At 39.6% G+C, this 144179-nt stretch overlaps 1 protein-coding gene, 1 long non-coding RNA gene and 1 pseudogene across 5 annotated transcripts; 1 reads left to right on the forward strand and 2 right to left on the reverse strand.

The window, feature by feature from the left end:
• Positions 1-6429: 6429 nt before the first annotated feature.
• ARMC3 (armadillo repeat containing 3) lies at positions 6430-95578 on the reverse strand. Of its 2 annotated transcripts, XM_012767303.3 has the most exons (19): positions 95408-95578; positions 92774-92822; positions 79921-80038; positions 75305-75430; positions 74187-74255; positions 73738-73913; positions 71501-71695; positions 68377-68560; positions 56496-56648; positions 56290-56395; positions 41786-42035; positions 37423-37559; positions 36418-36586; positions 26867-26970; positions 26076-26177; positions 25128-25235; positions 11045-11245; positions 8991-9153; positions 6430-7676 (listed from the first exon to the last, which is right to left on the reverse strand). In XM_012767303.3, exons 2-19 carry the CDS (start codon positions 92819-92821, stop codon positions 7467-7469), a joined length of 2619 nt encoding a protein of 872 aa, XP_012622757.1. In that variant the 5' UTR covers position 92822; positions 95408-95578; the 3' UTR covers positions 6430-7466. The 2 variants fall into 2 exon arrangements, with proteins under 2 accessions (XP_012622757.1, XP_075853759.1); XM_075997644.1 differs by lacking the exon at positions 71501-71695 and having other exon boundaries at positions 95408-95496.
• On the reverse strand, positions 12529-13451 carry LOC109730036 (small ribosomal subunit protein uS10-like; annotated as a pseudogene).
• Positions 95579-104373: 8795 nt separating the features above from the next.
• Positions 104374-121136, forward strand: LOC105872907 (uncharacterized). 3 transcript variants are annotated; one of them, XR_012914911.1, is made up of 3 exons: positions 104374-104390; positions 107474-115905; positions 120223-121136. It is a non-coding gene; the product is annotated as an uncharacterized LOC105872907 (long non-coding RNA). The 3 variants fall into 3 exon arrangements; XR_012914910.1 differs by lacking the exon at positions 104374-104390 and having other exon boundaries at positions 106526-114512; positions 115763-115905; XR_012914912.1 differs by lacking the exon at positions 104374-104390 and having other exon boundaries at positions 106526-114097; positions 114432-115905.
• The last annotated feature ends 23043 nt before the right edge of the window (positions 121137-144179 follow it).

Below are 144179 nucleotides of genomic sequence, written 5' to 3' on the forward strand. Positions count from 1 at the left end.
TTAGTTCTGTAAATATCTTTTACTCACCAGTAATGTTTACAGAGCTCGTAGTCATGGCTCCTGGGCAGGGGAGGGTTTTACTGTGGCTAAGAGTGTCATGTTCCATCTTCCTGCTTCTGAGTGAGACTCTGATATTTCTGGCAATCTTTAGCTCCCTTTTTAGTCCTTATTTTATTATTGACTTATTTAGCTAAGGCAAATAATAATTGCACAAGGAAAATCTCCTCATCTCATTCAACAGTTAATTTTTTCCTCTCATCCTAATCCTCAGAGGAGTAAATAATTGCATACGGGGAATTCAAGCAAAGCCCTCTACTATGTGACATTCTAAGGAACCAGCATATTTATCTCTCTGTCTCTCCCTTATTTGTATAAATAAAACGAGACTTTTAAAAAAGCCACTTTCTGGAAAGCTAAATAAATAAAATCACAGAGCTAGAAAATTGTGTATGCAGATAATGACTACCAATGAGTTGGCAGATAAATGACTTGATAATACAGTTATAAATGGGTTCATCTGGGTTTTGCAAAGTTTTTTTTTTTTTTTTTTAAAGTAAAGACTGTGGAATCAAAAGGAAAGATAGACACTAATTCAGATTTTGCAAAGAAAGGAACCTATAAATAAACTAATTGGACTATCACTTGATTTGTGTGTCAGATATGTGAGTACTTACAGAGACCGCTGTTTGTTTCAGCTGTTCTCATCAGCATGATTAACGGCTGCTTAAAAGTGCCCGGCTCCATTTGTATGCCAGCTGTTCTCGTGCAAAACAAACTGGGACTTTCTCAAGATAATCAGAGCCTGACTGTCTGCAGGACTCGGGGCTGATACCTATGACCTGGGAAAGGAAATTAATGACTCTCAGCTCATCTTCTTTGAGGTCAGACCCAGACGTTCATGGCTGAAATATACCTAAAGCAGATTGCTACTTATTGGGGACATGTAAACACACAAGGGCCTGCTCCTTTCCACGTGCTGGTTGGTGGAAAGAACTTAGCCAACACGGAGTTTTATGCATCGTTAGCAGGTTAACAAGAATCAGAGTAGTCTTAACTGCACAAACAAATTGTACTTTAGAAGGTAAGTATGCAAGGGGAGTCGTTCAATATCACAGACTGTCTCTGGCCACCAAGCGGCAACACTACATCATAAAACCCTGGGAAGTAACGTTAGGTCCTTCCTAAGGAAGGAGTCACTCGCAGGTAGGCAAGGTGTTGGTGACCGGGAGAGAACACATGCATGATGGGGGGAGTGATTTCAGACATAGCTTCCAAAGAGCGAGGATTTCTGCATTGTCACATGCTGTTGTACAAGTGGCTTGTGTAATCATCGTATTTGCTACGCTGAAAGGCAGAAGGAAATCAGTACCCGAATCAGAGAGGGGAGTGATTTTTCTTGACCACCCAACTACTTTCAAAGGTATCTGTATGACAATGAAAACTAATTAAAATCCCATTTTAGTCTTTAAGATCTGCTAGTTTATGGCACGAAGACAGTCAACAAATATTATTTAAGTTATTCCTGTGCTAGTAACTCTGACAGTAAGTCATAAGCCTGACCTGAGACCGCTGTCCATGTCACAAGAGGAGATCACATAGCATAGCTAGTAGTTGTCAAACACTTACTATTGTTAAAGAAAAGTAAAAATAGATTCCCTGGTTTATATACACCCAAAGGCCAACTTCTCATAGCTATGTGACCGAAACTTAAGTCATCCTGATTTCCCCCAAACTCTCACCCTAAACATACACAAAGCACAAATGTAAGCTTTTCTTCTTTGTCAGCATGATTCAATGAAATTAAACCAATCAGCTATCAACGAATCAGCTCACCCAGCTTTGCCTTGTAAAAGAATACATATATGACAGCCAATCAGCAAGGAGATCAAAACACTTCCTCCTTTATGCTCTATAAACTGTGCTGTTACTGCTGTAAAACTGAAACATTGTTTGAGGTCTACCAGTTTTGTGAACTGTTCTTTTGTGTGCACCATAAATCTTAAATTCGACCTTGATCTGATTGTATTTTTGACACTATGCTCAGCACTGCACATGCGCGTCCTTATCTGTTCCTGAGAGCAGCCTTATGAAGTGGCTACTGTTGTTATGTCTCCCTTTCAGAGATGAGAAAACCAAGACATTTGTTAATGGTCTCACAGCTAAGGGTGGCAGAGGTAGGACTCAAACCCTAGTTTCTCTAACGCACAGGACCATGCAGCATACATGTGCTTTAAGAAAATAGCAGTGCCAGGCAGCGAGCATATGGGAAATGCCAAAATGAGTGCCAAAGACACGATTATGGAAGGCCATCAGTATAACAAATGACACCAGGGGAAGCTTAGGGAAGAAGGCGAGGCTGGATCTGAATTTGGACTTGAACTTGCAGACAAAAGGTTAGTAGGATATGGAGGATAACCATCACACTTTCTCACAAATACTGCTTTGGTGATGCCAGAGACAGAAAATTGGCCTCATGAGTCATTGAGCTGATCTATTGTGACTTTTAAAAATAATTATAAATATATGTACACATAAAATTTTCATTTTTGTTTATGTATATCATAGGGATACTGAGATACTGGGATATAGGGATACTGGCTAGGGTAAGTTCACATAACCATGTATGAATCATCTCTATTTTATAGATGAGAAATTCCAGAAAGCATTGCTCACTGTAAGAACTGAAGAAGCTGTTGGACACACAGGTTGGGAGCGTAGCCTCTGGAGCCAAACTAAGTTTGAATCGAAAGCTTTGCCACTTACTGGCTGAGTGATCTTGGATAAATTACTTAACCTCTCTGTGCCTCAGTTTTCTCACCTGTTAACTGTGGATGGTACTACCTACACATTATAGGGTTACTGAAAGAGTTAAAACTGCATAGAACAGACTCTGGCACATAGTAAACAATACGTAAATATTATTATTTTCTCCCACTTTCCAGAAGAGTAAACTAAGGGACAGAGAGGTTAAGTAATTTTCTCAAGGTCACACAGCTAGAAAAAGGGAAAAATAGGACTTAATCTCAGCTCTGATTCCAAAACCTGGGCCTTTTGCCCCCACTACCATAATATATTGCTTCTCCATTAAGAAAGGCTTATTGAATTTATAAGTAAAATCACCACAATGAAATTTCTTTCCCTTTTCTAGCAATGCTCTTTATTTTTTAAATTGTGATTTGTGGCTTACTTATTGGCAGGTCCTATGGGTCTCTTGTACTGTGTGAGTTCCATGAGAACTTTATTTGAATTCACTATATTAACATATTCACATCTGACACTTTGAGGATTGTCCTTTGAAGTCCACTTTTATTATTAAACTAATTATATTCATGGCTTTAAAATTATAAGCCTAAGCAAAACTTTTATTAGTGATCTATATAATATTGATAATGCTCGGGTCATTTTAAAGAATAGTACTTTTAAATACTAAATAAGTGGCTTGATACTATCGTACTACTCTATACCTAGAACAGGGATACTTTCTATATAGCCTTCAGTCAGTTTGTCCTACTTCCAGTATTCAGCTGAGTTTAAAAACAGACAGTGTGTGTAACACAGCCTTTCTTGGGATGGTTCCAAAGGAAAATGCCCCTTTTATCCCTAGATTCCTGTCTTTGGCAGAGGAATACTACAGTGTGGCATCTTGTTGAAAAACAAGTTATTATTTATAAGAATTCTGTCTCAATAAAAAGAAAAAATTAGTATCCATTTGGTTTTACATATCACCTTGAGCTTCTAGAAAAGTATTTTTGATGGATGACAATGCTATTTCTTTGGCAAGGAAATAATACATTTGAAGTCTGATGTGTACTTATTAGCAGCACAGTGGGAACATGAGTCTTCATTTATGACGCTTGCTCAAAGACTGAAAGCTTGGAAAGGATTCTATTTAACTGTCCATTCTTCATTTAATTAATAGTAATTTATTTTTGCGACAGAGTCTTGCTCTGTTGCCCAGGCTAGAGTGCTGTGGCATCAGCCTAGCTCACAGCAACCTCAAACTCCTGGGCTCAAGTGATCCTTCTGCCTCAGCCTCCTGAGTAGCTGGGACTACAGGCATGTGCCACCATGCCCGGTTAATTTTTTCTATATGCTTTTAGTTGACCAATTAATTTCTTTCTATTTTTAGTAGAGACGGGGCCTCGCTCTTGCTCAGGCTGGTTTTGAACTCCTGACCTTGAGTGATCCACCCACCTTGGCCTCCCAGAGTGCTAGGATTACAGGCGTGAGCCACCATGCCTGGCCAATTAATAGTTATTTTTAAAAATTAGTTATTAATTTTAATGAAATGTTTTGATCTCCAGGAGTGAAACTCTGGCTTTTGATTCTGACAGAATAACTGCAAGCTACTCTACGTAAATGGTTTTGAAACCTCATAACCACACAGTTGCCAGGATTTCCAGAGTTTTAAGAAATAGTCAAGAGTCTACCTCAAATCTCTGTGGTTCCAGAAATTACCCCCATATTGTCTGGGTCTAGTAATGACCAAGTTACATGTTATTCCCGGGCAAAGCATGTAATTCCTGAAGGAAGTCCTTAGCACTTCCCCTCCCACTGTAGCCTGAGGTCATGTATTCCAGAGAGAACAGCTACAAAATGGAGGGGCTCTGTCAGCCTGGGTTCCTGAATGACTGCGTGGAGCAGAGCCCCCTCTACTGACCTGTGTTTGACAGGTAGTATGGTAAAAGACTTTGAACTTGAACCACTGAGGTCTGGGGATTCTTTTTTTTTTTTTTTTTTTTTTAATTATTTTTTTTATTTTGGCATATTATGGGGGTACAGATTTTAAGGTTTCAATAAATGCCCATTTCCCCCCCTAGGTCTGGGGATTCTTTTTTTTTTTTTTTTAACCACTGTAGAAATGTATAGTTGTCTTTGTCTATTTTCCAAGTGGATTTTATCTTTTTCTTATTGATTTTTAGAAGATTTTTGCTTCTTCTTAAGGATATCAACATTTTTGTGACATATGCTGCAATTTTTTTCTGTCTATAATTTTGCTTACAGTATATTTTGCTGACAGGAATTTAAAAGTTTTATGTAGCCAAACTGGTCATACATGCTCTTTTATGGGTTTTAGTTTTCTGCCGTACATAGAAAGGATCTCTCCTTGCCCAGATTACTGTTTTCTCAATATTATTTACTGAATAGGCTATGCTTTTCTCAATGGGCAAAAAAGCTACTTTTATCGATACTACATTCTACTTTTATATATGGATCTGTGTCTGGAGTTTTAATTTGTTAAAATTTTTATGCCTGTACCATACTAATGTACTTTTCATTACTTTTAAATAATGTTCTGATATGTGATACAGCCAATTCCTCTATATTCTTCTATTTCAAAATATTCTTAGTATTCATACACATTCATTCTTCCAGATATATTTTGCTATTTATCAAGTTCAGAAAAGAAATGTGTTGGGATTCTAAGAGAAGCCATACTAATTGCATACATTAACATGGGGAGTGCAGAGATCTTCATACTGCTGAGTTTCCCATCAAAGATCATGTAATATATTTCCATTTATTCAGGTCTCACAAAACTTTGGTAGTTTTTCTTGCATATTTCTTATTAGATTTATTTCTAGGTATTTCATAACTTTTCCTGCTACTGCACAAATGTATTTTTTTATAATTGACTGACTATTAAATCTAATGGCTCTACACTTAAACAGTAAAACAGAATAGATGAACTTCAAAGACCTTTCTGAGAATAAAACTTAAAACTATTCTTGTTCGACAATTATTTAGAACCTAGTTGAGAGAGTCATAATACAGAATTGTCTCAAAGATGAAAACAAAAAAAACCCCAAACAACAAAACAACAAAAAAGTGTCCTTGTCATGTACCAGTTTAAAAAAAGTGGTGTCTACCTGGGTCCTATCCCAGTGGCTCTGCATAGAACTTTGCCAGCTCCACTTTGATATTGGGCCACTGGCCTGTGAACATTCTTTTGAGAACTTACTAGGAGGTTGCTTTTTGAAGATGCTATTTTCTACATTTCATTTTGCCTTCACTATGAAGTTCCCAAAGAGACATTCCCCTGGTCTTTGTTCCTCTTAGAAACTGCTCCGTGCTGGTAACTTGTGGACACTAGGATAAATCACTTAACAAAAAACCTTTCCCTCTGCTTTGGCAGCCAGAAGGTTTAGAGTCAAATTCTCTTTAATCTCTAACAAATGTGTAGCAATTTCATATTAATAAGTTTTGAATTCTAAGCTCATTCCTGGCCTTGTTGGACTTTTTTCTCCCTATACTTATGTCTGTTTTTAATTTTTTTTTTCTTGTTACCTCTTATAAATCTTTGTAATCCACTTTAAATGCTTTCTGGATCAAAACAGACTTGAAAATGCTGCAATGGGTTTGTATTCTATATTCCACGCTCTAATTTTATGAAATTACATGATAAATATAATTACCATACCATTTGAAACAAAGAACTTTATTCTGAAATAAAGAATTACAGTCTTTAAAATTACAGATTGACTCATACAAAATAATCTTAGCTTTAATTTCTAAAATCATATTCACTTCAAGACACCTAGGAAAATGATTATACAGGTCAGCTTCAGACTGGAAGGCTGATTAGGAAATAAACCCTTCATGAGATTCATCATAGAACTGGTTTTTATTTGTCTGACCATTTGAAATGTAAAACATCTTACCATGTTGCGCTCACGACTGAAAACACAGTTCCTCAGCAAAGATTTGCTCTATTTTAATATTCCAAAGTGTTCTAAAAAATAAGGCTTTTTAAGTTCTGTAAGTTTAAAATAACATTCTGGGGGCCCAGCATTACCATATATAACAGCAGATCAAAATTGTTTTTGACTGAAGGTATATTTCCAAGTTCACATAGACAAGACAAAGACACAGACATGGAAGTTTTATGGAACTATTTTCTAGAAATACTTTTAATTCAGTGAAGTATACTCAACAGTGCTCTTAATGGCATGTTTTTAAAAAACTATAAACAAAAAAAATTTTTTTAAAGGCATTTGTAAATACTAAAATAGATCTTTAAATATTCACACTGTCAAAATGTTACTTAATGAAAGTGAGACAAGGCGACTAAGTAAGGACGCTAAAGATCCACTGAGTCATTTAACCGAGTGTACCTAAGGGAAAGGACAGTCTCAAGAGAAAGGACAGTCACAAGGCCACCGTGTTGTCCTGAGTGATGCATATGGTCCTTAAAGGACCGAGTCCCTCAGCAAACAGTGGGCAATTCTGACAGAAACAAGCCTTACGTGAGGGCGGTGAGCACAGGATGACCCATGACCTTTGGCCGTGAACCCTGGCCAAAGCCTGAAAACTCCGAAGCTCAACAGAGTCCCCTCCGAGTTTCCTCGTTTCTACACAGAGAGAACATTTCTAATACTTTTATTAAAGTAATCAAATCAACTGGTGAACTTCTCTGAAAGTGTAGCCAGTTTCTTGTCCGAACCCCCTCACGGTGGCTGGGCAGTTTAAAGAAATCTGTAAATGTCGGCGTCCCGGCTTTTCAGCTTCATCAGCACCCCCGGGTGGAACATGAGGTCCACGATGTACACGTCGGGTGGGGACAGGGACCCCCTGAGTCCCTTCCCTTCGTGGTGCCCTACGGTGACTTCGTTCCACGCCCGGCCGTACTCGCCCCGGACCAGAGCGCAGCCCAGGCCGATTCTGTCGGCCAGAGCCTGCGGACAGAACCAGAGAGCAATCAGGGTGGCAGGAGACACGGGCACCGAAAGTCCCAGCTGGCAGCCCTCCTTGGCTGAGAGGGCAACACACAACTCTTGCAAAGAAATACTTAGCTGGGAGGCTGACAGTGTGGACAGGCTCCCTTGTTGCTCAGGATTCTGTGGACTCAGAATCTCTGTGGGGCCCTGGCGGGAAGTGACAGTGCATTGGCAGTCACACTGTGCTGTATCAGCTCAAGATGGGGAAGGCGGTTGGAGGAATGCCAATCCCCAGCCCCTCGGCACTAGTGCGTCCCCGATCTTTCTGATGACTCGGTTGAGGCCTGAGGGTGATGAATTCAGTGTGGCGTGATGAGCTTAAGGTGCCTGCTGTGGACTGAATGTTTGTGTCCCCTCAAACTCCACATGTTGAAGTCCTGATCCCCAGTGTGATGGTGTTTGGAGGTGGGGCTTTGGGAGGTGATTAGGTTTAGGAGACGGTGAGGATGGAACCAGGTGGTGGGATTGTGCCTTTGTAAGAAGAGGGAGAGACCAGAGCCCTCTGTCTGCTCGCCGTATGAGGACATGGCAAGAAGGCGGCCGTCTGCAGACCAAGAGGAGAGCCCTCGTCAGACTCTGAATCTGCTGACACCCTGATCCTGGACTTCTCAGCCTCCAGAACTGTGAGAAATAAATGTTTGCTGTTTAAGTCACCCCATCTGCGGTATTTTGTTATAGCAGCCCAAGTTCACTGCTACAGTGCCTGTGGGACACTCATATGGACCCAGCTGGAGCGTAATGAGAGCCATAGATAGGGAATCGGAAGGAGCTGGGAAGGATGGAGGAAAGGATCTGTAAACCTTAGGAATTTGGGGACTGTTTAAGGCCATGTGAAAGAAGATCTCACCCTGAAAAGTGGATAAAGGGGAACAGAAGAGTGCCTGGGTCAGAACCTTGGGGAACCCCAATATTTAAGAGAACTTGGAGGAATAGAGTGGGAGGAATCTCCTTTGGAGACTTCCAAAGAAGATTCAGGTTGAGATGAAGTGGCAAAAGAGGATAAAAGTAAGTAAAGAAAGAAGTATCCGAGAAAGAAAATGATCAAAGACAAATTCTTTGATATATTAAGCAAGACGACGAGGAGACCACTGTGGTCCTCATCGGGAGGCTGGGAGCATGTGTATGTCTATAGACACATGTATGTCCCACATAAGTAAATCTAAATGGTGGGATTAATATTACCCTGTTAAATGTTAGCAACTGGCTCACTCCAATATGATAAAGACAAAACATTTTTACCTAATGGCAAATGAGGCAAAATATCTTAAATACCTTGAAAAGCAAAGCTCGATGGCAGAAGCTTCCTTTTTTGATAAGTCCAATTGGTATAACATTGGATTTAAGTTGAAATTTTAGTTCACTTATGTGAAGTTCCCAGCAGAAATCAGGCAGTTTCTCTTTCGAAATCTTCCCACCCATTTTTTCTGCCACATACCTGTGTCAATTACATTGAGATCAAATCAAGTTTAATACCTCACTGTGCATGATTTGAGTATAATTATATGTACCTGTATATATGTAAAAACTACATTCCCTCTGATTTTTATTGTTTGCTTTACTTTAAAAACTATACTTACAATAACTATGTTAACATCACGCTTACTATATTCAAACCATCACATGTAAACTGAAATTCTCGCAATTTCATTCAACACAAAGAAAAAAATGAACGCTAATTTTCCCAATATCTACAACAAGATACAAATCAGTGTCACACTAGATATCAATGCAGTCTTAAAATTTTATCTTACTCTGGAAAAGTATTTTCAGATGTTTTAATCTGAAATCTAAGGCATGGCTCTGACATATGGTTATTCTTTCGAGGAATTTAAACTTAGAGACAAGGACAAACACACAGAACATTTTCCCATTAGCTTCCCAAACATGTTCAAGTTTTAGAATTTTATTATTTTTCTTTTAAAATGTATCTGTCCTTTTATAATTTAGAGAAAGACATGGCATTACATAATACTGAAGTTAGAGGAAAGGGGAAGAAAAGGCAAAAAGGAAAATAAAGTAATAGATGAGCGGGTAAGATGGGACGATTGTGGCGTTATTTGTTTGCGGGTTTCGCCTCTCACTGAAGAAGTCAGTAATTACACCTGTGAAATCCTCTGTCAATTATGACCACCATACCCTTGGAGTAAAGGCAGAACTGCAAATTTGAAAGAAAGAATTTCCTCTTGATGTATGTGAAACCCAGTGAAGGAGAACAATGGTTTTAAAAAACCCAAGAGAAAGCATTGGGAGGAAGCTGCTAAACTGAAGCGTCCACCCAGCCAGGGGACTCTGATGAATGCCAAGGACCCCTAGCCATGGGGACAAATCTCTGCCTCTCTCTCTAGCTTGGTGTGGGCTTGGGTTAAAAAAAAAAAAAAGACAATGATTTGGGAATGATGAGAAGGGTTTCTGATGGGAACAAAGCATGACGACACGGGCTGTAGCAGAGTTCTGCGTAAGCCGTCACTTCTCAAGGACACCAGGAAAACTTCAGGAGCCAAAAATGTTCTCTTCTAGCTCTGGCTGACGAGAAGTCAATGATCTGGCAGCTGTGTTACCGGCAGTTGTCACATCCAGGTTTGACGACTGCAACTCACTGCTATTTGGAGTGGATACAAGCTCCCAGGGCGACTGCAGCTGTCGCAGAAGCTGGTGGCTTACCAACGGGGTGGTGTCAGTCGTGAAGCCTAGCCTCCGCTTCTAGGGAGTCCTACTCCCTGGCAGCCACCAAGTTAAATTCCCAGCCTTCCCTTCGTGGCATTTAGATTAAACACTCTAATGAAGAGGACAAATTTTCTGGCTTATACAGAACCCTGAGCCTGCTCAAGCTCGGAATGCTCACACCCCACCTTAGAGCAACGGAGAACACCGAGTATGGGACATAGAGCCGGAACAGACAGATTGGATATTTGCATTAGAAAATAATTTGCAAGTTTATAAATGATTCACAGTAGGATTCATTCAAATTAAGAGTACCCCATATACCTAAGGAATGGTTTAATGTTCAAACTTTTGATTCATTCATAACTTCTTTGGGATCACCTTGAAAGAAACCTTCAATGATTTAGCAGAAGAAAATAGCAGGAATTTTTCTCTAAGCAATTTCCAGCTCCTAGCTCTGATTCTGGGTGAAAATATGACCTAAAACAGGAATCGAGAACTTTTTCAATTCACTGTGTTTCTGCTTCAGAGTCAGAGCTAGGGTGCTGTAAATTTCACTTTTATTATGGTAGATTTGTCTGAAAATTGGCTAAAATATGTATACCACTCAAAATGATTTTTTTTTTCAGAAATTAAAAATGTATAAGTAAACATAGACAACTTACTTTGCAAGAACCTCACTCTGTTCCTTAATATTGGTTATGGGCATTATTGACTTGGTCACCTCGTATATGTACAGAGAGAAATTAGGGTCACAGGGAGGGTACCATTCTTTATCAAGGGGTCCTTCGCCAACCAATTTTGGTGCTGTCATCAACTCTTCCTCCTCTTTCAATTTTTCCTCTTCTTTTTTTCCTTTGCCTTTCCTTTGAGAGTAAACAAAAACAATCAAAATCACATCTTCAGCTAAACGAATGGGCAAACGCTGACTACACTCTGAGTTAAAGAGCATCACCAAAATACTGTACAGTTGACCCTTGAGCAACATGGGTTTCAACTCTGTGGATTCACTTACACGCAGATTTTAAAAAGCAAATATAGATGGTCCTCCAAATCCACTGTCTGCACCTGCAACTAAATGTGGATGGAAAATACAATATTCCAGGGATGCAGAACCCAGGGATGTGGAACCTTGTGGGTACAGCAGGCCAGGTTTTCTATTCATGGGTTCTTCAGGGCTGACTGCAGGACCTGAGCATGTAGGATTTTGGTATCTGCAGGGCTTCCTGGAACCGATACCCCGAGGATATGAAGGGATAAGTGTATTTTATACATCAACAACCATACGTATATAGTTTTCAAATTTTCATTTTCAATGACAATGGTAGAGTTTTACAGAGTTTGTGTTATGCAAGAGAAACTAATTGTCAAGAGAATATTATGTAACTGATACATCTTATTAAAATAATATATTGCATTTCTGCACAGTTGCTTGGCAGGGTGTCTGGCACATAGTAGATATATAATAAATATTTATAGTATTTGAAAAAATGAGGTTGCCTCCTCAGAGAGTCTAAGCCAGTCTTATATCATCTTTTGCTTCAATTTAAGACCCTCTGCAAGAATAATCTGGATCACTATTTTTTGGAAAAATTATCCAAAATGTGAAAATAAAGCAAAAAACAAAATAAGAATGGCACATAATTTTCATCTCATAGAGGAGCAAAGAAAGACTCATCCAAAGTTTATCTAGGGAAACAAACTTAGTTCTGTACTTAGTAAAAATGGAATTTACTTAGGGTAAGGATACTGTTTACTATTAATTAAAAGTTCTGTACTTAGAGAATTACTAGTTAACATGTAGATTTTTGTCTAAAAGAAATGCAATGGAAAAGAAACTCTCAAAGGTTATAGTTTATTGTCCTGTATGATATTAAACAGTTTGGTATATAGCTCAGAACTCTTTTTCTAATACTCCTTAATTAAATTGGATATAAATATCTTGCACCTCAAATGTTCTTTGAATTCAGAAACTCTTTTTCTGAGTTCAGAACTCTTTTTCTAATATTAATTAAATTGGATATAAATATCTTGCACCTCAAATGTTCTTTGAACCAGTATTAACATCTTATTGGTTTGCTCATTGATTAATGAGTTGAACAAAAACAATGATACTCCAGATAATATGGAGTAAGCACACTTTGCCCTGTCTCTCTCACTGACTATGGTCACAAAAGCTGTACAGGATGCATTACAACAGCTATTTGAGGACCCTCAAAAGTAAATAGCAGCAGGAAGATCAGAGAAGAACAAAATGTGAATTACTACTGAACTGATGGTGAGTTTATCATTTTACTTTTTTGCACTATTCCTCCTCATTTGAAGTAAACCTAGCATGATGTTACTAAATTCACCTTTTAGTTCTAGGAGTTTCTCATTTTTTTTTTTTTTAATGTGGATTCCTTAATGATTTTCTATTTAGACAATTATGTTGTCTGAAAATAGGGATAGTTTTTCCCCCTACACTTTCCAATCTGTTTAACTTTTTAAAATTGCCTTATTGCAATGTCTAGCATGTTCAATACAATGTCGTCGAATAGGGGTGGTAAGAATTGATGATATGCTTACTTTTTCACCATTAAGTATGATATAATCTGTAATTTTTGTTTTTGTAGATGCCTTTTACCAGGTTGAGAAAGTTCCCTTCCATTTCTTTTTTTTCAACATTTTTTTTCCTTAACAACTGATAATCAATGTATTAAAATAGTTGACTTAAGCATCTGCAATAGTGACTTCAACCTCAACTCCGGGCTCAATACTGATGGAAGTAATCCTCTTACCAAGCGTAGAAGGACTGTGTAAGTCAATGAGTTGCTTGTGGATTCTCATCTGGACGCAATCTCATGTCTTAGAACCTTCACGACGAGGAGTTTTTTTTTGTAAGGGTTCTCAAAGTCTTGTTAGGCATCAGAACTGGCCCTTTCACTTATAGCTTCTTTTCCTTTGCACCTTTAATCAGGTCAACACACACCTTTCTCCAGGATTTTACATGGCGGCTGGCTAGGGCAATTGTGATTCAGTGAATCACCACCTCTGTCTCCATGGGTGTTTTCCAGTATCATTAAAAGCCATGGCTACAGCACAGCTTCCTGACTGGCTTATTCCTTGGCAAGAGCTGGACAGCACAGCGGTGAGGCAGGGGCAGGGGCAGGCATATCAGAGCCCCACTCCACCTGCGGCCGTGTCTTTCTCAAAAAGCAATAATTTTGTTTTTCATCATAAATAGTGGGTGAATTTTGTCAAATGTTTTCTCTGCATCGATGAATATGCCAATGTGGTTTTTCTTCTTTATATGGCTGATATGGTGAATTACACTGATTGATTCTCAAGTATGAACCAGCTTTGCATTCCTAGGATAAAGCCCTCTTCTTGCTCAGATGAATTATTCTTTTTCTATATTGCTGGATTTGATTTGCTAATATTTTATAAAGGATTTCTGCAACTATGTTTATGATGGAAATTGATCTGTAATTTCACTGTGATGTCCTCATCTGGTATTGGCATTAGGGTAATGCTGGTCTCATGATATGACTTGGGAAGCATCCACTCTTTTTCTATTTTCTGAAAAAGATGGTGTAGAATTGATGTTAATTTTTTAAATGTTTAGTAAAATTCACCAATGAAACTACCTGGGGTTCATGAAATTTCTTTTTTAGAAAGTTTTAAAAAAGTGAATTCAATATAGTTCATAGTTACAGGACTAATCAGGTTATCTGTTTCATCTTTGGTGAGTTTTGGTAGTTTGCAGTTTGTGATGAATTGGTCCATTGCATCTAAGTTGCTGAACTGAACTAAGGTGCATGTAGAATTTCCTTATGATCCTTTAATGCGTGGGGGTGTACCATGATAATTCCTTCTTTCACTCCTGATATTGGTAATTTATGTCTTCTCTCTTCTATTAATTGTCAGCCTTGCTAGAGGTTTATCAATGTAGTTAAGCTTTTTAAAGAACCAGATTTTTTTTTTTTTTTTTTTTTTGGTTTTTTTTTTTTTTTTTTTTTTTTTTTTTTGAGACAGAGTCTCGCTTTGTTGCCCAGGCTAGAGTGAGTGCCGTGGCGTCAGCCTAGCTCACAGCAACCTCAAACTCCTGGGCTTGAGTGATCCTTCTGCCTCAGCCTCCCGAGTAGCTGGGACTACAGGCATGCGCCACCATGCCCGGCTAATTTTTTATATACATATCAGTTGGCCAATTAATTTCTTTCTATTTTATAGTAGAGACGGGGTCTCGCTCTTGCTCAGGCTGGTTTTGAACTCCTGACCTTGAGCAATCCGCCCGCCTCGGCCTCCCAAGAGCTAGGATTACAGGCGTGAGCCACAGCGCCCGGCCAAGAACCAGATTTTTATTTCATTGATTTTCTCTATTGCTTTTGATTTCAAGTTCATTGATTTCTGACCTTGCTTGTATTGGCTTTATTTTGCTTTTTTTCTAGTTTCTTGGGGTAGGAGGTTAGATTATTGATTTGAGATCTCTTTTTGTTCCTAATGTAAGCATTTAGTATAAGAGATTTCTCTTTCAGCACTGTTTTCACTGTTCCTCACAAATTTTGATATGTTTAATTTTCATTTTCAGTTCATTCAGTTTCATTTTATTCAGTTCTAGGTATTAATAGCTTTTAATTTCCTTTGAGATGTCCTTTTGTCTCATGAATTATTTAGAAAGGTGTCATTCAATTTCCACATGTTTAGAGATTTTCTTGTTGTATTTGTTATTTATTTCTAGTTTGATTCTATTACAGTAGAAAATATATTCTGCATAATTTCAATTATTTTAAATTTGATGAGGGTTTGTTATATGATTCAAAATATTTGTGAATTTTCTATATTCTTCCTGATTTTCTGCTTAGAATTTCTACCACTTGCTGAGAGGAAAGTGCTAAAGTCCCCAAATATATTTGTGGATTTGCCAATTTCTTCTTTCAGCTCTAACATTTTTTTGCCTCATTTATTTTAAGGCTCTGTTATTTGGTGCATACACATTAGATCATTATGTCCTTCTCATGGGTTCATTCATTTAATCATTACTAAATGTCTTTCCTTATCTCTAGTAATTTTCTTTGCACTGTGGTCTAACTATATTTAAAAAGCCATTTATGCTTATTAAAAAATTAATGTTTACATGTTTATTTTTGCCCATTCTTTTACTTTCGACCTACCTATGTCAATGAATCTCTGTCTTTTGATTGGTTCTTATTCCTCTGCTCTTCTTTTCTTGCTTTCTCAAACTCTTGGCCTTAAGCCTTCTTCCTACCTCAGCCTCCCAAAGTACTAGGATTATAGGCATGAACCACTGCACCCAGCCCTTTTCTTGTTTTCTTGTGGGTTACATGAACATTTTTTAGGATTCCAGCTTGATTTACTTACAATGGTTTTCTTTTCTTTTTCTTTTTTTTTTTTTTTAAGACAAGGTCTTGCTCTGTCACCCAGGCTAGAGTGCAGTAGTGTCATCATAGCTCAATGTAACCTCAAATCCCTGGGCCCAAGTGATGCTCCTGACTTAGCCTCTCGAGTAGCTGGGACTACAGGCACATACCACTGTGCCTGGATAATTTTTCTATTTTTTGTAGAAACAGGGTCTTGCTCTTGCTCAGGCTGGTCTTGAATTCCTGGCCTCAAGCAATCCTCCTGCGTCAGCCTCCCAAAGTGCTAGGATTGCAGGCATGAGCCACCATGCGTGGCCTATTTATAGTGTTTTTGAATGTAGCTCTTTGCATAGGTTTTATAGCGCTTATGGTTGGTATTTCAATATGCAGATATAGCTACCCCAGTGTACTGGTGTCCACATTTTACCACTTCAAGTGAAGTGTGGAAATCTTATCTGCATTCAGATCCCTTTTTACCTTCTCTACTTTTAAATATCATTGTCTTCAGTGTCAGATGTTGCCATGATTTTTGTTTCAATCATCAAATCTGATTTATAAAATTCAGAAGGAAATGAATAGTCTCTTGTAGGTACCTACATTTTTGCTCTTTTTGTTATTCCTCCCTTATTCCTGATCCTTCCAGATTGTTCCTTATTTCCTTTCTGTTTGAAGAACATCCTTTAGCCAATCTGTAAGGGTTGGCTTGCTAAGCATGAATTCTTTTAGTTTTCCTTCCCTGAGAATGTTTTTATTTTCTTCTCTTCATTGCTGAAGTATAGTTTCACCAGGTATTTGTGGTTTACAGTTCTTATCTTTCAGCACTTAAAAAATGTGCCATTTCCATCTGGCTTCTAGGTTTCAGATGAGAAATCTATTGTCATTTGAATTGACGTTCCCCTATAGGAAATGGAGGTTTCCTGTTTGTTTCTTTGGTTTTTGGTTTTTAGATTTTGGAAGTTTAATTATGATGTGTTATCCTGTTTGGGATTTTCTCCTCTTCATGAATCAAAAGGTTTATATCTTTCACCAAATTTGGGAGTTTTCAGTCATTTATTTATTCAATTACTTTTTTAGTCCCACTCTCTTTCTCCTCTCCTTCTGGAACTGCAATGATATGAACATTGGATCTTCCGTTATTGTCCCATAGGTTCCCAAGGCTTTATTCATTGTTTCAGTTAATTTTCTCTCAGTTACACAGATTGGGTGAATCCTACTGCTCTTTCTCAAACTCATTGATTCTATCACTTATCATCTCCACTTGATTATTGAGTCCATCCAGTGAGTATTTTATTTTGATTATTATATATTTCAGTTGTATAATTTCCATTTGATTCTTTTTTATTACTTTTTTTTTGTTGAGATTTTCTACTTTTTCAGTTATTTCAAGAAAATTTGTAATTTATTGTTGAAGCACTCTTGTGATGACTGCCTTAAAATCCTTGTCAGATCATGTCAACATCTGAATTATCTTAACGTCGGCCCTGGGGATTGTCTTTTCTCATTCAGGTTGTGATTTTCTTGGTTCTTGGTATGATGGGTATTTTTTGATCATCTTCTGGACATGTTGTTTATTATGTTGGGAAACTTTGGGTCTGTTTATTTATTTTATCAGGCAGTCACCCTGTTTATGTTCAGCATGCATGTCCTGGCCCACCTTTGTGGTTTTGATTCCGATGACAGCTTAATTTTCATAGCCTTTCAGTGTGTATGTATATGTGTGTGTGTGTGTGTGTGTGTGTGTGTGTGTGTGTGTGTATAGTTTTTAGGGGAGGGAGGTATCTGCTTGGTTTAACTAGTTCTGCTGGGACTCCCACCCCTCCCTGCTGGTGCTGTCTGAAGGGACAGAAGGGGTTTCCCTGTTCGGGCCTCTCTCTGTGAGGGACGGGTGTCTCAGGCCTGCAGGGACAAAGAGGCTTCCCTAGACAGAGGCTTGTCCTGGCTGTGTCAGATGGATAGCACTTCATGGCAGGACACTTGTGGCAGGATCCTCCCTTCCATTCCCTACCCTGTGCCTCTCATTGGGGGAGGGTAGTCTCAGGTCCATGGGACAAGGAGCATTCTGTACCAGGCTACTTACTGTCCTCTTACCAGCTCCCCCCACCTGCCCAATGTCCCCCCCCCCCCCGCACCCCCCACCATGGCAGAGGGGACCTCAGGCCTATTGAGATAAGGCAGCTTCCTAGGCTGGCCCCTTCCTGTGCTAGGCAGGGTCCCTTTTTCTGGTGCCTCCTGCCACCCCAGTGTCTTGGTTGTGGGAGAGGGAGTGAATCTCAGGCCTGCTGGGACATGCTGTGGCTGGGTCCCTCTTGCTAGTGTTGCCACCTGCCTCAGTATCTCTTGGCAAGGGTGGGTGTTAGGGTGGGGACAGAGAAGGAGTCTCTGGCTGGAAGAAGAGGAGTTTGCTTATCCTGGCCACTTATGCATTAGTGGGGCTCCAATCAACACCCTTGTCGATGGCATTGGGCTTGCTGGCTATGGTCAGAGGGACTACTAGCTGCTTTCCCTTGCTAGGCTGGGGAACCTTCCATTAGGCTGGGGAACACATAAGATGCCTTGCTGCTGTCTTGCTCCCCCAGTCCTGGGGTCCCCAACCAGTTCATCTTCTTCTTGCCACCTCTGAAGTTCCCCTTTGGGTGCCTCTTGCATTATTTCCAGGGTTAACAATTTTATTTAGCAGGGAGGAACAGAGAAAAACTAGTCTATACCATCTTGACCTGTAGGAAGTAACCAAGTGATTTTTGACAAAGGTACAAGGACAATTCAAGGGAGAAAAGGTTGCTTTTCAGCAAGTGTTACTAGAACAATTGGACATTCATATGCAAATTGAACTTTAAGCTAAGCCTCACACCCTATTAGAAAAATGAACTCAAAATTCATGCTAGATCTAAAAATAAAACCTAAAGCATACAATTTTTAGAAAAGAACAAAGGTAGAAATCTTCTTGATCTGGGATTAGGCAAAGAGTTTTTAGATATGATAACAAAAAATAAAATCCATAAAAGAAAAATTTGATAAACTGGACTTTATCAAAATTAAAACTTTTGCTCTGAGAAAGATAACTGCTAAGAGAATGAAAAGCCAAAGAACAGACTGGGAGAAAATATTTGCAAGCCCCACAGCCCACAAAGGACTCATATCCAAGATATTACAAAGAACTCGCAGGACTGAACAGTTAAAAACCAACAGCCAAATTCAAAATTGGGCAAAAGATTTGAACAGACACTTCCCCAAAGAGGATATAAGGATGGCAAACAAGCATACAAAAAACGTTCAACACCATCAGCTGTTAGGGAAATGCAAATTAAAACCATGATGAGATGCCACTGTTTACATATTAGAATGACTAAAAAAAATACCAAAAATACCAAGTGCTGACAAGGATGTGGAACACTTGGAACTCTTGCATACTGCTGGTGAGAAGGCAAAATGCTATTGCTACTGTAGAAAAGTTTGGTAGTGTCTTACAGAGTTATTAAGTGACCCAAAAATCCTACTCCTAGCTGTGCACCCTAAAGAAATGCAAACTAACATCTACACAAAGACCTCTACGTGAATGTTTATAGCAGCTCTATTCATAATCACCAAAAACTGGAAACAACTCAAATGTCTTTCAACAGGTACATCCATATAACGAAACCCCTCTCAGGAATAAAAAGAAATAAAATGTTGACACAAAAAACAATTTGGAGAATCTCAAAGGCACTGTTGAGTGGAAAAGCCAGTGTCGAAGGTGACACACTATGTGATCCCAATTGTGTGGCATCCCCAAGAGGCTACACTCAGTGACAGAGAGCAGATCACAGAGTACAGGGGGTGAAGGTTTCTGGGGTGACAGAACTGTTTTGTATCCTGATCATGTTTAGTATCCAGGATGGTTACACAAATCTCTACTTCTGCTAAAATCCACAGAATTGTATATAAAAGTCCATTTTATGGCATGTTAATTTGAAAAAATAAGATAGACCTTGCCACATTTTCATTTTATATTCGTGTGAGGGTTACGATTTCACTTTCACTACAAGCTTTCTATTTTCTAATTAAATATTATATTTGTTGCAGCTAAGCAAAGGAGATACCAATCATGTATTAGCAAATATACCAATCATATATTATGATAAACTCTCTAAGCAAAACTTAAGATTTGCCAGATATATCATCTTAACCCCTTTCTTTTTTTAAAAGAATAAATTGGACACCTTCATATATATAGTTTTTAGTAAACTGGAAACTAACACTATGAATGTCAATTGGAACTGCAGAAAGTGTAGCCAGGTTTGCCTGTGTTCTAAAATTGCAAGGTAGCTTTAGGAGACTGGAGCCCTCAGCTTCTGTGACTACTGAGAGCCACCCACAAGACAGAAGCAGGGGTATCTCTCACTTAGTATGCCGCCTGATGTAAGCAGAAAGAGTCATTTGGCACGGAGGAGCTAATATCTGTCACACCTTTTGGGGGGGCAATCTTCCTGAGTGATTAAAAAGAGATAATTTACTGAACTCCTGAATTGTTTCCTGCTGCTATAAATAGAAGCATTTCTTTTGGACTTCTTGCCCACGCAGGCTGCCAGGTTGTATTAAGAAGGGCTTCAATACTTAAATGAATTTCATTTCTAAATGAAGATGGAAACAGACACTTGGAAATTACGAAATTAACTCTTGTAAAATTAATCTTCAGAAAGAGCAGCTGTTTATGATGAAAGACGGTAGATCGTTTGCCTTTCCTGCAGAGACTTTAGTAGAATGATCTCAGAGAACAGGAGTTTACTGTGGATCCCCAATCCTAAGGATATTTTTCTACATTCACAGGTGGATGAAGAGGAGAACAGGTAAATATATAGAATATTTGGCTGGATCTAAATTGTGTCTTGACACTTGCAAATCACTTTAATCACATGTTCCCTTTTTGATACCATCAGGTGTTTTTTGTTGTTGTTGTTAGTGTATTATGGGGGTACAAGTGTTAAGGTTATATATATTGCCCATGTCCCCCCTCCCCCCACCATCAGGTTTTTAAATATATAAATTATAGGACAAGGCTGGTGGGAGAGATACAAGTCATAAGCCCAGCCTCCTTGGAGTTTCAGTCTAAGCAGGAAGATTCTGGTAGGTGGGAAATAATCATAGTACTAGGGGGCATTCGATAAATTCCACGTGAATGATAAAGATAAGAAAGTCAAGGAGTTCAGCGCTAAAAGGAATCTATTCGATTGACGTCCATTTCCACCCGATCTATTCTAAAAGACTGGGAAGGAAGAGGGTGTTGTTTAAAGTGGAGATAGGATTTGTTCTCAGTAGTGTGTGAACGGGTAGTTTATTTTGTTTGTGGTCTGTCTCTCCACTAGGATGTGACTTTATGAGGGCAGAGGGTTTGTTCATTGCTATTTCTCCAACACTGGAACGATTCCAGGAACGTGCTTGTGCCCAATATGTATTTGTTGAATGAAAGAATAAATTCAAGAAAGGAAAGTAAGATGGTATTAAAATGTGACTAACAGACAATACTTGTTTCTGAAAGGCTTTTGTAGTTAGTCAAGACTTTGTGGAGGAAATGAAAACAGTTACAGTATGGGTAAAAAGAGGGTTTGTGGGAAATTGTTTTAAAAACAAAAATTTTGGGGAAGCCATTATCAAGGGGACCAAGATCGTCTGAGTAGCAGAAATGTTAAAGCATATGTTGTAAATATCTAAAAGAGGCCAGAGATGAGCAGCCTAGAAGGACGATATGAAATAGGAGACAGAAAAACAATACACTTTTAAGTGTGTGTAACAAACTCACATGCAATCAAGTGAATATTTATGCAAACTGGCCTGAATACAAAAGTATAGTATAGATAGAACATTTATTGCATTTCACAAATAGGTCCGGTCAATGTCGTTATTATTAAATGTTTACATTTAAATGTCTTTTATAAGAAAAAGCTTTAGAAGGAATATTAGACATATTTGTTGCAGTGAAGCCTAAGAAGGTGTGGAGAGAAGGTGAGTGTATAAAACAGAAATAAACGAATCTCTCTCCTAGGAGGGTTCTGCCATGAAGGGGAGTGAAACTCGAACCTTCGAAGATGCAAATAATATGCTGGCTGGTCACCCAGTGAGAGTCTCTTATCTAGGGAGACAGGGATTTTAGCTGGCATAGTATATGGTGATGATATTCATGAGGAAAAAAAAGAGAAATCCATACTTTCACTTCCTCCTGACTGTTAGACCATCTCACACCTAATTGATCTTGTTTCCTGTCGCTTCTCTCCTCTCCCTTTCAAAAATTTAGCTACTCTGTGACTCTGATGTCTCATTATTATTTTTTTGTCAGTGTCTCTCACTCTTTTTGTTAAAATAAAACATTCTTAATAGTATTATTAGATGCGTGGAGTTAAAATATTTCCCTCTATTCCCTGGAGTCCAAGGTTTTAACAGCCACAAGACAAGAAGGGTTGAACGAAAGACAGACAACAGGACAGCAGGTTTATGACCAATCTATCCCGCTTGGGCCAAGCCTAAGAAGGAGAAAGAACACACACTGAGCTCCTAAGTGCGCCAGACGATGGTTCAGGCACTTCCCAACCATCATCTCAGCACGTTCATTTCACAGTTGAGAAAACCAAGAACCAGTCTTCTCTTAATCTGGAGTCTGTGTGTTCCCCTTCATGCCAACAATCCTTTGGGATGTTGGGACCAAATCAGGTTTATCTTCAAGTGGGGAGAGAGCTTCGAGACCATGTAGAGATAAGAGGGAAAGTGGAGACAGTGTGAAGGAGAAATAATTATCCTCATTTGTCAATACTTTTCCTCCCTGGGCATACTGTCAGGGAGCCAAACATCTATTCCTCTCAACAAGCAGCATTCAATAATTAAAGTAACCTGTGAATATTTAATCAGTAAATGTTTTGGTACTGCCTCTGACGTACGTGATGTTGTTCTAGTCTCTATGGATACAAAGATGGAAAGGGCATGGCCCTGGACCGCCAGCGCTCCTTGCTTAGGAGGAAGGACAACTAAATAAACCAACACCAATTGGTGCAGGTCATATTTAAGAGATAGAATCAATTCGCAAAGGAGTTTCGGGTATGCAGAAGGGGCAAGTTCTGGGGATCTAATGGACAGCATGGTGACATTATATTATAATACTCTAATGCATACTTGAAATTTGCTAAGAGAGTAAACCTTAAATGTTCTCACCACAAAACAAAAAACAAAAGGCAACTCTGTGGGGTGATGGATTTGTCACTGAGCTTGACTGTGGCAAACATGTCACAGCATATACATCTTGTTGTCTACTGGAAATACATGTAACTTTTATTTGTCAATCATACAATAAAGCTAGAAAATATAATTCATTAATTAAGAACCCAATTCACAAGGAGTGGGCACTAAGTAAATGTTTGGCCTGGAGTGATCAGAGAAACCTTCACAGATACAAAAAAAGAAAGTAAAGAACAAAAGAGGAACTTGCTGCCCACAAGACAAGAAAGGCTATTCCAGGCTGGAGTCTGGGCTTCATCGGGAAGGTGACGGGGAATTGTTATTTTGGGCAAAGTAAGGTGATCAGACCGTCATTTCCCAAAGGGAGCTGGGGGAGGGCGGAGGGTGGGAGTCTGTCCAGCGCGACCAGGAGGCTACCGCGGCTGAGACACAAGGCGGAGGCCCGGACCCGGGACGGGAAGTGAAATGAAGGAAGGAATAGGCGTAAGAGAGCGGCGAAGGTGCGGCGTGGTGAGACTAGCCGCGTCTGGGACAGGGGACGCGGGAGGAGAGAGCCTGCAAGACGGGTCCCAGTTCGGGCAGCTGCGTGGGAACGCGGTCGACATGGGTGGGCACGGGGAACAGAAGAGGCGGAGGTTTGGAAATCGGGGGGAACAGTGATTTCAGGCTGGAACGTACTGAACTTGCGATGCCTGCAGGGTGGCAGAGCGGAGAACTACGACAGGCCACAGGACGCACGGGTGTGGAGCTAGGTCTGCGGAGGGTAGGGACAGGAGCAGAGGAGAAGCTGGAGAATTACTTAGTGGGACTTCAGGTGCTGCACGGGACGAGGGACAAGAGACGAGGCGGGGCCAAGAAAGAAGGGAGGTGTCCGCAGAGCAAACGGACGCGGATGCCATGCGACAAGGCTGTGAGTGCTTCTGGGTGTGACAGAAAAGTGTCAGACTCGAATATCACAGCAGAGCAGACCAAGGCTGTCTGAAGACCAGCCTTTGGATATTTACAAGTACACAAATGACTTGCAACCCAAACGCACTACCCAAAAGATTTAAGATTAAGAACCAGATGGGGCTGTAAGAAAAATAAGATAATGGGAAAAAAAAATGAGAAGCTGTGTGTGAGCTTCTACGCCGGGATGATCCGCAGCGGGGCACACTAAAGGGAGACCCCTGCCTCAAAGGGGCCCCCGTTGGGCAGCCCGTGGAGGGCGACACTGCCTCTCATCAAAATGCGCAAAGATTGGACTTGAATGTTCTTGGGCTTCTAAACTGAAAAGCTGTTTTGGAATTGGGGCCAGATTTGGTCCCCGGGCAAACCAAAGTCACATTCACGATGCTACCGTGATGGGTGAGGCAGTCGCAGAAAGAAAGCCAGGACGGAAACAGAGCGATTGTAAACAACACGCCGTTTAAAATATGCCAGGACGGGTTGGAGACTCGGGGCGCGAGGGCAGGGGCAGGGAAGCAAAGGCAGAGAAGGAGAGCGGGACAGTGTGCCACGTGGGGGTCACCCCTGCAAAAGGCAGCAGGCACAGGCAGGACAGCTGATTACTACTGGGCTGGGGCTTTCAAATGACTGACTAGAGACTGCTGTGCCTGTCATTGCTGGGCTTTTTGTTTTATTTTGTTTTGTCTTTTGTTTTGAGACAGGATCTTGCTCTGTCACCTAGGCTGGAGTACAGTGGTGTCATCACAGCTCACAGCAACCTCAAACTCCTGGGCTCAAGCGATCCTCCTGCCTCAGCCTCCCAGGTAGCTGGGATTACAGGCATGCACCACCGCACTAAGTTTTGTATTTTTTGTAGAGATGAGGTCTCGCTCCCGGCTCAGGTTGGTCTTAAATTCCTGGCCTCAAGTGATCCTCCTGCCTCAGCCTCCCAAAATGCTGGGATTAAAACATGAGCCACCTTGCTCAGCCTCCTGTTGTTGTTTATGAATTACAGTGACTGTAGGATTTTGTAGTTCCCCAAAGTGATCCAAGTGACCTGAGTTCTCATCCTGAGTCAGGAGAAGAACTTCTCTCTGGGTAAATTTGAAAGAGATGGTGAGAAACAAAAATAAAGCAATTTTAAAATTACATCTCATGAGTCTTGCCTAGTTCAACATAATGATTTCAGAAGAGAAACTTCCCACCTGAGAGCGGCCCCTCCCTCGCACCTGGGTAATTAGGAACTCAAGGACGCCTTTCCTACCTCGATCCTTTTTCTTTCGCGGCACTTTTGCCGACAGCAGTGTTTCGTCCAGAAGTAGGCTCTGATTTCTCTTCTGTGGGAGATCCAAATCCAGCGTTGGAACGAAAGCTGTTTTTTTTTTTTTTGGTTATTTGCAAAAAACCAAGTTCAATCAATCATATGGAAAATAACAACAAGTTACATTTATTTGCAAGGCATTTTATAAGTTGACAAGGCATTTTCACTTCATTCTATGATTTGATTCTTTCAGCATTATGAAGTGGGGGACCAGGCAGTGTTTCCTCTGCAGCTTAGGGGACCAAACCTGCTAACACTGCGGTCCCCAAGCCCCGGGGGCGGTGAACCAGTACTAGTCCATGGCTTGCTAGGAACCGGGCCACACAGCAGGAGGTGAGCGGCAGGTGAGGGAGGGAAGCTTCATCTGTATTTACAGCCACTCCCTGTCGCTCACATCACCGCCTGAGCTCCACCTCCTGTCGGATCAGAGGCAGCAGGAAAACAAGCTCAGGGCTCCCACTGATTCTGCATTATGGTGAGTTGCATAATTATTGCATTATATATTACAATGTAATAATAATAGAAATAAAGTGCACAATACATGGAATGTGCTTGAATCATCCTGAAACCATTCCCTACCCCAACCCTTGTCCGTGGAAGAATTGTCTTCCATGAAACTTGGTCCCTGGTGCCAAAAAGGTTGGGGAATGCTGTGCTCACAGACACTAAGTCATGTGGCTCAAATCACTGTAGGTCCACAGCAGACAGAATGCAAAACCAGATTTCCCATCTCCTTTTGCAGAGATCTTTTTCATAGCAACTTAGAAAGCAACGATGCAAGTGTATTACCATAAGAAAAACCAAGTTGCCCAAATCTACAATCTAAATAGTTTTTCACTCCAGAATTAAGGGGAGAGTTGTTAGAGTAGAGAGAAAACATCATTTTCTTACCTGGCCTTTTCTTTACTTGATCTTCTTAAGGAAGATGAAGAAGAAATACTTCGCCCATAAGTCATGTCTGATGATTTGTCTTCCATAGATAGAGGTGGAGAACTAAAATTTTACATATTTGAAATTGCATACAAATTAAAATAATTTATTCATCAATATTGGCTTTGTTCTTTGAAACAGATTTTTTTTCCCTGAAAGTCACATTTGGAGCTGACTTTTAACAGTGATACGCTATTTTAAAAGCATAAAGGGGAAGTTATGAGATAAAAAGAATATTATAAAGCTTTTCATAAGCTAGAAGAGAAAATATTTGCATAAAATGTATCACAAAAGAACAATACTATATAGATATATAGATGATCATTTTAAAGAAGAATGTGAAAGCTTTAAGTTTCATCTCTACCATTTACTTCTTATTTAAAGGAAAAATGTTGGGTGATAGTTAAGGTCCAGTACACCGTTCTGGAGACCTGTGAACACTATTCATCTTGGATCGCCTCTATTTAGACGTTCTTCAATTACCCCACGGGTAAGAGGCCCTGGCTGCAAAAATGCATTTGGAATTGCCTGGAAATACGGAGTCAAAGGGAAAGAGCAGAGAGCTCTTTTGGTGGTGGCTATTCCATGTCAGGCTATGATTTATGGACCAGTGTTTATTTTCACGGTGGTGCTAGATACAGGAGAAAAGAATCTGGAAATCTTTACATAGTCACATGTTTGTTGGACAAACAGAAAAGAAAAAACGAAAAACACGTGCTTCCCTGCATCCCACCTTTTCCCCAAAGACTCACGCATCAGAAGGTTTCGTGTTGATTAAGAGCACAGCCCGTAGTAGGTCACTTGGTTCTTGTAAGCAGAGCTCCTTCAAAAGCAAAAGTTTGGTGCCAGGATTGATCTGTAAGATAATTTAAGGACTGAAAAGTAGTATCTGCCTGGGTCGTATTTTTTAAAATGAATATTGACAGACTATGTCTTCAACTGTTTGATGTGTCTAAGTTCACACACACACACACACACACACACACGTAATATACATATATAAAATTAGAATTAGGAACCTGAAGCTTGTGGACAGTCTTGCCTTTGGGCAGGATACATACAATTTCCGAAAATCTTTATTGCTTTGCACTTTGCTGTTTCATTCTATAATTATCATCTTGTCCCTTGAAAGTATCTGAGTTTGCAAATCCATCTATCTACCTAAGGGAGAATTTACTGTCTGTAAAAGCAACTAAGCACTGAAACAGATTACGAAGAGTGTTGTGAGGATATCTAAAAATAGGCTAGAGAAAGCCCTGTGCAGGCAACTGTAGCAGCCTGCTAGAAGAGGGCTAGACTGGATCACCTTCCGAGATCTTTTCCCAATCAGTCAAGTCATGATTAGAGAGCCTTTTCTCAGCCAAGATGCTTTTCATGATCCTTTTAAAATAAGGCAAAAGTAATCCTTTAAAAATAAGACAGATCCTGTCATTCTTCTGCCCGGGGGGACCCAAACACAGTTTCTCATTGCACTCAGAGTGAAGTCCACGTCCTGACGGTGGTCTCCGAGACCCACCCGACCTGGCCTCTCGTTGCCTCTCTGATCTTGTCTTTACACCCTCCTCCCGCTTTGTTTGCTGCGCTCCAGCTGCGCTGGCTTCCTGCTGTTTCTTCCACACACTAAGCAACTCACACATTAGGGATTTTGCACTGGGGGTTTCCTCTGCCGAGAAAGCTCTTCCCCCAGCTGCTCATGGCTAAATCTCTGACCTCCGGCAAGATTTTGCTCTGATGTCACCCTCCATGAGGCCAAGCTGACCACAATTACCAAAACTGCAACCACCCACTCCAGCTTCCCCAGCTCTGTGGAGCCTGACCCGCCTCTGTTCTGCCTTCCTTCGCCTTTGGCGCTTCTTGTTTCCAACACTGGGCTCACATACATTCATCTGTCCTGTCTGCTGTTCACTCTCTGTCCCCTCCCTCCCACTCGTGCCATGGGGCAGAGACCTCTGTCTCTTTTGTTCACTGACATTCTCAGAGCCTCCAATATCAGAAGCTTAATATTTACTGAATGAATGAATCAGAGCATTCTCCTTAATGAAGGATATTATCTCATGGATATTTTTTAAAACCTCACGACCAAATATATTTTGTCACGACTTTATCGGATCTATGGCAACATTTTCCCAGTAAGTGTTCTGTGTTGGTTTCATTAGCTCTTTTCCTCGCATCTTTGTGCTGATGTTAGTGTTGGTTCCTTTTAAATTAATCAGTGTTGAAAGCGGTGGGCTTTCTAGGAGTGGTTTCTCCGTGGTCTGTGTGTGTTACAGGCTGCCGCTGTAGGGTTTGGAGGCAGCAGGGGTGCAGGTGGGGGAGGTGGAAGGAAGAGCCAGAGGAAAGTTCTAGGCCAGCTCTTTTTCATTATTCAAGATCGCTCTCATTCTCTGCTGCCCTGATTAGGTGCTTCCTGCAAGCGAGGCTCAGCTATGTGACTCTTAACGACGTTGTCTGTAGGGCAGAGAAATTTGTAGGACAGAGGAAGGGCAGAGGAATTTACTTGGGTGGGGCAAGTAACCCCACCTAAGTAAGGTTTGAGCTAACCACAAACCTTTGCTTCTGGTCATTGCTTGCTCGCTACACCGCTGTAACGGGAATTATGGGATGAGGTCATTGAAGCACGGGCGACTGGCCCATCAGGCAATAGAGGGCAACCAACCCGCCAATTATTTCAAAAGGCAATAGTGGGCAACCAATCATTTTAAAGGTCAATGATCCATGCGTAGTCGGCTTGTGCGCAGCTTGTGCACCATGGGGATAAAAGGCATGCCGTTGTTCCGGTCGGGGTCCTTGCCTGCGAGAGTGGCCACTGTGTTGGTGCTCTGGGGCTTGGACCCTGGCTAGCCAGAAAATAAACCTCCTCTTGTGTGATTGCATCCTCGATGTCTCTGCTTTTCTGTCCGGTGGGGCTGTGGAAGGTCGGTCCCTAACATTTGGGGGCTCGTCCGGGATTTGCCTTCCCCACAGACTACCGGATAGAACTCAGGGCTGAGGGAGGAGTGTGAAAATCCACCCCGGACTAGCCGGGTGTGGTGTTAGGCAAGGGACGCGGAATCCCCTTGCAGGACCCCGAATCAGGACGCCGGCACAGGACCTAGGCGGACGCGCTGGTGGGTCGCCGGTAGGAGCCAGGCGGAGACGTCCTCTGGCCCCGTTTGGACTCCGGAGCTGACCTTGTAGCCAAGGGCTCGGTCAGGAGGAGACCGGGGAGTAGGTCCGGACTAGGTTAGGTTGTCTGTTTACCTCACTGTCCACTTGTCTGTTGTCTGCTTTGTTTGTCGCCGGCTTTCTGTGTGTGTGTGTGTGTGTGAGTGAGTGTGACATCTCTCATTGGCTTGTTGGAGTCTCTGGGTTCTGTGGTTTCAGCCCGAGAACCCATCAGGGTTGCATGGGTTTTCGGGCTGGGGCCGTGGGATCAGGGGACCCGCGAAAAGATCCGCAGGGGCAACTAGAACCTCCAGGTAAGCATTCCCCTGCATGGGCTGGCAGCGCACAGTGTATCTCCTGCCGCCCGTGCCAGGAGTGGCTATGCGGGAGGGGCACAGCCGTTACCTCCGTAGGGAGTGAAAGGCTAGGGATTCAGATCCTTGTCCCCAGTGCCCCAACTGCGGAATATCGGTTTGCACATCTGCCTATTATTGACTAGCCATGGGACAGGCTCTAACAACGCCATTGTCCATCCTGGTGAGCCATTTTAAGGATGTCAGGGTAAGGGCACACAACCTGTCGCTGGAGGTCAAGAAGGGAAAGTTTGTTACCCTTTGTAAGGCCGAGTGGCCCACGTTTGGAGTGGGGTGGCCCAGGGAGGGCTCGTTTGATGCCTCCTTGATCGAAAAGGTAAAAGGGGTGGTATTTGGCCACCACGGCCACCCTAATCAGATCCCCTATATTGTGGTCTGGCAAGACTTGGTTCGAGACCCACCACCTTGGCTGAAGGCCCTCCTACCTGCCCCGAGGGGAAAGGCGGAAGTTCTGGCAGTTAAAAAAGTCAGAAAGGAGGGGGCGCGGAGTCCGAGGTCCGTTGGGACGCCAGTGTTGCCAGATTCCAATCTCTACCCAGACCTAACAGGTCCCGAATGGAACACGCCTCCGCCCTATAACCCTGGGGCAGCCTCTGCGGCTCTCCCGGCCCAGGCGGATGCGGGACCACCGGCAGCGGGGCCAGCCTATGGGACCAGACAGCGGGCTGGCCGAGCCACAGATCCGGAGCCCGTAAAGGCGCTCCCTCTAAGGGCAGTGGGACCCCTGGGGGAGGATAGAACACAGACATTCCAATATTGGCCCTTCTCTACCAGTGATCTTTATAATTGGAAATCTCAAAACTCGAACTTCTCCGAGAATCCGAGAGACCTAATTAATCTTTTAGACTCTGTTCTTTTCACTCATCAGCCCACCTGGGATGATTGCCAGCAGTTGCTTAAGGTGCTCTTCACAACGGAGGAAAGAGAAAGGATTCAGGGGGAGGCGCGGAAGCTGGTTCCGGGGGAGGACGGAAGACCTACTACAAACCCGCGAACCATTGACCGAACTTTTCCCCTTGAACGGCCGCTTTGGGACTACAATGAGGCTGAAGGTAGGGAGCGTCTCTGGGTCTACCGCCAGACTCTGATGGCCGGTCTCCGTATGGCGGCGCGAAAGCCGACCAATTTGGCTAAGGTAGGAGATGTTTGTCAGGGGCCGGAGGAGAGCCCGGCAGCATACTTAGAGAGGATCATGGAGGCCTTCCGGCAGTACACCCCCATAGATCCCACTATGGAAGAGAGCAAGGCAGCTGTTATGATGGCGTTTGTCAATCAGGCGGCCCCCGACATTAGGCACAAGGTGCAGAGAATAGATAGATTGGGCAAGAAGACTCTACAGGACCTGTTAGAAGTGGCAGAGAAGGTCTATAACAATAGAGAGATGCTAGAAGAGAGGTTAGAGAGGATCAGAAGAGAAGACAGGAAATTCGAAGCTGGGGAAGCACGGAAAGCAAACAGAGAGATGGCTAAAATCCTGCTAGCTGCCACAAGAGGGGGACAGATAGGGTCAGAGGACAGAGAAAGGCCCTGGCGGGAGAGGCTAGGCAAGGATCAATGTGCCAATTGCAAGGAGCATGGGCATTGGGCCCGAGAGTGCCCCAAAAGAAAGAGGGGCGAAGACTTGGAGGTCCTGAAAAAGTCATGGTTGCAGGACAGGTGACAGACAAATAGGGAAGATGGGGTTCGGTCCCCCTCCCCGAACTTAGGGTAACTTTGCAAGTGGAGGGGAACCCAGTCAGCTTCCTCATAGATACAGGAGCAGAACATTCGGTACTAACGGAAGACACAGGAAAATTGTCCAGTAAGACCAGTTGGGTGCAGGGGGCAACAGGAGCCAAACTATATCGGTGGACCACATGGCAGAGATTGGGTTTGGGTTCAGGAAAAAGTCGCCTACCCTGTTCAACAAGGCCCTCCATGATGACCTTGGGTTTGCGGAAAAGGCTCCACCTCTGTATGAAGGGTTTAGGGCAGGGCGAGCATGGGAGTGGACTGTGCAAATGGAAGACGCTTTTCAGGCCCTGAGGGCAGCCATGCTGGAAGCCCCGGCCCCAGTACTCCCTGATCCTACTTGTCAAAAAAAAAAAAAAAAAAAAATTAGATCCGGTGGCGGCGGGGTGGCCAGCGTGCTTGCGAATCATCGCAGCCACGGCCCTGTTGGTCAAAGACGCTGATAAGCTCACCCTAGGGCAGCGGCTGCAGATCACCACCCTGCACGCCATAGAGGGGGTTCTGAAGCAGCTACCGGGACGGTGGATCACAAATGCGAGGCTGACTCATTACCAAGGGCTTTTGCTGGATGCATCCCGCATCAAGTTCCAGACCCCTGCCGCCTCGAATCCAGCTACGCTTCTGCCAACCCCCGCTGCAGCCGCACCTGAACGTGATTGCCTTGAGATCCTAGCCGAGACCCAGACGACCCGTAGAGACTTGAAGGATCGCCCCCTTCCAGGTAGCGACCTGACCTGGTTCACGGACGGAAGCAGTTTCATCCGGGACGGACGCAGGTACGCATGGGCGGCCATAGTAGATGACCAAGGTAAACTTGTCTGGGCGACACGCCTTCCGCAAGGGACATCTGCTCAGAAGGCAGAACTAATAGCACTGACAGAGGCTCTTAGCCAGGCCCGAGGAAAAAGGCTGACGGTGTACACTGACAGCCGCTATGCCTTTGGGACTGTGCACATACATGGGGCCCTCTACAGGGAAAGGGGCTTCATCGCGGCAGAGGGAAAGGAAATTAAGCACATGCCTGAAATACTCCACCTACTAGAGGCTGTTTTGCTGCCAAAGGCAGTGGCGGTAGTCCATACTCCCAGACACCAGAGCGGGGATTCCATGGAAGCACGGGGCAATCGGACAGCAGACGCTGAAGCTAAGAAGGCTGCAGAAGACACTCCGCAGCCAGACATCCTGCACCTTAGCTTGCCACCCCCAGGCATGGGACGGTTGCCTCCTCTGCCGGACTGTAGATGAGGTCTGGGCCTCAGAGCAGCTACATGAAGATGGCTGGTTGCGGGACGAAGGGCATTGCCTAATAGTGCCAGAACTCTTAGGACGCCACCTGTTAGAACACCTGCATCAGACCACACATCTAGGGAAGAGAAAGATGCTGCAACTGCTGGACACTGCTCAACTAAGGTTCAAGTCACAAGGACGGGTTCCAGATGACATCGTCAAAAGTTGCCGAGCCTGTCAGGTCATGCAGCCGGGGAGGACCAGAGGGACCCATGCAGGTACGAGGGAAAGGGGGAGGCAGCCAGGACTATTTTGGGAAGTAGATTTCACAGAGGTCAAGCCTAGAAAATACGGGTACCAATATTTACTGGTCATAATAGATACGTTTTCCAGATGGGTAGAAGCCTTCCCTACGAAAGGAGAAACAGCTTTGACAGTAGCTAAGAAAATATTAGAAGAAATAGTCCCCAGGTATGGACTGCCGGAAGGGATAAGATCAAATAATATCTGTCAGGTTAGTCAAGGGCTGGCCCAGGCTATGGGGATAGATTGGAAATTACATTGTGCATATAATCCCCAGAGCTCTGGGCAGGTAGAGCGAATAAATAGAACAATAAAGGAGACCCTGACTAAATTGGCCCTGGAGACTGGCGGAGACTGGGTGACCCTCCTTCCCTTCGCCCTGTTCCGAGCTCGGAACACCCCTTATCACTTGGGTTTAACCCTTTTTGAAATCATGTATGGCACACCCCCTCCTGTAGTTCCTAGAATGAGCCCTGAGGCAGGCTCTGCAATGTGTCCACAGTCAAGTATGGCCGGGCCTCCATGCTATCTACCGGCCTGAGGAGGAGGGTGCCGGACACCGTTTCACCCACACCAGCAGGGGATTGGGTGTGGGTGAAACGGCATAACAACAGAACCCTCGAGCCGAGGTGGAAGGGCCCCTATCAAATTATTCTTGTTACCCCCACTGCTCTTAAGGTCAATAGAATAGTAGCGACCTGGATACACCACTCCCACGTGAGACCTGCTAATAAAAAGACCAGGAGCGGTGCCAGGACCAGTGGAAAGCAACTGCAGACCCGAGGAATCCTCTGAAGACCAGACCTGACCCGCATGGTGGCGACAGCCCAGGACTGCTGACCTAGACTTGGACTGGGGTTGTGGCATCTAAAGATTGAACTGGGTGACAACATGGATGGGTCGCGGTGGGGGTTGGTTGTTGTGTTTTGGGGATGTTGTGTTTTTGGTCTAATGTTTTTGGGGTAGAGATCTGCAGCTGTACTTACTGCCCCGAACCCCCACCAACCCTATAACCTTACATGGGTCTAAAGATTACTGTATAATGGTGTTAGTGTTCCCAAAAATAATATACCACACTGAGGAGACAACGTATGAGGGCACAGTAGGGCGAAGAGTCACCAACCTAATTTTTGAAAGAAAGAGAGCCCTTCACAGCCATAACCCTGGCTACTCTTTTTGGCTTAGGGGCAATAGGAGCAGGAACTAGTATCTCTTCTCTGGCAATGCGGCAAAGAGGGTTTAATACTCAAGTCACTAACCTCCCTATCCGAGGTAGTGCTCCAGAACCGGAGGGGGTTAGATCTAGTATTCCTCCAGCAAGGAGGACTGTGTGCTGCCCTCAAAGAAGAATGTCGTTTCTATGCAGACCATACGGGAGTTGTTAGAGAATCTATAGCTAAGGTCAGGGAAGGGCTTGCCCGGCGCAAACGAGAATATGAACAGCAAGCAGGTTGGTTTGAGTCTTTGGTTTAACAGTTCCCCCTGGTTAACAATGCTACTATCCACCCTACTAGGCCCACTCATTATGCTAATCTTAGTCCTTACTTTTGCGCCATGTGTAATTAATAGACTAGTAGCTTTTGTAAAAAAACGGATAAACACTGTCCAGCTACTAGTATGGCAACAACAATATCAGCAGCTATGGTCAAGTGCTATAGAACTAGAGCACCTAAGAGACCTTGAGGACGAGCAAGAGTGCTCATCTGCTACCTAGAGAAAGGGGGGAATGTAGGGCAGAGAAATTTGTAGGACAGAGGAAGGGCAGAGGAATTTACTTGGGTGGGGCAAGTAACCCCACCTAAGTAAGGTTTGAGCTAACCACAAACCTTTGCTTCTGGTCATTGCTTGCTCGCTACACCGCTGTAACGGGAATTATGGGATGAGGTCATTGAAGCACGGGCGACTGGCCCATCAGGCAATAGAGGGCAACCAACCCGCCAATTATTTCAAAAGGCAATAGTGGGCAACCAATCATTTTAAAGGTCAATGATCCATGCGTAGTCGGCTTGTGCGCAGCTTGTGCACCATGGGGATAAAAGGCATGCCGTTGTTCCGGTCGGGGTCCTTGCCTGCGAGAGTGGCCACTGTGTTGGTGCTCTGGGGCTTGGACCCTGGCTAGCCAGAAAATAAACCTCCTCTTGTGTGATTGCATCCTCGATGTCTCTGCTTTTCTGTCCGGTGGGGCTGTGGAAGGTCGGTCCCTAACAGTCCTCTCTGTTTCCTGGAAGCAAATTGGTCCAGAGGGCTTCTGCTGCCAGCCTTGCCCACCCCAGGCCTGAGTTCTCGCACCGGCCTGGCAAACAAAGCACATAGCTGCTTTTACACTTCTGAGCTCTCCCGTCACCTGAGGAAGCATGTATTTTTGATGATGCTCTCTGAGATCTGCCATCACAAGCTGTCTTGTTCTTCTGTGTGATTTTTTTTCTCTCTCTCTTCCTTTTTTCCTCCTGCACAGCTTCAACCTGATCTCAGGGGCTTTTGGTGACCTTGACATTTTTTTTTTTTTTAAACAGAGTCTTGCTCTGCTGCCCAGGCTGGAGTGCAGTGGCATGATCATAGCTCACAGCAGCCTCAAACTCCTGGACTCAAGTGATCCTCTTACCTCAGCCTCCTGAGTAGCTGGGACCACAGGCATGCCTAGCTCCTTAAAATTTTTTGAAGTCTGCAGACCAAATCTGCTTTCTAGTATTGCCTAAAATGAGATTTGTGGGTTTTTAAAATTTTCCCCATTCTTATTGCTTTTGGTTTCCAAAAGAAGTAGAAAATGCTGACTTAATCAGCCATGTCAAAAAGTCCCCAAGATTTTAATTTTTAGCTTCCTACTTTTCTGAATATTCTCACTGAATTACATTAAATATTGTTTTAAAATCATAATTATAAATGTAGTTATGTAAAATATTCTTCTTTGTTACATTTTTAAATCCAGTATTAAAAAAATTTAAATCCAGTATTAAAATTTGGTTAATTATGATTATATTATAATTAATAAATAAAAATACTTATACTTCTATACTTATCATGAACACTAAGCCCTAGAAGTAACAGAACCTGAAAATTAAAAATGATCCGTCTTTTATGTCTTCTTCTTTTTCTTTTTGGTTGAGATGGGGTCTCACTATGCTGCCCAGGCTGGAGGGCGGTGGCCTTCACAGGTGCCATCATAGCACACACTGTAGTTTAGAACTCTTGGGCTCAAGCAATCCTCCTGCCTCAGTCTCCCGCATAGCTGGGACTACAGGTGCCCGTCACTGCACCTAGCTTTTCTTTTCTATCTTACCTGAAACTTGAGACTGGCATTAGCAAGCGGATTCAGCTATCCGTAATCAGATTCTAATTAAAACTGTGCAAAAACACAGAAGTCTTACAACTAGACAAGGTTAAGGATGACTTGCTGATTTTCAAATTTCTGTCTGTTAAAATATAAATTATATTAGGCAGTGATAAAATGGCAATGTAATGGCATCGTGATTAAAGAAAATATAATTACCCTACATCCTAAAATACAAATATGTGCTGCCACTTACCCGGCCGTAATCATAGAATCCATCAGTGATTATGTTACCCGATGACAAATAGCCAGTCTGGCTATATTTCAGGGGAAGATTGTTGTTGAGCAATTTGTTATAAGCTGCCTCGCTGAATTTATTTTTTCGACTTACTGATAGGTTAACTTCGTCAAGGATATCTAAAGCCCTGTCAATAAAAGCAAAAGGCATTAATTGCTGTACACAGGCAATCCAACAGTGAGTCCCCATCTATATACCTGCCTTAGATCCTGAAGGGAGAATTGGGGTGTTTGAAAGCCCACAGCCTCCCCGACCCTTTTAGATAAAGTAACACCGACAGAGTTATGAAGACAAATCTGCCCTTGTTGAGGATAACATATGCCATGCAGTAACTCATGTAAACAGTTGAAAAGGACACGCTCAGGAAACAAACAAACAAAAAAGTTCTTTGTTCATTTAAAGCAAAGTTAGTATGGGACCCAACTTTTTCAGCTAACCAAGCAATACATGCAAAGAATAAAAATGTTTAGAAATGAGCAGAGGAGATGTGACTATGGAACTTTAAAACCCTATTTGCGGATACACTAAAGGCACTAACTCATCTGTTGTTGGTAAGGAGAGCTGATTCGGTGAGGGCGGTTAAATCTGGGATTTGGGTGGAAAGGTTTGGATGGGTGGGGCAGCAAAACAGAGAGGGCAGTCCTGGCTCACCCGTTTTATTTTAATCATGAAAGTTGAGAGACAATAGGATCTGTTTGGCAACAGCAGAGGAGAGTGAAAGAGAAGCATTTATCAAGATGGAGAGGCGGAGAAGCGAATGTTGAAGGTGACTTTGTAATGAGCAGAGAGCGAGCGCCCTGGTGGGCAGGAGTGGGGACAGTCCCTTCAGAGCTAAGCCTTTGCTGGGGACCGCAGAGCCCCTGAGCGCTCTGCCACCGGAGAGGGGGCAGTGTGGACTCTGCTGGACTGTCCTGTGCTTCTCTTGCCCTCCACCTGGGCCAGAAACCTGAGGCGGCCGCTCACCCAAGCTTGCACAACTCAATGGCGGTGAGCTCGTCGCCGGCGCACACCATCACGGCCCAGCTGGCGTGCTTCCGCACCTCGTCGTTCTTGGAGCGCAGGAGGTCCACGAGGGGCTCCAGCCCACCGGCATTTCTCAACTAAAAGCAGGAGCCAAAATGTTACGCACGAAGAGTATAAATAGTTATGCTTTTCAAAATCTCATTATTTGACTGTTAAAAGGCTTTAACTATGTAAATGCATTTTAGGATTTAGATTTATAAAATCCAGGGGGGAAAACAATCGAATGCAAACCTTTAGGTGCAGGACCCGGTATTCTGGCCCCAGTAAAGTAATAGAGGGAGGTCATCCCGCTTTTACGTGGGACGGGGACTGGGGCAGGGGCCTGTCTTCTCGCTGCCTGTGTTAACTGCCCTCTGCGTGTTTACTCTGCTCCTAAACACTGAATGCTCATTTGGCCCTGTGGTAAACACAATAAGTGTCCCCCAAAGATGTCCTCGCCCCTGGAAGGGACTTTGCAGAGGTGATTATGTTAAGCATCTTGAGATGGGGAGAGTATCCTGGATTGGCCAGGTGGGCCCAGTGTGATCAGAGGATCTTCACAAGAGGGAGATTTGCGTGCTGGGGAAAGGACATGTGATGGCAGCAGAGGCCGGAGTGACGTGCTTTGAAGCTTGAAGAAGGGTCGGAAGCCAAGCAATGCAGCAGCCTCCAGAAGCTGGAAGGGCAAGGAAATGGGTCCCCCTACAGCTTCCAGAAGGAACGCAGCCCTGTCAGCACCTTGATTTTAGCCCAGAGAGCCAGTTGTGGCCTCTGACCTCCCAAACTGCAAGATAATAGATTTGCATTGCTGCGAGCCCCTCCTGTGGTGGTGAAGTTGTTACAGCAGCAACAGGAAGCTAACACAGTCCCCAAGGCTGGGGCAGAGGAAACATCGAGGGCGAGCAGCACCGCCAAGTCAGGAGGGTGGCCAAAGCAACAGTGAAGCAATTCTCTAGAAAAAGACCCATCTTGGCTACCCTTACGCAGCATCTTCTATTCCTTTCTCCAAGGAGTGAAGAAGAGAAGAAAAAGAACAAGAAGAGGATTGGAGGGAATGACATTAATTACATTATTAAAAGCAATTACTCGTGTATAAAATTATTCCAATGGGGGGGGTAAGATCTGACACAGCTCTTGTATCTGAAATGCAATACTGAATTATCTGAGCCTGGGGGACAGAAAGAATATTCTACCAGTCTCTATGTGTAGTATCTGCAGGCAATAAGGTCTGCATTTAGTCATTCTCATCTCAAACACAGGGACCCTGGCAGGGCTTACGTATTAGCATGCGTAACTTGGGCAGCTTAGATAAGTTCCCGTGAAGCATGCTACGCTTAGCAACCCGGATTTCTGAACATCTTTATTTCTGGGTATAATACAAGATAGTAATCTAATTCCATGTGTTCTCTTGGCAAGGGTCTAATTATTTCATTCATCCCTCCATTCATTCCTTAATTCATTCCTTCATTCATTCACTTAACAACTGTTTATTCAGCATATATCATGTGCCAGGTATATGTTATTGACATGGATGCAGGAAAAAACATCTCCATTCCCTTCCCTATAAGGCTTGTAGTCTTTCATACAGGAACCATAAAAGGCAAAAAAGGAAGACACAGGAGTGACACACGGGTGCCATGGGCGCAGAGAGGAAGATGCACTCAATTTTGGGAATTGAAGAAAGGCCTCGTGGAGGACAGGATGGTTGAGGGGCTTTTGAAGGAGAAATGGGAATTGATCAGGTAGAAAAAAGAGAGGAAGCGGGGAGATCGAGGAGCAACTACGAGAACAGAGCATTCTGATAGCATCACAGGCCGCCTGGCATTTCTGGAGAGAAGAGTCCCGCCTGCGCAGGCGGGAGTGTGGGCTGGCAGGTAGGCAGGGGCGGGTCATCCGGGCCCTTGCATGTGGCGCAGAGCAGCGTAACTTTCACCGAGTGGTGATGGGAAGCCACTGGGGTGCGCAAGGATGCGGTGAGGGACTGGAGGCAGTAAGGGGAACGGAAGGGAACAGGAGGGAGCAGCGAAGCCCTGGGATTCCGGGAACTGGACGGGTTTCCCTGCAGGCTGCGTGACAGTGTGCCCAGGACACTGTTTGTTACCATGCTCTCGATGCCTCGCAGAGTGCCTGGCATGTAGTAGTTGGTTCCTACCTGAATGGACGCGTGCAAATGAACTGAGTCAGTGGGGCTAGAGAAGGGGGATGGGACAGAGATCTACCAGTCGGAAGACAAGATCTGTCACTGTCTGGGCAGGCAGACAGGCTGAGGCTTGGGCTCTGGACTAAGCAAGATGTTTTCTCATATTCCTGATCTGCCAGCTCTGCTTTGAGCAAATTCTATATGTTTCTTTCTTTGTTTTTATTTTTGAGATAGTGTCTTGCTCTGAGGCCCAGGCTGGAGTGCAGTGGCATTATCATAGCTCACAGCGGCCTCGAACTCCAGAGCTTGAGCAATCCTCCAGCCTCAGCCTCCTGAATAGCTAGGACTACAGATGTGGGCCACTATGACTGGCTAATTTTTTCTATTTTCAGTAGAGACGGGGTCTTGCTCTTGCTCAGGCTGGTCTCCTGACCGCAAATGATCCTTCTGCCTTGGCCTCCCAAAGTGCTAGGATTATAGGCATGAGCCGCCACTCCCAGCCAGCAAATTATTTCTTTAAGCTTCCTTTTCCTCATCTGTAAAATGAGGATTATAAACATATCTATTTCAATTGTGGCTTAAATGCACATAAAGTACTTAGTCTGGTGCCTGGCAAATAGTAAGTGCTCAATAAATGTTGGCTTTGGGTTTTTTTGGTCACCATGAGTGTCATGGTGACAAGTAACTATGAGAACATTGAGAGGGAAAAGAGACATTTGTTAGTTTAAATCAATTTTTTTTATGAAAATTTAATAAGATCGCTGTAAGCACCAAGAAAATATTTATATAATGGACTTTCAAAAAATATACAATAGTATTTTAAAATTATGAAATAGATGAGAACTACAGGAGTATATATAACTGATATGCATAATTTAAAGAATCCTAGTAAAAGACACTCCTGTTGTCTACCACCCCGCTTAAGAAATGGCATATTTTTCCACACCTAACAGGTGCGGTGCCACCGTCTGCGGACACGCTTGAAGCTCTGACTTGGGCGGGGCAAAGACAATATCTGTAACCTAAACATTTGTACCCCCGTGATATGCTGAAACAACAACAAAAGCACAGTTAGACCTCTGATTTGGCTAAATAAAATTAAAGTAATTCTAATAAAAACAAAAGAAATGGCACATTTCAATGACATTGAACCCCTCTGTGACTTCTCATTCACTTCCCCCCTTACTCCTCCCAGAGGCAACCACTTTCCTAAATTGGGGATTCATCGTTCCCTTGCTTTTCTTTATAGCTTTAACTTGTATGTGTGTATGCCTAAATAATATATTGCTTAGTCCTGCATATTTCTGAATGTTATAGAAATGGAGTTATAAGTATGTATTTTTCTCCAACTTGTTTTTTCTCAGCATAATGCTAGTGAAATCCATCCCGGTTGATGTATGTAGCTGTTGTTCATTCATTTTCACTGATGTAAGATTCCATTTCAGGAATACAGCACGATGGATGTATTCATTCTTCTCTTAATAGGTGGACAATTGGTTTTTTTCCACTTGTTTAGATACTAAAATAATGTTTCCTGGTACACAGAGGGAAGAGATCCCCCCTTAGGTATAGACCTAGAAACAGAATTGCTAGGTTATATTAATACATACAGTGTGCTCATCTTTTTGGCTAAAACAAATGGCAATTTGTTTTCCAAAGTGTACCAATTTTGAAGGACTTCAATGATCGATAGGTTCAAACACTTGAAAATGTTTCAAATTAATCCACCAGTAGGTACAGACGAGAAAAATGAGAGAATGAATGTCATTACCGAGTTTCCCCGAAAATAAGACCTACCCATAAAATAAGCCCTAGCAGGATGTGTAAGCATTTGCGCAATAGAAGCCCTACCCCAAAAATAAGACCTAGTGATGGCTGTGGCTACGCAGCTTCTGCACAACCCATGCATTTTGTCGCAGAGCCGTAAAGATGAGCAGCCCTTCTCTTCTGCCCCATCGTGACAGCTACTATCCCAGGGGTGACCGGAAAGGTGTGGGCAGCCCCACCAACAAGGTCGGCTCCCCCTGTCAGGTCCCGGCCATCCTGTGCGTGCTGCAAGCTGAGGCTTTGAGGGGAAGATAACACATCCCCTGAAAATAAGCCCTAGGGTGTCTTCTTCAGGAAAAATAAATATAAGACCCTGTCTTATTTTCAGGGAAACACGGTATTAAATAAAACTCTCACCTCTGCCCGGGCCTCCACGTCGCACGCAGTTGCGGCAACAGTGAGAGCAGCTTTGCTCTGCACGATGGTGTTTGCAGAATGCAGAGGGCCGATGATGGCGTGCATGATGTCGTGGCTCTGTATGTTCATGCGCAGGGGCTCCTGCATGGCCATGTTCGTTAGCACTGTGGCAGCGTTGGCAACGGCTCCATCTCGTTTGCTAGACAGGACGTTTATTAATGGATCAATACCATCGGCTTCAGCGGCAGCTCTGAAAAAATGAAGGAGAAATGAATGTGATTCATCTGAGCTCAAGAAATTATCTTTGGAGCATGCAACTAAGCTTATCAAACAAATGAGTACAGAAATACAACTCTAGAAATAAATTAATTTGCCATGCGACAAACCCAGGAGTGAGTGCTAGTGATTTAAGTGGAGTCTAGGAAAATTTCAGGTGTGAATGAATTTATTAATAAATTATCTTCTTCCCACTTCTACAGCTTTTGGTTATTAAAAAATATGACTACTATTTCTTAAAAATTCTACTACAGTACAACTGTTATTTTTTTTTTTTAACTCAGTGATACTTAGGAGACCTGGAAATTCTATTCAAAGACAGACTACTAAAATATTCCTAATCATTAGGAAAATAAGGCCTTAAACAGGAAGAATGAGGAAGCATGGAAACACTTGATTTAAGTTAAAATTCTTTAGCTCGTCTTCCCCTTCCTCAAATTAGGTTGTTAATTGTAGGCAGAGGTTAACACATATGAAACCAGAAAATCACTTTGCATGTGAATGCTGCTTTTTACAAATTAAACATCAAAGATGAAAATCATGATATTCATATAGATAATTTTAGTAATATAGGCATATTCAGTTACATTTCCTGTTTCTTGTACAAAAAGATTATAGTTATCATTAACATATTAACATTGTTTTCATAATAGAAAGCCTAAGTCTTCTTTTAAGAACATGCTACTTTCTATAGTCCTTGTTTTATAATCCCTTTAAAAATTCATAATAGTAAAAATAAAAACTAGAGCGTTTTAATGAATTGGAGATGATTTAATTATGTTTGTTGATGTTTGGAACTGCTTCATATAGGAGATATTCTAAGCAATAAGATATACAGAGCATCCTGATTTTAAAGGAAGATCCAAAATTATGTGTTAAAAATCCATTTAAATCATCATGTAATAGAGGTTGTCAAGACAATTAAAAAAATACTTGAGACTGCCTCCAATAATATGAAAATCTCTTTTAAGTTTATATTTGACACCTTTTTTTCACTTAGGAGCATATAATAACCAAAATTGAAAAAAAAAAAGTGAGGCTATATGATGTAGCCCATCACTCTGTATTCTAATGAATTAAATTTAATTTGGTTCTGTCACTTCAGTGTGAAGGAGGACTGGCAACTCAAGAGTAGCAGACAGGACAATTGTCCATCAAAGAGGAGATAACAAATAAAACCCCAATCAGGAGACTTATAGGCCCAGGGACAAGGAGGTTCTGTGATTGTGGCACAAACTGGCTCTGAAAGGAACTGAGCCACAGGGCTGGGACAGGGACGAGGGGAGCGGAGGTGGCAGCTCTGGAGAAGGGCCACCTCTCCCCGGGTTCATATGAACCAGTCCATCAAACAGACCACACTGAGGCCAAGGCGAAGGGAGTGAGTAGTCCCTTTCTACTCATTCTCCAGTCCTTGGTGTACATTTAACTCTTCTTGTGCTATCTCTCATTCTTTCTCTGGAAAGACGTCCCTTAAAATTAAAATTAAAACATAGTTGGATGACACACAACCAAAATTTACTTCTACAAAAAAGTTGGAAGGCCCCACCCCTCACTATGATAGCCCAAGGGCCAGCATTTAATTTTCTTTCCTAAGGGATAAAAGAAACACTCTTAAGATAATTTCACTTTCAATTCTCTTTCCTGTTACTAATTGACATGGTAGTCATTTGGTTTTATGAATAATGGAAATATCAGAAATGTCTCATATTTTTACTTACATATTTTTACAGTTGAAACATTGAATATTTTTTTAAAACTTCCAGCAAGAATTTTAAATTATGCACATTTTCTAATTAATTATATATACTTAACCTTTTCAAAAATCATTTTTTTCCTTTGACTCATTTTTCAGGTACTGAATACAATCAGTCTCTTAAACCAAATACTTTGTATTCTTTAATCATTGTAAACATGCCTTAGCCAAAAAGCATGATTCCTTTGTCACTTAGTGGCTTTTCCTTTGATGATGTTCACTTTTTAAAACATCTTGTTGAGTGAAGAAAGAGCATACAACAGAGATACTTCAATGTGCTAGAAGACAGAGCATTTTAAACAAATGCATACCAATCATCTCTCAAAGGTTTTGTCTTTCGTGTGTATCAGGGAGTTTTTGGAAAATTAAAGAATACATAGGATCACACATCATCGTTTTAGTTTCTCGTGAAAACTAAGAAGCTAAGAAAACAGGGTCATTGAGGTGCCAGCATCTACACCAGGCGTACCTGAGCACTCAGCCTTTCTGTTTGATTTTCTTTCTTTCTTTCTCCCGTACAAAGGCACATTTTGACTTGGTTCATTTATAACTCTACCTTCTGCTCTTTTCTCTGCTCTTCATGGAGACAGTAAAGGGAAACACATAAAAACCTAGCTGTTTAAAAATCCAAAGATCCTAGTACACAGTGGAATACAGCTTTTACCAAATTGAACATACACGCCAGGGCAGGAAGACAAATCACATATGCACAGGTGGGAGGAACAACTTGCATGATATGTACATATCTGCCTGGAATTTGCTATGTGCAGCTCTCTGTAAGTCTAGAAAGAATACCTGAGATGAACTTATTATGGTGGAAAAATCAAACTATAATTCTTACCTAAAAAAACTAATTTCATTTATAGAAACAGAGCACAGAATTTGTATTTTTTTAAAAAGAATTGCATTAATTCTGTTTCTTTCAAGCCCAAGACATTCTGTTTTATTTTTCCCCGTGTCTAATATGTACACAAGCTGAAGCCTGTCATATTTTAAAAACATATTTCAGTTTCCTAAATAGTATAGCATTATCCAAATGAAAGGGATGGAAGTCAAACTGCTTTGTTACAAAATCCAGAATTATAGGGCCATATGTCATCACAATAATTTGAAAATATTTTCTGATATTTACTATCATTAGTCTCCATCCAGTTGGAGTTCAATCAAGTAAGAGTTTAAAATGTAAATTGAAAAAAAAAAGCCAAACTAGAAAACAAATATTGGAATGTATAAAAACTTCAGTTTATGTGGTTTGATATATGTAAATGGAGGTGAAGTTTGACATGTTATGTGTATTCAGTCTGTTACCAAGTCCTGAATATTTTTCTCTTCCATATTTTCAAATCTCTCCCTTCTCTCCATCCTCCTCCTGAATCCAAACCAACATCCTCTCTTGTGGATTGACACAAATAATATATAAAGCATATATCACAGATCTCTCCTCTCGCCGTTCCTCCTTTCTCCATCTTACAGCTAAAGTGATCTTTTAAAATTGAAAATATAATCCTATTGCTCCCCTACTTAAAACTTTCATGGTTTCCCACTGCTCAGGATAAAGCCCCAAATTTCTGCCGTGGCCCCCAAGGCCCTGCATGAGTGACTCCATGTACCCCCATCTGCCTCTTCCTCTCTCTGTGTGTGCCCTGGGTCTCTCTGGCGACATTCAACATGCCAGGCTCCTTCCCACCTTAGGGTCCTCCCCTGTCCCACTTGCTGACATATTCTTCCCCAGCATAACTCCTAGTCATCTTTCATCTTTGGGCACAAATCTCTTTTCCTCACCAAAGCATTTCTTGATCCCAAAACTAGGTCTTTTTTATTTTTATTTTTTTACATGACCTCAGGGCATTCATGTGATAAATATATGCATTTCTTTTTGTTTTAAAAAAATGATGTTTGGGCACAAGTATTACCAATCAGAGAAAAGTAACGATTTTAAAATATTATTTTTGCAGCAGTTGTTATGGATCGAATCCAGCACAGTTTTTCATTTAGGTTCCCAAGACTGGCAATGAAAACTCACTTGCAGAAAGTGTACCAAGAATATCACTGAGGAAGAATTCAAATACACAAATAGCGTTTATTTATGGGTCACTGAAAATAGCGTGCTATTCCTGCCTGTGTTTTTGCACTGGTGTTCCTTTTGCCCCCGATACCCTTCCCTGTGGCCCCTGCCCTTCTGCCTAGAGATTTCTGTTCACTCTTCACTCCCTGCTCACCTGTCTCTTCCTCTGCAAAGGCATCGTGACCATCACTGTTCCTCTCTGTTAATCACTCCCTCCTCTGGGCTGTGTCTACACCTGGAGCACCCTTTGTAGAGGTGATATTTGAGTCTTACTTGTACCTCCAGGGCTGAGATGATCAATATATTTTAATTGACTTCAATCAACTCAAGATGAGTGATGGAGAACACCTCTGCAGGTGTTGAGAAGGAGGGAGGGAGGAAGTGCTTAGCGCTGCTTTAAGTTTGCAAGAAGAATTAGGCCCCAACAACATGAGATTTCCGATTTTATCACTTACAGCTGCTCTTGAAATCAGTTCATTTCCTTCCCTACCGCTGATGCTTCTCCAATTATATGGTGTGGTAATTTCTAGACAGAGTTCAATAAATACAATTTTGCACTTGAGACAATTTCTTAGGAACATATCCACTTCTTATATCAAGGGATGTGTGTATTTCTGTCGTTGCAGACATTGTTGACTGTGATTACTTGAGCATGCACCAGATGACACCATTTGGTACCTTTCAGAATTGGATCCTTGCGGCTGTTTGAGGTTCACGTTCAACCCATCTGCAGAGTCTGGTTACATGAATCAAGGGTGACCTTGGGCAGTGGAGAAATCTGTTTAACAGAGCCCACATACAGGGTAATATGTGGAACCCGATGGAACAGATGGTAATATTGGCAATAAGAACCTTGTTTGTTAACAGTGATTACAACCATTCCCACCAGCATGACTTTTCATATGTCTCTGTGAGTTTTGTCACACCAAGGAAGACATATTGGCGGCAGACACACTGCAAGTGGTCAGGGGAAGCGCACAGGCGGCGGCGACTCAGGTTGGCATTTTCAAGCCTTACCGGGACATCTGCACAGGTGGAGCGTGCCCGTTACGATACACACGTCTCCTGGTTATCACAGCCAGGTTTGGAATGCCGCAGACAGAATTCCTGACTCTCGTTCCAGCCAGTGTTTCAACAAAGGTAATGATCCAAGAAGCGGAGTGTGTTCGCTAAATTGGTCAATTTCTGAGTCCAGAACGACGAGATGGCCCCGCTGCAGCCCCACAGCTGCAGGACGCTGAGACACCCCCTCCCCCAAACTCTGGCTGAACTCCAGCAGTGACAAAACTAGCCAGGAGAATTTTCTCCTTTTAAAGAAATATGTTTAAAGAAGCTTTTCACTGTTAAGGAAGAGAATCACAATTAATTGCAGGCGAAATGCTTAGAATGAAGGGTTTTAAAGCAACATGCAATTATTAAAGTACAGCCCAGCCCATAGAAAAAATTGTATTTTGCATCCTATAGGAAAATAAGAAAAAATGCAAAAACATAAATAAATAATAAACTAAGAAATATGTGAAACCAAATTGTACCATCATATGGATGTGCTGTAGCAGGTATCATTTGGAGACTTTCAGAATGTATTTTGATGTTAGAACTACTGTAACATTATGGTTTCTCAAAAAGAACTGCATAACTGCAAAGAGGATAGTACAAGCAATCCAGCACACTCACAAACAGCACACATGTTTTCGTTACCGATTTTCAGACAGTCAATCAAAGTCTGGGGAAATCAAATGTAATTTTCTTACAAATGACAGAGTCTTTATTGACCTATCTGTTCAATCACAACACTCCACTTCCATACCTGCTACCTTGTGTTGCGAAAGCTAGGATGCCCTGCCAATAATTAACTACCTGCCACCGAAAAAGAACAATTCTCTTCATTTTGCATGGCTGACTTGTCTCCTAATAAAATAGGAATAATGGCCAAGGAGTTAGGATATTCATAATAAATGACTTTTGCAGTTACCAAATGTTTGTTTAGCCTGGAACTCGGTCTATTTATATATCTGTCGATGACAAGAGACACAATCCCAAAGTAATTAGAGATACCACGTTGTTGATTTTCTTAACTAAATAATAAGGATGCTGAATGTGCTTGGGCGACAGCAAATAAAAAATCCCTGCCACTTGCCAGGACTGGCTTATTCTCATCATCTCAGATGTCACTTCTTCAGAGAGGCCTTCCTTGACAAGCGCTATGTCATTCCCCAGGCCCCTTTCACGGCCCCAGAGTCATGCCCCTCTCTCTGACATTGTGCTGTCTTTTTAATTTATGCTTTATCACTTCTGCAATTGCAAAAATTTTCTAAAATTCCTCCTGTATTGCCTGTCTCCCTGATTGAAATGTCAGCTTGATGCAAACAGCTTCGTGGAACCTTTGTCTCCTCTACTCTGTCCCTGTAGCGTAGCACGGTGCCCAGCACACAAAGAACACCCCAATCAGGGTAGAATAATTGCAAAAGAAACTGAAGTTCAAGATGATAATGTCTTTAGCTTTGGGGATAAAGTGACAAAAGCTGTAAGGAAAGATCCCATCTGGACCCTGGCGGAAGTTGGGTTCCAGACTTCCTGTGGTCCTGGACACAGGGTGATCACTTTGGTGCACAAAGTATACTAGATCATCTAGCTTCGTTTTTGTTTGTTTTATAGTCAAAGAGGAGAGCATTCAGAGAGACTAAGACTTGCTCACAAAGCAAGTTAAATCAACAGATACAGGAGTAAAACCATGGTCTCCTGATTTTTAGTCCATTACTTTTTACATTTACCAATCTTTTAAGCTTAAAAAGTATCAAATTTTCAGAATCAAACAACAGAATCCACTTGCTTTGCAATATCATTCCCAGGGAATGAGACATGGGGCAGAGGAAGGAGAGAGGAGGAGAGGAGATGGGGGAGAGGCACGGGGAGAAAGGGGGAGGGAGGGATGAAAGACTCCACCAAGATGTCTAGGAGCGCTGGGCTGGCCGTAGTTGGGTCTGGAGAAATTCAGATTGTGAAGGCAAAGGGAACATTCTGGTGGGAAATATGGAGATGTTCAGGGCCCTGGAGGCATTGAGTGGGAGACAGAGTGAGAAAGAAGCTGCCAGGGCAGATAGAGAGAGAGCTTTAGCTCCGCCAGGCTCTGATCTGTAAGCAATAAAAGTGGCATGGATAATTTTCTAATTGTACCTTCTATGGGATTCACCTAGCCTCAAAAACTGGCAGCTAATCAAATTCAAACTGTTGTCAAGGTCGGGTAAGGATCAGCCAGCACAAAAATGGGGATGTGGAATCAACTTTTCTTATTGCAAAATTCAGCTTCTATATGTTTTTCAAATTAAGTATGATTTTTCCAGTTCACTATGACTGATGTTTGAATGAGATTCCATCAGGCAGAGAGGAATCTGGGCTCTCAGGGGTAGAAATGAAAAGCATCCATGCAGTAAACTTGGGTGCAAATAATGCAGGAATAATTATCAAGTTTACCACAAAGACTCTTCCCATCTATTTTATCTATTCATTTCAGAGGCCTTTTAAAGTATTAAGCAACACTTTAAATAAGTGCTTTGAGAGATCACCCTTAATATAAAACCGAACCTCCTAAAAAGTTATGAAACTAGTTCATCTTGCAAGATACTCATATTGTGAGTATTCTAATTTGAAGGATCTAGAATTATATAAAAAAGTGATATAAATAAGAATTTAAGACAAAATAATCTATTATACAAAGTCAAGAATAAAAATTAACTCTACAGGAACTATGATAGCAATGAGATTTATTACTTTATCTTGTTCAGGTGTTCTACATTTATCCTATATGGTTGTATAGCACAGCAGATTTCCAGCTACCAGTACACTGAATGTGTCAAAACATTTTTAATTGATCGCACCTTAAAAAGGGCCGAAGACAAATACAAGCATCTATTACACACACATTTAGCAGAATATTATCTCCTTAGAAAGCATCACAAAGAAATGCTTTCCAGAGCATAATATTTTCAGAATGTTTAAAAATATTATTTTAGGTACACTGGAGAATGTTTCAAATTAAATTACCATATGTTTCATTAAAATGCGGAGCAATCGTTCCATTACATTTTTGCCCCTCCCCCAATTTCCTCCCAGACTACCACTAGGGGTCAGTATGAAGACGCGGTTCCTCTCATTGTTAGGACAGAAAATGGAACTCGCTGAAAACATTTTCCTTATGAAAAACCCCACTCGACAAAGACAATAACTGTACAACTTCAGCATTATTAAGTGCAACTTAAACATCAAGTCTATAACGTGAGCTTGCGTTTTTCATGAGACTACATTATAATTTTGTAAATCACTCTGGATCATTTCAATGGCCAATGTTTCTTTAATAAAAATTATTCTAAGTGACAAGATTACATATTCTAAGTGAATCTGTGAGTACTGGCCAATGAATATGATCTGGGGGCAGGACATTAAAAATCTGTTTTTCAAAGGGTGGCCGTACACATGTCTGGTCATGTCTATTCTTCCTACAGAGGGATGGAGAGGGAGAAGTGAATCCTGTGATATTTGCCAACCGTAAGAGAGGGATTCCCCCCTTCAAAATGACTGTAGTCACTCACTACACTACAGCCTTCATTCCACAACAAAATATAGGCAATTCTAAGGAATAAGCATTCGCCTAAAATCTACACAATAAAAAAAAGTAATGGTAACAATAAGTATACAAATATTAATACATTACCTTCCACCAACTTTATTTAATGAGATGGGAATTAAAAATAAGTCTTGAAAAGTGCTTCCTATATATGCTAGTGAGATTTAACATTCCAAGAAATCACCATCGTGCCCCTACCTGGTCACGCTGAAGCGACTGATAAGGACTTTGGCCACTGACTAAATGTAGTACTGGTTTTTCTTAAAGCACTAGATGAAGTACTGATTTTTCATGAAATTCTGTATGTGGCATACTTTCTAGATTTTTCTCTGAAAATTGCATAGCTTTCTTAGGCGTGATGATCCATGAGTAATTTTAGCAGGTATTAAAATTAGTCAATGCTTTATTTCTGTTAGTAAAAGTAATTTTTAATACTGATCATACAAAATGACAGGTCATTCATATATAATGAGGATATTCAAAGATTCCCAAAGCACTCAAATGCACATTCATATAATTTGGGGGCATTCCATCTCTTTCTGGAGTCCCTTTGGAGTGTGCTCCCTACTCATTTCATTATTTCCCTTGTGTGGTCCTGACCATACGCCACACGACAGCAAGACAGTCCCTAAAGAAGAGCTCTCTGTGGCACTGTGGAGGCTGGCCCAGCCACCAGTCTTTTTTTCTTTTTAAATAACCACTGTATGTGTTACCACTTAGAACTTTTTGGGTCTCTGCTGTTGTGAGAAGTCAAGAAGGGGGCACAAGAAGTAAAAAAATAAGAAACAAAAAAATGGAGACAAGAGGGTCTCTAAGAGTTATGAAGTATTAAGTGTGAAGAATCAGGGTATGATCTACGTGTAAACATTGGAGACTTGATCATGTATTTATACTATAGCAAAACCACAGTTTTCACTTATCTATATGTATTAAAATGATCAGTTATTACTTTTTATATTTTTTTATTCATTGCATTTTATTTCCTAAAATAATTGCATCTTTTGAAGAACGTCTAGCCAATATATTTTTTTTTTTTGCAGTAACTTGGATGGAAGTCTAGCCAATATTTATACTAATTTTCTAATATGTTCATAGTTTACGAATGGCTAAATTCAGTTAGCATTGCCATCAGGAAATGAGAAACATTGAACCCTTTTTATTCTTGGGATAACTTATACTCTAATTCTGATCAGATCCAACAGATGGCAGTGATGTTATAAATTAATAGTTTAAAATATTATAATATGTAGGATCCACTCATCAGAATAATGTTAACCAAGAATAATTCTATCAGTACTTGCATAAATAATGTAGAATTTTGACATGATTAACTGGATAGAAGCATTCAGGGTAAATATAACATAAAATTTAGCTGAAAATAATATTTCCTATTTCAAAAATTAATAGCTTTCTCATTTCCAAAAAGTATTACAAATTGAGAATTGCTGAAGAGATTAGCAGTGTATCAAGAAAGGACACCTGTGTCCAAATTATCTAATGGATTACATTTTTATATAAAATTATTTATTGCTTCTTGATTTCCATTGTCATTTAATCCTTATATGGGAATTGTTTTAGCCTCTTCACTTTTTATTTATTCACTTAAAAATAATTTTACTTTTCTTTCTCCTTTCACTTCTAATAAGTGAATCTGGCTGTCCTCTTTTGCTAGGCCTTCAAATAGCTACTTTTATTCCTATTCATTGCCTTTTCATATTTTTACCCACATTAGCCTTTATTCTGCAGATACATACAGAATGCAAAGTATCAACAGAAGGCTTTTCTAGGTGAGCTTCCACTGTTGCTTCTGTGATCCAAATTATATAAAAACAAACAAAACAACACTGATGATTACTTCCTGTTTTATGTTATGGGCCTTGGTTGATGTCAAAGAGACTGTGCTTTCCTCACTGTCCTCTGCTTTCGGTTGTCTTTTTGATGCAAGCCTGTTTCCTCCCGAATGCCTACTGTTCTAGAAGTTTGGGATGCACCAGTGAATCAAATGACAAAGGTCGCTCCCTTCATGGTTGCTGGTGGCGATGATGGAACAGAAAATAAATAATAAATAATAAATATAATAGGTGAGTTATACAGCATGTTAGAAAATAACAAGTTGACATGAAAAGGGCAGCAGGGAAGGAGGGTTGAGAATGTGCATGTGTGGGGTGCGATATTAAACCGCGTAGTAATGGTCACTTTGCCGAGGTGACGTTGGAACAAGGACTTGAAGGGAGTGTGGAGTGAGCCACAGGCTGTCTAGGAAAAAGCTTTCCAGGCAAGAGGGGGGGCACCACAAAAGCCCTAAGGCAAAATACTCCTGGAAGTGGAACAACTTCTAGAATATATTTTTATGGTCCATTTTACTCCACAACATTAGCTTATTTGTAAGTAAAGGGATTCAGGTTTGTTAACAATTTTTAAACTGCAATCTCACTCGTCATAATTCAAATACTTGGAAATGTCACTTATCCAGAACATACATGAGAATTACCAGGTAGAAAAAAAGAAAGAATGGAAGAAATGGCCAAAATATATGCTTAGAGAAAAGGCCTCAGGCTCTCTTTTGTGGATTTTATAAAAAATTTGATAAAGCTGAGTTACTTGGTATCCAAGCTTTTAATGGGAAAGGAAGGGATTTGAAAAGAACTTTGGCAAGGAGGAAGTTAGAGGCTCTTTCAATCAGATGCACTGAGAGCAGCGGGAATTAATAACTGACAGTTATTGCAAGTCTAATAAAGAGTCAACAAAATGCATCAAAGCTCAAAGGAAGTGCCACCCAGAAGCTACACTTGGCTAGTGGGGCAAGTGGTCCCACCTCCCCTGAGGGGCCCTGAAAACACCACTGAGGAGCATGTGACAGCCAGTTACTCAAAATGACAACCACGACCCTCACCACCAGTGTAATAACAGTGTCATCAGTTCAGAAGGTCGAGAGGGAGGGAGTTTAGATTTTAATTCAAATGCATTACAAATTTTTTAAAGTTTCGTTAATTAAAGTAGTAAATTTTGAACTATCCAGAAAATCTGAATATCTAGGAAGCCTCATTGACAAAGAATACCAAATAGGCAAGTTCTCTTGACACCAATTAAGGTGATGTTCAAACTATCTTAAAGTTGAAAATCTTCCACAATGGGGTATGGATGGTCTGGTTATTTATTTATCATGGCTATTAAATCGCTCGTTGTTAAGCTATTTTATTACATTTGAATGTTTTCTTGTTGTGAGAAAGCAAGATGTGGGAAAATATGAAATCAGATTATAAATTAATTTACATGTAGATTGTAAAACTCTATTTTCAGATTATAAAAATATCTTAATACAAAAAGCATTTGTCAGTTTTACAAAAAGAGTCACCACAAAGTATGTTTCTCCTTTCCCTGGTGGATTATTTAATTGAGGAAATTTTGATTTACCCACAACTCTCCAGGCAAAAATCCCTTACATAAAGGAAACTGCATCAACATTATATGTAACCATAGCAACACCAGTGATTACTCAATGTCTGAAATGACCCTCCAACTCCAAAAGATGCCCTGTGTTGAAGAATTAGAAATTCATTTTCGGCATACAAAATATGAGTGTAGGAGAAGGGGTTATGTTTTAACACACACAAAAATAGTATAACAATGCTAAATGTATTTTTTTTAAAACTAAGCTAGCAATGATCAGATATCTAAACAGCTGCCAAAGGCACCTGGAGGATTCGGCTCGGTCTTTGCTTCCTCTCCTTACTACTTAGAGAGACTGAAAAGCAATGAGGAAGGCCCAACTCCAACCACCCCAGCGGTGAAGCCACGATTCTTGCTGGCAGAGACAACTGAATGGGCTGCTTCTCAAAGGGATGCTGGAGACACTCACCAGTGCTGAGTTTAAGCTAACAATTTTTTAAAGATGATCTAAGTAGAAAACACTTTTTATTGAAAATAGTCAGCCATCTTTGTTGTCACTTCTGTCGTGTTTGGCTGTAGTAATCAATACTCTAGGAGGCTTGCTAGAAGGATCGACAACATGACTTATTTGTGTTCATTTCTTCTGATTGACTGTAGAATCTGTTTCAACCCCAGTCTTTAGCATTTGGCACAGAGATGTCAAATCTAACTCCATATCCTCATCAGAAACATTTACTCTCAATATTCTTTAACTCAAAAAGTCCAAAGTAAAAATTATACAGACTTCAAAGAACATCCAGAAAACCACTTTCATGTATGTCTCATTTCCCTTATCAAATACAAATTTGAAAAATAACCAGAATGGACAGTATATAGTAGGTTAAAGAAATAATTACAATTAAAAATTTATAAGAATAAAATTAAATTACAAAAAATAAAGTTCATTGTAGTAGGGAAGAAGTCAGGTATTACTTAGGCCTAATTGATTGTTCTATATTGACAAAATGGAACTATAGAGTTAGATGACAAAAATCTGTAGAACAGATATTAAAAGAGGAAATCTGAAGGCAGCCTCTTTCAGAACTACTTACCATCCCAATTTTCTATGAGTTTATATAAAATTGTGAAACAATATAAGCCAGGCAAATTCATATCAAATTAAGACATCTGTATACTCTGGAGGCCTATTATAGTATTTTAGATAATGTATAAATCTAAATGAACTGGAGATAGAAGTAATTTTGTGTTGTGGGTATGATTTTTTTGTACTGTGTGACCATACTAGAAAAATCACTGAATATGCTATTTTCAAATTGCTACTTACTTACTATGACTCAATATTCCAGAATTTTGTGTGTTTCATAGAGATAATGATGATCCTTACTTTGGGAAATTACTATGTCAAAGATTGTGGCTATTAAAGGACCATAGTTTTGTTTTGATGTTTGTGTATTTCTGTTATGTTTTTATCAGGCATTGTCAGATTTTCGGTGCTTAATGTCTTATAAGATATTTGTGTGGGAGTAGAGAAGGGAAAAGAAAGACTAAGAAATACATTAAGTATGTGATGGGGCAAAGGGGGTTTATTTCAAGTTAGAAAAGGGTAATTTTAGCCACGATGTCAAAAAACCATAATGGACGAAAGTTGACTAACATACCAAATGAGATGCAAGGAGGGCAAATTGTTATTTTATTTGTGAACGTTGCCTTAAAGAAATTCTCACTGTTTTATAAGGCAATTTTATCTTCTGTAGAGGAAAGAACACAAACTTTGGAGTCCAACAGACATAAAATGAATTTCCAGCTCAGTTATTTTAATAAATATGTGTGCTTAGGAAAATTAGGTAAGCTTGCAGAGTCTCAGTTTCCTTAATTGCTGACAGATTATTTTGATAATTAATTTTTCAATGAATATAAAGCACATGCCAGAGTACTTGGGATACAGAGAGCAGTCCTATCCCTTAACTTTCTTTCACAGTATTTGCCCATAAGATGTTTCTTTTAATTGACTTTTTAAAATGTATCTGTATTTATCTAATGTTTACATCCCTTTAAAATGGATCTTTTAAAATTTTCTAGATTTGTCAAATGTTTGTTTAATGCTGTCTTTAATATTTCCAGCATTATCCAGTTTTATCTGTACTAGAAGCTTCTGTAAGAGTTAGCATGTTGCCTAAATCAAATCGCCCACACATTTTCCCAACAAACTCTTAGAAACAGTCAAGATTTTGTAATATCTTTGGAAAATAGGCTAACCTGATGACTCTATTTTTATAAACCAAGATAGACCATCTGAAGAAATATGTAAATGATCTTGAAAGCCAAAATATTAAAATTAGGACATTCTGGACTGTGGATTATCCCACAAGTCAGCATTGAGTAAGGGTTTTTGAACTTACTTTGCATTAGTGGAATTGCCTGTGGTCAGGTTTGCCAGGGCTAGAGCGGCAGCTTCACTTACTTCTTCATTGTCACTTTTTAGCAACTGAACCAACTGTGGAATCCCTACCAAAAAGAAAGGCAAAATGTGACTTTTACAATGCCCATGTACACTAAAATATGACAACCTAAAAAAGCTCAAGATATTTGTTTCCAGTTTGCTTACCCTGATTATTGAAAAAATCTTTGCTGCCTGAATTCTCACACATTGCTGAAATTGCTTGGGAAGCAGCAATTTTAGTTCCATCACTTTCAGAACCCAAAAGGCTTATAAGGCACTTTTCGACCTCTTGTTCGTGAAAAAGTTTTCTATTTTCAGCTTTCATAAACCAAAAGAAAGAAAAAAATCAGAATTTTGATGCAAAAACTGTGCAAGTATTATTACTTAATCCATCCAAAGTAGGACAGGAATTCAAACTATTTGCTGGCTTTGATACTAGAGTCTAAACTAAACAAAATCTATGCCTATTTAACCTTTAGAACACAGCCATTATGCATGATGAATCATAGGTGTTGCATTTTTTCCTATTCCCATATAGGATATCAATATTATGGCAAAGAACATTCTGTAATAAAGAAGATACCAGTTTTCAGATTCGGTAAGCACTGATTCACACCAGTCTTGTGCCTGGCCTGGTACAAAGTGTTCACACAGGCGATCTTCTCACTAAGGACAAAAATTGATTTCTTTGATGGTTGTTTTAAATACAAAACCCAATATTTGAAGAATGCCTACGATGTGCAAATTGCTGAGCTGAATGCTTAAGACTTCAGGAGAAGAACAGAGGAGAGGAGAAAGTAAAACTGAGTAGTGAGGTAAGATCTGGAGGCTTAAGGAACTTAGTAGTCTTAAATCAAAAAATGATAATCACCTTTCATCTCAAATTATAACACATGCTTAAGTAGAAAAAATCAAAATAATTTTTTAGTTGATAAAAAGCCATAAACATAATCTAAAAATACATTAGAACAGTTTCCTTTATTTGAAAACAAATATTATACATGCCATGATTCATGGGATCCAGGTAGTATTTGTCCTTCTGTGTCTGATTTCACTTAGCATAATGCTTTCCAGGTTAATCCATGTTGTCACAAATGGCAAGATTTCCTTTTTTATAAGGCTGAATAATATTGCATTGCATGTATATACCCCATGTATTTTATCCATTTACCCATTGATGGACACTGGTTGATTCCATATTTTGGCTATTGTGAATACTAACTACTACAATGAACACGGGAGTTCAGATATCATCTTCAACATATTGATTTCATATCCTTTGGATATATGCTCAGAAGCTGGATTGATTGATCATATGGTAGTTTTATTTTTAATTTTTTGAGGAACTCCTTACTGTTTTCTGTAGTGGCCGCACCAACTGTATACAAGGGTTCCCTTTTCTCGACATCCTCTCTAACACTTGTAATATTTTGGGTTTTTTTCAGGTAATAGCCATCTTAACATTCACTACTCAGTTTAACTTTCTCCTCTCCTCTGTTCTTCTCCTGAAGTCTTAAGCATTCAGCTCAGCAATTTGCACATCGTAGGCATTCTTCAAACATTGGGTTTTGTATTTAAAACAACCATCAAAGAAATCAATTTTTGCCCTTAGTGAGAAGATCGCCTGTGTGAACACTTTTTAAAACATTACATTTGAAACCAAAGTATTTTTAATGTTCTTTTGTTCCCTAAACATTTTTTCTCTTGATTTAGTTTGATTTTTTTATACATGACAAGCTTATTACTATGCAAAAGTAAATATTGCATTAAGCTAAATTAGAATATTAAAACCTATTATTTATTTTGTGTTCAATTAATTTGAAATAATTTTGTTTTTATTTTGTGGTCTAGTTAATTCTAAAGATGTTACTACTTATTAAAGTGTATACTAGAAAAAATATATTAAACAAAACTCAGTTATAATGCGAGGTACCGGAGACTAGTATGAAAAGAAATGACTTACAAATAATTCCTTGTTAAATTATTTTAGTTACTTCAAAAACTTTGCCATAGATTTGATTCTCCATTAATAACTTTTATAAAGTTTAGAAAATTAACCTCTATGGAGTCAATTTTCATGATTGCAATAGAAGAATGTGTGATATGTGCTCTTAGGATATTAATATTTAAGAGAAGATATTCTGTTAGAATAAGAATTTCTGCAAAAAAATGCTGATAATTTAGATTACAACATCTCATGTGGAACTAATTCATTACTTACATGTATTTTAATTAACTTTTTTCCCAAGAATATTTTTGTAAAGTAATAGCAATTAGCTTTCTACTTTAAAGTTAAGATATGATTCTTTCCTTCAACAATGATTCAAAAAAAACATATCCCTTTTTCACAGAAGCAGTATCACATGTGGATGGCACCATAGTTGCAAATACCTTTGGTCTTTGTTCATCTGATACACAGATGTACACCACGCAACCTGGCCATGACTGGCACAGGCTAAGTTACTAACACTTCTGCTTATTCGTCTTAAACCAATCACAAAGCCATGTACTGCAATCCTATCACTTTAATCCCTTGCTCTTTTCATTTAACATTAGAATTCAGGCATAACTATATTTCATAAAAAAGCTGTAGTTAATATTTTAAATCTCAAGTATGTGGCTCCTAAAATGTTTAAAAATATGTGTAATCTTTACTTTTCACTGAAGATATAATATCTGAAACTTTTCTAGAGTCTCTGACCTAAAATGCTTAGATTTATCATTAGGGCTTTCCTGACAGCTCTAAACCAGATTTTCTAAACAGCAATTTAGTGTGGATTCCATCAGGAAAATCGGCCAAAACAACTCATTTGCAAAGACTAACTTTGGAGTATATAATTGCTGTATTCAAAAAACAGTATATATGCAATTATTGGAAAGATTTTTTTTTTTTTAAATAATGTAAATAAATACTGTGGGCAATTAGTTTCTCAACCCTGCTGGGAATTTTCTCAAAATCCAGCTGGGATCACTAAACCTCAAACGTGCTGACTGCAGCGTGGCTATAATAGATTTAAGAGATGAATTAACATATTAACCAAGTACTTTCATTGAATTGCTACACTGAGAAGTAAAGTATTTGTGTTTTAATTACGCAGATCATAAAGATGGCAAGATAGTTATGGTACTAATAGAGTAACGTCCTTTGAAAATAACATTTGTTCAGTATCTCTACAATAAAAAGCATGAGATTTCGTTACTGAAAATAAATCTGTATGTAATGCTGCTTTTCTTCACCCACTCTCAGAAGCTGCTATTGTGCCACCTTTGCTCCTGCTGAGATGTTAATGCCAGTTCATAAACCTCTTGGCAACATAGTAATTAACACCTTCCGCCTACTGATACCAGGTCAAAAGCATATTGATTTGGGCTTTCCACAGCGGGGATGCATGTTAAAACTTTACTCAAGGAAGAAAACTTAAGAGAGTATGCGTTATGTGTTTCTATGTTTCAATTGTGTTTTTGACACACAATGACAATGCATGACCTCATCTAAAAGGAATTCTTATGATGATGGAGAGAAACAAAAAGTTATAAATCAATATTCCTGGTTACATTGTTCTTAACAGTGTGAGGAGCAATGTTTGTCAAAACCTACTTACGAATGGAATTTTCTAACTGTGGGAAATTTTTAAGACTTCTCCAAGATCATTTACTTTCAACAGAGAAATGTTAGGCGATAACTTTGTCAATCCTTGTTAAATTTTTAGAGGTCACCATTGTAACGAATATAAAATAAGACATGTATGGTTCAGCTGGCTGGGTCTGGCGGGGAGAGGTCATGGTAGACAAGAATTGATTAGACAAAGGACTAGACAAATTGATTATACAAAGAGATATATATAGGTAGGACCTGAAAAAAGGCAGGTCTGGAATCCAGGCAGGGAGGAAGAGGTGGCTATGGTGGATCTGGCCAGGTAAACAGAGTTAAGAGGTACATATACACAAATCAACAAGAAAAGAGAATTATCAGGCAAATGAGGGAGATGCCAACCCATCCTCTAGCACTGGCCCTAGGGATGTTGGTTCTGGCCTGGTATTGTGTTCTGATCAGAACCAGGGAGTTCCACCCACAATGCATAGCTAAGCCAGTTCAGAGTCCTTAGGGGAATCCTGCTTCTGGAGTGGAGAGATTTTTCTCAAAGCCCTAGAGAGAAAGCTTGACTCTTTAGGGAATCATATATCTTTCTAGAGGCTCCAAGAATCAAGAATCAAGCTTTTAGATCAGATAACACCCAGGATGTAAGAAAATTAAACCATCTCTGCACTCACTGGATTTGAAGATCCATTTAACAGACTTTTCCAGGGTTTGTACAGACACCAAAGGCGGAAACAATTTAGGAAGAAAGGAGACTATGCCAAAAAGGATGGAGGAAGGTCACCAGATGAGTAAGTCAAACTATAAAACAAAAGCTTTTACCGTGATGGAGGAGACCTATAGGACAGTGGTGAAGAAGCCGTAAGATAGATGGGCAACTGGTTCGAGTGATATTAGGGCAGAAGTGAATCTCTCTCCTCTGGAAAGTGGAAATTCTGCTAAGCAATGAAAGTTAACTTCTGTATTTGTGCGTGCTTAGTATTCCAAAATAGCAGGGTTGCCTTGCTCTAGTTCATGTGTTGGTTGTTGCTTTGATCTACCATAGCAGGGATAGATGAAGGTCTGGTGTGAGGAAACTAAGAATATTTAAAGCAGAATGGATTAGATTAGGTTAAAGCATAAAAAACTACATTTTTAAATTTCTTACTGGCAGAAAGAGAAGCCAGTTATTTTATTGACACCTTAAGAATCAGTGGAATTAGAAAATTTGATTTTCCTTCTAAATCTAGCCAGCTGAAGAGCATGGAGACCAATAGGTCAAAACAGGATTTCCAAAATCAGAATCCAGACTAAGGGCAAGTGAATACAGCACAGGTCATATGAGTCTAGCATAAGTTATATGCTCCAGAACACAATGGAGACTGAGCAAGAATGAACTGATAACCAATGGCCAAGGGACTGTATAAAATGGAAGAATCTCTGATGCCAAGTAAGGGTACCTGGACTTGATCCTGATTATTCTAGTCCAAGTGCTATTAACTTGGGGTCCATGGATCCAGAAGACACAGAGGGGATTTAAGCAGCCCACGAACTCCCTGAAGTTATATGCAGAGTGTTGTGTACATGTACACTCTGGCAAGGCGACTTTTTGTTCAGATTCTCAAAGAAATTCAAAATTCCTCAAAGAGGAGTCTGGGCAATGCAGTTGGATATGGGTGGAAGCTGTCACAAATACAGGCAGGAACTCCCAAGACAGAATTAGAGACAATTCAAAAGCAATTAAGGAGGCAGCTGAAACATCAGTCCTAAGTGAGATTGCTCAGGGGGATTTATAATAGAGCAAGGTGGAGAAGAGGAAGGCAAGTTTAACCCTTTGCACTTGGATGTCGAGTGTGAATAATGTCGAATGGATAATGATAAAAAAGCAAGCGAGGGCAAAGGGTTAACAGTGAGAGGATGAGCAGAGGAGAGGGAGCAGAGGAGAGGGAGCCCTGACGGTGACAGTGAAGGGATGGTCTGACAATGAGGAGGACAGTCAGCCATAGGGGTTTGGGAATCCCAGGATAAAGAGTTTTGAGTGGGAGGGGGCAATCGACCTGAGAAATGCCACACAGAGAGAGATCAAGGGAAAAAAGCACTGAAAATGTGTGTATAGGATTTAGGAGCTGGGAAGTCAACGTCCAGTTCTACAAGGACTGTCTGGGAGAATGTTGGAAACAGAAGTCACCTCGGCTAAGCCATGGAGACGAGAGGGAGAGGTCAGGTTGTTTAAAACCGACTAGTCTGTCAGAGAAGTTGACTGAGAAGAAAGAGAGACCCCTGGGTAAGAGAGGGAGAAACAAATTTCCCACATCACCCCTGGTCAGCAAACTATGATGGGCCTCTCAGAAACTTCTGTCAACTTCTCCCTACATAAGCAGTGGGATCAGAAGAGAGAACTTTGGTGCTGCAATAATACCACATCAAAGGGAAGTCACCGCCTCATCCAAAACTGGGCTCGAGGATTCCACTGCCGCCTCTGTTGACAGGGAAAACAGGCGGAGGGGACTTGGAAACCTGTCTAGTCCTTACAGCCAGGCCTGGACAGAGCATTCGTTCTCTATGCCACGGCAAGCACGAAAAGCTGAAATTGTGAGAGACTGCACAGTAGGCATGGAAGACAGAGAGCAGAGGTGGTCTAAAAACAACGAGTATTCCTGGGAGAAAAAAGATTGAATGAAACAAAAACAACAGTCAAGAGTATAATAGAAAAATAGAGTTTCCTGAGTTGGGGGGAAAAGGCTTTCCTGTGCTGTGCAGAGTGGAGAGGGAGCTCAGACACACTGGCAAAAGTTTTGAACCGATAGGATAAAACATTCTACCCAAATACAGGGGGAAAAATCATATATACAAAATAATGGAAACCGGGCCGGCCTCAGACTTGGAGTCTACGAAAGCAAGGTTCATAGAAATTTAAGGAAAAAGTATTATGATGCAAGAGTTTCAAACCCAGTTAAATTGTCATATATGTTTAAAGGCAACAAACATATTCACAGGTAAGGTAAGGTCCCCAAAACATGCCATTCTTGGATGTTCCTGAAAAAAGAATTTTTTTGCTGAAAAAATATAGTCCAGTTAATTTGCGAAATGAATCAAAAATAAAATCTTAAGAATGAGTAGCTTTATTATGAGACATTGACGATGTACACTGAAACAGATTCAATATGTATATAACTCTAAAGGGTAAACGTGGATAAAATTGAATGTAATGGCAAAGTGATTCTTAAAAAAGAGAGCTTTATAGATTTTAGAGAGGGGAATCTATTGAACTCCTCTTAAATTTACACACATCAGAAAGAGTTGTGGAAGCAAAATTACTGTCTTATGTAACTACAGTAACTTTCTCTTTAAAGTAACTATTTTAAAAAGTTTTAGGCGTCTATAAAAAGAAAACAGCATAGAAAAGTAAAAAGCAGAAAGCATAAAATGTGATGTCAGAAATAAGGCCCAAAACAGTAGTTATAAAAATAAATCTAACAATATTTCTTTGCTTTGCCCTTTGGACCTAGTGGTAGTGAAGGTTTCGTAATACCTAATCATGCCTGTGTGTTCCCTTGACCCTAACTGTACTTCTGAAAGTAGTTCCTTCTTTTGTCTCTATTTACACCATCTGGAGTTTACTCAACTTTTTTTTTTTTTTGCCAAGATCATGCTTGATAATACATGACAATCTTAATATCAAATTATTATAGAATTTAAAGCTAAAGAGCAGTGAGATTTTTTAAACAACATAATCCATAATGGATATAAAACAACATCACATAAAGCAAAGTTACTTAAAATAAAATTGCAAGAGAAAATCAACAAAAAAAATGTAGTGGGAGCTTCTAACATACCATTTTTCATCTGTTATAAATCAAGTAGATAAAAAAATAAAGATAAAAAGAACTGTACAATATAATTTATAAAGTTGGACTAAAGATAAATCTCAAACTCTACATCTTACAAGAAATACATATTTTTTGTCAATTCATCATAGACTTACTCATTTCCTTCATTGCTTATTCTTATCTTCCATAACAGTGCCTTGCATATAGCATGCACACAATAAATGTTTGTTAAATAGTAAGCAGAGTGCACCTCTCCAAGATTTAATAGAATACTTGTATTGATCCTATACTAAGCTTTAAAGAAAATGCAACACTAGTAGTCTCAAAGCTAAATTTGCATTTAAAAACTACAAATCGAAAACGTTAGAATTCAACATGACAGATTTGGAACTCCGGGTCCTAAGAGAAGGGCTCTGATGTTCACCGTAGGTCTTTCCCTCAAAGGGTTGGCCTGATATGCTGATGGGGCTAAGAGACTGACTATAATACTTGCTCCCAAAGACTGAAATTGAAAACAATTATTAAATGACCCATCTTTATACTATGTAAAATGATGATGCATATTTTTAAATAATTTTCATAATATTTATCAACTCATTTCAAGGAGGGCATCATAAACAAGAGAGAGTCCCAGAGAGGTAAGAGAATATCACGGCATGGCCTGAGGACACGGGTGTGTAGGAGAGGCTAAACCAGATGAGGGTTCTTCAGTCTGGAAGAGTGACGGTCGAAGGGAACATTATGCAGTCACAAATGGCTTAGATGAAGTACCGACAGATTTAGTCATTAGATTCTAAAATAAAGACTGAGGAGACATGACTTGAAAGTGAATTGTAGTTATTTTAGAACTAATGTTAAGGAAGTAGAATAAGAAAACATTAAGTGCCAGAAAGCACTTAAAGACTATCTGCTTGAATTCCTTTGTGTTACATATAAAGAATGAATTTCAACAAACTGATGCTAGGAAAATTGGTTGTCTATGTAAAAAAGAACGAAGTTGGACCATTATTTTACATAATATACAAAAAATAACTCAAAATGGATCGAGACCTAAATGTAAGAGCTAAAACTACAAAACTCTTAAAGAAGAAAAGCTTTATGACGTTGGATTTGTAATAAATTCTTAGATATGACACCAAAAGCATAGGCAATAAAGGAAAAAAAATAGATAACTTGGACTACACCAAAATTTAAAACTGTCAATGCAATCAATCAAACTGTCAATGACACAATCGCCAGAGTGAAAAGGCAATCCCATGGAATGGGAGAAAATATTTTCAGATCACATATATGATAAGAGCCTAATATCCAGAATATATAAAGAATGCTACAACTCAACATCAGAAAAACAAACAATCAAATTAAAAATGGGCAAAGAGGCCGGGCGCGGTGGCTCACGCCTGTAATCCTAGCACTTTGGGAGGCCGAGGCGGGCGGATTGCTCAGGGTCAAGAGTTTGAAACCAGCCTGAGCGAGACCTCGTCTCTACCAAAAATAGAAATAAATTAATTGACCAACTAAAAATATATATACAAAAAATTAGCCGGGCATGGTGGCGCATGCCTGTAGTCCCAGCTACTCGGGAGGCTGAGGCAGTAGGATCGCTGAGCCCCAGAGATTGAGGTTGCTGTGAGCCAGGCTGACGCCACGGCACTCACTCTAGCCTGGGCAACAAAGTGAGACTCTGTCTCAAAAAAAAAAAAAAAAAAAAAAAAAAAATGGGCAAAGAACTTGACATCTCCAAAGAAGATACACAAGTGGCCAATAAGCCCATGAAAAAGATGCTCAACATGATTAAGCATTAGGGAAATGCAAATCAAAACCACAATGAGATACCAATTCATACCCGCTAGGATGTTTACTACCAAAAAACCAGAAAATAACACATCTCATGATGTGGAGAAATTACAGCTCTTGTGCGTTGTTGGTAGGAATGTAAAATGGTATAACTACTATGGAAAACAATATGGCAGTTCCTCAAAAAATTAGGAATAGTATTACCATATGATTCAGCAATTCCACTTATAGGTATATACCCAAAAGAACTGAAAGTAGGGATTCAAAGAGATATTTGTACATCTGTGTTCATAGCAGCGTTATTCATAATAGTCAAAAGGCAGAAGCAACCCAACTGTCCATTGATGGTTGAATGGATAAACAAAATGTAGTATAGATATACAGTGGATTATTATTCATCCTAAAGAAGGAAGGAAATTCTGACACATGCTATAACATGGATGAACTTTGAGGACATCATGCTAACTGCTATACAGTCACAAAAGGACAAATACTGTATGATTCCATGTATATGAGGTGCCTAGAGCAATCAAATTCATAGAAACAGAAAGTAGAATGGTAGTTGCCAAGAGCTGGGGGTGGGGAGAAGTAGGAAGTTATTGTTTAATAAGTACAGAATTTTAGTTTTGTTCGATGAAAAGAGTCATGTGGAAGGATGGCAGCACCAAAATGTGAATGTATTTAATGCCACTGTGCACTTAAAAATGGTTAAGACAATAAATTTTATATTATGTGCACTTTACCACAATTGAAAAAAAAGGAACTCATTTCCTTTTCTTCAACCCAAACTTGCTCTTCTTCTCGTGTTTCCCATGTCTGTGGGTGGTACCATCGTACTCCCAGCTGTGCAAGCCAGAAACCTGGCCTCATCCTTGACGTCACCCTCTTCCTCCCTCAACCCAGGTAGTCATTCAACAAATACTTACAGATGCCTCACAACGTGCCTAGAATGGTGCTAATGGTTCTCCTTGCAAAACGCCTGGAGCCCATGAGGACCAGCACATCTCCGTCTCGGGGACCTTCGCATCTCACCCAGGTCACCACAGCAACCCCTTCCTGCTCTTCTGTGTCTGGTGCTACAAGCTTCCCATCTCTTCTCCGCTTGGCTGCAAAAATGCTCTTTCTTTAAATGTTCCTCCCTTCTCTCAGCCACTTCAATTGCTCTTCATTGTCATTAAAATAAAGTCCAAAGTCCTTAACATGGTTTATAATCTCCAGTGTCATTTGGCTTGTTACTACTTCTACAGTCTGAATTCTCAGCTTTCCGCACTGTGTTCCCCAGCCACTCCGAAAACTTTCAGTTCTGGAACTCACCAAGCTCCGTCCCTCCTCTGGCCTTCACACACCCTGATCCTCCTCCATCCTACCTGCACCTTCTTTGCCCAGCCGCTCTCTACCAATTACTCTAGGTCCTAGCTTGTGAGTCACCTATTCCAGGAAGACTTCTTTGATCCAGGTCTGTGCTGGTGGCCTTCCTGGGGGGGGGGGTCCTGTTTCCCTCATTCAGCACTTTGAACACTGTGTTGTGACTGCCTGTTTACCTGCCTGTTCTGGGGGGGCAATAAATCATTCATAAATGAATTAATAAATAGGTTCAACAGGCTATAGCTCACTCATAGTCATATAACTGGGTCACTGCGGTGCCAGCAATGGAACTAGTACTAGGACTGGAACACCAGGGGCTATGGCCAGTGCTCCTGCTATTACTATGGCAATGAGGGGCATCATGGAACTCAGCCCGGAGGGACTGGAACGGACTCAGAATGACCTGGCCACACGCACACACATACAGATTCTCCAAAGAGAAGCTGCAATGCACAAAAACTGTCGGTTTGACATTGTCATGTCTTCCTGTTACACCCCTCCTTGGGTCTCAATTAGCTAAGAAGGCCTGGAATAGAAGGAAAACAGAACTGACCAGCTACCGCAATGCCTAAATTCCATTTGACAGAATACTGAATAAAGCAGCTTTTGCCAATATTAAAAACCTTAATTTCACAACCTGTCTTTAGATTGGGCATTGCAAATGTGACTCGTGTGGCCCCTCTGTGCACGCTACATGCCGGATGGTGGAGTTCTGCTGACTGCACTAAAGCTTTGCCTTGCAGACATCCAGTAGGGGCTGAAAGGGAAGTGTTTCCCATGATATACTCACAGACATACATACAGATGCGAGTATACATTTGTGGAATATAAGTCACTTAAAATAGTCAACACTGTCATCATTTGTAAGAGTAGTGATGTGGAAGGGGAAAAATAAAATCACATCTTTTATTAAATAAAAGACTAAAAATACATAAATTAAAACTATAATTTCATCTTCAGTGCTGGTGATGTAATTAATCTCTCATATTTTACAGATTTATGTTAACATAGCTTGTCACAGAAATGAGACTTGTGCTGTGTGTATAGCATGAGCACATTACTTTTCCCAGCTGCGGAGCATGGCCCTCCTGGGCTCCAGCTGAAACTTGAAAATTACTTTGTAGATAACATTCTGAATGTGAATTTCTTCAAACAAGACTTACAGGTTCAGAAACAATGCATACATTCTGTATAACTCTAAATTCAAAAGAAATAAAGGCTTAAAACTTAATTGAAGAATGAATTTTTACAAATAGGATTATAATTAAATCATATTGAGTTAATTATATCCCTGACAAAGCAATCTCTTCTTTAACTCATTGGAAGTGAGGTGAGTTTGGCCTTAAGATGGAAGAACAGTGCTATTCTCAAATGGTTATTTAAAAGCAGACAAATACTCTAGTGTTTGTTAGTACCAATCAAAACTAAGAATACAAGAAGAAATACGTATGCTTAGTTTATATAAAGTGAGATGTACCATCATCAGCTGCTTTAGTAATTGCTTTAGCTGCGTTCTTCTGCACGTCAGGAATTGCAGAGTTTTCTGCAAATAAGAGGAGCTTTTTAAGATTCCCTGTCTGCTGAATAAACATCATCGTGTCCAAATCCTCCAGGCAATTGGCTATCACTGAAAGTGCTTCTACATGAAGGTCACTCAATTCCTAATAATAAAAGCAAATACAATTTTAGAAAGCTGTACTAAAAGAAATTTACACTTTCCAAACTTTCCTACGAGAGGGATATAATGCAATTAATTTTGCTGTGACAGAGGCCTCTGGAAACAGGAGCTTTGTTTATCAAAGTAGTATCACTCTTCCTAACCATTGGCACCATCTTTTCTCATTTCCCTTACTCCAAAATGTGTTATGGAAAAAAAAAAATAATGCTAGAGAGGAAACTTCCCGTGATGGCAGCCCATGACGTTGCTCCCACAATCTTCCACCAAAAACTATTTCAAAATTGGGAGATTTTTTTGAAAAAGCAGATAGAAGCTGATGAAAATCTATTCTTCAAAACTTGCAACTGGTAGAGGGGAGTGTTGTGAGTTTGTGGCTATCTTGCCTGAGGAATCTCCCAATGGCGGTGGAAAACCACAGCCTTACCTGTACAGATAGGAATTGAAGGGGGAAATCGTGGAGAAAAGTGTAGAAAGGGCGATCCACCATCATGGCATTCCACACGGCATTGCTTCTGACCAAGGAACTCACCTCGCAGCAAATAAACTGTGGCAACGGGCCCGTGTTCAAGGCATTCACTGGTTTTTACCATGCTCCCCACCTTCCCGAAGCAGCTTGGTTGATACAAGCCTAGAGGAGCCCCCAGGGACCCTGCTGAAAATAAACATGCAGGGACTAGAAAGTGATATATATCTTGTCCAGGAAAGAAGGAGCTGTGCTAGGTGAGATTTGTTAATTTACTGCTTTTTAAATAGGGAGCATTCCGCAAGCCATTTGCAGCTCAGCTGGCAGAAGCTGAAGCCTTACTGGCTGGGGGTGTCAGAGCTCAGAGCCCGAGGCTGGCAGAGGAGCCGTGCTGACCACCAGACTGCAGAGGCTCTGGGAGGCCTCCAGGGAGTCTGGCTAATATGGCAGCAACTAGAAACTGTAAGAACTGAGCTGTTGCACACCACAAGAGAGACAGAGCTTGCAGCCGGCTGCCTCCTGGAACAAAGTATCAGCAATCCTCAGAAGACAACAGAATATGGAATTGCTAGAATGTATTATCTGCCATGTTCATTTTTAACCAAAAATTACTAGACATGCAAAGAAACAGGGAAGTGTGACTCAAACTCAGGAAAAAAAAAAAGCGGTCAGTAGAAATCCACTCTGAATAGGGCCAGGTGTTGTTGAATCAAGTAGTTTAACGCAGCTATTATAAATATGTTCACAGAAGAAAGCTCCACAGAGAAACGAAATATAAAAAATGGAAATTTTAGACTTAAAAAGTACAAAAATTAAAAAGAAAACCCAATCTTAGGTGAGGATGGGAGAAGCACTTTTATTTTTCACCCTGTATGTTTTTGTATTCTTTGAATTTCTCCCACTAGAATATATGTATATTTGTTCTGAAAAAAAAAAATTCCTCTCAGATATTTCCTAACTCTGCTCATAAGTAAGTTTTTCAACCTCTCTGAGCCTCATTTTTTCAAATTTTTAAGATGGGATTAATGATACAATAATTATATTGTTATAGGTATAATGATATAATCATTATCCTTACTTTCATTTATAGATTAAAATACATTCTTCAAAGAATTATAAATTTAATAAAGTCACCCTACAGTCCCCAACCCCCAGGCCAGCAGGTGAGAAGAGAAGCTTCCTCTGTATTTACAGCCACACCCGGCGCTTGCATCACTGCCTGAGTTCCGCCTCCCCGATACCCCCTAATCCACGGAAAAATTGTCCTCCATGAAACTGGTCCCGGTGCAAAAAAGGTTGAGGACTGCATAATGCCTACCACATAGTAGATGTTTCCATCCCCTTTCCTGATAAAAAGAAGACAGGTGAAATATCAGACAGGTGAGAATTCTGTGACATATCAGACAACCCTAGGTTCATCCCTGTAGTTAATCACGTTATACCTATGTGACACAGGACAAATTAAGTAACCTCTCTGGTTTCAGTTTCCATTTTTAAAAACAGGATAAAATATTTGCTATATAGTTGTTATTAGAATAGTGTATCACTAATGTAATCACATGGGATCACGTATGGGATCAGCAAATCAAAGGCAGGTAGGTTTACATGGCAGGAAACACGCTTATGCCATTACTGTTCTTTTACTTGAACTTTGTTTTTTCCCACTTCTGTATTATTAAGCTCTGAGGTTTGGTTTTTTAGAAAAAAATATCAATACTGGATAGTTTGAAACTTACTACAAAGTTACTATATTTCTTCAATCTGTTCTCCTTCAATCTATTCTTGTCTCCTGAATTTCTAAGCAGTTGTAGGAAGAGATTTCTGCTATTAGAGTTAATTTAATTTACTAAATATTAAAGTAGACAATGGATCTGAAATCTGCTTATTACCATCTCACTGTGGAGTCAAGATGTTGGACACTTTAGAAGCTATCTGAATCACTTCAAATCAATTAAATGATATTCAACAAATTGTTAGGTTGGTTTTTGTAACTAAGAGATCTTAGAAGGCATACATATTCTTACAGTATGTAATTCATTCCTAAGGAACTTACTAGCAACTATGGAAATTTAGCTCCAATATTTATCGAGATGTGTCTAGAAGATAAATTACTCTTCTTGCTTTATTCAAGAGAAAACCATGATAGACAAAGATTGAAAGACTCACTCTAAGTGTTTCAGGAAATCAGCAGGAAGACCATAAACAAGAATTTTAAAATCTTAAATCTTCTAAACCAGAAGACTTTTTAAAATTAGTTTATAATGGCCTCTACAGTTTGTCTTATTTAATCAGGCAAATTAACTTTATGTGACAATAAGCAAACTAGTCCATTAGACTTAGTACACCATGCCTAAAGATAAAAACTTTCACTTTTTAAAAATACTCTACAATTCACATTTTATAACAACATTTATAAGAGATGTGTTTCCTTATAGAGAGTTGAATGAATGTTGAAAATACCTTAGCTTCTAGGATCTTAAGAAGCTGTTCCAATCCTTGATTGTCTCTTAGCATTACTTGGACCTCCTTATCACTTGTAATAACAACTAAGGTTTTTAGAGCCAACAACTGAATAATTGGATATTCCGACTTCAAGAGATCTAACAGAGGAATCATTGGATTTAGTTCTGGAAGTGTAATTCGACACTGAAAATCCTGCCATGAAATACAAATGATCAAATCAGTAATTTTTTTAAGCAAAATACAAACAGTCTCAAGAATGGAGAAATCCTGTTTTCTAACAAAAGACATAAGTTGTGGTTTTCCCATCTCTTATACCACAATCTCCTCCAAAATAACTACAATAACTCAAAAATAAGCAAACTCTCAATTGACAACATCAAACTATTCATGGTAACACTGCAGACATTGTGAACAACAGGAAACATACGTGATCTATGACTTTTGTATTATAGTATCCATTGTTTCTTTATTGTACAGCAAATTCCTATTACTATAAACAGCATTACAATAAAATCTCTGCATAATGAAAGGCTTTTCATACTCTGAAACACTGTTTCAAATAGTAACTGATAAAATAAAATGAGGGCACTGATTCCTTATTATCTCCATTCAAATGGATTGTGCATGAAGTACCTATTTGCATGCAGTACTGTTGACGGGCCCAGGACATGCAAATTTACAGCAGGTTTAGTTCAGATGCATGACCTTGATTTAAGACATTTACAATATCAAAGCATCATTATGGTTTAGACAAGTTGTTCTGCATGCGTGTCTGTGTGTGTGACAGTGAGGGAGCGGGTGGTTGGGATGAGCAGTGGGGAAAACTCCCAACTTTGACTATTAAGTCGTGGCAGCTTTAATCAAAACATGGTAAACACAAAATAGCACTGCAGGTGGAAAAGGCTACACTTACAGGTTAGCTTTACCCTGCCCATCCTTCAACTGATCTCTAATATTCAGCCTCCTTTAGATATAATAATTGTAGATTGCTTTTTGTTATGGGTAGAATTTTGTCCCCCCAAAATATATGTTGAAGTCCTAACCCCAGTATCTCCAAATGTGATCTTATTGGAAACAAGGTCTTTAGAGATGTAATTCGTTAAGAGGAGCTGATCCCAGAGTAGGGTGAGCTCCTAATAGTGTCCTTAGAAGATTGGTGTCCTCATAAGAAGAGAGATGACAGAGGGACAGATTGCCAGGATGCAGCCACAAGCCAAGGAAGGCCAAGGACTGACGGCCACCACCAGAATCCGGGAGGAGGTGAGGACGGAGTCTACTCCATCTCAGAGGGGGTATGGCCCTACTGACACCTTGATTTTGGACTTCTAGCCTCCGGAACTGTGACTGCCTGTAGTTTTAAGCCACCCAGTTTGTAGTACATTGTGACAGCAGCCCTAGGAAAACTAACACGCTGTAATTAGCTAGTACTTTTGTTATTAAGAATTGTGGAGGGGATTATTTTCATTTAAGGAAAATATAGGGCTATTTAAACTGGTGATTTTGTATTTTCAGCTGCTCTGAAGCTTATCAAATGCGTGTGGTCATTGTTAAGGAAGCTGAGCAGGAAAAGCAGCAGAGAGGGCTGCCCAGAGAGTGTGGGGAAGCCGCCCTGCTGTGGGTGGGAGGGGTGTGGGCTGGAGGGGCTGTGGGGCGAGGACAGGATGATGGGGGAGGGGAAGGTGGGCAGTTTCTGTCTGTTACAAAGGAAAACAGCACAGGGAGGTAGCCTCTTGCTATTGTGAACAATGAATTCTGTTCAGTATACCCAGATCACTAGGTTTTTACCAATAAATAAGTCTAATCCAAAATCCTGGAACACTGACTAGGGTATATGTTACATCCAATGTGCTCAGATCGCCAGGTAGATCAATAATGGGAACTGCCCAGGTTCAACAGGAATATTAGATTTCCTGTTTCAGAAGAAGTACATTTTGTCTAGTCTAATCCCACCTTAATTTGCTTGCCATTCTATTCTTTAAAAATAGAAATACATTTCTAAAACACTTTTTCATGGGAAACAATGACTTTATAAAACATGAAAATTGAAAGATATTTACACAAAACTTCCATTATTTTTTCTCTGAGTGATAAATACTACATATTAATAGTACTAAGAAGAACTGATGATGTAAAACAGGTGAGTTGTTAAAAGCTTTTATTTTTCCCTTTTTTTAATGGGAAAATAAATTCTGTAATCAGCTTTTGTCAAAACACTTTTTAGAAATTAACCTTACCTGCATCAAGTTGTAAATGCATTCAATAGAATTCTTCTTTACATCCGGGTCTGGGCTACTCAGAAGTCTGACAAGAGGTTCTAATCCACCGTGTTCAAATATTTGCGCTTTACCAGTGTACTCTACGGACATGTTTGCAAGACAAAGACTGGCAAACTCATGGATAACTACTTCTTCTGTACATCAAAAATAAACAGCACAAGAATGACAAATGCTTATTCAACCACTGCTTTAAAATATGCTTTGAAAACCAAGGCTCCATAAATCACACCTTGTTTACTTAGAGCCTACCGTTTTTATAAACTCAAAATGGAGCGTGGCTTGAGAGAGTTTAATGACAATTCACAATTGCTATTTCATGAACTATTTTTAATATGTAATTTAATCAAAAGTAAAAAATAAACCGGTTCTATTTTTTTTTTTTAAACAGATGTAGGATGCAAAGTTACCTTCAGGAGCAAGCTGGGCAATGAGAGAACTCATGACATCTAACTCCCTTAGCAATTTTCTAATATCACCTACAAAAGAAGAAACAGAACATTAATGTTTATTAATAATAACAATGGTAACGGCTATTGAACAGTCTCTTATGAGACAGGCAATATTATTATCTAATTTTACAGAAAAGGAAATTGAAGCTCAAAATCACACAGCAAGTGGAGGGGCAGGTTCCAAACCCAGGCCAACCCGACCCCACACAGACTCTAACAGATGTTCCTTGGCCGTGAGCCATACCACCTTCCAAACCATTGGGAACCGTAACTGTAAATGTGCAAAATGTGCCTAGAACGCATATTAGAAAAGTTGAGTTACTGTGCCCTACATTTGTTAATTATAACTTTTTTGTTTTGCTGGGAAGTTATTTTTAAATTTTGATTTTGATAAAACCTGTGCAGAATGCAGATGAGAATTATCCCAGCCTATTTCAATTAATACATCTTGATTGCTTACATTTGATTTGACTGTTAGAAATGCCAAAACTGCTTAAAAATGTAATAAAATGCACTGATTTTTTTAAAAGCACACTTTTGTACTCTTGGCATTAGCCTAATTGAGGCAGGACAGGTAGTCAGCTTAAATAAAATTAAAATAAATCTCTTAATGTTAAATTTAAAAGAAAGAACCTCATTCCTCGTTAGTATAGTGGTGGGTATCCCCACCTGTCATGTGGGAGACCAGGATTCAAGTCCCCAGTAGGGAGAAGCAGGCACTTGCCTTGCTAGGTGTGGTGGCTCATGCCTGTAATCCTAGCATTCTGGGAGGCAAAGGTAGGAGGATCACTTGAGTTCAGAAGTTCGAGACCAATCTGAGCAAGAGTGAGACTTCGTCTCTACTAAAAATAGAAAACATTAGCCAGGTGTGGTGGTGAGCACCTGTAGTCCCAGCTATTCGAGACGCTGAGGCAGGAGGATTGCTTGAGCCCAGGGTTTGAGGTTGCAGTGAGCTATGATGACACAGCTGCACTCTAGCCCAGGTGACACATGAGACTCTGTCTCAAAATAAATCGAAAATAAAAGAAAGATAATGCATTCCATGAAATTATTTATTTTAAAAAGTTGCTACTTACTATTAGAAGCCAGGATTCCAAATATCATAGTAGCATTTCTTCTTACAATTTTGTCTTCATGGGTGAGCAGTTTAGTTAAAGGTTCCACAGCTCCAAGTTCAAGGAGGGTTACTTTATTTTCCTCACCTGACATCACAGGTAAAATAAAATCACACATGGATATCATTCATCTCATCAGCACTCACCTTTGTGTCATTTTTGTGTCACTCCAATTGATTTGCCATTTGCCTTTCACATTCCTCTTGGCTTCCATTCATATTTCTCTCAGAATAAACTTAGAGCACAGGTAGCCAGGACGCGTTCTGCTCTCCCTTCTCCCTGACGTCTACAAAGCTGGTGTCATCTTGTCTTCAGTTCTGAGCTCATCATGCACCTCGTTGGAGGGTCCCTCCTGATCACCCCATTAGATGTTGTCACCACATCCCAGTCTTTCCTATCTCTCTCTTTATCCTCCTCAATGACCGCTGTGTTGTGTTTGTCTTTTCCACTCTAACTTACCTTCCCAGGAGGACAGATACTCTTTCTGCCCTATGCTCTCCCATCCTTGCTACCAGCACAGTGCCGGTAATGTAACAGGCACTCGATAAATACTCACTTGTGCAATTAATTAGTTCTAACAGACTTCTGTAGATTCAATAGGATTTTCTATATTGGTAATATGGTTAATTTTATGGTTAACTTGACTGAGCCAGGGAAGCCTAAGGGAGCTAAGGTTAAAACATTATTTCAGGGCGTGTCTATAAGGGTGTTTCTGGAAGAGATTAGCATTCAAATCAGTAGATTGAGTAAAGAAGATGTGCCCTCCCAATGTGGGCAGGTGACATCCAATTTGCTGAGAGCTCGAATAGAACAGAAGGGTGGAAGAAAGGAAAATTCTATCTTCTTGAGCTGGTACATCCATCTTCTCTTGCCTTCAGACATTGGCGCTCCTGTTCTGGGCCTTAGGAATCCAGGACCACACACCAGCAGCATTGATTCTCAGGCCTTTGGACTCAGACTGAATTACACCACTGGCTTTTCTGTTCTTCAGCTTGCAGACAGCCCATCATGGGACTTCTCAGCTCCCAAATCACATAAGCCAATCCCCATAACAAATCTCCTTGTATCATATGTACCTATATATGACCCATTGTTCTGTTTCTCTAGAAAACCCAGAGTGATACAATATAAAAGATTATAATAAGGGAAACTGGGATGAGGTATATGGAAACTCTACATCCTACTCATTTTTCTGTAAACCTAAAACTACTTGCAGAAAAAAAAAGTCTAGTAATTAAAAAAAAAAAGAAGATAGGCTATAAACTGTGAAAATGTTTGCAAATTATATATCTGATAAAAGAGTAAAGGATTTGTATCCAGAATATGTAGAGAACTCTCAAAACTCAATGAGAAAACAAACAACTAAATTAAAAAACATAATTGAGCAAATGATTTTAACAGATACTTCACCAAAAAGGATATATGGATAGCCACAAAGCACATTTTGCTTAACATCATTAATCACTGGGGAAATGAAATTAAAACCATGATAAGATTCCACTTCATATCCACTGTACTTACTTAATCAAAAACTGATGCTTACTATAATCAAAAAGATGAACAAGTGTCAGCTAGTGTGTGGGGAACCTGGAACCCTCACATAATGCTGGCAAGATTGTCAAATACTACAATCACTTTGGAGAATGGTTTGGAAGTTTCTTAAAAAGTTAATGCACACCTACCATATGATCCAGCCAAATTGTGGTCTATACATACAATGCAATAGTATTTGGCAAAACACCCTGAGGGCCAGATAAATGTGCTATCTGGCAGCCTGTATGTGGCCCGCGGACCATAGTTTGAGGATGCCTGTTTTAGATTGTACAATATATGATTATTATTTTAAAATAATAAATTTGCTTTTAAAGTGATTTAAGTCACAAAGAAATCTTATATGTTACCACATTTAGTGTTCTGTATTCTTTTGTGTAGATCTGTATTTCCATGTGGTGTTATTTTCCTTCTGCTCAAAGGGCCTCTTTTTACCATAATTAGTAGTGTGGGTCTCCTGGTAATAAAGTATTTTAGCTTTTGTATATCTAAAAAAAGACTTTATTTCAACTATATTTTTGAAAGATTTTTTTTCTGGGCATAGAATTCTGTGTTGAAAGTTTTTATTTTTCTTTCAGTACTTTAAAGATGTTGCTCTACTGACTTCTTATTTGTAGCACTCCTGATGATAAATCATCTTTACTTATCATTTGTTATTTATTATTTCTTGTCATTCTCATCTTTGTTCATCTAAGTGTAACATGTTTTCCGCCTCTGGCTATTTTTCAGATTTTCTCTTTATCACTGTTTTTAAGCAATTTGATTATGATGTATCTTGGTATAGTTTATCTCATATTATTTGTGCTTGGATTTTAACAAGCTTCTTGGATCTGTGGACTGAAGAGTTTTCATCAGGTTTGGGGAAACTGGCTATTATTTCTTCAAATACTTTTTCTGTTCCTGTCTCCCTTTTTCAGAGACTCCAATCACACATATATTGGGACCTTGAATTTTTCCCATAGCTCAATGAATCTGTCATCTTTTTAAAATATCTTTTCTCACTGTGCTTCATTTTGCATAGTTTCTGTTTCTTTGTCTTCAAGTTCATTAACCTTTTCTTCTATAATTTCTATTGCTATTAATCCAAGCCCATGTATTTTTCATCTCAGACCTTGATGTTTTCATCTCTAGAAATTTTAGAGTATTTTGGTCTGTTTTCTGTCTTCTTAATCTTAACTTGCTTTCTGAACATATAGAATATGACTATAATTAATATTTTAATGTCATTTTCTGCTAATTCTAACATCTGGGTCAGTTTTGATTTACCAGTTGATTTATATCTTATTATGAATTGTTTTTTCCTGCTTCTTTTCATGTCTGGTAATTTTTTATTGGATGCCAGGTTGTGAATTTTAACCTTGTTGGGAAATGGATATTCTATATTCTTGAATTTCTATATTCTTGAAATTTTTTCATGAACACAATTAAATTGCTTGGAAACAGTTTGATCCTTTCAGTTTTTGCTTTTAATGTTTGTTACGTGGTATGGGAATAGTGCTCAATATAGGACTAATCATTTTTCATACTGAGGCAAGACTTCTCTGTGTGTTCTACACAATGTTCCATGAATTTTGAGGTTTGTCAGTCTGGCTGATGGGAACAGGCACTACTTCTAGCCCCATGTGAGTACCAGGCACTGTTACCTCAACCATTTTGGGTGCCTCTTCGTCTGATTGACTAGTTCCCTCCCATCTACATGCTGCTCAGCTGAATACTTGAGCAGAACCATTTTCATATCTCCCAAATTTTCTCTCTGTGAAACTCATTCCTTTCCTTATTTTGTCCTGAAAACTCTAAATGCCTCTGTCTGTCTGGACTCTCAGGCCTGTCTTCTTAACCCAGAGGGCCCATGAGGTCACCCTTTCCTGTGCTATGGCCTTGAAACTCTCTATAGTCAACAAGCCAGGGTAATCATAGGGCCTATTTCCTTTGTTTCTCGTCTCTCAGTGATCACTGCCTTTTATTGTCTGATGTTCAGTATCTCACCAACTGTTATGTTATATATTGTGTCTGTTGTTGTTGTTGTTTCAGACAGTAGGGTAAATCCAGTCCCTTGCTCCATCTTGGCCAGAAGGCAAAGTCCCATCATTTATCTTTTCAAAAATTTTAGAAAATACTGCTATTCATGGTATAAAACGCCAGACTTACAATAATTTCCATATTGATTTCACATGAAATACAAGACTATTTCTTTACCTCATGTTATACAAAAAGAGATAATATATAACTAGATACACATGACAGCCAGATGACATATGATTCTACAAGGCTGAATGGGATTTATTCTGCCATAGATGCATAATCCAACATCTCCCTGAAATTTGACCAAGAAATCCACACAATCCACTCATGAAGGCGTGATACGTTCTAGAGCCACTCTGTTTTTCATCTGGATTCCCAATGATGACCAGAGTGACAAGGCAAGGTGAGCATTATACCATTTGCTAATTGAATGATTTGTTGTTCTCTTAACCAAGTTCTAAAACAATATTTAAAGTATCATTTCTTTAAAATAAAATTGTTCCTGTTTTTGTTTGAAATGTTTTATTAAAAATGCTAAACTCTCTTCAAATTTTCTCAATTATTAAAATGGCACATAATATAAAAGTCTAATTTTGTCACCATTTGATGAACTAAAACCTTATATGTTTGTAAATTCTCTTATGAACAAAACTTTCCATAGGATCTGACTGCTAATGTTTATAATTTTCAATAAACTTAATTGTTTTATAATTTTAGTTTTGACCACTAGGTGCTCTCTTAGCTCCTGTGACATTTACAATTTTTTAAACTACAATGAAACCTTCAAAATGACTATTCTATCCAGTGACTAAATTACTCTTAAAATGCAGTTAGGCACTTAGGGAGACACATTATTTTCAGGTGATGCCTTACATGAGCTTCTGGTTGTCTTAAAGTATTCATCTGACAGGAAGTAAGTTAAAGACTAGGGAGAAAAGTGCCCATTATGTAGTAAATATTTTAAGAAGCTAGTGAAATAGAAAAGTAAACTGAAAAACCCCAACCTTTTAATGCAAATTTATAAATGGCTTCACATGCTTTAGCCAAAATTTCTTCTTCTGTAGAATGAAGCATTAACACCACGGTTGCTGCTTTTTTGCTTTCAATTGTTACTGGATCAAACTGAAAGGCAAAAAGAAAAATACCAGGTTCACATATGTGCATTAAAAATCATGTAAAAATGAATGCTATCTTAAAACTTAAAGAGAACATAGTGTTTCAAAAAGTATGTGGCACTTCCCAATAAGTGCATTATAAAGTTTTTATTTTAAAAATCATTGCTGCTAGAGAAACAATTGTCAGTACTAGTGGCTTGGAACTCCTGGTGTATGGTGGGAAGAGCAAAATGTTTTGGAATCTAACAGATCTAGTTTCTAAATACAGCTATGTAGAATCAAACACATTTCTCAAGCTCCTAGAACGTCAATTTCTTTTTCTGTACACAGGGGTAATAGTATCTATCTCAAAGGATCAATGAGAAGATTAGATATCATGTATATAAAGCACTTAGGACATCATCTGGCACATAACAGATATGTGTTGAACATATATGAATAATATATGTTCATTAAATAACATGCATTATTCTAATTCTTAGTCAATACAGAAGAATTCCTTGAGTACCTGTATATATTTGATGCCCTATCTCGATAATCAATACTTGATTTTCAACTACTTGATCCTGGAAAAGCAGGAATTACATATGTGAAACGACTCTAGGAAGACCTGGGTCCTACCATGAGACCTGGGGAATTCACATGTAGCTGAAATGAACACTAACCAATTTCTACCCCCTAAAGGCTTTCTGTGGGCAAGTAGAAAATGCATTATTATACTGTTTTTCTTCCATTTCCAGAGACTGGTAAAAGAGGGAGTTCTGTTTATGATAAAAGAAAAAAAACCCTGTATTTCAAAGCTTTAGCTGGTTCTTTGAGTTGGCTCTTCCTATACGTACATCTTACTATGTTACGGGATATAACAAAATATGATGTTTACTTTTAGGTAGAGAATGGAGGGATAGATTACTCTGAATAAGGAGATGTTATTGTGTGATGTTGAAAGAGTGAAGAGGAAAGAGAAGATGGCAGTAAACAATGACCTGAAAGGACACGGCCAGGATAAAAAGTTCCCCTTGAAGGATAATGGCGGCTGGATTTTAGGACAGCATTGTCAAACATCCAAATTAAAGCTGCCTTTCGTCTATGTCTCACTCTATTCCAGAAGCTATCAGAGTTACAAGAGTCATGTTTGTTCCCAAGCCTCTTAGACTCTTCTTGGGGAGACAAAGCTTCTGCCTTATGCATCAGGCTGGTGGCACTTGTGAGTTTCCAGTGACATGACCCAGTGAGAAAAGGTAGCATCTGGCAGAGCTGAGAGCAATGGCTGGGATGCTGGCTGCAACACTGAGAGGAGAGCATGAGGCCCTGGACATCCACAGAAATTTTAAGGGATGACTTCTGAAAGTACTTGGGGACTGGGGCTTGAGAACTACCTTATTTAGGTAGTACAGGGTAGCCCCAGAATGCCCAAGGACCTCATATCATCCAGGGTACCCATGTGGCTCCCTGACCACACCTTTTTTAATCTGAAAAATTAGGGAATTGGATTATACAATCTCTTCCAGATACACAATTCTAGGATTCTATGGAGTGCAAAAACATATGGCAGAGACAATCAATACTGTAAACAAGGAGGGGGAAGTTAATTTGAACTAGGGTAAATGTAGAAAGGTCCATGGAGCTGGTAGCATTTCAGATACGGTTTGAAGAATAGGTAAGGCTAAGTCCTGTTTTTTATGTTCTATTGTACTCCACTGTATGAATATACCAGTTTTGGTTCTTTCCTTTTCAGTCTGGGGCAGTCACGAATAAAGCTGCGGTGAATATTCTTGTCCATGTCTTTTTATGGATACATGCATCGATTTCTCTTGGGTGTATGCCTAGTAATGGAATTGATGAGTCATAGGTAGACAGATATTTCCCTTTCATAGATAATTGTTGGACAGTTTTCCAAAGTGGTTTTATCAATTGACATTTCTACCAGCTGTGAATGAGAATTCCAGTCATTCTGCATCCTCACCAACAATTAATATTATCAGTTTTTTAAATTTGCCTTTCCATAGCTTTTCGATCATATTTTCTGCTTTTCATAGTTATTGTAATTGGAAAAATGCCAGCTGCCACCAACTCCTACTATATCCCAGAAGCAGAAGTGTTCTCATTGCTTTTGAAAGTTCTCACTGTCTGTTTTACTAATCCTGACTCAATAGCATCTATCTATCAATCAGCTTCATCTTCTGTTATTCTTGATATCCCATTAATTTTTCACTGCCTATTCACAGATGGGTTTCCTTTTGTCGCCACAGGGTACAGGTTCTGAGGGTTTCTTGAAAGGCATGGCTCTGTTTTTCAGCTACTCCCACTACAGCTATTCTTCAATTTCATTTAGTCTAGTTGCTCCCTTTACTTTCTCTCACTTTATCAGCTTTCTCATTTCTTCATCAGCTTTCTCATTTCTTCACTTTATTCATTAAACTGCTTAAATTTTATGATCTGTTATTTAATAACACTTCTGCTAAACTCTAGACCCCCTTGTCTGTCTTTTCATCAAACCAATCTTATGAAACCCAAACCATGAATGAACACTAGTATTTGCTTTCTTTACATTTGCACTCAAGTGTCCAACCATGCTCCGAGAATGTTAAACTACAGGAAAATTAGTATTACTAGAAATTCATGATCAACAATTTTAGAAGGGACTCACTACAAAACATATTCTATGCTTCTCTCTAGTAATCTTGATTTCTCCTTCTCCTCAAAAATTATTTCAAATCTTTCTACTATCCTTGAACATTTAACACTCCTACCTCTCCCCTTTTTTTCCTCCTCACTGAGCAAAACTTGCAGAGAAAATAAAGTTATCAGATGGAAACTTCATCAGTTTCCAACTTGCATATTCAAATCTACCTATATCTGCACATTTTCTTCTATTACATTAGAGAAAATGTTCCTCACACTATCTAAAGTCAATTCCTAATATGTGCTTCGGATTTTTAACCCATTCACCTTAATTCACTTGGTCATTCAATAAACATTTATTCAATCCCTAATAAAAGCCAGCCAACTTTAGAAAGAAGTAGTCTTCCTATCAACTGAATTCTTCCATTACTTCTTTTGAATCCACTATACAGAGGGCCAATTTAGATTTAATACAATGCACCTATTTTAAATGTAAGTTTGATGAGCTTTGAGAAATATATACATCTGTATAACCAACTATTGCTAACAGTCTGTGAAACTTCCCATGCCCCAGAACATTCTCTCCTGCCTCTTTACCGACTGATTCTCCTTCCCACGTCTGGTCCCAGGCAACCACTCACCTGCTTTCTTTTTACTCTAGATAGAGTTTTGCCTGTCCTAGAATCTAGCATTAATGAAATTATTACACAGGTACCCTTTGTGTATAGCTTCTTTCATTTGGCAGGATGTTTTGGAGATTCCTCCACATTGTTTCCTAATGAGTAGTTCATTCCTTTTTACTGCGGAGTAGGACTCCCTGGTATGAATAGAGATCACAATTTCTTTATCCATTCAACTGCTGATGGACCTTCAGCTTCTTTCAGTTTGGGACCATTATGTATAAAAGCTGCAAGGAGCATTATTATACAAGTTTTCTTATAGACAAATGTTTTCGTTAAGCTTGAGTAAACACCTAGGAGTAAAATTTCTGGCTTCTCTGGCAAATGCATGTTTAACTTTCCAAGAAAACATAATTTTTTTCCCAAATTAGTTTAGTCATATGCATTCCAACCAGCAACATATCTGTATCCGGCACAGTACTTTGTCTCTTCACTTATTTAGGTTTTCCTGAATTTATCTCAGCAATATTTTATAGTTTTCAGCATATGGTATGCTTTTACTTTGTCAAACTTATGTCTGAGTATTTCATTGTTTTTCATGCTATTATATAGCTTTTTTTCCTTCACGTATTTTAAATTGTTATTAGGTGAACAACATTTAGGATCATTAGAAATGAACATTTTTATCATTATACTATGTCCATTTTTTTCTCTGGTAATAGTTTTTGTTCTGTAATTATAATATATTTTGTCAGGTATTAACATGGGCCCCTCAGTTTGCATGGTATATATCTTTTACTTTTAGTCTATGCGTATTTTTATATTTAAGGGTGGTTTTTGTAGAAAGCTTAGAGTTGAATCTCACTTTTTTATTTGATTTGACAATCTCTTTTTAGTGGAATATTAGACAATTTATATCTAATGTAGTTATTGACATGGTTGAGTTTTAATTGACCATCTTGCTATTTGTTTTTACTTTGTCACATTTGTTCCCTGTTCATTTTCTCCTGTCTTCCTCTGGGTAACTGAATTGTTTTAATATCCCATTTTGTTTCCTCTGTTGGCTTGTCACTGATTTTTCTTCTGGTTATGGGTCATGTTTGCCTTCTTTGCATATCTAATAATTTTTTATTAGATACTGGACATTGTGAAAATTATGTAGTTGAGTATCTAGGATAGATTCTTTTCAGGGGCAGGGGAGGGAAGAGTCTTAAAGGGTATTGAATTTTGTTGTCTGGCAGTTATCTTTTTAACGGACCAGCTTGATCTATTTAAGGCCTGCTTTTAAGCTTTACTAGGGCAAGTCTAGGCAAGCCTTTACCGTAGGGCTAGTTCAGCTGTACTACTATCAAGGTATGATGCTTCTGGGGATTCTATTGTCTCAGATGTTCAATAAGGCTCTCCATGCTCCATGCTTCCTGATCAAATGACAAAGCCTTTCAGACCTGTGTGGGCTCTAAAAATGACTCAGCTTACAGTTCCTGAGAGCTGTTCATGCATGTTCTTTGCCATGTGGAGTTTCTCCCTGTACAGCGTAGGATTCAAAGAGTCAAGGGCACCATTAACCAGATTTCTGGAGCTATTTCTCCATGTTGTTCTCCTCTTTTCGGTACTCTGCCCTGCAAATTCCAGCTACCTTACCATCCCTGACACTCTGATTTGTCAAAACTCTCTTATTTTAAAACAATACTAAACTTTCCTTAGACATTAATCATCCTCCATATAGCATACTATCTTTCCCTTTCACAGTCAAAAATCTTATGAATATTTACTTTTCCCCATTTTCTCATTCTCACTCCCTGCTGCACATATGCAATCTGACTTTCACCCTCATTAACTCACCAAAATAGTTCTCGTTAAGGCCACCATCTGTGACCACCTTGTCACATGTCACCTACTACTTCTTGATAGTTTTATTTCATTTCTAAAGAATTAAAATAATAAAATACTTGGAACTATAGAGGGTTATGGCTTATTTAATTGTCAGGCCTCCATCTCTCTGGATAAATTTTTTATAGTTTTATTCATGATAGTGTGGGTGTTGAAAATCCTTGGGCAGGTTGGCTCCTTTTTCTTCTCTTTCTTTTCTCTCTTTCCTTCCTTCCTTCCTTTTTATTTTCCCTCCCTCCCTCTCTTCCTTCCTCTCTTTTCTTTTCTTTTTTCTTTCTTTCCTTCCTTCCTTCATTGTTTCCTTCTTTCTTTCCTTTCCCTCCCTTCCATTTTTCCCTCCTTCCTTTCTACCTTCCTTCCTCCTTCTTCTGAACTTCTCTGTCAGAGCACTGAACACACTGCATTGTTTCTTTGACTTACACATCCACTTCAGTATGTTGCACTATCATTTACTCAGCTGCTCAGGCCTAAAACTTTGAAACATCTCTCAACTCCTCTCTTTCTCACACTCCGCATACAATCCATCAGCAAACTCTGTCAGCTGTACCTCCAACATGTATCCTCACCCGGGCCACCTCTTGCCTTCCTCACAGTTATCTCCTGGACCCAGCTGCCACTACACTACTGTATCTTAACTGTAACAAGCTGCTCTTCTGGTTTTCACCTTTCTTCCACAGTAGAGCTGGAATGACCTTATTTTTCATTTTAAATATAAATCAGATGTTGCTACTCCTCTCTTCATAGCCTTCCAATGAATTCTTTTAGCATATTAGGAAAAAATCCAACTTCCATTCTTTTTTTTTTTTTTTTTTTTTTTGAGACGGAGCTCGCTTTGTTGCCCAGGCTAGAGTGAGTGCCGTGGCATCAGCCTAGCTCACAGCAACCTCAAACTCCTGGGCTCAAGCGATCCTTCTGCCTCAGCCTCCCGAGGAGCTGGGACTACAGGCATGTGCCACCATGCCCGGCTAATTTTTTCTCTATATATTATTTGGTCAATTAATTTCTTTCTATTTATAGTAGAGACGGGGTCTCACTCTTGCTCAGGCTGGTTTCGAACTCCTGACCTTGAGCGATCCACTTGCCTCGGCCTCCCGGAGTGCTAGGATTACAGCGTGAGCCACCGCACCTGGCCTAACTTCCTTAACATAGCCTAAAAGGCCCTATGTGACTGCCACCACCCACCACCTTCATGACTCCTCCTTTTCCTTGCTTAGGGTTTAGTCACTGTTCTCTGCTGGGCTGTTCTCCCAGACATTGGCACTAGACACTCCTCATTTCATTTCAGTGTTTTTCAAATGTGACCCCACCAGAAAGGCCTGCCCTGGCCTAGAGTCTACTTCAGTAGTTGAGTCACTCTCTACACCACAACCCACTTTAATTTTCTTCATAGCTTTTATCACTATCTGATTTATCATTATTTGTCAATTGATTGTTTTTCTCACTATCATATAAGCTGCCTTGGGGCCTGAACTTTGCTTTGCCCCCATCTTTATGCCCAGGATGTGGAAGAACACTTGCGTGTGGTATGCACTCAATATTTGTCCAGTAAATTAATGGATTTCTGTAGGCAAACGACCATGTTATTTCTCTGTCTCTATTTCCTAAGAACAAAACCTGGGATTTGGAAATACTCAATAAATGCCTGGAAAGGAATGAATTAAAGTGCCTCTGGAAACTTTTTTATGCTTACAGCCTCTCAGTGCCTTAAACTGTGTTAAGTGCTCATGTCCGGAAAGAAGGTTCTAAATCTGAGGTTGGTGATGGAGCCATCAACGGGCTTTGGGGGTACATTCTCCCCCTGAAACTTCATGCAAAAGATTTGTTTTTATTTTTATTTTTTATTTTAGCGTGTTATGGGGGTACAAGTGTTAAGGTTACATATATTGCCCATGCCCCCCTCCCCCCTCAAGTAAGAGCTTCAAGTGTGTCCATCCCCCAAACGTTGCACATCTCACTCGTTGTGGTTGTATATACCCATCCCCTCCTCCCACCCTCCCAACACCCGATAAATGTTATTCCTATATGTCCACTTAGGTGTTGATCTGTTAATACCAATTTGCTGGTGAGTACATGTGGTGCTGGTTTTTCCATTCTTGAGATACTTCACTTCGTAGAATGGGTTCCAGCTCTATCCAGGAATGTACAAGAGGTTCTATGTCACCATTGTTTCTTAAAGCTGAGTAGTAATCCATGGTATACATACACCACATTTTATTAATCCACTCATGAATTGATGGTCATGCAAAATATTTGGAATGCACCTTTGTGGGGAAAGGGTCCATGGTTCCTGTCCTGTCTGCATAAGGCTCCCAGCTGCCCACCAAACCCCTGAGAACCACAGCCTTAGATGGTCTTCATCACCTGTGGCAGCTTCCCTGACATTCCAGCTGGTTCCCTTCTCTACCAACCCACATTCAGAAGTGATTTCCTTTCCACTTTAGACCTTTCATCTGAGAGACCTCTAATGTTTCAATATTTTTTAAGCTGATGTTATAAGCATGTGAATAAATACACAATGGTTAAGCATAGGCATGTTGTAATCTCCAGAGAGTGACCACAAATCTCAAAGGAGTAGCGTACATGAAAATACATTTCAACAAAAGCTATAGTAAATATCATTTAAGCTCTCTTCAATGATTTCGAAAACACTTGAGTATTTTGCCATGTCTTCCGGTCATCACTAAGAAAAAGATGATATAAGGTTCAAGAAGCTTAAAGGGAAGCCTGAGACTGTGAGAGTCACTATCTAAAGAGCTGTGGAAGGAGGAGAAATACCAACGTTTGGCAGAGAGAGGAGAGACTTGGCATGACATGTGTTTCTCCCGCAGAGCCTACAGCATTACAGTAATATTTTATTAAAAAAGGCGCTGAGAATAAAATGATAGCTATAACAGAATGCCACATGACTAAATAAATAATACTGTGCTGTAATTACACATCCCATCTGCTTTCTCATGAGGAAGTCACAGTCACCAACAAGCTTGTTGAGAATTTACAATTTCACACTCTGTATAAAATAAATGATAAGACAAAATTTTTACAAAAAAATAAAAGGAAAAGCATCTTGGCTAAGCTTTGAATTTCAGGCCCAGTCAATTAACGAGGCCATAGATGTATAGAGATATTTTCATCTCTCTGTGAAGGAAACAGAACTATCTAGAATAGTGCTGTCCAATAGAATTCCATTGATGAAAATGTTGATTCTGTGCTGTCCAATATGGCAGTCACAGGCCACAGGTGGCTCTTGAGCACTGGACATGTAACCAACATGAATGGAAAATTAAGTCTTTTACCTTTTTAATTATTAATTTTAATTATTATAAATCTAAATTTCAATAACCACATGTAGGTAGTGGCTACTATATTAGACAGCACAGGTCTAAAAAATACAAAATGATAAAGTTGAACTCAGTGAAAACAGATCAGGGTAGTTGACGGATGCTTATGTGCCAATAAGTGCAAATAAAAGAGTTTTTAAAGTTTCTGTTTGAACATATTTACCCCAACAGTGGTCTCAGATCATGAGAAAAGGAGAGACAGATAAATAGGAGGAAGTAAACAGCGTTCGTCTGATAGAAACTTTTAGTAGACAATATCTAGACATTAGTAAAAAGTCTGATAAAAAGTCTAACGGTTAAAATGAAAATAGCTAAAATGGCCTTTAGTTTATTCATGTTATAACCTGAATCAAAGTAGCAAACTTTCAGAGTAAAGTAAGCAAGTTGATAATTATCTGTACAGTTTTACATAGGTATATCATTTATGAATTTATATTTTGATTAATTTCTGTGCTTTGTTTATCTGTGATGGGGGAGAAATGTGAGAAAATAAGTCCCTATGATTCTTCATTTATTTTTTTAAAAAAAATCCATGGCAGTGTTGTCAGTCCATGACAAAGAATTAAAGGTTGAGTTCTGAGACTGATGAAGAAGGTCTGGGAAAAACAAGCCCCACAACACACACCTCTCTTAAGGGAGTTGGATCTGGTCGCCCAGGTGAGGGGACATGTTCTACTATTTTCCCTTGCTCTGATTCAGTACTCATCATGCTTAGCTTCACATGTGCATGTAACTAGGGCTACAAAGTACTGGCTCATTAACATAAATGTTCAGTTAAGTTGATAAGTCATCACTGAGGTTCCGGGCTCAGGTCACAGTCTCTTGTGAGTTTAGATACTGCAGATTTATCCACTGAAACTCAATCACCTATGAAAATACTGAGAGAATATAATTTCCATGTTTGCAGGCTCAAAGACCTGACCTCGAATCCCGATGGCCACACACCTAGGCCTCTGGGAATGTTAGTGCCAGCTGGTCCTCCACAGCTGAAATCCCTGCCTCCCTTCCACAGTTCACATGAACTTGTGCCATTCTGTAGGATGAACAGCACCCTCAACCACATCAGTAATAACAACAACATTTACTAAGTTCTCACCTAGTGCCAGGCCCTATCCTAAGCATCTTCTATCCACATAACCTTACTTCGCTGCTGTGTGTGGGTATTCCTATGAATTAAGTCCCCATGTGGGACACAAAGGTTAGGACATTTGCCCAGGGTCATTGAGGGCATAATTGGATGAGGGAGGGAGGACTCAAACTCAGGCAGCACAGCTCCACAGTTGACACTCTTAGCCACTGAATGTCTCGTCTTATACTAAATATTGCCCAATAGGGTCATTTCTGTTAGGAATTCTTGTATGCAATCATTCCACAGTAAGGCTGCCTTTTATTAAAGCATAACAAACCACCTCTCAATCAGACCTGCAAATGATTTGGGAAAGCAGTTTACAGTTGCCCTGGTCATTCAAACCATATCTTTTCTGCATCTAGGCATCTTCTTAGCCAGTGTCTCTTTTATGAGAAGGAAATGTAGATCAATAAACCATATACATGCATATCATGCATATTATACATGCATGTTATGACAAATGAGAATATTAAGAAAAGCAGAGGGAGCTTTTTGTTTTAATCATATTACCAAACACTCTTCTTCCTGTCTCTATTACCCATCTTAACCAGTAGACAAAAGACTGATAAAAATTAAAATCTTTGGAAACAATGTTTCTAGGAAACACATAAGAAGAAAATTACCATTAGTGACAGAGAAAACTTAATTTTCTTCAGTAGTTATATATCCCTCTTTAAATCTGGTTTTCATTCATAATTTATAGAACAAACCCTTCATAGACTTTGAAGAAGTATACCCTGGAACAAGTACCAAGTTAAGATAATGCAAATTGTGGCATTCTGCTTTGAAATATTAGAATTTATAAGGTAGAAAAGGCTTTGATATTTTAACACCACTCTACCAGCTTTATTAACATAAAGTCAGAGTAGGGGATGGATGGAAGGGTCTTGGGAGGCAAAATGAATTTCTGGGACCATTGGCAAATGTTACACATGACTTTGGCTACTCCCGAGGCTGCTGTGAACTGATGAAGGAAGAGCTGTGTTTTGTTAATACAAGGACTGTGTGTCTCATGTCCTTGATTGTGTCCCCAAGAATTATAGAGGGCAATACCAACAAGACATTAGAAGTTATGGAGAGTAAATTAGACAAATATATCTAGTGTTTTTTAGCCCCTTAATTCTAATTTTAATCAGAATGTGTTTGCCAAGTACTGTGTTCATGAGTCCACTTCCTGCTAATAGGATGCCAATAATGCTATTTGGCAGCAAAAAGTAGGGTAATGCAAACCTGGGATGCGATAGAAAAATAAGAGAATCTGCAACACTCTAGGAATATGTCCAGAGGAAAGCAGCCAGAACAATGAAGCATCGTGAGACCACGATGGCAATCTCTGCAAAGCCTTCCTGGACCTGGGCTTGCAGGCACTTCTATAGCTTGTGTTCCCAACTGTATGGAAGGATCATACCTAGGTGGTGGCACACGTAGGGGTGTGTGGGTGTGAAACAGTCCAGAGGATTCCCATGGTAACAGATCATATTTACCAAGTGCTATGTGCCAGGCACTAAGAACTTTATGTAATTTATTTTGTTTTACTTCATACAACAACCAAAATGAGTTGGCTATTACAGTTCCCATTTAAGAGATAAAGAAAAACTAAAATGACTTGGCCAAATTTGGCAACTTGGCCACAATAACAGAGTTGGTGAGAAGCAGAGCTGGCTTAAAGCCCTGGGTCTTAACCACAATGCTCCTAGGCTGGAAGAGGAGATTTCAGCAGGAGGCTCAGTTTCCTCCAAACTTGAAAATCATATTTTATCTCAAGAAAATCACATCAAGTGTCTGTTTCAAAATAAGTTTCTAAACTGAAAATCATCAAAGGTCAGTTTTCATTTTTTAATATGAAAATTAAAAATAATTAATATGTATATTGCCCATGCTCTGCCCCCCCACCCTACCCCTAATAAATGTTATTCCTATATGTCCACTTAAGTGTTGATCTGTTAATACTAATTTGCTGGTGTGTACATGTGGTGCTTGTTTTTCCATTCTTGAGATACTTCGCCTAGTAGAATGGGTTCCGGCTCTATCCAGGAAAATACAAGAGGTGCCGGATCACCATTGTTTCTTATAGCTGAATAGTACTCCATGGTATACATATACCACGTTTTATTAGTCCACTCATGTGTTGATGGGCACCTGGGTTGTTTCCACACCTTTGTGATTGTGAACTGTGCTGCTATAAACATTCGAGTGCAGGTGTCCCATTTATAGAGTGTCATTTGATCTTTTGGGTAGATGCCCCGTAGTGGAATTGTTGGATCAAATGGTAGATCTACTTGTTTTGCTTTAAGGTATATTGTTTTCCACAAAGGCTGAACCAGTTTGCAGTCCCACCAGCAGAGTAGGAGTGTTCCTATTTCTACGCATCCACGCCAGCTTTTATTGTTTGGGGACTTTTTGATAAAGGCCATTCTTACTGGAGATAAGTGATATCTCATTGCAGTTTTGATTTACATTTCCCTGATGATTAGAGATGTTGAGCATTTTTTCACATGTGTAACCTTAACATTTGTACCCCCATAATATGCTGAAATAAAAAAATATATAAAAGGAATAAAAAAATAATAATTAATAATTGATAAACTTAGAGAAGATAAAACCACACTTTTAAAGAGAGAGAAGAGCTTTCTGTGATAGGGAATGCATTACTTAGCATTTGGAATAGAAAAATATGATCCCAGACTAGTCTGTCAATAGAACTGGAAAATACAGGACTTCTCATGTCTGAATGGTCATTACCAGAAAACCTCACATGTATCATCTAATAGCTACAGCATAACTTCTAGTTATTTTTGGAAATTCACTTGGGTAATTAACATTAATGAGAGACTGGCAAATGTAAATGTAAAGTATTTAAAAGAATAACTCAAACTATTTATTCATTAACTAGGCTATAAACATGCCATCCACACACTGGGAAAGCTAATAATTACTCTCTAATTGTGCTAATTATATAATGACAATGTTGTAAATGTTTGTTTATATAATGTTAGATTTCTCTGACTAATCTTATCATTAGTCAGATTTTGGATTTCTGCCACCATGTATTCATGTATATACTGGTACATGCCAAACTGTCTGAACAATTATTCGTAAAACTGGTTGTTAAAGTGCTACTAGTATTCAAATCAGAAACTTACCACATCCTTAGGAGGAGGTTCTACTTCCTTCTTTATCTTTTTACCCATCCTGGAAAAAGATGCAATAAATGGTTAAAGTGTCCTTTGTGCATTATATGTGTACAAATCTCTTGTTATCTATGTCCATAGAGGAGGTTTATTTCATCTTTTAAATTTTTGCCTCTTAAAAGACATGCAATACATGTGAAAATTATTGCACATGTACAAATATGTTACTTACATCCCATCCCCATTTCAAATGATACAATTTTAAAGGAATTTATTGATGAGATTGCTGAGCGTTAGTTCTGGCTTTCAATTTGGAAAGGAGGTGAATATATTAGTGATATAACTTTTACTTACATAACAGCTGTTATGTAACAATTGTTTACCATGCTTATAGCTCACTTATGTTGGGCTCCAGAGACTTAACCCAATTTACTTTAGGAATCTGCAAGAATATTTGTGCCACAAAGTCAGGGATTTTTGTGTATTTTCTTGCACTGATCTATCCTAAGCACCTACAGCAGTGTCTGGTACATAGCAGGCATTCAATATTTATAAAAATCATCAACTCAGTTTTTAATGGAAGTAATGATTTTATTAATGGTATACGAGATCTACCAAATCTGAATTAACATCTGTATCATTTTCCCAGATAACAAAAAGTTTTCTCTAATGTAATCCATAGCTAAATCAAAAAGCAATTGAGAATCTGTAAGATGTACTCTGGGGAGACCAAGGTTACTCCTTGCAAGGCCCTTTTCTTGCAAGACCCTTTGTCTATGCGGGAAAAAGTCAAGGGTCAAAAGTAACTCCTAGCATTAGGGACACTGACAGCAATTTGTCACATACATTAAAAAGCCACATGTTAATAGAAACTCACTGGGACTTTGGAAAGGTAGGTCCCTAACTTCAGACCACATTACTTTTAAGATCTTTGAGGGCCTGGGCAAGCTTACTCACACTATAGCCAATATATGAAAATGTTAAAATGTACCCATATCCCCCATTAAATGTAATTTTCAACATAAAAATTTTTTTGAAATCATTCAGCAATCAGTATGCACACCTGGAAATTCTTGCAAAATGAGAAAACTGTTTTCAAATTCAATAAAATTTTAACATTAATAAAAACATTTAATTAACATTAATTTTTCAATTTTCTTTTTATATTTTAGAGCCAATATTTCTTTTCTCAAATCTCAAACATCTTTCATAGATGCTTGAAAAATGCACAGGCCCTAGGACTTGTGCCTATAACATTTCAGGCAGACACACAGAAACTATTCTGAACAAATGAGAACCTATCCTATAATTAATTAATCTCTAGGAAAAAATTAGTTCATAGCGCTCTAAAACCAATTCCAAGATATAGCAGCCTTTGATTTATAAAATAATTCTTTATGAATAATATTCAAGAAGCAATTAAATTACACCTCCATAAAGTTGTTTTAAATCATCTGATTTTTCACCCATAAACTAATTTTTCCTGTTTCAGGAGAGAGTTTTTAAGCAATTGCATAATGAAGAGTGCAGCGGTGGGAATAGGCTAACACGCAGAGTTGCAATGATAGAGCCAGTCCTAGGCAATACAGTGAGCATAGAAACGTGTGTTTTATCACCATTTTGGGTGTAATTGTTTTTTTTTGTTTTTTTTTTAAGTTCTTAATGAAGTCTTCATTTTATTATTATTTTTTTTTTTAAGTTCTTATTGGGTGTAATTGTTAAAGGGGAAAGAGAGTAAACAGCTAACACAGGCCAGGGATAATGAGCCTCAGAGATGCTCCTGACTTTTTTTCCTTCTAAAGGTAATACATTTCGTTATAGAGAATTTGGAAAATAAGGTTACAATGAATAAAATAAAAATCATACAAAGATAAGCTCTCGATATAGTTTCTTTTTGTGTGTTTTCTAGAGTGATTTTACCATCCTGCCTGAATTTCTATCTTTTATTCTCACCTTCCCTTTCTGGGATCATTTTCCTACTAAATTCTTAAATGAATGGACAAATCCATGAAATCTCAATCTCCATTTCTCACTCCAATCACCTCCGTTAGAGCAGCATAACTTGCCCTTTAAAATAATATTTATAAATCCATGATTTATCTAGCCAGTCTCTGATTGTTGGACATTTGTTTTAAATGTTCTGGAATTATGGCCAGAGCTGCAAAGAACACCCTTGGACATAAAACTTTCATCCGCACCGCCAACTAACTCTCCAGCAGCAAATTAACCGGGTGAAAAGCTACGGAGGTCAGGGTGTTGGATATGCAAACAAGGCTGCTTCAAATTTGCATCTTCTTGATTATTAGAGCCACATTTTCCCCCCAGGAGCTTATTGAGCATTTGTATTTCTCCTTCGTGAACGTTCAGCCTATGATTTTAAATACTGTCTAGTGGGGAGATTGGCTTTGAGAAATTGGAGCCACCTGAGTTGCTCAAGGACCCCTCTTGGGGAGGCTCAGAAGCCCACCCCGACCCCGCCTAACCCTGCGGGTGCGGGACAGGGACCCACGCCCCTGACGAGGTGACCCCTCAGTGGCGCCAGCAGCCGCGGGCACCGTCTCCTTCCCCAGGTTTTGCTCGGGCCTCTGCCCCTGGCCGGTCCCCGCGGCGGGGCTGCGCGTGCTGCCGCAGACCTCCTGCCTTTACCTGCCCGGAGGTCCCGCGGAGCAGCGGCTCCTCAGACCAGGCCAACTACGCCGCCGCCGCCGCCGCCCGCCTCCGGGTCCTTGTTGTCCCGGGTTGCTAGGCGACGCCGCGCCGCGCCTGCGCAGCTCCGCCCTGGGAGCACGTGCCGGGCTGCTGGAGGCGCCTGGTAGCAGACCGCGGCGGCGCTGAGAGCGGGAGAGGCCCGGCGGGTCCTCGGTTCCCCGAGTCCGGTGCCCGGGAGCGGAATAGACGGCGAATCCTCCTCTTCCTAGTCCCGAGGGCCAACCAGGTGACAGGCGGAGGTCGGGGGGCAGTTCAGCCTCAGCTCGTGGCCCGCGGGCCGGCTGTGGGTTCCATGCTCTGAGACGCTGTGGCGTTCTCCCCGGGCCGCAGTCCCTGCAGAGCGCGCCCACGTCGCCGCCTCCTGCCGACTCCAGCCTTCCGAGCGCTGGGCTGTCCTGCCTGTCCCCACGGAACTTATCGGGGCCCTTTAAAGGCCCCTCCCCCTTCCTCCTTCCCCCCACCCGCTTTCTGCCATTCTTCCTAATCGCCTGGATGCAGAAGCCACCTGCGTCCTTTCTTCCTCCCCCTGCCTCCTCAGAAAAGCCATCGTTTAAGGCATCTCTTGGCCGCCTACAGTTTGTTCCCTGCCTGTTCTCTCTCCTGTATCCTTACTGTCACTTCAATCCCGCTCGTCAGTTTTTGTCCTTCAAGCAGATGACTTCAGTGTCTTGCTCCTTCCAGTCCTTTCTACATACTGCAGGCAAACCAACCTTCCAGAAGTCACTGCTCCAGTCTTGTCACTTCCCTGCTCAAATAAATGTCAGTGGCTTCCTAAGATTAACTTTAAACACATCAGGCTGTCCAGGCTGCCTGCCCCATCGCTATTCCACCTATGCGACCTTATTTCCAACTGCTCTCTCCCACCCGAACCCCAGCCAAACTCTCTGTTCCCCCCAAATTTTCCATACTTTTCTCCTGTAGATTTTTGCTGGTTCTGTTCCTTCGTCATTTCATTTTTTTAGCAAATATTTATTAAGCACCAACTAATGTCCAGGTCATGTGCAACACCCGGAATATTCTTTCATTTCTACTTATGAAGCCCAGCTCGAATGCTATCTTCATAAGAGACTCTTTGATTGCCCTCAGCAAAAATTCTCTCCCACTCCCCCTTACACTTTTTGCAAACTCCAGCTCCCACCTGTCCCTATTGGTCCTCCAGCCCTAAGAATGTTAGATACTTCTTACAATGGCTACTTTTATATATCTTCATGTTCTCTTCGTGCTTTTTAAATCACCTGATAAATAGCTTTCTACATATTTAACAATTCTTTATATTAAGTTTTCTATGGTCAACTATCTGGTGAGATTTCTGTCTCCTGATTGGACCTTGAATAATATACACCTGTGTCAGCTTCCAGATTTTTCCTGTCCATATATAAATATAGTGAAGACTCTCTCATGCTGCATATAAAACACAAAAAACCTCCTTTTGATCCTGTTTCTCCTTCTAGCTGTCATTCTATTGTCCTCTTTCTATTCTTGATCATGATTTTCCAAAAAAAGTAGCCTGCATTAGATACATCCACATTTTAAACTTCCCATTCACTCTTCTGACTGTAGTGATCTGTTTTTGTCCCAGCACTAAAACTATCCAAATCCACTGGATGTTTCTTAGTCCTCATAACTCTCTTGATGATACTTCATTCTTGAAACTCCTTCCTTGATTTTCTTAATCTTCCTCCTACTTTCATGACCATTATTTAAGGTATTTGCTATGCAGCCTTAAATGTCAGTATTTCCCAGGGATCTGTCACTGCCTCTCTTTTAATACTATATGCTTTTGTGGGGTGACCTTATATTTGTGACTTCAGCTATCTCATTTATATCCCCATAAGACTCCAGTACTGAACTCTAGGCTCATATATCCATCCACTGGCTGGACAGCTCCACCTGGATGTCCATGAGCAACTCAGACATCAATACTACCCACCTAAACTCATCATTTTCTCAGCATAGCTGTGTGTTTCTGTTTATTAAGGGGTACCAACACCTACCTAGATACCCAAACAGACCATCAAGTCTGAGAGTCATCTAGACTTCTTCTCCTTCACATACAGTCAATTATTGGGTTCCCCTACAAGTCTCTTGAATGTATTTGCACCTTTCTATTCCCATAACTCAAGTACAGAATGTCACCATCCTTTACCTGAATGCACCTAACAAGCTTTCTGACAGGTCTCCCGTCCTCAAGCCTCATCCTAGTTTCAATTCATCTTCTCCAAGATGATCAAAGTATCTTTGTAAGGTGCAAATCTAATTTGTCTTTTTCCTTGCTGGCTCCAGTAGCTCTGCCACATGCGTGATGAAATGCAGCAAGATTCTTAAATTGGCATTCAAGATCCTTCTTGTTCTGACTGTCTCCTTCCTACTGAAATAGCTTCTCTCATCGCTTAAAAAATAGCAAACTGCTCATCATTCTGCAAGTATCATGACATTTTGTGCCCTTCACTCCTGTAATCAGCCAGAAAACCACTTATACATTTTTCAAAATGTATCTCAGTCATGATTTTTCCAGAAAGTCTTTATTGGTTTCTCCAATCACAAAAATTTCTCATTTTGCGATATCGCTGTACCTTACACTTGCTCAATTTGTTATTTTCATGTGATATTGTAATTTATTCATTTATGTATGTGTCTCCCCACCTAGACTGTTTCTAATTGTTCTTCAAATAACTGTTTGTTGAATACTCACTATAAGCCAGGCAATTATGAAGTTGTTAAAGTGCATCGTTAAATCCCCGCCATAACCCTATGAGGTATACATAAAGTAATTAGCAAAAGGTCATTCCACTAATAAATGGTAGAGTCAGCACTTGAACCAAGGTTGGCTTGACTTCATAGCCATGTTCTGAACCAATACATCATACCACCCCCTCTTGAAATGCATGTTATGACAAGTTGTAATGCATTTTTATGAAATAATTAAAACTGCTATTTGGATTCTTTTTTTTTTTTTTTTTTAATAGATTTAGTCTTTACTGAGTATATGCATTTTTGGGGTCATGTTTCTTTCAACATATCCAGTTGGATGCATTTTTGACAATAGTTTACAATTGTGTAACCAGCCCCACAATGGATTTTCAGAACATTGCCATCATCCCAAATTTCTCTCATGCCCTTTTGAAGTCAAACCTCTGTCTCCACTTCACTTTCTTGGGAACAACTAATCTGTTCTCTTTTCCTATAATTTTGCCTTTTCTAGAATGTCTTATAAATGGAGCCACATAATATGCTGCCTTTTGCGTCCAGCTTCTTTAATTATACTTCTAAAAGTATAATGCTTTTGAGATTGGTCCGTGGTGTTGTGCGTATCAGTAGCTTGTCTCTGTTTATTGCTGGGTAGTATGCACGGCATGGATGCACAAACTCCACTTACTGGTCGATGGACATTTTAGTCCTTTCCAGTTTTGGATTGTTATAAATAAATCTGATTAAATATACAGGTTTTGTGTGAACATATGTTTCCCCTTCCTTGGGAAAATACCCAGGAGTGGAATTTCTGGGTCATATGCCATGTGTAAGTATAATGTTATGAGGACCTGCCAAACTGCTTTCCAAAGGAACTATACCATATTTGCGTCCCCATCAGCAATGAATGAGAGCTCCAATTGCTTCATATGCTCTACAGCACTTGATAATGCCAGTCCTTTTAATTTTAGCCCTTCTAGTGGGTGTATAGCCATTCTAGTGGGTGTATAGTGGTATCTCCTTCTGGTTTTAATTTGTATTTGCTTCATGACTGATGGTGATGAGCTCATGCTATGTGCTTGTTAGCCATTTTGGTACTTTTCTTTGGTGAAGAATCTGTTCAACTATTTTTCCTACTTTTAATTGGGTTGTTTGTATTATTATTGAGTTGTAAGATTTCCCTTTATATTCTAGATACAGGTCATTTATCAGATATATATTTTGGAAATTTCTTTTGCCAGTCTGTGGCTTATCATTTCATCCCTTAAAAATGTCTTTTGAACATCAAAAGCTTTGAATTTTGATAAAGTCCAATTCATTCATTTTTTAAAAAAGGTTAGTGATTTTGTTTTATTTTGCTTTTGTCCTACCTAAGAAATCTTTGCCTATCCCAAAGGGAAAAAAATAAAGTTTATCTTACGTTTTGTTTTAGAAGTCTTATAGGTTTGACTCTGACATTTCTATGTATGATCCATGTCAAGTTAATTTTTATATATGGTACGAGATGGTTTGAGGATCACAATTTTGCATATGGATGTCCAAATGTTCCAGTGCCACTTGAAAAAAAACACTACTCTTTACATATTGAATTACTTTGGCACCTTTGTCAAAAATAAATTTATCCTTTGCAAGTTATTCTATTTCTGGTCATTATTCTGTTCCCTTGATCAATACATCTATCCTTACCCTAATACCACAATCTCTTGATTATTGTGACTTTACAATAAGTCTTGAAATTAGGTAACAGGAGTCCTCCAAATGTGTCCTTTTTCAAATTGTTTTGACCACTCTAAGTTCTTTGCATTTTTCTACACATTTAAAAATTAGCTTGTCAGTTTCTACTAAAAACCTGCTGGGATTTTGATTAGAATTGCATTGAATCTATAAATTTAGGGAGAATTGGCAGCTTAATGATATCGAGATTTCCAGTTTATGAACACAGGATATCTCTTCATTTATTTGAGTATTTTAAAATCCCTCCTCTGTGTGCACTTATATTTTTAAAAACTTGTACCTGAGTATTTTGTGATTTTTTTGATACTATTGTAAAGAATTCTTGAAATCTGAATTTTGAAATTGTAAAGATTCTTGAAATTTGAATTTTGAAATGGTCATTTCTAATATAAGAAATACATTTGATTTTTGCATATTGGTCTTGTATAATGTGATATTTTTAAGCTCACTCATTCTAGTCAATTTTTTTGTGTGTGTGTGTTGTCTTGTTTTGTTTTGGTTTGGTTTTCTTGCCATGTTGCACTTAGTGTACCCTTATTATCCTTTTAATATCTGTAGTAATGTCCCCTCTTTCATTCCTGATATTGCTAATTTGAAAATTGATTCAAAATTATATATCCATACAAAAACCTACACATGAAAGTTTATAGCAGCCTTATTTATAATCACTCAAAACTAAAAGCAACCAAGATTTTCTTCAGTAGGGGATTGAAACAAGTACTTACTTGTTGAAACAAGTAAGATATACCAGAAACACTGCTTAGATGTGTGTGATAATGTTTTAGTTGTAGGATAAAGACTTCCCATCAAGAGGTTATTCCAAAAACGCTAGCAGTGAGAGAACTCATTGTTTTAATTACAGAGAAATGGTGGTGTAAAAATTTTCTGTGAATCTATAGTTGGCATTAAATGATATCCTCAAAATGATGAGTCTAAGCCACTGTTGTTGTATCTGTTTAATCTTTATGCAAAAGATTAAGATCAGAAAAAAACTCTCGGCTGGTTCAAATATAAGAGGATTACCAGTGAAAAATTGTGTTAAGAGTTTGAGTGAAAAGAGGAATTGAGATTTGTGTAGGTATAAACGATTCTTACTTTGCAGAGTTGAAGGTTAGTTGTCGGCTTAAAAAACGTGTTAACTAACATTTTGAGCATCTTCATAAACATAATCCAAGATTGGACAGACTGCCATGAAATACAATACCCAGCACTGTCAACAGTAATGGAGTAAAGAAAACTTGCTACTGATGTTTAGTAAGTGTTGTAATTTTTACACTAAAGAATTAGTAAGAACAGCGGAAGCAATATCCATTTATGCTGGGAGAAAAACATTATTAAAATTTTGAAGTGCTTAACATGAAAACATTCTAAAGGTTTCGAAACCCATTCATCATCACAAAATATTTCAATGTTGCATTTGTCAAAGAAAGAGCTGTTGTATTTTAAAATGATAATCCTATGAAACATGGTTTTAAAAGTTTAAAGATCAAATGATCTGATAAAGGGCAAGAAAGCAGCTTTAATTCATTAAAGAAAAAGTGATACTCTACTATTTGCTGCCTCTACTTGTGTAAAACATAGTGTCTGACCAAGGTGACAGTCAAGAAGGTGAAAGGTTTTGATCAGGAATTACATGTAGCAGTTTTGTGTTGCAAATCAGTGTGTGTGTGGGGGGGTATAAAATAGTTGCAGGGGCAAACTCTACTATCTCATTTAAAAATGTGAGGCGACTTTATTTGTCAGTGGTTTGCATATTAAGTGTTTGATATATCTTAGTTTTTTATTTCATTTTCCTTACCATAAACATGTAACATAAGGAATATTTAATAATTTATTTTTCTCCAAGCTGCCTACTAACTTTCCCCAAATTCCTCCAGTTCATCTCCATGTGACTTACAAATATTATCATTTTCTGTATGTGTCTCAGTGTGGAAAAATTGGAGAACCACTGATGTAAAGGCTTGCTCCCCACCACTAGAAGTTTCTGGGTGGATCTACTGAACTTTGTTCCCAACAGTCCTGCTCTAGTAACTTAACATTATGCATATATGTGGGAATTATTAAATGTGTCTTTTATACAATGTATAATGAGAGTTAGTCCCATCCTTTCTAAATCAGTCAGCCTTCTTTCCTGATACTGAGGTATTTGAGCAGCAAATCGACTATGGTAATTTATGTTAATTTACAATGTTATAGTTAAAATTGTAGATGAATGCAAACTAAGGCTAAGGCAGGTGAGAAATCTCGATGGATTTTCCTACCCTACAGCAGAAAACACTTGTTTTGCATCTGAATTATTACTGACCTTCAGACTCCGCTTCCTTCTTCCCTGGACTGCGTCCCAGTCAAGGCAGCTATTTCCATGGCCAGAAGACATTTTGTCTCCCCACCTTCTATGTTTTACAGTCGTGTTCCCGGGTACTGACACCCTCACGCACCACCCACAAGCACTTTGGTGCTGTTAGTGTTGGAAACTAATTAAACCACATCATAGTATCAACTCCCCCTAGTTAGCAACTTGAGAGTCTTAGCATAACAAACCTCATTTGATTCAGTAGATATGTTCCAGAAAATGTTTTTGGAAAGAATTTTTGAAATCTAATTATGCTTTGAGAACATTAAGAGCATTTACTATTTTGAGAAATCTGAGAATGAATCACTTTATAATGGACTGAATGTTTGTGTCCCTCCCCCCAAATTCATATGTAGAAACTCTAATCCCCCATGGGATGGTATTTGGAGATGGCGCCTTTGGAAGGTGATCAGGGTTATATTAGGTCATCGGGTAGGGCCTTCATGATGTGATTATTGCCCTTATGAAAAGAGGAGGAGACATGCGATCTCCCTCTCTCTCTGCCATGGGAGGGTACATTGAGAAGGCAACCATGTGCACATGAAGTGGGCCCTCACCAGACACCAAACCTGCCTGCACCTTGATCTTGGACTTCCCAGCCTCCAAACCCATGAGAAATAAATGTGTGTTGTTTAAGCCACTTGTGGTATTTTCTGTAACAACCTGAACTAAGATACCTCTTCAGTAAAGAAAGCAATTCTCTATTATTTATCTACTTTTCAAATCTAAATTTGCTTCAAGTGAGGGGATATAACCACAAGAATTAGGTAATTTATCCTAATATGTTCCTTTTAATGTATTCTTTTAATTCATTTCCATTCAAGTTGAATTAGTCATATGGTTGATGGTTGTAAATCAGTTGAAATTGGTCGAAGATAATAAAAACGTAAGACTTCTGTTTCATGTAACGTTTGTTTCAGTGTTAGCCTGTAAGGAAAACCATAAGCAGTATGGTAACCTTTCACCATTTCTAGAGCTTCAGCATACATAGTTTGACAACACGTACTGTAAATAGTTGCTGTTTCTCTCAACTACAGATGGCCGTGTTATTTAAAAGTTCAAGCGGATGTGATTATCCCCATTCTACAAATGCTGAAAAGAGGCTCCAAGAGGTAAAGGTCACTTGACCAGAGTAGCTCAGCTTGTAAATAGAGATGTCAGGATTGAAACCCACAACGCTCACATAAAACTACAGAGTTATATTAAGAGTGTGCTAGTAAATTTTTAACAATAGGATCTCCAGGGAGAAATGCCCTGATTTGTGGTATATGCTGATTCCTGTGGTGTAAAGACTCCTTTCCTGGCTAACTTCAAGCTACCAGCGTGACGTCACTGAGCGTGGAACTGGGAAATGATGTGCATCTTCAGCCTCCATGGGCCTGTATGAAGCAGCTCCCGCACTCCACTGGGTACGCCCTGCAGTCCTACAGTCCATGGCGCAAGAAGGGGAACAGCTAGAGTGTTCCTGGGGGACAGGTAAGATTGGACTAAGTGAGGACTGAAGAACCAAGGCTCTTCCATCTGAAACTAAGATGAATAACTGCTGCTTCTTTAAAACCATCAGCACTGTGGCTAAAAGGAACGCAGATGTGGTCAATAAATCCCCAAATACCACTTGGGCATGGAGCCAGAACAATAGGAGAAATGCCATCATACCAGATAATCAGCTGATGACATTTAAACTCCGATCCCAAAAACCTATAAATTCTTCAAAATATTGGGACCAACTGCTAAAAGAAGATGGAATCTCGCCAGCCTGTAAGATTCCCATTCAGCGCCCCCCCTCCCAACATGAGCTCTTTGGCTATAGGTAAAAGACTTCTGGGCCCTATGGCCTGTCCAAGCCCTGCTCATGTTCACCTACATGTAAAATTCTCCTTATTAAATTCTCACACAGTAGGAAAAAAACTTATCTGCTTCTTTGGCTGCTGTTCAAGGGATTTCTCTGCCTGTAAATCCTCCTCATCTTATGTTATGGTTGAAGTGAAATCTTGGCACCATTTCAGTGTGTTTGTTTTCTCGTACCAGGGGAGAAAAAAAATTAATGGCTGCAGAGACTGACAGTGTTCTGCAAATCGTCGTGGAACAGTGGGGAGCCCTGTTGGCTATGCAGGTGGGCAACGCGAGTGAGCACCACAGTGTAAGGTAAGGTCTCCACGCACAAGAGGCAGCCACACGACGGAAAAGATCACTTGAAAGCCTGAATGATAGTTTCAGAGTAAATAATGCTCATTGTGTACTTGACTCCAGGCCTTTAAAATCAGCTTAACTTAGTGCATTAGGTGCAGAAGCAGCAGTCGTTTAGTCCTTAGGCTAGTTTTTATGTTCTTTTGACTCTGAACTCAGTTTCCATAATTTGCATTATGGAAATATCAACCTGTATATGCTAGAGGATGTGAGGTTTAAGAGAAAATGGATGACATCCCAATTGAAGAAAAAGAGTGATAACAGATGAGACAACATATTACCTTGGGACAACATCCCATTCTGTGCAGGAAGCCTCAGGATGGCCTCCCCCCCCCACCCGCCCCGTCCTTGTGCATGGAAGGTGTCACCCATGCTGCTGCATAGGCAATGCAGACTGCTGTCCCTGCAATGCCTTAACATGACATGATTCCCCTACGTTGGCTCTTGACATTTAGTATGTCTTAAAAAAAAACCACAGCTGAGTAATTATGCCTGCTTAGAGAAGGATCCCGTGAACTGAGAGTAACTGGGCTGATCTAAATACAACCCAGTTCAAAATCACCGGAATAAACTATATCGAGTATAACGTGGTAGAGGGGCTCCCCAGAGAAAGCCAGAGAGTGGACAGCAGAGGAAATGGTTCTGCGAGCTCTTTCCTTCACCTGCTACGGTGGGTTGTAAGGTAATCCTATAGCACGTGGAACTGTCGAGGCCAGGTTCCTGGGTCTAATCTCTTTTGGGCTTTCTTAGCCAAATTGGGCTGGAGATTTTGGCTAGGTCATGACTGATACATGCTTACTGCTAGGAAAGGAAGTCTGGGCTCAAGCCTTTCCAATGACGTGGAGATTCCCATCCTGATCCATGGAGGGTCCCCAGGACCTGCATTTAGGAGACCCTCCTTGTTCGGAGGGCCAGGACACCCTGCATGGGTCTGGTTCCACAGCAGATTGTTTGGGGTATAGTTAAGTTTAGTTTCCACAAATTATTGGCGTGTGGGGTCTAACAAATCCCAATCACAATAAGAACAAAGAAAAATACACTAAGACACATCATAACCAAACTGCCAAAAATATATGATAGAAATTTTGAAAGCAGCCAGAGGAAACAAGGTACATTATATACAGAGGACCAAATATAAAATATATAGACATATATAATTTTTATACAGTCTCAAAAAAGGACATGATAGAATTTCTACTCATTTGGAAGGGAAAAGGGCAAATATTCTGCTTAATAGAAAATATCTTCCTTTTTGAGAAGAAACTGTCTGCTTGACCTTAATTTTTTTATGTCACACTGTTTGAGTTTAAAAAAAAAAAAAAACACTCAAAAACCTGTCTATCACATTTTAAATTTTCAAACTCATAAAATATGTTGAAATATATTAGCAAAGTATTGTTCCATAGCAGATTTTCTAGATAAATCTTAATTAGCATATCAATTGTTATGTAAATGAGGCCTCTGTTGTGCTAGAAAAATGAATGCTAGCACATTTAATTCTTAAATAAGTTGAATAATCTTTTTGTTCTGTTAATTGCCACTCAATTTTTGAATTATTTATTTATATTCTTTTCCTGCTATGACTTCAACACTCCTAGGGATAAGGCATATGAAGTACTTAGCAAACTATAAATCACTAGGAAAAGGTTAAGGAACCCTGAACCCCCAAATTTGTAGCCAGCTAGTCTGAAGTGAGGGTAGCACTGGAGACCCCTGAACTTGCAGCTAGTGTCAGAAATCTTGTGCAGATGTGGCGTTCCGGAGGACTGAGAGCCGGGATAAATAAAGAGACACCCAGTTTTTAAGTAGTCAGGGATTGCCTTCTTTCCCAGTCTGCCTGTCCAGGCATGACCCCATATATGTGAGGATCCAAAATGCAGGCTCATGACCAGGGATAAAATGGCCCTGAGCACCAAAGGATTGGCTTCCAATGGGTCTAAAGCATCCCCTTCCTGGTCATATAAGTGAATCTGCTTTGGAAAGTGGGAAGCAAGAAAAACAAGGTCCTGATATTTGTGATATTAAAAGAAAATCCAAGAGGACCAGAAGGGAGCTGGGGCTGGGGGGAGGGGGGGCTCTATTAATGATCCACCTTATGATCTGGGTTCAAGTTCAGCAGCTATGATCTTCCTGAAAACTTACCAAAATGCATGTATGACTTATGCACTTTTCTATATTTTTATGCATCACTAAAAGGTTTCCATTAAAAAAATCCAAAAACTTCATTTGTCTTCCAAAAGTCTAAGAAGCGGATGGCATCCAATCCACGGCAGGTCTACCTATAGGTGTGCTGTCCAAGATGGCATCTACCAGCCACATGTGCCTACAGAGCACCTGAAATGTGGCTGGTCCAAATTGAGCTGTGCTGTATGCATAATATACACACTGAGTTTTAAAGACATTGTGCAAAGAAAAAGAATGTAAAACATATTATTAATAATTTTCATATTGATTACGTGTTGAAATCATGTATTTTAGATATATTGGGTTAAAGCAAATATATTGTTAAAATTAATCTCAATTGTTTCTTTTTGCCTTTGTTAATGTAGCTACTAGGAAATTAGAAATTATATAGGTGTCTCTTGCTGTATTCTCTTGGACACCCTGGCCTTAGGGTCTCTAACTCTCCCAGTAAGCTGGGTGTGAGGTCAGTTGTAGATTCTGGCCTCATGCATTCACACCTACTGTGTATTTTAATTCCCATGGAAATGTCACAGAATATTCTATATTCTAGTGGAAACAAAGAACAAGTATTTACCTTGATTTGTAAATTGGCTTAAATATATACACATTATACTTGACCTTTTTTTTTTTCTGATTAACACTCAGCTAAATCGTGAGTTAATAATCATGCACAGCGTAAAATGTTTTCAAGTTAAAAACAGTAAAAGCAACATTTCTAAAATGGACAAGTCTGAAAAGTTTGGGTTCAGACAATCATGAGGGAAAAACCACTGCAGTTAAGGGAAATAATAATATCCTCGGATTTACAGTCTTCTCCTTTGTCTAATATTTCTGCTTTCTGTTGGATATTTTTCCAGAATTGATATTCAAGCTGTGAAAACAGCCCTCCACCAGCGGAATCTGGCACTAGAGCAGGCTCTTCCCATAGCAGGGGTGGCATTTTTAAAATTCACTCTGGATTTGTCAAGTGGTTTGCAGCTGAGAAACCAGATGAGCCGACTTTCCACTGTATAAATTTTCAAAACACTCAGAGGCAAGTGTCTCCTTAAGAATTACAGTATTCTGTGGGCCGTGTAATGCAGTACATTATCAAAATATGTGCTCTTTTGAATATTATAGTGACCTAAAAATTGCTAATTATATAGTGGCACACTAACACAACATAATCACAGATATACATTGTTTGACATATTAATATATTCCAGTTATTGGCAAACCTTGAAACTAGTTACATATTATTCCTAGAAAAATCAGAATTTCTCCCTGAAGTGTTAGTCAAGGCTAGAGGTGCTTAAGCAGGCTTAGGAAAATTACAGTTTTCTTCTGTGACAGTCACTGGAGTGACATCAATCAATGGAAGTTTGAGAAAATTGGGTACAGTAAGCAAGAGTGAAGGAAGAATTATGGCAACTGCATTCTTCTGTTTGCAGAGATTCTAATCCCCCCCCCCTCTTAAATGGATTATTCATTCCATTGTAAGGGGTTTGCAGTAAGAGTATTTGTTGTTTTTATATGTAACACTAACCATTTTTACATTTAATAGTCATTGGAAAAATAAAAAATTCAGCATCTGCAGGACAAACTTATTCTTTGAAAGTAGCAATGCTATGAAAGAAATTTCATTTGATATTGCACTTAACTCAAAGACTGCTCTATCTGTGTTATTGTAAACAAAGTATTCAGAACAAAAGGAATGGGGAAAATGAGAGAGGTGAGCAAGAAAGGAGACTGTCAAATCCAGGAGGGAGGAGGAAAGAAAATGGATGGTGCATCTTCCAGAAGACATGAAAGTCATCAACTTGAGTTTATCTAATATTTAATCTAAATGATGTGAGTATAAAGCCCATCTAAACTCCTTGGAAATTTCTCTGATTAGAGGAACTAGCAGGTAGACTGATGAAATAGCTATAGTTAAGCAATGCTAATTAATTTTTAGATCCTCTTAGGTCGAGAATTTAAAATTTATCATGTTTATATCAACCCCCAAACCATCTTTTCCAGCCATGTGTTAGCTGGCTCCCCAGCATACATGTGTGATGGTTAATACTATGTATCCACTTGACTGGGCTATATGGTGCCCAGACATTTGGTCAAACATTCTGGGTGTGTCTGGAGGGTGTTTCTGAATGCAACTAACAGATGGACTCCACCCAATCAATTGAAGACCTGAATGGAACAAAAAGGCTGAATGAGAGAGATTCCCCCTTTCTACTGCTTGAGTTGGCACCTGGGTCATTTCCTGCCTTCCAACTCAAGCTGAAACACTGGCTCTTCTTGAGTCTCAAGCCTGCGGACTTTCAGACCAGAACTTGCATGACCAGCTCTCTCGGTTCTCAGGGCTCAGGGCTTGGATGAGGACTCTGCCATTGTCTCTCCTGGGTCTCCAGCTTGCCACGTGCAGATCTTGGGACTTCTCAGCCTTCATAATCACGTGAGCCAATTCTTTGTAATAAATCTCTATTTACGTACACACTGTATTTTTACATGTGTGTAACACCTGTGATGGATGCCTTCCTTTGGTCTCATCGTGTGTAGCCCTTACTCTGCTCGGAGAAGAAGAAATTTGGGGAAAAGATCTTTTCATTTCTCTGGCTATATCGTTTCTCATAGGTAGACGTGCTTTGCTGCCTATAGGCAGGAAGTACTTGCTGCCTCTGCCCATCGTTGCCTGGGTGAGTGGGGCTGTACCACTCCTAGCTGTTCTACCACATGGCACCTGTCCTGCAGCACATACATACAGCAAGCCATGAACATGTAAGCGCTCCCCGAGTTAAGGGATCTGAATGCCTACAGAGCTGGGACATGCTGGGACAGGTGTAAAAATGTATGTGTTTTTTCACTAATATCATTTTGACTTTATTTCTTGCAAATGAATATCCTGATTTTATTGCCCACAGACTACATTCACATCCCCTCTGACCAGTTACACCACAGTGGAGAACCTCAAATCCAAATCACTTCTCTAATTCTGAGAGAAAGAAAGAAAGAGACAGAGAGAGATGGGATCTTATCAGAAGGGAAACACAGTTCATATACATTTCACAAAAACACATCAACAACTTAATCTAGAGGATGAGCTACCTTACGCATACTCAAGATTTTTCCAATATGTGAATCACAGGATTCCTCCTTTTTAAACTTGTTTTCTAATATAATTCTATAAAGTACCTTGTGTCAAGTGATAATCTGTGGCAGTAAATGATAGTATATTCCTGCCAATAGCAGACTGTAGTGTGGTTGTGTTATATGGAACCAGAGATGTGATTCTTAATTACTCCATTTTTCTTCTACTTTCTTTTATTTGGTGACATACTAATCTTTCCAGATCTAGTCTCTTCGTGGAAGAAACTGAGATTGTGCACTAGGGTGATTTTTTTTCTAGGTATCTTTCTACCTTTATCTTTGTAAGGAGCAATGGTTTGTCTAAAAAAAAAATTGTTGCACCAGTATTAAATTTTAGAAAACAAGACCTACTATCTAATATCCATCACTTGTTTTCAGGGCTGCTTTTTTCCAGAAGGAAAAAAAAAATCCTGCCTATGTAGCTTGTAAACCCTTACATGATTTGTCTTTTTGTAATTTAAAGGAAGTGAAAATGATTTTTCTTTTTTTAATTTAAAAGAAGATGATTTATCTTCGAAGAATTGTCGACAAATAAACAATCATAGGCCATGTACGATGAACTTGACAGAGGGTCAGAGCAACATACTGTTCAAATACACAGACCCTAAATGAGGGAACACTTAATATTGAATTCTGGCTCTTACACCGAATAAAGCTGTAACTTTGGACACAGCATTTCACATCTCTGATCCTGTTTCCTCATCTGTAAAAGAGAGTAACCATATCTGCTTTGCAGATTTGTAAGGATCAAGCAGTATAAATTTTGCATGTACCTGGCGCATGATAGTCACTCATTCAGTGTTACTTTTTATTATTTACCATGTCAAAAACATAAACTATTTTGAAGAGTAACCTTAGACTAATGCATTTGTTTTTATTCTTCTGAGAAATGATGACAAATTTGTAATAGAAATATTTGTTACAGAATTTTTAACTGATTTTATCATTTGAAATAAATACACATTATATGTTGACCAGAGAAATGCTTATAAAATATTCATAACCAGAAAAATAAACAAGTTTTAACAACTTATTATTTTAAATAAGTTATATAACAAATTTTTGCTGCTTATAACATGGGAAATCAACATGAAAAGCACAAGTCTTCTTATTTGTAAGATCACTTCTCATTCTTTCTTATTTATACTTTTCTAAATCATTTGAATACATATGTTTTAAAAAACAAGGCATTTAAAAATACTTACTTTAAAAGAATCAGAGGCAAAAAAGTTGAGGCAAAAAAAAAAAAAGAATAGGAGGAAGAAAAGAGAACAGTGGAGGAGATAAAAAAGAAAGTCGTGGCTATAAAAATACACCAAATATTCGATTCCTCAATTCCTTCAAATCTTTGCTCACATTTCACCTTCTCTGATCTTACCACTTTACCAGTGTGATTTGTACCTTTCCCCTAAAAGAGATCATGCCTAATCAGATTTTCTACTCTATTTTTCTATAACACTTATTATCTTTTTTTTTTCTTTTTTTTTTTTTAAAACAGAAAGTCTCCAAGTAACACTTATTATCTTTTAACACACAGTATGTTTAACCTATTTGTTTAAGTACATAGAAAAACCTAGCATTTAGTAAGTGCTCAGTAAATATTTGTTGAATGAATAAATGAACTAATTACTCTCTTTACAGAAAATTGGTGCTCCATGTAACTGGATGATAGAACTTATTTCTTTGAATGACATCCCTGTTATGGAAGACAGAATTGTTCCCATTCTGAGTTTGCAATTCTGTACACAAAAACATAATTAAGTCTTTTGGGAATGGCTCCAAAATAAGAAAGTTTACACATACATTCTCATATGTCACTAAGGAAATGATTGTTGAGTTTTCAATCAGGAAAATTGAATCACCTGTTTTCATTCTATTTTCCTTTGCCCTGTCATCTTTCCCTTATTTTCTCTTTTCTCTTGACATTTGTGTTTGTTGTAACTTAGATGACTTTATTCTTGGTGTAGCTGGGACCCAGGCAACATGGAGTCACAGGGGTGGTGAAAGATACAGGGTCTGGATGAGTTTGGAGCTGAGACTTGACCCTCTTAGAGAGAGCAGACCTTGTGTCCAAAGAGACGGAGCAACCTCCAGCTTGATTCAAGCAGTGTGATATCCAAAAAGATGCAAGAACAAGAACTGTTGGAATATAGCAGCAGCAGTCCAAAAACAAAAGCTCAGGAAATGCTCTAAGTCACCATGTTCCAAGATGTGTTCTGCAGAATAAAAATTTCACGGGTCATTAATATATTTTATGGAACAGAAAGGTTTCTGTATTCAAATCAGTGTGGGAAACACTGAGTTGGTGTTTCCTTAATGCAAGACTTCCCTGAACCTGTAAGATGCTGCTATATAATGTAAATCTCCAAGAGGAGAATTTTCATTGTAGCATCTCCCAAGTTTGCTCCCAGAACCCATTCCTCTGCAGATATCTTGCAGTATAATTCTCTCCCCCCCCCCCAACAAACACATTTCAGGAAAAGATAAAGGGGCTGGTAGAACTGAGCAGGATCTGAAATTTTCTGCCAAGCAGTTTGGGGTTGGAGTCAGGGATTTAATACAAAAGGACCACAGTGCAGGCCCTATCTTCTTTATGGGATACCCATGGGCCAGGCTTGGGAAGCAGGTAGATCTTGTTTACAATCCCAGAACCACCACTTTCTGGCTGGGCAGTCTTAAGTAAGTCATTTCATCCTCCTCAATTCCATGTTTCTTCATCTATAAAATGGGAATCATAATGCCCATTTTATTAATGGTGAAGACTTAAATGAGATATTATACATAAAGCATTTAGCATAATGCCTAACACAGAGTAAGATGTCAATACGTGATAGTAGTTATATTTAATATTGGGGAAAGGTTTATATTTTGTTTGATAGTGTTGATGTTCTTTAAGCTGGTCCAGCTCTTCATGGGATAGAGGTGTTTTGCAACTCAGTGGGCAATCTGTTTCCAAATTTCTTTCTAGACACGTCAGGTCTGTAACTGTAGAAATCACTGTGGACCCCACTAGGCAATGGGCTTGGACTATTACCTTCCTCCTGTGTTTGGCTGGAGACGCTCACGACTGTGTCCTGGTGAGCTCGTATGTAGAAGGAGGCAGGTGGGAGGTGCTGCAGAAGGTCATGGCTCACATTATCGCTATTTCTTCTTCTGCATTTATTTATCCTGCATTCCACATAACATGAAAGATATCAACATCGAGGCTGACCTTTAGGTAATATGGTAAACTGTATTAAAATAGGTAGCTGAGCGATTATTACCTTTTATTGTTGCCCTTTTTTTTGCATTAAAATGTCGCAGATTCATTTTGTATTAGCTAAGACATTTTATAAATTCTATAGAGAAAATGCTAAGCTGTCAACATGAATAGTCCTGTGATTCTATTACATCCTTTTGGACACAATGCATTAGACCATCTGATACATGAAGGGTTATTTATTAAGAGGAACTAGTAGTATCTGTTAATAATCATTATTGCAAACAACAGCTTTCTTAGCCTGGTCTAGATAATTCTGCATGTATCATGACAGTAGAAAAAAGTGTCATATTTACATGTTTAATTCAATCTAACTTTTCCCAAATTGTCTTGCTCATTTTTTTTTAACATTTTATTTTTGTGGAAGAGAGACAAGACAGTTCATTTTTTAAGATGTGCTTTATCCAGAAATACTTCCTTCTATATGATTTTTCTGCATAATCACATCATTTAAAATTGTGTAATAGGATCTAGAGATATTGTTCTCACCGATTTGGTATTATAGGGAATTTTTGGAGTTGGCCTATTGGACATTGACAAACATTTTGTCCAGAACTCAAAGAGGCAGGTAGATATGTAACTTTCTTTTACATCCACTTATGAAAATGGATTTGAGAGCCTTTCAAAGAAAATTGTTTTCTACCAAAACATCTTTATTTCTAGATTTCAAACTGATTATTTTCATTTTTTTATCATTTAAATCAATTAAAATTTCAAATCAGAAAAAAAGAAAGGGTTTGATTAAAAATCAAACGATTTTGCCAAAACAAAAATCCAAGTTAAGACTGAACTCTCCTAAGCTATATGTGCCCTTCCATTATTCATTCAGTCAACAAACATTTGTGGAGCACTGGCTGTTGTAAGAGACTATGTAACATACAGTATGAGTGAAAGAGAAATAAGTTAGTCACCATCCGGAACTTCTCTCAGTGGGCCTGCAGTTTCACAGGGGAAACAATTTTTAGATGCAAATTTATAACAACATTTACAGAGAAATCTTGAGGACTGAGCAAAGGAAGACAGATCAAGTATAAGGCTTTGGAACTTGGACAGAAGAAGATTAGTTCTGGCTTGAGGGAGGATTTATACCTGCTGAGGTGTATCCTTTCCAGAATCTTCTGACTCTACATTCACTCTTTCACTGTTTAATGATGCTCTTGTCCTCTTCAATGGTTGGGTTAAAAATTAGGACCAGACGTCTCCCAGGCTCACAGGCGCCTGGAGGGCAACTTAGATCCTGAGCTACACAATATATACAAGAACCTAAAAAAATAATAATAATGATCAAGGTGCTGATTTGGGATCTAAAAGATTAGGTCCTTGTTGTCTGCACATATTAATTGAGAAATAGCCGTCTTCAACATTAATGTCTATAAATGTTAGACTTAAGGTTTGAAACATTAGGGAGTTGATTTTCTTAACACTGATAAAAGCCACAGGCTCAAGGATGAAACCGAGCAAGGCCTGAGCTCCACAGCAGCATGCCCAGCACACAGAAGCCCCAGGAGTAGCAGGTAACGATCCAGGCGGAAATGTCTGCAAACAGCTGTCCCCAAACACAGCAGTGGCATGAAGGAAACCTAGACCACATTAGTCACTGCCTCTCTGGAGGAGGGGACTGCCAGCCTCAGCCTGCTGGTGGAGAGCAAACTTTAAAATAACCCTACTAAATTAGAAAAGCAGTTGGATGATGCTTTTTAAAGTTCCCTGAAGATAAATGCAGGGTAGTAGTACCTTCAGGAGAGGGAAGGACATGAATAGAAGATGAGATGGGACTGGCTGCAGGCAAGTATGTTTAAAAAGGAGCCAGCAGTGAAAATAGATAAGCTGGAGCCGGTCATAACATCGGCTTTTAAAAAGTTGCACAGTATGGCGATGCAAAAACAAGTGCCCAGACATGGTGGCGCGTGCCTGTAGTCCCAGCTACTCGGGAGGCTGAGGCAGGAGGATCGCTTGAGCCCAGGAGTTTGAGGTTGCTGTGAGCTAGGCTGACGCCAGGGCACTCTAGCCCAGGCAACAGTGAGACTCTGTCTGAAAAAAAAAAGTGCCCAGAGAAAAGTGAGATCACCTCTCTTTATACCCAGTATTAGTCAAACTTTTCCAGGGGCACGTGTCCATTCCTGAGTTCCAAAGTTAAGGGACATGGAGAACTTGGAGAGCATCCTATTCCTAAAGTCGACCAGGATTAGTAAATAAGACCTCTGCAAAAGAGGGAGGGATTAAGATTGTTCAGTTTGAAGAGGAGAAAGCCAAGTGGTGATTAAATTAGTATCTTTCATTGGCAAGCTCGTATATTTTTGTTCTCTTCTTTCACTAGGGTACAAACAAGCTTTTTAAGATGTGAAATAAATATTTGAAGTTAAATGTTCAGAGAATTGTTTAAAATGGACTTCAAACCCTAGTTTGAGCAAATTCTTTAAATTCTGAGTCCCTTTTGCTTGGAGGTCAGAGAACTACTTGGGGGTCCTGATCTTCTTGGTTTAATTTGGCTAAATATTGGTAGAGATGAGTGACTATTAGTTTCTTTTTCCTCATTCCATTTTGATTAAAAAAAGCATTTCCCCTCTTCCTGGTCTGCACTTTATAGTATAACAGTCCCCCCTAATCCTCGGTTTTGCTTTCTGTGTTGTCAGTTACCCGTGGTCAGCCACGGCCCAAAAATACTGAATGGAAAATTCCAGAAATAAACAATGGATACGTTTTCAACTGGGCACCATTCTGAGTGGCATGATGAAATCTCACCATGTCACTCTGTCCCACCCAGGGCGTGAACCCTCCCTTCGTCCAGCACCTCCACGCTGTGGACATCGCCACCCATCTGTCACTGGCAGGGTCTGCTCCTGACACCGTCTCTCAACGTCGTCATGGGTCCTGGATCCAGGATCACCTGCTTCCCATCATCAGAAGGTCAAGAGTAGCGAATGTACATCTCCCTGCCTACATCATTCACCTCATTGCATGTCATTGGTTGGCTTGTATCATCTTTCGTTGTCACAAGGAGAGGGGTGAGAACAGTACAATAGGATATTTTGAGAGACCACATGCACATAACTTTTATTACTGCATGTTTTTATAATTGTTCTGTTTTATTATTATTGTTGTTCATCTCTTACGGTGCTTAATTTATAGATTAAACGTCATCACAGCTAAGTATGCACAGGAACAAATACATGTAGAGTTTGGAACTATCCACAGGTTCAGGCATCCACTGGGGGTCTTGGAACATGCCCCGTGGATAAGGGGAGCCACGGTGTCCTCTCTCCTGTCTGTGTTTATGACAATAATGCTCCGCACTTCCGGGCCCGCCCAGCCGCCCTGCCCCTTCCCCTCTGACACCGGAAGAACTTTCCCGGCTCCTCCATCTTGCATGCATCTGGCCTCGACTGAAAGCTGCCTCTTCCCAGGGGACACCCCTGCTTGCCCCCGAGCTGCCTTTCCCTTGCACACCTCGGCACGGGGAGGGGGACCGCCAGCTTCCTTGTCACTTGTCTGCTTCCATCCATGGCTCTTGTTTCCTCTTGCAAAAAATCCCGTTTTTTTTGAGCTTCGTGATTTTCAGCTCTGCCACCCCTTCATGTCATTGTCTTCCGGCCAATTCCTGGTCACTCCCTTCCCTGTCGTTTGTCAAAGTCTTAGCATCTGGCCTGATGCCCAGTAATGGCAACGAACACAGGACAATTTGCTGCACAGAAGGGCCTCTCTCAAGTTCTCGGTCATCTAGCCCAGGGCACGCGCCTTGGGTCTTGCCGTCACTCCGGGCTCCCCACCCTCAGAATCCCGATGCAGACGTTCTCTGAGGGCCACTTCTTCCCCTTGCCCTGGCTGGCTCAGCCGTCCCCAGAGAGATCCTGCCTGAGCCTCAGGACATTGGGCTCGTTGCTCCACCCTCAGCCTCCCAGCGCCTTGACCTTGTCCTGTCGTCTCATCCCTCCTCGTCTCTCAGAGCCCAGAGTTCAGCAGTTTCATAACCCTCTGCCAGCACTCTCTATTCCCTTGTCCTTTGACTTCTTTTCGTTTTCCTCTTCTGGCAAAATCTCAGCCCTGATGAACCCAACTATTAATATTATATTTACATTCGAGCCCCCGGCAGCTGAACCTTTCTGAAGAAAGGCATACAATGGGGCAGATGGGTTTTATTGCACATGCATAAAAACCAATCTTAGGTGGATCCTCTGAATGCACTTTGTGATGAACTCACTCTTCTTTCCACAAAAACTGCTGCAGAGCTTCTCGCCTCCTTTGGTGACAGCTGCACACTTGCACACACACACAAACACGCGCACACTGGTCCTCCCCTCCTCAGTCTCTGCAGAAACCTTGCCTGCTGCCATGCAAAGAGCATGGAAGCTGGAACAGGAGGGCTCTTTGACCGTCTGGGGCCAAACATTTGGGCTGCAGACGTCTCTCCTCCCCTCTCCTCTCCTTGCCCTCGCTAGTGACTCTTCTCTTTCGGGTACAATCTCTCAGCAGCTCCTTCTGTTCATGCCTAAGGGCCCACATGCTCAGCCTCTGAGCCCATTCAGCCACCCTAGCTCACAGAGCACTAGAGTTGTCCATCCTCGTCCTCCGTCCTCACTTCCCCGCCTACTCCCCAGCCTTCCTGCCAGTCACTCAGTCCCCCACTGAAACCCATATCGCTAAGGTCCCAGAACCTTCATTTGCGCAGATTCTATGGGCCCTTCACTGTCCTCATCTGGCTCGACCGCACAGCACTGCTTTGACGCTGGCGATCACGCCCTCCTTGCTTGGAACGCTGTCCTTCCTGGGCTGTGGCAGCAGGACTCTCCCTGTCTCACCCCCACCTCTCTGGATACTCCCTTTCCTTTGCACAAAGCTGGCCATCAAATATCCAACATGCAGTGCCAAGCCCTCCCTTTTTTTTTTTCACTCTGTATGCTCTTCCTGGCCATTCTTAGCAATGATGAGCTTGCACAGGTGACTCGCAGGTACGTACCTGTAGACCAGACATTCTATCAGTGTCTCCGACCCATTTGTCCACCTGCCAGTTGTCTTCTCCATGCAGATGTCACAAAAGCATAGCAAGAGTATCAAAGCTAAATTCTGTATCTTCCCATCCTCCAAACCGTGCTCCTCTTCTGTTTTCTCTTATTTCAGCAAAAGACACCACCATGCTTCCTGCTCTGTAAGCCAGATATCCTGGACTCACCCTCGGCCTCTCTCTCTCTCTCTCTCGCCCTCTTACTGATGATATACCTGGTCTTGTGGATTTGGTCTCCTAAACACTTTGCAAATGCATCTCCACCCTGACCCATGCGACCGTCGCTGCCTGTCACCATGACTTCAGTGGCCTCTGCTTGCAACAGCCTAGATCGCTGCACTGATCTTCCTGTAACTACACTTGACCTTTCTCCTCCACGCAGAAGCCAGAGTGATTATTTTTGGAAACATAATTCTGAGAATGTAGCTCTTCTGCTAAAACCCTTCCAGAGCTTCCATTTCTCTGAGAGGAAGATGACCCTTTATCTTTATCCTGCTACTTCTTCAGACAAATGCCCATGGTGACCTTTTAGGTCATGCTTCCTCATGCCACAGGGCCTTTGCTCACGGTGTTCATTCTATTTGGAATAGCCCATTTCTTTTTCTTTTCTTTTCTTTTCTTTTTTTTTTTTTTTTTTTGAGATAGAGTCTCACTCTGTTGCCCGAGCTAGAGTACCATGGCATCAGCCTAGCTCACAGCAACCTCAAACTCCTGGGTTCAGGTGATCCTTCTGCCTAAGTCCCCTGAGTAGCTGGGACTACAGGTATGTACCACCATTCCCAGCTAATTTTTTCTATATTTTTCTAGTTGGTCAATTGATTTCTTTCTATTTTTAATAGAGACAGGGTCTCACTCTTGCTCAGGCTGGTTTTGAACTCCTGACCTTAAGTGATCCTCCCGCCTCGGCCTCCCAGAGTGCTAGGATTACAGGCGTGAGCCACCTCGCCAGGCCGGAGTGGTCCATTTCTTAGCAAAGACTTCTCTCATGGCTCTAAGTCAAGTCTCTCTACTATAACATATCCTTTAAGATGGTTTCTGCTTGGCAATGACCAGTGATTTCCACTTGGCAATGACCAATGATTATTTGACTGAGGTCTGTGTCCCCTAGCTGGGGCGTGCTGCTCTGCGAGCACAGGGACCCTGTTGGAACCTGGTCCCCATTGTATGCCTAATGCTGGGCACTGTGCCAACAGCAAGGTAGGCAAACAATAAATATTTGTTAAAGGAGCAAACGAATGAGTATCCCCATGTCAATATTGATGTATTTATCATCTAACTTACAACAATTCGTAGGAAAAGATAGCATGCATTCAAATCAACTCTTTGGCTGAAGTAGCATGCAATAAATCCTTTGTCACCCACATCTTCCTCTTAAATAACAAAATATGCAAATACCCTGTTTGTATGCCAGCTCTATTTTAGAGTTCTCCAATATTGTGTAATATTATTCCACTTACTGTGGAATTTGAAATTAAGGAAATATTTGGGTTTTCAGTCTGGACCTGCTGATATCTCTTCATTTTTTTTTTTTTCACCCGCTGATTTGCATTTAAACTTCCACTTCTTCGTTCTTACCAGACTTTGCTTCCTAACAGGGACCTTCCAGGATGAAGGGGCCTGTGCCCGCGGTTGGATGTCCGCCACCGTGGGGCTGGGCGGTCACAGAAGCTGCATTGTGCTGGGCGGCGCCTGTCACTGTCAGAGCCGAGCGATCCTCTGCTCCAGCGCTGGGACAGATTGTCCTCGCTGCTGTTTGCTAACTAGTTGTTTTTCTGATTCTAAACTTGGCTTTGCAGTCTGAGTTATTTCCTATTGAACCTCACATGCAACATGGCATCTGGCCCTGTCGCCTGTGGTTTCTCTGGCGCTGCAAGTTGAAATATACCTTGGTCCATGCCAGTGAGCTGGACCCTCCCAGCTCCATCTTTGGGGAAACGAGAGAGGTGCTTCTGGTGTTGGCTCAGAGCCAGACCTAAGCCCACTCCCCACTTGGGACCACGAACCTAGAAGCAGTAGTGTCTCTCCTCCCATGGTTTCCGCCTCCACTTTCTCCTTTCTGTGTCCTCCCTCTCTGCCCAGTTCGGAGCTTTTCCGTCATACACTCTTCTCCTTTATTCCTCGGGTCACCACCTTGACAGCTTCCCTGGGCACTTTGCACTTTTTCCTTGGGAAGTCTTTATTCTGAAATAGGTAGCACTGACTCAAACCTCCACCCTGATTTTCAGATCTCTATACTCAACACCCACTTGCAGAGTTTACCATTCGTCACTGTTTCATTGAACGCGAAGATGCGTTGGCCAAAATGGAAAGGCTGACAATTCCACAGGCATCTGGAAGGAGTGATGCTTCCAGGGACAGAGAACGTTGCAGTGACCTCGAATTCCCGTCACACAGGATCTCACTTGACTGTATCACCAAGCTTAACTATGCTTCCCCTAAAGAGGGGACAGGTTGCAATAATTGTCCTCCGGTGTGATGACATCTTTCTGAAATGGCAAGTGACATTCTTGTCACACCCAGCAATATGGCCAGGATATTAGTATGTATGATGTATCCACCAGTATATTCTCTCTTCGCAGGCTTAGAAAGATATGGGAGAAGTCTTATAACTCTAGGAAAAAAATTCTCATTGATAATATCTATGGGGAAATTGCCCTCTGAAAATCTAATGGTAGAAATACATGTTCAGGCACTAACATACAAGTACCTTTGCTATTTAATGTTGTTTTGTGAATTTACCCTCAAAGTCAGGCGCTACTTACAATGAAACGAATGACTGTGATCTAATTACTAATTATAAAATGTCTATTTGCTTTACGAAAGAAACATGGTCTCTGGAAGTCCTTGGTTTTGCATTTAATTTAATTAGTGAATTTAATACATGTCTCCTAGATTGTTCATTTTACACTCTTGCTAAAGGAAGGTGGCCAGCTTGTCAGAAGGAATTATTTTCAAATTGGCTAATTAATTGCTTCAATCCTTATGTAATGACATTCACATGGAAATAGGAAAGGGCATTCGAAGGACAGACAAGAAATATCTGCACAGGCATCATTCTTGTCATCAGCTCTAAAGGAATGTTATTTGTGGACACTTAGTCAAAGAACTGCTTGACTACTAGGGCTGATTGGCTTCAGGGGAAAAATATATATATTATATATATGGAAATTTTGATTACTACTTATCTAACTAGAGAGTAAAGAACATATGGTATCAAAACTAACTTTTAAGCATTTAATATAAAGTGAACATTCACTGATATGAACAGTGCCCACACATAACAGTTGGGGGAAAGACAGAATCGAATTAAAGATAATATCTCTGCAAGGTTATTTATATATTAACCAGACAAAATGGCAGGAGCCTGAGGGATATGAATCTTGAGAGGTTAGAAGGATTCAAAAAGGTCCTAATGTATCATATTACTGCATACAGGGTGTTACCCCTTGCTTTGAACTATATCTAAACCAGCCTGCAATGATAGGTACTAGATCTAGAAGGTCGTGCCATTGTTCTAAAAACCTCACCAGTGATGCCACCATATTGCATGACTCTTGTCCATAAAATTCTCCATCCAAATTCCCTTCAATTCCCAGTCAAGTAGCTAAAACACCCACATTAAAATACATCAAAGTTATTTCTGATAGACATCCTAACCTACTCATGGTCTGAAACCCCACTGCAACCCTGAGCGGCTGGGAGGGCTGCCTGCAGAAGGCTCACTTCTTGGTCCCGCCCCAGGAATTGCACATGTCTGGAGGAGCTTTCTGCTCCTAAGACATAATCTTTCTCCAAAGACAGCCCAGATTCATGACTGGCCAATCCAGGAGTATAAATAAGTACCTAGCTTCCTCCACAACCCCTTTATTTCCACTCCCCACACCTCAGTTTAGAACATTCTAGAAGGGCCATCCCAATCTCAGAGCTGCATGTATGTAGGTTTGGCTGAGGCCTCTGTTGCAACTGCACCGCAGTTCAGCTTCTCCCTCAGCCCAATCCTATGTCCCTCATGCCCTTATAAATGCCGTGCATTGAGTGCATTTTCTAGCAAATTCCTGCATGCAAATCTCCACCTCTTTCTTGGGAAGCCCGACCTATGTCAACTTGTGACTTCTGAATCACTACAGGGTACAAAGAGCAAAGTATAGTCCCTATAACTAAAGCAAAATAAAATAAACAACAAATTATTTTAAGAGCATGAAGAGTAATTTTTTTAACTGAAAGCATGAAAAGACATTACATGTATGTTCGTGTTAAAATCTTCTCTACTAGAAGACAAAGACTCTCCAATAGATCAAAAAACAAAATCCAACTTTGTGTTATTTTGTCAGTGTTATTTATTTCATAGATGTCAGCTGAGGTCATCTTGACCTTTTAAAATTAAAATGAAATTGGCTCAGGCCTTTAGTTCCATTTCCTTAGGGAAGCACAGTGCCCTTCTCTGGTATTTCTGCAAATTCCTGGTCACTTACATTTTGCTGTCACTTCTGGTCACCCCTGGATACTTGCTCTCACTCCTGACTCCTCCCTGACTCAAGCTCTTTTCTTAATTCTCCCACAAACTCCCCACACAAAGCACAGGAGTGCAGTTTACTATGTGGGCTTGAAGTGGGGGAGATTGTTTTAAATTGTAGCAATTCCAACGCCTTAAAATTGGATTTGACATTCATTTTCTTGAAATTCTTTGACCACTAAAAGCAGCTCATCATGGTCGTTTCCTGAATAAAGACAATTTCCTCTCTAAACAGAACTCTAAGACCAGCTAATAAAATATTTTTCATCCTATTTTTTATTAGAAAAAATTTGGAAGCTACTGAAGAGTCCAAGTATAGGGAGAGAGTTACTTATAGTAGCTCCATATGGTGGGAAAATAGAGAACCAATTTAAAATTTCATTTTCTACTTGGAGACTTCCTGTTTTAAAAAAAATAAAAATAAAAAAAATAAAATTTCATTTTCAAAGAATATTTCATGACTTGGTATTATAAATGAAAATAGTAAAAATTATAATAGTATATACATAATTGTGTAATATTTTGTGATCCAAAATATATGTAATGTCATGTATGTTAATTTATAATTTGAAAGAAAACACACTAAATTATTATCTGTGGTTTCTAGATAATAAGGTTAATGATGACATCTTTTTTATATACTTTTCTGAATTTTTTTAATTAAAAAATGAACACACAGTTCTTTTATAATCAGGACAAATAAGCAATGCTATTTTGAAATATTGGCAGTTTATTGTGGGGGTTAGAAATACCTCATTATTTTTGCAGGGAGAGGAAAAAAGCACTGACTTCTATTATTCTATCTTCAAGTCAGTTGATTTTTTTTATCATGATGGGAAATCAGGGCCTTGCCGAGTATTTGTTGAGAGAAAGAGAGAGAGATTTACACTTGGAAAGTAATAAAAAGTAGTTGATTGATCCTCTGCTTTAAAATTCACAGATGGTAAGATTTTGTATTAAATATAATTATTTTGCATTTGTCACATAATTGTATTAAATACAAAGAATATTTCTATGGTCAGATATAAAATTTGCTATCAAATATTAAGAAGACATAGAAGTAATGTGTTCTTTTTTAAACTAAAGAAGCATGAACGTTGTTTTACTAAGAGAATGTGATACCTAAATGACTGAAATAGGTGTATGAATGGGCTGCAGTGGTCTCCTCTGTGACGTAGCAATAGTAAACACAGCATTGATAACTATCCATAGAAAACCAAGAAAGTACATTGTTCTCCCTCTACTTACAGAAGAACTACCCCTGCACTTCACCCCTCCCCCGCTAAATGGATTCCCTGTGACATAATCATGTGACTGTCCCAAGAACATGAAAGGTGCCGATGACATCCGATGACAATAGCACTGGTTTCTAATGATCAGCTAACAGACCTCTTACTGAGATGTCTCATAAAGTCTGAGGAAAAGAAAAGAGGAAAAGAATTTTTACCCAATGTCTTCAGAATCTCCTTTTATCCACTCATCAAAATCTGTTAGGAAGGAAATTCCTACAAGAGGAGTTCTTTTTTTTTTTTTAATTAATTTTTTTATTTTAGCGTGTTATGGGGCTACAAGTGTTAAGGTTACATATATTGCTCATGCTCCCCTCTCCCCTCGAGTAAGAGCTTCAAGCATGTCCATTCCCCAAACATTGCACATCTTACTTGTTGTGGTTGTATATACCCATCCCCTCCTCCCCCCTCCCACCCTCCCAACACGCGATAAATGTTACTCCTATATGTCCACTTAGGTGTTGATCCATTAATACCAATTTGCTGGTGAGTACATGTGGTGCTTGTTTTTCCATTCTTGAGATACTTCACTTAGTAGAATGGGTTCCAGCTCTATCCAGGAATATACAAGAGGTGCTAGATCACATTGTTTCTTAAAGCTGAGTAGTACTCCATGGTATACATATACCACATTTTATTAATCCACTCATGAATTGATGGGCACTTGGGTTGTTTCCACAGCTTTGCAATTGTGAATTGTGCTGCTATAAACATTCAAGTGCAGGTGTCTTTTTCATAAAGTGACTTTTGATCTTTTGGGTAGATGCCCAGTAGTGGAATTGCTGGATCAAATGGTAGATCTACTTGTATTGTTTTGAACTATCTCCATATTGCTTTCTTTTACCTGTGTGTTCCTCATCTTAAGCCAGCAACACCCTTTTTGCCAAGGCAGATCTTGATTGGTTGGATCCAAAGGGGTTGTGTTTCCTAACGTGCATTCTGGGGCTACTTAGTGCAGAATCACCAAGGATCTTGTTAAAATGCAGATTCCAAGCCTTCTTCCAGAAATTCTGATTCCGCAGATCCAAAGTAGAGCCTGGGAATTCATGTATTTTATAAACTCCACCGTGATTCCCATACACATGAAAATTTGAGATCCACTGGGCCAAAAAATGCTATATGACAGTTTTAATAAACTCTTGGCAATTTTGAAGCGTGCGAGTCTAGAAGATTCCTAAGGTCCAGGGTTTGCTGGACCTGCAGAATGTTTTCAATCCCTTTAGCAAAATGTCTTGCTTGATGAGCTGTAGTCCTTAGGACAGTGCTGACAAGGATGGAGATCTTAAGAAATCATCTAATCCCTCCCCTCCAGCAAGACAGAATTGAAATTTGTGCCACCATAGAGATCATGCTCTTTGTTCCATTAGTTCAGAGTCACTAATGATAATGCTAAATATGCCCAGAACACATGGCTTAATGTATATTTTGAAATGTCATTTGATGTGACGCTATATAGCAATGTCAGAATTATCCATACCTAATACATGTGTGTATTACATGTGTAGATGTATATGGGCACTTGAATCCACATACCAATTGCAAGACATAGACCATAGTTTTAAAAATACTTTTATTATTTTTATGATGATAAACATAATAAGAGTTATACAAAACTCAAACATTATGGAAATATTTAAAGTAGAAAGTGAAAATCTATCATAATCCCCAAAGCAAATAATCAAAATATGTATTGATGTGTATGTATCTAACTTTTTTCTATACATATGGAAGATTTTTACTATACATGGAATCATACAAAACACAGTTGTTATACAGAGTTAATAAATCACTCTGCCTATTTCAACAGTGATTTCTGTAGATAAACTCCTATAGAACACTTATTGGAAAGTCTGAACCAAAAGGTAGGAATACTGTTTTATTTTTTGTGGATGTTAGTTCATAGTCATAAGAATATTATTTATTATAGAAAAGCTTCACATGGCTTTCCTAGACAATGTAGCTCATACATACATATAGTAGCCTACATTAATATAGGATTTGAAAATTAGTTTTCACATACTGAGGTTATGTACTAGCAATGTTGACTAGTGAGGTGCATAATCAAAGAGAACTAGAATCATTGAGCTAGAAGCAAACAATCCTCAAAGAAGCTGAGACCAGGCCCCAGAAGTAGGACATTCAAAGCCCTCCACTATCCTCACTCCAACCTTCTCTTCCAGTCTGGCTCGTGTTCTTTGGCTCATACAATCTAAATTTTAGCTTTGCCATGTGTTCTCTTTTTCTCTACCACCCTTACTTTCCTCTCCATTCTACCTTTGTTCACACCTGGACTGTTCTCTCTCGGTATTACCTGTCCTTTAACTTCCGGATGAAATGCGATTTCCATCGTGTGGCTTTCAGGATGGCCAGATTGGAATTAATTCCTTTCCCTTGTGTGCTCACTGAGCCCTTTCTTCCTAGCACTGCTGTAGTGTTAATATTTTACTATTTAAGAACTCACATTATATTAATAATTATTATGAAATCATAAAACGTACTGGGAAAATCGGTGTTGTTATTAATATGTTTTACATACAGCATTCGTGTAGCGGGTCTGTCAATTTCTTAACATTTTTGCTTAAAATGGTTTATAGAGTAAAAACTCTCCCACCCACAAAACTTCATATTCTAATATTTCTTATTGGAAAGCATATTTCCTTATATCACGTGGATTTACAAAATTCATTTTTTGGCTCATATTCAATTAGCGACTCTTTTAAAGTTTTTATAAAATGGGAAAACCAGCAAAATTTCCCAGATGTGTAAAGTTGTGCAAAATGCCTATAAAAGTTAGTATCAACAGAAATATCCAAATATCAACGAAAAGAATCTTCATAGCAAGAAAGAGAATGATCTGGTGCCATACAGCTCTAGGTGAAAGAACCCCTTTAATTCTCACGAATGATCCATGAGCCGCTATATACAGTTGGAGACTTGAGGTTAGCCCTTCTGTCAGGAGCAGTGGCCCAAGAAAGAGCCTCAGGAAAAATAAATCCCTAAGAGATATTAGAGTGTACAGAACTTGAGACATAGGAAGATGATAGACACTGAGCCCTAAGCAGGTAGCACCTGTGTAAAAAGCAACGATGGTGACCAACTACCTTATTCCTTTTCCTTTGATAACACCTGACCCCCATGTTAGATGATGTCCAGCCATGATACCTGTGGTTAAATGATGACTATATTCTCCCCAGTTACTAAAAGATTTACGCTGCATATAAGGGGGAACTTACTGATGGAAATCAATTGCACATTTAGGTGGGCGGTAGGCCAGAAATATTTTAGGTATTGCCCTAAAATGACTGACTTTTCACCTGTGTTCTCATTGTTTCCATATGTTCCTATTGCATTTATCAAATTGTGTTTGTAGAATGAAAACCTATCTACCCTGCTGGTCTAGGAACCTCTGTCCCTCTTTTTTTTTTTTTTTTTCCTAATCCCCAGTACCTAGCAAAGTGCCTGATCATCAATAGGTATTTAATAAATATTGACTGAATTATATTTTACAGGTGGTATTTGGTAATCCCCATAAAACCTTTCTATTCTCTAGGTGGAGGAACTGTGGTAAAGAGTTTTCATTTTCTGCTAAAGCAATAAAACATTAAGTCTTTGACTAAGGAGAAAGACAAAGACACACATCAAATTTTTGTAGGTAGGTATTTCGTTTTTCTTCTGGATTACATTGTGTAAACATCAGAGGGTAAGATAAAATAAAAGAGGCAATGCCAACCTCTTTGGACTGTGGAAAGAGTTTATTCTTCAGAGCATTTTCAATATGTGTTTGGAAAGAGCTAAATATTTCTTAAATATTATATTTTTATAAATTAAGGTATTTAAACTTTATTCTCTTTTAATCCAAAACATGGATGCAATAGTGTCTGGTAGCATGCATAGAGAACTTGAGATAAAAAGTCTTGATTCATGTTGGAAACACAGACATATATATCCTGGTTTCTTTTGTTCATTAATTCCATTAAGCCAGAACCACAGATGATTTTAGGTGAGCCCCATGAGAAAATGAATCCTCCATGCTTTTCTCAGAACCCTGCCAAGTGGTCTAATTTGGACCAAGGCCTCATCGTGGTTCTGAATGGAGGTGTGGAAGGTTTTGACTCTGTGTCAACTGTATTGAATCTTCCATTTTTATCTGTCATTTGAGGCTTCAGGAACGACAGATTCAGTCACTGCTAGGTTTTGATGTTAAGAACCAGTGATATAAGCACACACACATTATTTTTTAACCAGAACATGAATCACGGTTGTGACAGCAGTTAGAGCCTGCTTTGTATCAGATACTGATTACTCTAATCCCTTCTACCCATCCTTCCTTTACATCTGTGCTCTCTCTACTGGCCAAGTGGCCATGATACAGCCTTCTGGTTCTCTTGTTTTGTGCCTCATAGGAAATTCATAAATTTTTACAGAAAAGAAAGCAAGCTTGTATTGTGATAAAGCCACCGTTATTTAAAATAAAAGCTCAGAGAATTAATGTAACATGTGAGTGTGTTATCTTCCTCACTGCCAGAGAACATTTTCAAGACTTCTCTTTCAACCACATGTGTTTAACTACACAGCAATCTCATTGTCCAGAAACCCATCTTGTTTCACAAGGACAATCGACATACACTATCTATTTTGTCCCTTTGTCTTTTTCTATAATAAATTATTCTACCAGAACCAACCAAAAAAGTAAAAAAAACAAAAAACAAAAAACAAAAACCTGTGCCCCTTCCAATATAACATTGAACCAGTCAAAGCTAGGGACAAATTAAGATAAAAATTCAAATATATTTGTGCACACACACAAACGTTTGCTCAACTTCCTTTAAAAATACCTTATTTTTTGGCCTTAATTATCTTTTTTTTATGGATATAGACAAAGTGGTATGTATTCATTTGTGTGTATATGTCAAAGTAATAAAAAATATTTGTGAAACACTACCAAGTGTATCATGCAATACATTTTGCTTTTTCATTCAAAAAAATTAGCAAAGCTTCCGTCTTCATATAGAACACAAAAACTGTTATAATGTATTTATTCTGTTTTCAGCATGTCATTTTTCTAGCCACAGTGAACACAAAAATAACTGTGCTTTCAACCTCCAGTACCACAATTCATCTGCATCCTAAAGCAAGGGGCCTTTTCTAAACAACCATGACATTGTCCTTTCAGCAATAATACACCATAACACTCTTCAATTGTTTCTACAGAGTCAAAAAGATTTATCCAATAGTAATAGCTGCAGGCAAAGCAGGGAGCTACACCAGTGTAAACACATCCTTTATAGCATAGCTTCTCACAAGGAAATGCAAAAACAGCATAAACACAATACAACAATATTACAGGCTATTTTGACCATTCTTAAGAGGTAGGTGGCACTTTTCAGAAAATTAGAAGCAAATAATATAGGTTCTTGCCCTATTTTAGAGCCTAAAATCTATGCTTCTAAAGCATGTGTTTATTTAGTCTCATTCCAAACTGCGCATTTATAGTTTGTCTATCAAGACTTCTAGGAACACCAAGATTCCTCGGTCCCCAAGTAGACTAAGTGGACCCTTTGAAATCCTTTGCAACTTGCTAACAGTTCAAACACCACTTTGCTTCCCACTGGCGTTATTTTATCTCCTCTCCCTTCAGGATGGAAGTGGGATTTGGCCTTTTTTCTCCTTCAGTTACACATTTGATTAGACCAAGATTTGAAAAAGAGATGTCCCGAAAAACAAAAAAAAAAGTCGATCATACACAGTTCACAGCTATCTACACTCATAGCCACTGAATCAACCCCATCTGACTTGGTTGACTCCAATCTTCATCAGGGCACAAAATCAATTGAATTCAGTTGTTGAGATCATTATCATTCTGTGGGCCCAGTCATAATTAGGCCTTAGTTTTCTAGACCTCTCCCCAACAGTAAAACAAGAAAAAGAACCACAGGTTGAGTTTGGACACCTCATCCTTTACCTGCTGAGTCCTAACCTGTTATTACATGTGCTCTGCTCCCATTTGCCCAAAGAACCTGGTTGGCGCCATTTGGCCCAATGAAAAGGGATGGGGCAAAGTTAGACTCAAGTAGATGGTGTACCAAAAAGACAGGAGTTAATTGTGTTCCATTTGGTATTGCTTTCTCCTAGTTGCTGTATCATTTTGTTCAGATAGTCAGAGTAATATAAAAAGTATAGATAATTATATAGAAAAAAAATGCGACCACCTAGAGACAAACATCTGTTTTATCTACTAGAATAATTTTTCCTGGTTCAAGAGTTTATCAACAGTGGGAATGGCCGGTAAATTGTCACAAAGCCACGCTGTTATTATTTTTTGTTTGTTTCACCTTGACAGCACTAGAATTCAGTGGTATTTATTACAATATATAGTAGCTGTTAATTTATCTAGATATCATACCTGGTCTCTAAGCTCCTTAAGGAAGTAGTTTTCACATAGTAGTTACCCAATAAATATTTCTTGAATTGAAGTAAATTAAATCACTCTAATCAGCCAGCAGTGGACTTCTAGGCAGAATTGGAAGCCCAGAATCAAAAGTTTGCTTTTGGTTCACAGTGGTGGCCAAGAGCAAGTCAAGTTTTATCTGCTGAGCAGTTGATATGTCTTTCAAAGTGCCATCTTAATTTAACTAGCTTTGGAATTTTCTATCTCTGATGATTCAGACATTTCATCAATTTCTAGAGAGAGAAAGAGGGGGGAAGCGGAAGCCACAGAATGATTCTTATTTAGCAATTTCTAATTAGAGGATTTCACAGATATCTTATTATCAAACTTTGCTCATAACTGCAAAAAAAATTAAAAAAATAAAAAATAAAAAGTGTGGTATAGGGCCAAGTGTGATCCAGATCTGAAGGTAGAGGACATGGGTTCAAACTTTGGTTCTGCCATTTTGCACTCCTGATCTTAATACATTTACTAAACCATCGAAAATTAAGAAACCATGCTTCATTTCTTCATCGGTGAAATGTGGACAATGTCTACTTCCCTGAGTTGTTCTTAGGGTTAAATGAAACAACAGAAAAAAGCACCTGGCAGAACACATGAATACACCATAGGTGTTTGAAAAATGTTCCTCGAATCTCTGGAATCATGCTTTCTTACCTTGTTCTTACTTGGTGCTTTTCTTCCTGGGATTATTCACAACATGGCATAAAATAATTTTAGATATAACGAATAGCTTAGGTAATTATTCTCCTCTTCATTTTATAATTGGAACAGCATTCAGACTCAATGATTAGGGTTGTGTCTGCTAGAGACAATTATGTCAATCATGCGGTATAATCTGGGTCAAAACATTTTTTCCCCTTTTCCTTTTAAACTACCCTTATAGAGAATCTGTGTAAGACAATTGTCTTCTCACCCAAATAGCCGATTGAGTCACACGGCCTTGCCGGGAGGAATCAGTGAAGACACATACGCTATTCTCATTCTGAAATCAAAGATGTTGGCATAAAGTTTTAAACGGAAGTGAGCAGTCACCTCTGGGTGTCTCAGGGGGAAGGGCAACTGATTGACCACACAAGTGACACTAATTCCAATTCGCTGTTACCCAGGACATAGCACACCAACTGGCATCCCTGGTACAAATGTATTCCTTTTCCATGCCCAAGGTTGACTGGGTTCTGGGAGGCCGTCCCGTCCTGACCAAGTTCACAAGAGATGAAGTTAATAAACCACCAGGCCAGCTGGTTCATCTGTACTGGAAGACACAGTATGCCACCAAAGCAGACACTAGCACTCCAGCCCTCCAGCCCTAAGAGAACTGGGTGGAAGACCCATTTGGGAGAACACTGCTCAGCCTGAAATCAGAACAAGAGGAATGAGTTGTACAACTCAAATGTTCAATGACATTGAGCCGCTTGGGTTCTGTCCATTTCAATTCATTCTTTTGTTGCCTTCCAGTGTCCCAGGTAAAATGAAACGCTTTCAGGCATTGTTATCGGTAACAATCTGGCCTGGGTGTACCGTGAGTGAATGTTCCAGCCAGGCATTTAGTCCCTGGAGTGGTCAGACCAGTTACTAATACCTTTCAGAAATGCTTAGCTTGTTGGCCAGTTTCCTTGAATTTAAATTTTAGAAGAAAAAAAAAAAACCGTGTTTTGTTTAATTAAATTGGGGGTGGGGTGGGGGGAAGGCTATTGATCCAAATAATACAGTTTGATTGCCATGGTCTTTACCTAGACCCAATCTTATCCTGCCTGCAGCCAGGTAGGGTAAGTCACTTGCCCACACCTGTCTGTGGCCAAGGGTGGGGCAGCAAGTGGCACAAACGTGGCCTGAGGGGAGAATCATGAGCACTGTGTTAGCTGGAGGTCACCTGTCTCCATTACTTGGTGAGGAAATCAAATGCTGCCAAATGTTCAAGTTCACTTAGTTCATTTTAGTTTCCTTCACTTGGTGTTTCTCCCTTCTAATAAAATCGCCAGTGGGAGTACCTTAAAATGCCATTTTAAAATAATATATAAAATCTCTTAGTGTTCCAGAGACCTCAAGTCAGCAAATTTTGCAGGGAAAGCTACTCAAATAAAACTGAAACTCCCCCCAGGAGAACAGGCAGAAGCCATGAATCCCAATTTAAAACAGATCGGAAACTTGCAACACGAGCCAAAGTCATGATCAGTTTCTCCTGACAAGCTGGGCTACCTTTTAAATCCCAGTTTCATGAGACCTGAGCTAAACATAAAGAGTGGCTTTTCTCTGGTTTCCTACAAATCTGAGCACCAAAGTTGATGGTTAGTCTTCTAATGAAGATATCTTTACTAACTTCACACACGTCGAAGGATTTAATTCAAATTGTTCTGAGAGGCCACATATAAAATTTTATCGCCAACATGGCATCTGATCCAAGAACAAGTAAGATATGAAATCCCTGTTGTTTCACATCAACTTCCATAAGCCAAAGGACACACCTACAGTTCCCTGCTATTTTTAACCGAAACTAATCACAGTAGGAAGAATCTGGTACATTATCTCACACGAAATGTTGTTAATGACTAAGACAGATTCACATGTAGATCCTCCTAGAATATTAGTATTTTTATTAGGGGCTACACCTTAACATAAAAGAATAAGACTCAATTAGTAAAATTTCAGGCATCTGCGACCCAGTGAGAGGAGAAATGAATCAGTTCACAGCATGTCAGCAAGATGGCCCAGGTGTGGCAAAGAACAAACTCTGGATTCACTCAGATCTGAACTGAGTCCCACTTCTAGATCTTTCTTGCTGTGTGACTTTGGTCAATAAGTTCAGTTTTCTTATATATGAAGTGTGGGTAATGATAGCTCCTTCTTCATGGGATTGTTATGAAAACTAAATGAAATAATGTACGGACAGTGCCTAACTTATAAAAAGGCACCACGAAATGAAAGCCATTGTTGTATTAGTGGTTTATCCATCTGCTAAAAAAGCACAAAAGGCTGGTTCTACGAGAAGCTTCCAAATTTCACATTCTCCTCCATCCACTTACACTCAGGAATATTTTACAAACTTTTGAAGTACACACACCTAACCACCTTGCATATACAGGAGAAGCGGACTGTTTTCTAGAACTACTCAAGGGCTAGTTACCTCACCTACCAACGTCCATATTTATAGGATCTGGTTTCTATTCATCTAAAAGTATATATGGAGAGAGCTAGAACTATCTTACATTGAACTCTCAGACTCTCTTCTTGACAAATATAACACTCAAAAGTAAGAACATGTTACTTCAAAGATAGGCCAAGGGGAAGTTGAAGAACTAAAGAGATCAGAAAGGCATCAGGGAAATATCTTTAAAGACAAAAGAAAAGAAGACAAAAAAAATATCTTTTTGCCAAAAATAGTAAATAATGGAGGCACAGCTGAATGTATTGTTTATTTCAATGAAATTTGTACTGGCATTGTCCCATTTCTGTAAGTAATAGAATAATGCAAAAAGGCCAACAGAAAACATTACAGGATAAAACATTTTGGAGGGCTGGTGTGGGAGCAGAGTAGTGTTAGCTGGTCTTGCGAGAATTTTTAAAACAACTTGAAAACTCTACAAAACAAGCACTGGGGCAGCCTCTGTATCATTGCAGTGTGGAAGTATATTTCACTCTGTAAATATGTATCATTGTGCCTTTCTGATAAAAATTTGATAATCCAAGTCATGAGTCTTTTATAATCAAAAGGAAGCAAGGAACATATGAAAAGGAAATTCCATGTCACCAGGACATGTGATTGTGATCACCATCTGTTTAAACATCTTACGGTTTGTGGCAAACAACTAAAACCACTTTTTTCCCCCTGCAAGTTTATCTAAGCACTTTCTGTATATCCAAATGAGCCAGGATTTTAAACCTCCCTTTTCAAGTGTTAGCCTAAAAGTTCATTCTAAACTGGAGGGAGTTTGGCCCTAACTATAGTGAAAAACATTAAAAATTCATCATTCAGCTAAAAGGTTTAATCAAGTGGTAACCTCTCTAAACGTAAAAATGGTAGCTATTTGTCCCCAAACCTCATGAGATGTATAAAACCTGTTATTATAGAACAATCATTAGAATTAAATGAAGCCAAGATCCTTCAAGTTATTTCTCACTTTGATTTATTGATTAAAATAATATTAAGCATCTGTAGTGTCATTCCTGTTGTGTTTAAAACAGAAGTTACGACCTAAAACAAAAGTTAATTTGAGTAAACGTGTATACTTTAAGATATTCGTCTGGCTCTTATCACTTTCCATCTCATAAACATCAAAGGTTTCCCAATCTTAATCCACCATTTTCGAAACAGAATCGATGCACTAAAGCTAAATGTGTCAGATTAATGGTAATTCTAGGTAGCCTCACCTAGCATCTGTGTTTGAAATACAGAGCTGAATGGAACAAAATAAAAGAAGAGATTTCCAAAAGGATCCCATGCAGCTTACTTCCCCATCAAGCATTTGAAAAGGGTGATCATTCGATCACTATGTCCTTGAGATACAGTCGCTGACCTCAAGAAGTGCCAGGTCAAGTGAGACAAGGGGACAGACAGGTGTCATATCCAGTATTGCATGCCTCTGTACTGTCTCAGCTGTGCTATGGAAATCAAACCCCCAGGTTTTACTGAGACTTGGGCCATGTCACTCCAAGATCAGTGTGGTGGGGGCCTGGAAAGAGAAACTCAGGATCTAGAATTCTGGGTCAACTTCTCCTCCTTGATGGCAATTCTCCTGCCAGCAAGGACCTTGGGGTGACAGGGTATTGTCTTTTGAAGGATAGTGACATTTCTTTATGTGTCCACATCTCTGTTTCTGGAGTCACTGCCCTACCTTGAATATCCAACTCAGAGTAGATTCTTATGGAAGTGATTTAGAACCAGATGAGAGCAAAAGACAGATGTATCTGAGGTCCCCGGAGCATTTCCACATTTGAAGGTCTAGTCATGGATTTGGTTCTTGTTGAGCTTGCTTAGATGCTAACAGTAGGGTCCACACAGTGTGGATTTCATGAGATATATTTGCCCTCCTTCTCCCTACTCCCTTCAAAGATCAATGAGTTCATTTAAGAACCTAGTGCTATAAATTACCATGGTTGACTGATTTCTCTCAATGGAAGACATCTGGGGCAGAAGGAACTATAAGATCTCCTCTTCCCTGTGTATCACATTTCTGACAAAATAAGACCATGAAGGACATAGAGCACCACCAAGAACTCAGAAGTGAGCAGAGGTAAAGATAACTCTTGAATCCTTCAACAAAGGAAGGGTTAGGTTAACTGTTTAGAAGTAGAAGCTTATGGGAAAACGACAGAGGAACTCAGGTATGAAGACAGAATAGTCTAGGGCCACTTCATGTCACACAAATAGTTGTATATACCCCCTTGGTGTCTGAAGACATTTTATTTCAGTATTTCACCTTACATGATTCCATAATGAGGACCTTAAGATACTAAGGAGAGGTTAAATTATATGCCCTTTTACATTCAAGATATTTTCATTTTTGTTTTTAAGTTTTTGTTTTGATTTGATTTTTATAGCTGGATGTTCAATGATAAGTTGAGCTATCTGGACAATTCACAGAGGACACATTATTCTCTTATAGTGCTAGATGAATAAATCATTAATAAATTCAGTAATGAATTTAGCAGAAAAACCCCCCATGGATTTTTAAAATGTATCATATGCAAAAGTTTACACTTTGTCTTAGAAGATATTTTGTAACTCACCAAATAAACAATATATAATTACATAATAAGCATTAAATTTGAGGAGTTTAAAACCAACCAGGATCCACAAGTATTAGTGGCAGAGCCATAAAGCATACAAAAGGCATGGGGGCCTCCAGCAAACACACACACAAAATCTATTTATTGTTTTAATTTTAATTGATGTTTTGACTGCACTTGATAATCAACAAGGGGACAAAGCTATGATGTATCAGATTTTTTCCTTCCAATTATGGTTAAGACTAGCCCATTTGAAAGTTTAACTTTAGAAGAATTTTACTTTGATAATGGAAGTAGACTTTTATTATAGAAGAAAACCACTTTTTTTAATGATAGGCACAAAGGTTATTGTAGTCATTTATGCAGTAAAATGTCTATTTGTCACAGTTTTAAAAAATCTACCTGGACAGCATTTTTTTCTTGGTATATTTTTAGTAAGATGTTTTAAATTTTTTTGTCATATGTCTGATTTGCAAGGTTGTTGTTTTTTTAAATTCAGTTTGATTTGGGGGAAATTTTAGATTTTGGGGGGAAAAATTCCAAAGGATGTTCCAACTCAGGTGACAGAAAACTAAAATAAATAACTAGACAGTTTAAACAATAGCACATATTTTTCGTTTTAAAGGAAATAGTTAATAAAAAATAAATTTCCATAAAAACAAAGGGTTTTGCTTATAGCACTGGTATGAGAAATGCATCATGGGATTTAGACATGTTGTACTAGAGCCTCACATGAAATGAGTTTTAGTTATTAGTCAGTTGTAAAATGGCATCACTTAACAGAGGTCTTTTCTTTTCTTTTGGATCTTTTTTGAAATCCTCACTGAATATTCTCTACTGCTTAAAATATTTGCTACAAGGTGAGTCTACAGTTATCTGTCTCCTCAGCCTGTTCATGGAGCAAAGACTCAAGGTTTAGGGTCTGTCCTTGCTTGAATCATGAGAAAAGCAAGAGTAGAGCGAGCACTTATTGATTGCATTTTGTTCACTGATAAAAGGAAGTCATTCTCAATCTATCTAGCCTCACAAGGTATACTGATATTTCTGCATAGAATCAAGATATCCTATCTTTAAAAATTAAATAATGATGACTTTTTTTTACAACTCAAAGAAAAATTTAGATTAATAATAGTGTTTTCTCTGTTGGTTTTTATATATTTTTTTTCTTAAACTTTGACTCTAGCTATAAATTGTATATAAGCATTATTTGTCTATAAAAGATCATTTTTTATTTAATGAAAAAGTATATATATAGTTTCCACATATTTCCTATATCAATATTTCATGGTATCCCATAAAGAGGCTCATTACTTCTATTATAGATGCTGGGACACATGAAATTATTTGAGAACCACTAATATAACTCTTTTATTAACTAGCATTAAGCATTTTGATTGTGCTCTGATTTATATTCATAATAATGTAATATGTATTCTAGAGCAAAGCACAAACTAATGTTACACCTTGATACGAGTTTGCAGGTTTTCTCAATCCATGTCACTGTTATTAGCAAACAATTTTTCTTATTTATTTCTAACTACTGTCTATGGAGTTCTCTCCTATTTAGTTGATGGGTGCCTTTTATAATTTAGACTTCAATTGATCTTTTAAGGGTGTGTTTTCCATGTCTCCCAGAAAAGGCCACACTTGGCATTTTTGGTACTATCTTGTCTCCTAGCTCCCTGCAACAATTCCCTGAAGGTCTGACTTTCCCTCTGTAAGAGAAGGGCTTTGCATTGGAGATCGGTCAACACTAGCTCAGTGGTTCTCAAATTTAGCTGCACAATGAAATCACTTAGGGAGTTTTTGAAATTGTAGGTTCCCACACAGCACCCTTGACCAGAATTTTGGTGTAAGATCCAGGGATAATCTTTTCTAAAGCACTCTGGGTGAATCTGATGTAAAGCCAAGATTCCGAGCTACTGCTTTAGATGAAGCTCTTAGCTACATGTTACAACCTGGCCTCCGAGTAATTCTTGGAGACACTGTGATGCTGTAATCCAATGACATATTCTTCCACCATCCCTCTCACTCCACCTCTTCCTCCTCCTCCCCCTCCTCCCAACCATTTTTATACCATCAACCTAAATAAAATGGAACCATTATTAAGGCAAAAAGGATGTGATTTCTTCTTGCTCATCCCTGCCTTTTTTTTTTTTTTTTTTTTTTTTGCTAGTGGTCTCTCCAAGCCTGGAATAAAAGGCCAAAGCAGGTTTAAAAAAAAAAAAAAAAAGCAACGAACGATTTCTACAATCTTATCTCATGACCTTTGCCATTATTTCCAATGTTGGCTTTGCATGGTGACCAAGATATTTTATAAAGCCTTAGCAAACTTTTCCTACAAGAATTAGCTGATACTGAGTAGCTGTGGCTGTTCGTTCATTCAACTGCATTCAGTTTGATTCATAAGTTCTATGTGTTACACAAAATCTGAATTAAACTCTTTTATCTGTTCATCGGAGGCAAAGTTCTCAAGGACAGGATTCCGCCTTATTCATTCATGCATCGTGGAGTCCAGTAGAGGACCTGATCCACGTCATGGCCCTTAATGAATCAATTAGTTAAACAATCAGTAAATAAAGGAGCACATGCTGTGTTGTGGGGAGTGTAAGCACTTCTTGAAGTCAAATCAGAGAAAAGTTCACAGCTAAGGGCAGGTGGTGTGTGCCTACGTAGTGCGTGCACTTACCAGGGGAAAGTAAAAATAAGCTCAGGCAAAATGTCCAAGATTCCAGGAAGCAGGCAAGGCAAATTAAAGTGACAGAGCGCTGGGATCTAACAGACCCTGATTCTATGTATTTCCTGGGAAACTAGAGCCAGTCCCAGGGGCCATCAGGTATGATTAGCTGTGCAGGTTGAGCTGGAAGTGACTGTATTTTGACCCAAAGGGAAAAGAAAGGGGAACATTGATTGGTTAGAAGAAAGCGGTAATACTGTGCTTTGTTCGTGATTAACTCTTGATTAAAACAAATTAAGCAAAGACAAAGAGGATATTTGTAAAAGCAGCCATATCTGTTGCTTAAAGACATACTAACTTCAAGACATCAAGACAAAACAAATCAACTTAAAGACATAGATCTTTAAAGTTATAGATGGCTTAAAGATAGTTAAGGATGAATAAAGAAGGCTTAACTTAAAGTTTAAAGATGATACCTGTAAGGAAAGATTTTTTTTTAAATCTAAGATGATACTTATGATGTATCATTTTTTTTTAATTTTAGAGTTTAAAGTGTTTAGATTTTAGGTTAAACATTTTTAAAGTTTTAAATACACTGATAAAATAATTCATACTATTTCTTCAGACCATTGTAAGGATCGACCTTAGGAGGTGACTGTGGCTGGCACACAGGGGACCAGTGGAAGTGGCGAGAAGGCCTGAGCCACCCACCGGAAGCACAGCGTCACTGCTGACATAGAGGGGTGGGAGTGAAGTCGGTTTGGGAAGAAGATCAGGGGTCAGGTTTAGAGATAGTGTGTTAATCTCTAGATACTTGCTGAAAATCCAAGTGGAGGGACAAGGCAATTCCTGACACTCAGTACGAGAGGAGAGGAGACTGGAAACTTTAACTGGATGACTCCATATTTTTCATTAATTTGCTCAAAAAGTAGTAGACTGCTGAAGTGGAAAGAACTCTCTACCTGGGTTCAGGACATCTTGGCTTGGCTCTAAAACTGACTAGCAACATGCCTGTAACAGTGTCATTTAATTTTTGTACATTAAGGGCGGACATTATCCTTAAACATCAAAAAAGATGATAATTTTTACAAGATCAAATTCTAAAACTTTTAGATCCAGAGATGGGGTGCTAAGGACTAAATTGCATTTTCCCAAAATGCATATGTTGAAAACCTAACCCCCATCTCTGGAGACAGGACCTCTAGGAAGTAATTAGGGTTAAATGGGGTCATAGGTTAGGACCCTAATCCAATAGTACTGTGGCCTTTTCGGAACGGGAACATTCTCTAAGACACAGCAAGAAGGTGGCTGTCTGCAATCCAGGAAGAAAGCCCTCACCGGAAACTGACCACGTTGTCATTCTAATCATGGACTTACATTCTCCAGACTGCAATAAAATGAAGTTCTGTCTATGTAACACCCTGTCTATGGTGTTTTGTACGGCAGCCCAAGCTGGCTGAGACAGGGGAAATGGCAGCCATATAGGAGTCACAGAGAAGCCACTGGTCAGGTGTGTCATGATGGGGGCAGCAGAGTCCCCATCCTTCCCCAGTCACCATTGCTAAGGAAACCCCTTTCTCCCGCTGCATCCACCAGGATGGGAAAGAGTATGCTACAGTAGCAAACAACCCCCAAAATCTCAGTGACTAACACGACAAATGGTTATTTCCTTTTTTCCCTTCTTGCTCATGCTGTATATTTAATGTGGATAGACAGGGAGGCCCTGCCCGGCACAGCCACTGCAGTCCCAGAGTGCCAGGGGCTCCATCTCAACACGTGCTTTCAAGATTGTAAAAACAAAGAAGATACGATGACACGTGTCTTGGCCCTTAAAGCTTTGGCGCAGAAGTGATATATATCTGTTCACCTTTCACTGGCCAGAGTAAATCACGTGGCCACACCTAGCGTCCCAACAGGCAGTAAAATGCACTTCTTGCTGCGCACAGGGGGGGAGAGGAACTAGTCGGTGGGCAGCACTGACGACTGTCCTCCAGAGCTTTGGTGTTGGGGACAGCCCGACCATCTGACCAGGCTGTGATCCACCACAGTCAACACGAAGGGATTCGGGGGGTGAAACACGGGACAAGAGATGTCTAGATTCATTTCCGCAACCCCTGGTGCTCCAAGCATGGGGAACACAAAAGTGTGCTACCTCTCTTCCAGGAATTTTCAATGGAGGTGATTATGAAGGCAAATAGATGAAAATAGTTAAGTATCAATAAAAGACCAAGAATAATAAAAAGTCAAAATGAGTGACATGCATAAATTGAATTATAGAATTTCATGGAAGATGGAGATCACTGTGCCATAAAGCCATTAAGAAAAGCTCCATGGATTTGAGATAAGCCTTTACATACAGGTGGGACTTAGATACAATGGGAGAAGGAAGAGGACTCAAGGTGGAAAACGGCAGGAGCAAAGGATTGGGGTTGGGAGTGAATGTTGGGGCACAGTCAGGAAGCAAAAAGGAAACAAGCCAAGCTGGATCAGAAGTTTCTTTTCAGGAACAGTGAGATTTGAATTGTTTTATAATCTTTGAACATTGTGTGCATGTCCATGTATCTGTTTAAGTAGGTAGTGGTGTGCTGATGTTTTGTTTCAGAATAATTCATCTGGAATAAAGCATGTAGGTGAAGATGAAGTACCCCGGAAAAAGGAGTCGATTTATTACTGCTGTAGCCTATGTGATGAGCATCTGGAAATGAGTGTTCATAATAAGAACCAAAAATAAAGGGTACAATAGCAAGACAAATTTGAGATTAAGAGTCTATGGGACTTCAGGACCGACGTGTTCTATGAAACAAAGGAAAGAGGCAAAGGTGATATTTAATATATCAAGATTTAGAATACACATGATCCTCCCTGAGTTATTACAGTAAGGAGACTGAGGGAAAACAGATCTCAGACAGCATCTAAAAATCATCTTGTTCGGATTATAATGGCAATCTTAAGTTAACAAACCAACAGGATGGAAAGACCTGCTGATTTCAATGATCCAATCTTATAAGAATGTATCAATTACATTAGAGTTAGGGTTAGGGCATAATTACTAAGGTCAATTTAAGCAAACATTTGACATAATTTATTTTCAGAAGCATGGATCTAAATAATTTTCAGGGCAATTGCCTTCTAACAGAAAACATCCTTTCTGACGTTTGACAAGCTTTCTGGTTTTATCAGAGAAAAGGATTTTCAGTAGCATTGTCACATATATAACACATCCTAAGGATTTATGTTAATATCATCCTTGATTTTATAAGCCAGTGTACAGGGACACATCAGTGGCTGGGGGAGGGGGCTCCTGCTCTTCCCCTGACTTGTCCCCTCCTCCACACACTCTGAGTGCTCCCTCTTGGGATTCCTGAAATCCCTAAGCAAGACATATGCCTTGAAAAGCTCTCGAGGTGCACATGTGCTTAAGGAGATTTGTTTTTTCAAAGAAAAAAAACAATGTCAATGTGTTCTTCCATCTCTAAAAAAAATGTTCTTTTGGTTTCCTTCAGGTGAGCAATATATTCCTTGCAAAGAGCTGATGAATAACTAATTTTCTGAGTTGCACCTTGAGAGGACCTGCTATTAGAAAAAGCTTGTTACGAACCAATTCTTATCTTCTAAATTCCATCTTCACTCCCGCTTGCTGCCTCCCTCCTTGTTTCTCATGCCAAGCAATTGCTTGTTATACTTGGGTACAGGTCTGTCCACTGCAATGTTCATATCTGGAGGACAGGGACCATGTTAAAGGGCATCTTTGTGTTTCAAGCAGCCTCTAGGAGTTCCTTGCCCCTTAGTAACTGATCCTGAGCTATTGGTGAGTTTCATTTGATTGAGTTGGAATAACCATTTGGGAGAGGCAGTGGGAATAAGAATACAGAAGGCTCTCAAATGTAGATGGGAAGAGAGAAACATGAATGTATTAGAGGATAATTCCAGAAAGTAGGAGGGAACAAAGGATTTGAAAAACAAATAGGCTCTAAGAGAGTCTTAGGAAAGAAACAGCATCCACTGATGACTGCAGGAAGGAAAAGACTTATTATCTGAGGGCTCCGAGAGACTGGCGTGTTGTTCTGGCTTGCTTTCAGGAGCACATGATGCTCTGGCTAGGATTGTCAGGGCTCTTCTGTTAAAGCACAGATCACATGTGTGCTGAAAATGTGTTCTTTCTCTGGGTTTGAGGTGACAGACAGCCATATCACATGCCATCCCTTTTTCCATCCTGGTTCCAGCCAGGCAGTAAACCAAATCATCACCCAGTCTGTCTCAACCATGTGGTTTCCCTAGCCAGCTGAACAAAATATTTTCAGAATGTGGAATGTAAACAAAGTTCCTACTGTTAGCAATTCTGTGTCATTTACTTGTGATTTATTTTATTTTACTTTTAAGTCGCATTTAAATTCAAAAGATTGCCAGCCTGCATGATGCATGTAAACAAATCAGAAATATAGATTAGAATTGCAACTGATTAGTTAGCTGCGAAAGTCTGTACAAATGGAAGAAGAGGGAAAAATCTATTATGCTCCTGGGATGTTGCTTCTCCGCAGGAAATTCAATTGTGAAAAGGGCTTTAAAAGCAATGGCTTCAGTCATTTGTGTTTTCTACACGCTGCTTACAGTAAATGCTAATAGAATACCTAGGCAGAAGCTCTGGCTGGGCTCACGTGATACAGTTTTAGAAAGAAAAACAGGGAGTAATTCCAATAGGGAAAAGGGGTCTCAAAAATACATGTTAGCAGACGCTGATCATAAAATGTGTGTCGCTCATGCTATTGAAGATGTTTTTCAAGAAAACACAATTTTCCAGGTCCATTATTTCCCGCTGTTTAATAGTATATGTCTGCAGCACATGATCCATAGTAATAAAGGTTGTGTGAACCTGCAGATACTAAGAATCTAAATCAAGACTTCCCTTCATTTACGAATTTCCCCCAAAACATCTTCTGTCTTCCAGATCAACAGAGAGCCAAAGAAGGCATAACTATTTAACTATTTACCCACAGGCCTACACAAGTAATGTTTAGGTGGCACAATGCCATGAACTACATGTTTTCTAAAATTTTATTGACAATACTTACACCACCCATCATTTTTATATTATCCGAAAGCTAGTAAGCTAACATGGAAATTAACCAAATTACACGTTTCTTTGAATTTTTCATGGTATCTTCTGAACTGTGGCCACGCAGCCATCTTAGGGTCCTAGATGAGTCACATAGCAGCAGATGTATTAATATACACTGGTGAGCTCGCTGCTTTTCATCTTTAGTTGCTACTTCCTTCTTCGCTCAAAAGTAATTGGTTTCCAGCTTACCCGATTAGTCTCATCACACTTTCTCAAGTGATACTAGCTGTATCATGATTCACACAAGAACCTTCCTCAGAATAAAGCCCCGTGGAAAAAGGTGATATGCCCGAGAAGATTGGGCACCTGGAGACTTGGAAGAACAATCACCTTAAACCACAAATTATTTGGATCATTTGGCAAAAGCAAAAGCAACTTCCTCTAACAGGTGAGATTTGAAGACGTTTTCATC

The sequence above is a fragment of the Microcebus murinus genome, chromosome 25 (assembly GCF_040939455.1).
Source record: "Microcebus murinus isolate Inina chromosome 25, M.murinus_Inina_mat1.0, whole genome shotgun sequence".
In the NCBI taxonomy this organism is placed as follows: Eukaryota; Metazoa; Chordata; class Mammalia; order Primates; family Cheirogaleidae; genus Microcebus; species Microcebus murinus.

Excerpts from the sequence above, each read along its gene's own strand:
- ARMC3 (XM_012767303.3), bottom strand. The coding sequence starts at position 92,821 with ATGGGTAAAAAGATAAAGAAGGAAGTAGAACCTCCTCCTAAGGATGTG. Across the intron at positions 36,587-37,422 it reads ATTGAGTTGTGCAAGCTTGG|GGCTTTAGATATCCTTGACG; the intron begins GTGAGCGGCCGC and ends TTTTATTGACAG. Across the intron at positions 7,677-8,990 it reads ATCGAGCTTTGCTTTTCAAG|GCTCTGGCCGACAGAATCGG; the intron begins GTATTTAAGATA and ends TTCTGTCCGCAG.